This window comes from Mustela putorius, unplaced genomic scaffold, assembly GCF_011764305.1.
Source record: "Mustela putorius furo isolate JIRA1106 unplaced genomic scaffold, ASM1176430v1.1 tig00000765_pilon_pilon_pilon, whole genome shotgun sequence".
Taxonomy (NCBI): Eukaryota; Metazoa; Chordata; class Mammalia; order Carnivora; family Mustelidae; genus Mustela; species Mustela putorius.
This window is the reverse complement of record NW_025421470.1, coordinates 8972022-9116200: the sequence shown is the minus strand read 5'-3', so window position 1 is coordinate 9116200 and position 144179 is coordinate 8972022. Positions and strand designations below refer to the sequence as shown.

The 144179-nt window shown below is 41.7% G+C and overlaps 1 long non-coding RNA gene across 1 annotated transcript; it reads right to left on the bottom strand.

Annotated features, from left to right (window-relative positions):
• Window positions 1-72853: 72853 nt before the first annotated feature.
• Window positions 72854-141899, bottom strand: LOC123393206. The gene is made up of 4 exons (XR_006607944.1): window positions 140992-141899; window positions 138207-138899; window positions 77044-77198; window positions 72854-72976 (listed from the first exon to the last, which is right to left on the bottom strand). It is a non-coding gene; the product is annotated as an uncharacterized LOC123393206 (long non-coding RNA).
• Window positions 141900-144179: the final 2280 nt, after the last annotated feature.

Below are 144179 nucleotides of genomic sequence, written 5' to 3'. Positions count from 1 at the left end.
GAAGGCCCAAGGACATTATTAACCATCAGCTGAATGCTAAGCAGGGCAGCCAGAAGCCTCCTTCCAGTCTGTGAAGGGACTCTGCCCCTTGTATTCAAATCGCAGAGAAAGCTAAGGATCAGGCCCAGGGCTCACTCCTAAAAATGGCACAGCTGCACAGAACTGTATCCAGACCCAGCAACTCTGTTAGGGCAAAACCAGAGCTCCTGTACAGAAGAATGACACACTAAGAGACAGGGTGGGCTGTCCAGGGGGATACCCTCTAGTCTTGAATTCTAGAATGCCCCCAACTCTCTGAGCCTCCGCAGAGGCCACACGTCCCGTCAGAGCTAGCTCCTCCCTATTGCTTGAGGATACTGTGCAGAGACCTCTGTCCTACAAGATGCACACACACACAGAGGATGGGTCCCCTCCTCACCTCGGGTCACGTGATGAGCCAGGGACATGCTGGGCTTTCCAAGGGAGGCAAGGGATGAACCCTGAAGGAGCTGCATGCCTGGGGCAGCATGTGGGCCCCTGGCAGGAGCCCGGGAGGATGGAGAGGCTGGCTGTCAGGACTCTGGATCAGGGGCAGAACACAAAGTTGCAGAAGGAAGAGTGTATCAACAAGAACCTCATTCTGTGCTGCGGAGGCAACACCTGCATCAGTTTGCTCAGGCTGCTGTAATAAATCACCTCAGACAGCTGAGGGGGCTTCAGCTAGGGAAGTGCATTTCCTCTCAGTCCTGGAGCCTAGAAGACTCGTATCAAAGTGTGGCCGGTTAGTTTCTTCTGCGGGGGCCCTCTGCTCGGCGTGTAGATAACTGTCTTCTCCCTGTGTCCGCGCCAGGTCTTGCCTCAGTGTGTGTGTCTGCCTCCTAATCTCTTCTTATAAGGACACCAGTCAGATTAGATTAGGGCTCACCCTAATGATCTCATTTTAATTTAGTTATTCCTTGAAGAGCCTGTATGCAAATACAATCACATTCAGAGGTACTGAAGGTTAGGACTTCAAACTATGAGTCTATGGGGGAGGGCGGGACACAACCCATACCGTAACAACACCCCGACAAAAACTCCAAGAGGCAGAATTAGCATGCTGCCGGAGGGGCTCTCGGAAGCTTGGAGCAAATGATAGCCACACTAAGGAGAAGAGCCAGAACGGCCGTGAGGAATAGTGAAGGAGGAATACAAAGGCTCAGGGGAGTGGGCAGCTGGAGTGAACACACCACGTGAGGCCAGAAAACCCTGTAGATGCTGGTCCATGGGAAGACCCCAAGGGCATTCCACCTACTGAAGCAAGGAGCTGCTAAGAGCTGACAGCATCACAGAAAACCTCAGTGGGTGCCCTTCCCTGAAGGGTGGCAGGGGGGCAGGGGGGCAGGAAACAGCAGAGCAGAAGCAGTCCACTCGTTTAACGATGGACCCAAAATATGGGAGGCTGGCCACTAGACTCAGCTACCGGAAGTTGGACTGACAATTGTCCTAATGAGTAGCAAGGTCAAAGTGCATGTTTGGGGGGCCCTCCCTGCAGAGATAAAAGGTGAGTGTTAGAGAACAGCGCCCCCGGAGGCCAGGTGAGCAACTAACCAAAGTACGGCCCCATCTTCCCCTCCCCAGAGGATTCCACACTAGAGGATCAGGACACTGGGTGGGTGAACCCATGCCCTACCTATCACTCTAGACCCCGCATGAATCACAGGGATGGCATTCCTTGGCAGTGGCAAATACCCACACAGATAAGAGCTACCATAGCGAAGAAGCCCAAGGTGAAAACTCTAAAACTGCCCCCTACCCCAGCCAAGATAGCAAATTAAAACCAATCTCATAACCTGGGGTGGATTTTAAGGCTGAGAATCAACCTCAAAGACTTACAGGATGCGTGGTGTGGCCCCTATCATATCACCATTTAATTAATCAGTCTGGGCCCTGCAGCAACCAGACAGGTGCTGGAGGATGACGGACTCCTGTGGACTTAAACAAGCAGCTGCCCACACCCGACACTGAGGCTCCCTTGCCAGACAGGGTGTCCTAACTTAAGCACAGGCTCAGGGACACAGAACACCCCGCAGCCTTATCTGGGGACTGTGCCCTTTCCATTCCTATCAAAAGGGAGGATCAGAAACAGTTTGCATTCACTGAGAACAGGCAAAGGTATTCACTTTCAGTGTTGACCCAGAGTTATGTTAACTCCCCCCTCTCTGTCATCATACAGTCTGAGGTGGCCTGGACATCTGCAGAACATGACCCTGGTGATGACATGGTGTGAACGAGGCCTGATGAGCAACAAGTGGCGAATACACTGGGGCCTTCGTCAGGCAGACTCCCATGGTAACACAGTGGGAAATAACTCCGTGAGGACTTCGGGGTCTGCCACAGCAGTACACTCTTTAAAGGTCCCAGACGGTGCCTGGGTGGCTTGGTTGGTGAAGCCTCTGCCTTCAGCTCAGATCCTGATCTCAGGGTCCTGTGTTGGGCTCTCTGCTCAGCGGGGAGCCTGCTTCTCCGTGCCCTCCCCCCGCCCTCCCTCTGCCCTTCGGCTCTTGCATTCTCAGGCTCTCTCTCTCTACCCCTATCTCTCTTGAGCACGTGCTCCCTCTCTCAAATGAATAAAATAAACTCTTCAAATAAATACATAAATAAATAAATAAAGCTCCCGCATCTGGGGCATGCCAGGAAAGAACAAAGTATTGTATCTCACCCTTCCTAAAGCAAAGACTTCAACACAACATCCACTGGATTTCTTTGGCATCTTTGGATTCCACAGTTAGGAATACTGCTCACATCCACTTAACAAGGGACACAAAAATTTTGAATAGGAACCAAACAGGAAAAGGGTCTGCAAAACAGATCTAGGCTGCAGGGCACGTGGCCTACAACTTGAGGCTTATGGCCCAGCAGAACCTATGGCATTAGAACAGTAGTGAGAGAAAAAAGATACTGTGGAATTTTTAGCAATGTATATTGCAAACCTTAGAGTTCTGGGACAGACCATGTCAATACAGCAAATAACTACACAACTTTAGGGAAAACAGTTCCTAGCATGCTACTGACTCCTAGAGACGGAGAACCTGACCCCAGAGCACCAAGTAACCAGTCGTCCATGATGAGCTGGGTTGCATCACACCTATCACATCACACAGCTGGGCAGGCCCAGCGGCAATCCTTGTGAAGCAGACATCGGTATCAAGGGCATAAGTAAGTCGTCCAAGCAGACAGCCCAGACCCCTACGTTGCTCACCACTGTTGCATCACTACCTCTCCTTAACTCATACCTGATGCCCCACAGAATGTCTGTTCTGAATGCTAATGGAGGAGGAAAAAGCCCAAGTGTGATTTATCCTGGGGTCAGCTGAATATGAAGGTACAAGCCAAAAATAGCCAGTGGCTTCTGTATGGCCTCATTCCCAGGGTGGCCTTGAAAGACAACAGGGAGAAGGAATCATCCCAAGGGACAGAGATTTGGATGGCACATCCCCCATGTTTAAGGGGAGTTAGAAACTGCTAGTGTCTAGGTAGCATAAATGTCTTATACCTCAGCGGGATATCCTGGGTAGTCTATGTCACTTGTCTCCAGATCTAGCTGAGCATCAAAATTACTTGAGAAACTTTTAACTGGAGATCTCTAAGCCCTTCTCCCAAATTACTAAAATAGATACTCCAGATATGGAGCTCTTAAATCTATATTTTAAAAAAGGTCCATAAGTAATTCCGATATTGCTAGTCCTTGAACTGGTATATGGGAAACATTCGTCTAAGTTATTAGCAATGTCCTGGAGAAGAACAAAAATATTGATAATATTGATAATATAGCAGACCTCTTTTGGTAATCATTTTGCTGTACACACATGTATCAAATCATCATGTTGTACACCTTAAAATTATGCATCATTAAATGTCAATTTTCATGAAGCTGGGGAGAAAAAGACATAGCAATATTTTTTAAAAAAACACAAATGTTTTAATACCTATTAACGTTTTTTATTCTCACAACCACCCCATGAGGTATTTGCTATTAACCTCATTTGCTATTAAGAACACTGAAGTTAACCGACTTACTCAAGTTCATATAGCAAGTGAATGACAGAAGTAGTGTTGAAACGTAGTCTGTTCTTGACCATGATGCCCTAATGAAAAGGACAGTCAAGAAAAGAGAAGGAGGAAGAAAATCTGTAATCCACACAGCACATACAGATTGTAGGGCCAATTCCTGTATTTACCTTAAACGAAGACAAATTGTTTTCCAAATTCTTCGACTTCAAGGACAGAACCCATTTAAAATAGCGTATGAGCGCCACCTAGTGGCTACGTAAGGCCGCTCAGAGTAACTGCTCTAAGTTTCAGCAAGATCCACTAAGGACCGAAAAATTACTAAAATTAGTAGACTCAACTTTCCAATTCCAGAATGAGGGACTTTCAATTCCAGAAGGTTGGAAATTTGACCTTCAGAAAAAGTTTTAAAAATATCGTGAGACTATAAAAATGAGGGGGAAAAAATCAAAATGGGTAAAGTCAATAGTAATTGTAAATGATGTCAGCCTGGGTTTTTGCTTTTTTTTTTTAATGAAAATACAATCGTAATAAAACATAAAAGAGAAAAGGCCATATGGAAAATGATTTTAAGTTTATATCCTTATAATAAATTTATTACAAGCATACACTAAAATCTTTTCATGACTCATAATCTTTTCCAGGTATTCTCTTAATCCAGCACCCTCTCTTCCTGTCCAGGTGTTAGGAGATCATCTGCTCCCACCTCTATCCCATGAGACCTCATGGCTTCCTAACAAGCTGAAAAGTGCTGGAAGTTTAAGAACCACTACTTGTCTTCTCCTTGATTTCCAAGAGATTCATTTTCTCTAAGGTCTGTTGAACCCACCCACACAGCAACAGACACTGAATTCACACAGTGGGAGCCTGTTCCTGTGAGGAGCAGAGCTGGAAAGAAGATGGCAAGGGCCATGAGCGGGAGATAACAGTACGGCAGGGTCATCATGCCTAGAGGGCCCCAGGGGCCATCATCCAGGGCAGAGCCAGGGTACATCAGAGTTGGAAGACAGAGAGTGTTTCCCTGAGCAGAAGCTGGCCTCCGCAGATTCAGATAGTCTCTCCAGGCCCTCGAAACCATCAAGGTTCATCCCAACGCTTCCTAAATTCCTACTCAGCCTCAAATAGGAGACATAACAGCTCTTCAAACATGATGCTCAGGGGAAAAAGCCAGATGCAAAAGGCCATTTGGTGTATGATTCCATTTATATATGATGTTTCCCACATAGGTGGGAAAGCAGAATGGAGTTTGCCCATGACTGGGGGAGGCAGGCGTGGGAAGTAACTGCTTGATGGGTTAGGAGGGTTTGCACTGGAGTGATGGAAATGTTCTGGAACTAAGTTAGAAGCATTGGTTACACAACACCGTGCACGCTCTAAATGTCACTGAAATATCTGCTTTCAAATGGTTAATTTCATATTATTTAAACTTCACTTCTATAAAAGCATATATAAATATAGATATACTTCCTTCTGTGGCCAAGCCCAGAAATATCACAAAATTTTAACTGTCTTCCATCTTAGGATTTTAGGCCAGGGTATTTTAAGTTTTGAGTATTTACTGAGAATTATTTCTAAGTTTTAGCTAGGTCCTGAGGCCACCATCCTCCAAATCGAGAAGATTAGTGCTGCCTTCTGTGGGACTAAGTTCTGCTAGTAAGAAATAGGGGGGAAAGATGTCACCTATGCCCATCAAAGGGAAAAAAACAGCTAATCTTCAGCAACAAAGTTTTTCTACAAAAAAGCTAAAAAACAAGCTACTCCAACTTTAGATCTGTGCTTTGCACCAGGTTTCAATGTGCAGATGGGTGGGGTAGGTCTGACAAGAAGCAAAGAGGTCTGGCCCTATCTCTGGGAAGCGCCCAGCTTCATGACCCTGGGCACAAGAAACCTGGAATCTGGAGGAATCCAGCACCTCATCTGCAAAGCTTTCTCCCAAGAAGCATCAGAAGGCAATCAACAACTGGCCGACAATCACAAATTCCGAACACACACCCAGTTAATGGAAACCACACACACACACACAAACTAGAGATGTTTTCTACCTGCCAGTGACAATCTGGAGTGGGAGAAGCAGACAGAAAATAGCCACGGGGGCTTTATTCGGAAGACTCTACATCTAAGGGGGAATTGAGTTTCTCAAAAATAAAGGCTTTCTGTTGACAAACATACTGTTTTTGCCAAAAGGAATTCTTTATTTTAGGTGCTTTGGGAAAACTGCAGAGTCCTCGGGTTTGGGGCCAAAGACGCCCAAATGTTGCAATCCTAAACCCTTGGCAGTGACAAAAACATGTTTGCAAGTGGAAAGTTTTCAGTGCAGACTTTTTGCGTTGTTTTGTTTGGGTGTGTGTTTGTTTGCTTGCTTAGTGCCAAAGGATTTCCTCCACATCTTCCCAGAACTGGGGAGCGGGGATCATCACTGCGTTTGGGATGTTAGCCCCAAACCACCCATACCCCAACTTGTACATCCCAAATGGCTTGAGGCCATAGGAGAAGAGCCATGAAGTTTAGGCAGCCACGTTTTTTCTACCTTCCCAGTGAACATGGAGCCCTGTCAGATGGCATGGTCAGATGGACCGCGAGGAGCTCCCGCTCCGTCCTTGTGGGGTTTTGTATGGGCAGAATGGATTTCTGCATTTTTGTTTCTGTTTAACCCAATTTGTTCCCTAGGTCTAACCCCAGCAGGTCACCTTTCCATCTCTTGCCATCCTTCCGTGGTTATACCTGGGCTGAGGCAGCAGTCTGACATACTAACTCTGGCTTCCACCCACTGAAAACAGACACATAGAGAAGACCCGCCCAGCAGAATGTACAGACAAAAAGTGTGGCATTTCCAGATAGTTCTTTACACACTATAATAGAGTAAGGCCAATAGTCTTGAAACCCAAGGCTTTTGATTTACAAGGCTTGGGCACTTCGGAAGTCAGAAGCAAAGCCTGGATCCTGCCCAGGAACAGAGGAGAGTCCAAGGGATCCACAAAGCCCTGAGACGAGGACAGGCTGAGGGAACCAACCCTAGAGGGATGGCTCAGGGAGAGCCCCAAACCTGCCTGTCACCAGTGAGGGAGCTGAGAAGGGACAGATCGGGCATCCTCATTCAGTCATGTGGGTGTTCCAGAGAGCTCTGAGCTCCAGCTGGCCTCGCCTGTCCGGCGTGAGTCTACACACTCAGCACAGACAGCCCACAGCTGATGGCTGCTCTTGTCCTCTCTTCCATCTCAGCCCGCCCCGCCCAGTTCTCCTTCCTACTGGCCTTTCAGAGAACCACATCTTCTGAGTCACCTGCTCGAGATTCTTGGCATGGATTTTGCTGTGTCTCCGTCTCCCCCCCCCCATAGTTCATGAGCTGCCAAATACCATGGATTCTACCTCCCCGGTGTCTTTAATATCCATCCCTGGTTTTCATTATCATTGTCACTGCTGGATGCCAGGTTCTCATCATGTCTCAATGGAGCCAATTTCATACTCCCTAATTAATACCCCACCTATAATTAATACCCTAATGTCTCCCCCACACCAGTCTTTATAAACTTCTGTGCTACTTGTAATCTGACTCCTGTTTCCCTCCCCTGGCCGTATCCCTCTCTGTTCCCCCGCCTTCTTCCCCATCTCTACACATACATCACCACTCCCATTCCCTGTTCCAGACAGATTGTGGTTTTTTTCCAGTGTCTCCAAAGCAGGGGTGATAGTGTCTCCCATTGAAGCCCCCACAGAAGCTGTTCTCTCTGTCTGGAACACTCTAGCCCCTCTCCTTCTGTCTCTACTCATCTTCCAGGCAAGCTAGGTGTCACTTCCTCCAGGAAGGCCTGCTGTGCTTTCAGCAATGAGTGGCAGAAACACTGATGCTCACATGCAGAGATGATAAGGAAATATGTTACTGCCATTGAACAGGAGACTCAATGGTAGGGTGTAGGTGGATTCAGGGGTGTCGTACCATCCACAAAAACCTCTCTCTTGTTTCTTTGCCACCCCTAGTATCAGCTTCATCTTCAGCGAATGCTTCCCCCAGCTCTACTTCACATTCACGAGAGATCCATCTTCATGACCTGACCAAATCACCTCCCAAAGCCACCTCCTCCCGCAAATACCATTACACTGGGGGTTAATTCATATTCCCCAAATTCATGTCCTTCTCACATGCAAAATACATTGATTCCAACCCAACAGCCTCAAAAGTCTTAACTCATTCCAGCATCTACTCTAAAGTCCAAATCCCATCTACATACCAGCTGAATCAGGTATGGGTGAGACTTCAGGTACATTCATCTGGAGGCAAAAATCCTCTCCAGCCATGAACCTGTGAAACCAGGCAAGTTATGTGCTTCCAAAATACAATAGGGGAATATGCATCGGGTAGACACTCCCATTCCAAAAGGGAAAAAGAGGAAAGATGGAAGGAATGACAGGTCTCCATATGTCTAAAATCTAACTGGGCAAACAGCATTAAACCTTAATCCTGGAGAATAATCTCTTCTGGCTGAATGCTTTGCCTTCCAGCCCATTGGGCAGCATATCATCCCCACAGCCTGCTGGAAGACCCTGCCTCCACAGGTCTACAGCAACAGCGTTTTCTTCCACCAACTCCTGAGCGCTCCTCACTAAGTTGGGAGTGAGAGGGCACCAAATGTCATGCTCCCCTCCTGGGCCCTCTTCCCCCACCAAATGTCCATGCTGAAAACTCATCTTTAAAAGCCCAGCCACAGAGGCCAATTCCAAAAGGAGCCTTTTCTAATATTTTCAGTCATGCATACTTGTCCCACCTGTCCAGGTTTATAACCTCTAATGACATGACAGGGCATTCTGTACCTATATCATAGAAAACTGAGTCCATGACTTCTTTGAAGTTCTTTAATGGTAAAGCTGGTGTGACTTACCTCTGCACTTGCTCTAACACCTGACCTCATGCTTCACACAGGTTGCATATGCTGTAAGTGGGCAGGGGGAACACTGAATTCAGGGTTTGCAATCAAGCCTTCTAATCTGAGTTCAGCGGTGTACCTATCATGTTAACTGGGATGAGTCACTGGGTCTCTCAAAAATAAAATGAGGCTTTTGGATCAGATGTTTTCAAGACCCCATACAGCTCCTGTATTTGTTTCTTGGGATACTGCTGTCACAAATTACCCCAAACTGGGTTATTTGAAACAGAAATCTATTCTCTCCCAATTCCAGAGGCCAGAAGTTGAAAATCAAGGTGTCATCAGATTTGGCTCTTTCTGGAGGCTTTGAGGGAGAATCTTTCATGCCTCTCTCCTAAATCCTCACAGTTGCCAGCAAACCTTGGTGTTCCTTGGCTTATAGATGCATCATTCCAGTCTCTGTCTCAGTCCTTCCATGCTCTTCTCCCTCTGTATGTGTCTCAACCCTCCCCATTTTCTCTGATAAGAATACTAGTCAATGAATCTAAGGCTCACCCTATATCTGAATGATCTCATCCTGGGATCCTTGACTTGATGACATTTACAAAGACTGTTTCCAAATAAGGCCCCACTCACAGGTACTAAGAGATAGGAGTTGAACATAGCTCTTTTGGGACACAATTCTACCCACTATAAGTTCTAACACAGAATTGTATTGGTTATTCAAACCTGGTAGATATCACATAAAAAACAGTAACTAAGGACCACTGAAGCTGAAATATTTCCTTCCTTTATAAAACTACAGGTAGATCCCCACTGTGGATCATTCAACCTCTCCTGATTTGAAGGTTGGCAGTTTTTTAAAAATTTTCTCTTCTTTTCCTAAAATACTAACAATGAGTTGACCTCCAGATTTCAAATACCAAACCTGAACACTACCTGTATGCTATAGGATTGTTTGTTTTGGTTTCTGGTACCAATCCACAGCCTAGAAGTCGCCAAAACACTATCCCAGGTGGTGCATATTGGTCCCAGCTCCCTTTTTACCTCCCGGTGCTTAAATTCCCTGATGATGAAGGCAAGGACCCTTGTTAGAATCACAGGGAAGCCCCTCTGTTTACAGAGCCCCTGGCCTGTTTCAAGAGAAACACAGGGCCACAAGGAGGCGAACAGCACAACTGTAGTGGCAGGTGTTAACACAGCATTGTCCCACACTACAGGCAAGCGCCATTTTTAAAGCGCATCTGCCATTAGGAAGGGCACTCCTGATAATTCTTTATCAAGTTGGAACCAAATGATGCCATTGATGGATGAGGTGGCTCAAAACAAGACGCAATCATTTGTCTTTCTTGACAAATGTATCTCTGCGGGCTTCATAGCCGGCAGACCAATCCTAGAGAACCCGAACCATCAACGATAGAGTTCCACCAGGGAACAAGGCTGAGCTGTGTGCTAGTCTTACGTTATGTCTCTCTTAAAAGTTGACTTTGGCAGGTGTGTTGAACACTCACACAATATATCTACTCCCAGAAAAGATAAGGGGGGGAAATCAAACATTTAATTTTCTTTAAATTTTCACTTGGAAGCAAACACCTTGGCTTCAAAATCCTTGCTTCAGTGATGATGGACTAGTTGGAACAAATTATAAAGAAAATATTGGAGCTATAAATAATTTATTTTTTAAAAACCCAAGTGCTGAAGTATCTCCTGAGTAGCAAATTCTAAGGAATGTAAACTTCCAGATTATATTCTATCTGAGGCAACATTTTTCCAAAACTCTTGGAACATGTCTGGGTAATGAAATGAACTCAATAATCTTTTAAAGAGTTCACTGTTCAAAGGCATTAGGGGAAAATGGATGATGATGGACTCACAGTTGTAGCATAGGGTAAAGGAAAATGAGATTTCTAAATATCCAAGAGGAAGAAGCTCCACAGCCAGACCAGCCCTGGTTCAAATAATCAGGAATGTGTTCATCCATTGCCAACTTTCTTCCTTACAGCAACGAATGCATTGAAAGAGTCCTTTTAAAAAGGGTCTTTACCACCCTTTCCAGTGTCTTCCTCTGCCCTGCCTCAAAAGACCCTAAACACCCTCCCCGGGACCCCCTTTTCCTGCATGCTAGAACAAAACAATAAAATTAAACTCCATAAAAGTTCGTGAAATACAACCTTACAAAACCTGTTATTGACATTCAACAACATATTTTTAAACTAATAACGTGAATTTTTCCATGCCGAAGAGTCATATAATTGGGTCACTGAAAAAAAAAAAAAAAAAAAAAAAAAAAAAAAAAAAAAGACACAGCTGTAATAGAAAACATTTCGGAAAAGGATATTCATACTTCAAAAGCCCTGACTAATCATAAAGTGATGCAAATTTGAAAGGAAATACTTAGATTGTATTTTTATCCAGCTGAACAGTCAGATGTTTAGAAATGCCCTGTATTTTTCTAAATATTTCTTCCTTTTAATAACAAAAAAGCTCAGATATTCTAAAAAAAAGTTTAAAAAAAAGAGGGGAGACACTTTAAAACCTTTATTCTGTCATTTTCTTAATTACATCTGCTCCATTCTGGTTGCAAGAGGAGGTCTGATTATAAAGACTTTAAAACTAAGATATTTACCCAGAGTTGCCACAAAGTTATTTTTATGAAAAATACTAAGAAGTACAAGTCTGGAAATATGCACAGGACTTCAAATGAGAGGCTGGAAAAAGAAGGAGGTGATGAAGGACTTAGCACATTTTCGGTTTGTTTCTCTTACAACCTGCGAGAGAACCCAGACAGTCGATGGGCTCCAGGAACAAACTCAAGATGGCTGCTGTCCAGAGAGTTTGGCAAAGGCCAGGCAAGGAGGAGAGGCCCGTGGTGAGCTGGCCTCCTAGACAGGAAGGTGGTGACAGCAGCAGCCGAGCTGCATGGCATGTGAGCCCACAGGACAAGCTCTGGCAACTGCCTGAGCAGTCCCTTGTGGCCTTTTTTTCAAAAGTGAAGATGGGGGCGTCTGGTCAACCACAGGTGAGGTGGCACTTCAGGGAGAGACTAGAAACTGTCAACTCAGCCAACCCTAATGAGGACCAGACACCCAGAAGTATTTGCAGAGTTGGCGGGACAGGAGTGAGAAGTAGCATTGGCTCGCCTCAGACCACCACCGGCCGAGCAGGCCTGCACAGTGAGGGAAGAAGAAGACAGTGTCCCCTGGAACTCCCTAGGCAGAAGGCAGAGCTGGAAATGCAAATTCAAAACAGGCTGTGGTCGGCTTGTGCCAGGTTTGTGCCTGGGTGACTGCCTGGCCTTTTCCCCAAAATAGCACATGGAACCTGTGAGAAATGTGCTCTGGCCCCTTCTAGACCCCGGCCTTGAGGATTCTAGGGTGGAAACCAGAGAAGCACCATTTCCTCAAAATCCGTATCACCATTTCCTGGCATTTGTTTCCTGACTTAGAGCCTGTCCCTGGCAAGTAGGGAGAAAACAGCAGTACAACCTGGGGACTTTCACCCCAGCATCCTGGGACCCACCAAGGCCAGCCCATCTGGGGATGGTGCATGCAGAGGAGTTTACTACAGAACTTGAGTTCAAGAAGAAGGCTTAACTTTATAAAGACGTCATGCTCAGCATTTCTGAGGGTAACGATTATTTTTCTAAATAATAATTGAATCTGGACATCTTTGAATACAAGTTAAGTCAATTTAAAAAGTTCCAATCAAGTCTGCAATATAATTTTTCCACAATGGTCTTATGACCAACAAGAAAAACTTCCTTGCTTTATTTCTTTGGAAGGAAGATGAGGGGACATATAACCACAGAAAGTGATATGACTCCAAGTACTGCCTAGTGGTCACACAGGAGGAGAGACGCATGGATTCTCCTAGGAACCAAGGGTCACTGTGAGGGGTAGAACTGTGTCTTTCCCCAATCTCCACTGCCACCACCAAATCCATATGTTGAAATCCTAACCCCCAGAACCTCAGAATGTGACCTTACTGGGAAATACTATTGTTTCAGATATAATTAGTTCAGTTAAAATGTGGTCATGCCGCCGTAGGGCAAGCCCCTAATCCAATATGGCTGATGTCCTTATAAAAATGAATGTCATGTGAAGAAAGAAAGTCACACAAAGGAAAAAGATGGGAAGACACAAGAGGACACCATCTCTATCTACAAGTCAAAGGGCACCTGAGGCACCAGAAGCAAAGAGAGATGCCTGGAACATAGTCTCCTTCACAACCTCCCAAGGAAGCCACCCAACCCTGCTCACACCATCATCTCAAACTTCTGGGATCCAGAACCATGATAAAATACATTCCTACTATCTAAGTCACCCAGGTTGTGGTACTTTGTTAAAGATGCCCCGGGAAACTCACACAGCACATATGATTGGACCTGGGCACTTTGGTCTGTAAAAAAATATTCAAAATTACTTTGTGACTGTTTTGGTACAAAGATAAAGAAAATCCAGGCTGGATCATATTTAATTTTTATTTTTTACTTTTTTACCTTTAAAAAAAAAAGATTTTATGTATTTATTTGACAGATGGGGATCACAAGTAGGCAGAGAAGCAGGCAGAGAGAGAGGAGGAAGCAGGCTCCCTGTCGAGCAGAGAGCCCACTGTGGGGCTTGATCCCAGGACCCTGGGATCATGACCTGAGCCGAAGGCAGAAGCTTTAACCCACTGAGCCACCCAGGTGCCCCTCTGATTTTTTTTTTAATGCAAACACCTTTATGAGCCCCTGGAAATCTCATGGGCCCTCAGCGTTGTACTCCTGAGCCTAATGGAGAAGGTGGCCCTGTGAATCTAGTCACTGGAGTCCCCAGACTCGGGCATGTGCCTCCCTGTCCTTTATCTTGGCACCATATTGAAACTACATGTCATATGCCTGATATTGCCTCTCCCCACCCCCCAGCTAGAGCACACCCAGGCAAAAAGACTGTCTTGTTTATCATGGCAGCCCCAGCATAGCCTGGCACACAGTAAGTACTCAATAAATAGCTTGTGAACCACGTTGAACCAAATCAACTCAAACTGATAAAGATCCGGGGTCTCTTAAGGTCATTACTGAAACACGAAGCAAGAAAAGAGAAAAAGAAGGAAGTTTTGGCAAGAGGAGAGCCTTAATAACTGAAGCCTTAGCTCCTGGTAGCAGGGTGAGGATCTGGGAGCTCATCCCAGGAAAGTTTTGAAACTGAAATAAAATGAGTGTTTTATAACCATCCATTCTGTTCCATTTTTTCCCTCTCTCTCTCCCTCTCTCCATCTTTAAATTTGTTTTTCACTCTCCAGGACTTGGAGAAGTTCACTTACATTAGAGCTACTTGCCTTTCTTTGGAAGCGGGTTTCTCAAATCACAACTTTTCCATGGATATTTTTCTGACAGTCTATTTGGCCATTCTAGACCCAGCCCCACTTATGGTCCATGACAACATTATACTCTAAGTTGTCCTCATCCCTGAACAATTTCTGCTTTTCCTGATGACCACTCTGCATCTTTGCCATGTCTCTATGTAAAAAGTTCTTTTCTGCACCAGGATCCCACAGTGGCAGATAGCAAACCTTCCTTAGCCCTTTGCCACCACTTAAAATTTTAAAAAAGAAAAAAAAAAGAAATTAACATTCCATTGGGCACTGAGGAGAGATAAAGAAGCACAAAAACTTACAATATCACTGAGAAGATAAGAATTCTAGATTTCTATTTGTGTGCCATAAACTTTCTAGAAGAGCATTCCCCAAAATGCATTCAACAGAATGCTAACAGTGTCACACAAATGAAAGTTTCCAAGGACTGAAAGGTACATGGGTTTAAATCTGGGAGGTATATGGGTTTTTAAAACTAAGCAAGTTTCTCTAATGCAGAGCTTCTCAGAGGCTTTAGTGTATGAATTTGCAATAGGAATGTCCATGAGGCAGATTAAACATCAGCATCTCCTGGTCGGACTTAACCATGGACTTATGCTATAAGGGAATGGAGAAAATGAGGTTCAAGGGGCATTCGTTCTAGGAAATACTCTGACAAACACTGGCCTAGCCATGATATGTTTGGTTTCAAAAAAGAGACACCATGACCATTTATATAAATATCCCTTGTGGGTCAAGGTGGTTAGAAAGGGTGTGTTAAAAGTAGTATGATTCGGGGCACCTGGGTGCTTCAGTTGTTAAGCATCTGCCTTCGGCTCAGGTCATGATCCTAGGATCCTAAGATCGAGCCCTGCATAGGGCTCCCTGCTCAGCAAGAAGCCTGTTTCTCCCTCTCCCACTCCCCCTGCTTGTGTTCTTTCTCTATCAATGTGTCTCCCTCTGTCAAATAAATAAATAAAATCTTTAGGGATGCCTGGGTGGCTCAGTCGGTTAAGCGTCTGCCTCCAGCTCAGGTCATGATCCCGGGGTCCTGGGATCAAGTCCTGCACCGGGATCCCTGCTAGGTAAAGAGCCTGCTTCTCCCTCTGCCTGTCGCCACCCCCCCCCCCGGCTTGTGCTCACTCACTTTCACTCTCTGACAAATAAATAGATAAAATATTTTTTAAAAATCTTTGAAAAACAAGAAGTAGTATGATTCATATTGGTGCTCAAAACACAGAGCAAAGAGTGGGCAAAAGAAGTGTGCTTGGGAAAATAGCTGAAGCAAAGGAGAAAACGTATGAGATGTGTTTGAAGAGCACCAGAAGACTGGTGTGGAAAGCATGCTGTGGAGAATACCAAAAGGCCTGGAAGGAGTGGGAGAGAGAGAAGGGAAGGAAACTAACGGACTGTGAGAACGTCATCCTGGAAGCATGGAAACAAGAGTCAGCTTCAAGGCAAAAGCACAGATCTTGGGTGCTAGAAGAACATAAGTGAATTTGGCTCTGATCGATACAAATGATTCCTACTATCTGGTCAACAGGGAAGAAAAGTGGTGCTGATGAGCAGGGGCATGAACTTGGCAAGTAGGAGAGCCATGATGGTGTAGGGGCAAGGGCCCTGGGTGTGATAGGAAATTCCGCATCCAGTGCTGCTGGGACTTTGGACAAGCAAGTTAACCTCCCATGGACCCAATGTCCTCAGCTGCAAAATAAGAGATACTGGCGCTAGGGTCCCCTACCATTCTAACACCCCATCCATCTCTGATGATTTGAGAGTCGCATCCATCCAGAGCCAGCAGGGTTGGAAGGAAGGGGCATTTCAAGGTCAGACACCACACCCCATTTTCCCACAGTGAGCTTACCACAGGCGGTTTCAGCTGACAAGCCTCCCTGCAAAGGGAGTGCAGCTGTCCTGGTCTGGGCAGCTGCACAGCCTAATGCAGCTGCCTTTACCATCTGGCCAAGGGGTGGTAATCCAAGAGGCATGAGTTCTGCAAGAATCTGGGAAAGAAAGAATACTGAGAGACAAGAGCGCAGAAGAATTGCAAGGCCTATCTTCTTGCCTTTTGAATTTAGGCAAGCTGATCACCACACCTTCTGAGTCTTAAATGATGGAATAATTCAAATGCAGTTTCCTACACCCTGAGAAAAATTAACAGCTCCTGAATCTGTAAAATTAAGAAATCTGTAGTAGCTTCATAGGGAGGAGTTGAAAACATAGGCTATATAAAACAGAGATCACCATGCCTGGCCTAGAAACACAAGTCTACATGTGTTGTGCTCAAACCTAGTTATTTCCCAGGATGCATCACTGATGTAGTCCCCCTCTACCCCACCACTACCCATCTCACCCTCAGTACTCTTCCCTGACTGGTTACAGGACACTACTCCAACCAGGCACAGCTCCCTTCATGCCAATGTTGCAAAGAATAAAAGAAGGGCCAAGAAAAGATAAACCTACATGAGCATCTCAAACTTCTTTTTACTTATAGCCAACATTATAATTTCAGTTAAAATGTTGGAATAATTTTGTTTTCCATTATTAGCATGATTCTTACTTACCAGGATGAAATATGATTTCCTTTGGCTAAAAAAAAAAAAATGCCCAATATTTTGTAAAAGATGAAGTAATGCCTAGTAACCTTGGTTGTTTTTAAAACCCTTTCCTATCAACTGTGAAAGGGACTTGGTTTAATGTTGATCTATGCCACAGTGTATTTGCTTCACTTCCAGCTTCTGGCTAACCCCTTAATGGATAAGTTAATTGGGTAACATGAGTCAATTAATCAGAATGCATAGTTATTTTTATGAACTCTACTGCCAATGCATTAATTCATGACATGTGTTTTATAAGTTGGAAGAATGGCTAAAATATAAGTATAGATTTTTACTTGACATATGGTTCTGAAAGTCAGATGGTGTGAATAATTCATCCATTCATTCATCTAAGAAGTGTTAAGTATGTACTATGAACCAGTCATGATTCTAAGAACTGGAGGTAAGAGATGAATCAAGTCAAAGACAGGAAGTAGGAACACAAACAAGTCCTTACACACAGATTTATGATGGAGGTGTGGGCACCATGGGTTGTTACACAATGTAGGGGCCACATCCCTGCCAGAGGGTCAACCAAGGTTTCTGAGGGGCAGAGTTGCATCCTGAAGAACAGGTAAGGACTCACTGGGTGATATGTGGAGAAAGAGGATGTCACAGAAAGATGTTCCAGGTATTGGAAATTTCCTCTGAAAATGCCTCAAAGCACCAAGCGGCAGAGTAATTCAGATTGGCTAGAATGTAAGGTCCAGGGGAAGACAGGGAAGTCATGAATAGGAACTAAGTGCAGGGACAGGCAGAGCTTAGAAGACCTTGGGGAGCAAACTAAAGATTTGGGGCTTTATCCTGAAGGCAATGCAAATTTCTGAAGGGTTCAAGCAGGAGGGATAGTGTGCTAAGTTGCTTAAAAGACCATTCTGGGGACAAATATCATTCTGGCAACTGGCAGGAAGAGACTAAGCCAGAAGGTAGTGTCGAGGTTCAGATGAGAGATGATGAAGGTCTGGGCTGAGCCAGAGACATTTGGGAGAGAGAACAGGCAGTAGATTTTGGGTATATGTTTTTCCAACTTTATTAAGATATAGTTGCCTCAGGTATATTTAATAGCTCAAATCAGTAGGGTTTGCTCACGAATAGAGGTGAAGTGAGAGGCGAGAGTCTGGGATTGGATGAGTTATTCAATGAAGGGCAGCACCGCTGACTCAAGTACTGGGGACAGAAGGAGAACCAGGTGGTGGGGGAACATCAGGCGCTCCAGCCAGTCATGTGGATTTGAGGGCACCGGGGACATCCAAACTGCAGATAGTTGACAGGCTTTTTATGGGTAGGTTCAAAGCTCAGGAAATGAGTCTAAGCTGGTGAAAAACATTTAGAAATCATCACTGTGATCATAATGGAACCAAGAGAGGACATGAGATCTCCCAGGAACGTCAGATAGAAGAGGAGTCCAGGAAAAGGTAAGTCAGAGGATAATTAGCAACATAGAAGGTGGTAAAGAGAAGGGGGTATGTACATGGAAATAGCCAGACAGATCATTTCAAGAGTATGCAGTCAACAGTGCCAAATACACAAGGAAGACAGGGGAATGCCACAGATGTGTCAATGTTTTCAAATTTCAGTTCCGATGAGTTTGAGGATTGGCACTGGGTGTGGGCCATGATCAAGAAAGAGGCAATTATATTTTTTAAAAATAGATAATAAATGGTACAATCACAATTTGGAAACAAAAACAAAAAGAAAGAAAGAAAGAAAGAAAGAAAGAAAGAAAGAAAGAAAGAAAGAAAGAAAGAAAGAGAGAAGGAGAAAAGAAAAGAGAAAAAGAAAAAAATAGCTCTCAAACTTTAATGTGCATCAAAAACACCTGATGGTGTTTTTAGATATAGTTCCTGAGCCCCACTCTCAGAGCTTTAAATACAAGGCTACTGGAGATCCTAGGAATCTGTATTTATTTTTTTAATTTATTTATTTATTTTCAGCTTAACAGTATTCATTATTTTTTTCACCACACCCAGTGCTCCATGCAATCCGTGCCCTCTATAATACCCACCACCTGGTACCCCAACCTCCCACCCCCCTGCCACTTCAAACCCCTCAGATTGTTTTTCAGAGTCCATAGTCTCCCATGATTCACCTCCCCTTCCAATTTCCCCCAACTCCCTTCTCCTCTCTAACTCCCCATGTCCTCCATGCTATTTGTTATGCTCCACAAATAAGTGAAACCATATGATAATTGACTCTCTGCTTGACTTATTTCACTCAGCACAATCTCTTCCAGTCCCATCCATGTTGCTACAAAAGTTGGGTATTCATCCTTTCTGATGGAGGCATAATACTACATAGTGTATATGGACCACATCTTCCTTATCCATTCGTCCATTGAAGGGCATCTTGGTTCTTTCCACAGTTTGGTGACCGTGGCCATTGCTGCTATAAACATTGGGGTACAGATGGCCCTTCTTTTCACAACATCTGTATCTTTGGGGTAAATACCCAGTACGGCAATTGCAAGGTCATAGGAAAGTTCTATTTTTAATTTCTTGAGGAATCTCCACACTGTTCTCCAAAGTGGCTGCACCAACTTGCATTCCCACCAACAGTGTAAGAGGGTTCCCCTTTCGCCACATCCCCTCCAACACATGTTGTTTCCTGTCTTGCTAATTTTGGCCATTCTAACTGGTGTAAGGTGATATCTCAATGTAGTTTTAATTTGAATCTCCCTGAGGGCTAGTGATGATGAACATTTTTTATGTGTCTGATAGCCATTTGCATGTCTTCATTGGAGAAGTGTCTTCTTCTCATTTTTTGATATGATTGCCTGTTTTGTGTGTGTTGAGTTTGAGGAGTTCTTTATAGATCCTGGATATCAACCTTTTGTCTATACTGTCATTTGCAAATATCTTCTTCCATTCCATGGGTTGCCTCTTTGTTTTCTTGACTGTTTCCTTTGCTGTACAGAAGCTTTTGGTCTTGATGAAGTCCCAAAAGTTTATTTTGGCTTTTGTTTCCTTTGCCTTTGGAGACATATCTTGAAAGAAGTTGCCGTGGCTGATATCAAAGAGATTACTGCCTATGTTCTCCTCTAGGATTCTGATGGATTCCTGTCTCACGTTGAGCTCTTTTGTCCATTTTGAGTTTATCTTTGTGTACGGTGTAAAAGAATGGTCCAGTTTCATTCTTCTACCTATAGCTGTCCAGTTTTCCCAGCACCATTTATTGAAGAGACTATCTTTTTTCCACTGTATATTTTTTCCTGCATTTAACAAGGACCTGAGAGTTTCTACAAGAGTGGTCAGAGAATCCCTCTTAGAAGCATTGTGAAAGTGGCTCTCTTTAAATTAAAATTGGGTAATTTTTTAACAAAAAATATTTTATTAACAGAAGTATTTCCCAGGGGTCCATGATACCCTTTCCTGTTCCACACAGAGAGACTGAGGAAACCTCTCTGGATTGTTTTAACCTTCCCAGTGACTTCAGTCTTGTAACCCTCAGTATGATCTCAAAATGAGAACAGCAGTTGTCATAACCCAAGAACAACCTGAGCATTTAAGACAATCTGTCTACAACGTCCTGTTTCCATCCTACCCCCTGAATCAGGCTCCCAGACATGGAGCCCAGGACTCCAGATTTCTGAAGCCCCACCAGTAGAGTCTGTGGTTCAGCCAGGTTTAGAAACAACTGAATAGATCATCTCTAATCCAGCATCAACCCTTAATAGTCCATGAATTCAATGCACATCTGCAAGAGGAGTTGTGTTTTGGCTGCCAAAATGAGGCCCAGAAAACCTCCCTGTCGAAAAGGAAGTTTAAAATTCCTTGATGTCAGTGGAGCTTGCGATAGAAACTGTAGTCCAACTGTGAGTTTTCAGAGTAAATATTATTACAATGATGTAGAATTTTAGCTGGTCCTATTAATTATGCAGTTGAAGCACTTCGATGAATTGCGGGTGCCCTAACGTAAACATTTGGTTCGGTAATTGTTACTCTCAAGTTCAGTGGCCTCCTCAAATCAGTCAGTGAAGATTTACCATTGTTTTTATAACAACAAGAGGAGTCCAGGAAGAATGAGTCCTTTTGCCAGCTCTAACACTGGAAAATTCAGTAAACATACATTTAAGTCAGTGCCAAACAACAAATTCTCTGGCTAATAAGGATTATTAAGGGAAATGAGATGTCTCATAAGTAATGTAAAGTGCTGGTAAACACTATCATTTCAAAGTCCCAGCTCTCCAGAGGCAAAGGTGACAAATTCTTGCAAATAAGCTGATTATCCACACACACCGCCCCCCGCCCCAGCCTCTTCTTCTTTCCTCCTGTGCTGATCCCCATTGAGTGCTAGCAATGGCCTGTGTTCCAGACTGGGGTTTGCTAGAAGAAAGGGGGAACAGAGAGACAGGGAAGCACATGGCAGAGAAGCCCTGAAAACCTGCTGGGAATCTCTGCCTTTGCTATGTCCAAGATTTTGCCTTAGATGGCCCTGGGGAGATACTTTCAGCTTCCTACAAAACAGAGAAGATGTCCCTGCTTAAAAACCTTAGTAGGGTTCCCCATACCTATATCATATTGTTTAGATATATCACATTGTTTAGAGCCAACAAGAGCATTTTCCCATTGGGCCTCCTGCCCACTCATCCCCACCCTCACTCCCCAGTACCATACACACCCTCCATTCCAGAAACATTAAACTTCTGACTTTCCACAACTCATGGTCTTTCTCTCCAACAGAGCTTATTCTCACACAGCCTCTGATGCTCAGACAAGACATGGCCCCCAGCAAGACATGGGTTTCTTATTTATCAAATGGGGCTCCTGACCTGGATAAAATCTAAGGTTCCCTCTAATTCATCAGGTTGGTGGTATTTACATTATAGCTCCAAAGCCATAATGACTCATGGCAAGAGTAATTTGGTGATACTAAGTTGAAGGAAAGCCCTGGGTATCTTTCACCTCCAGGACCATGGTCTCATTGAATTTGCCCTAAGGGAAGATGTGGTAACATCCACTCTTGACTTTATTAGATATGAAAACACAGTCAAAGAGGAAAGGAGAGGTCACCTCTCCTGCACAAATAAACTTTCTTTTAGTAAGTCCCCCAAGGGGTGGCATATGGAGAGCCCAACATTTTCCACTTTCAAGTTTAAAATGGCCGGAAAGAACCACTATCCCCAGAGCCAAATCAAGGAGAAAGGCTTGAGGTGCCTCCAGCAGCAAAGAGCTACGTGGTTTGCTCTACGCCCAGGAGACTCAGAGGATTGGAAACAAACTAAAGCCATGATTTAAGTAATTTCATCTATGTGTTACCAGAGATTAATTATATTTATTGTATCTGACACCAGTCAGGGATAGCAAACATCTTTTGTGAGGCTTACAACAATATTTAAAAAGCATTACTCGTAATGGCTGATTTTGTTTTATTATATCTGACTCAAAGCCAAAGGTAGACAGCACTAGCTGTCTATGGACATTAATGTTTGGAGAACAACAAAGACAGCTCCCTTCTCTGGCCTCCTACTGGCACCAGAACATGCTGCCCATCCCCTCTCAGTATATGTGGCAGTGGGGTGGGGACAGGGAAGGAGTCCACCACCTCCAGAATTTGTTGAGCGGACTCTGTACCCAAAGCACAGTGTTAGGCATTGCTGGATCCTCAGGGATAATACAAGGATCCCTGCCCCCACCCCAAGGTAGGCACAGAGCTCACTAATACTCAAATATTACCCCATAAGGACAATCCTACATGCCATACAATGGGTAAGAAAATAGTAGGATAAGAATAGATACAGAAGGGAGAGGTAAGTGCCAACAAAGAGAAATCTGGAAAGGACATGGCATATGAGAGGAGGCAGCAAAGAAGAGGTACTTCTTAGGCCAACACAAATAGGAATTGGATTCTGGGTGCCAAGAGTAGCATAGGCAAAGGTGGGAAACAGAAAGGGTGGGGTTCAGGCAAAGCTTTAGGCAGCATGTGCCCATGTGGGGAAACAGCACACAGGGGGACAGGAAAAATGGAGCACGTGGTGGAAGGCCTTGAGTACTTCCTGGAGAGTGGGCATATATTTCGTAGCCAGCAAGGAGCACGCACACTCCAGGAGTTTGTGTCGTGTGTTAGGTAAGCAGCCAGCAGAGCCTTTCAGAAAATGCCTTCCATGGCCCCACTGAGAGCCACGGCTCTAGAACGCAGTCACACCTGGTGATTAGGGGCTGTAGAATTGCTATAGAAATTAACATGGTGGGCTTGGTAAATTTTAGTCAGCTGGCCTGGGGACCTAACTATGGTATATCCATAGAAAAAGGCAATTTTAAATTTTCAGCCATGGACAAAAACAGTAGGCAAAGACAAATCATTTGTAAGCTGGGGACTTGTCTCCCAAATGACAGAAATTTGTTTCATAACTTTCAGGGGTACTTCTCCTTTTCAAGCAGAACTTGCCGTTTAGTGGAAAGGCTGTAAGGATTTTGGACAAACAAGAGATCCAAGTGTGAGGGCATTTACATCCACCTGTGTCCATGACATCAGACAACCACGCAACCACCAACGAGGCCCCCCACTGGCCACATAGGGGTTTGTCTCTACAAGCCTTAAAAAAAAAATGGCACAAAAGTGGAATGTCTTTAAAATCCATCACATATTCAACAGAATTAATTTTACTGGAAAATTGTTCTCCCTTTTTAGAACATTAGTCCCTAAGGACAGAGTACAAGGGGGAGAAACTTGTTTTTTTATGAACTTGCCTAAGAAAACTGATACACCCTAAAGCCGATCTAGTTATGAAATTCCATTGCATCTGTCTCTTGTTTGTTTGCTTTGAAACCACCAATCTAAATCTCCTTAGGACACTCAATGCAAAATAATAATAGCTCTGCTCATTTTTATTTGGCTTTAAAGGAAAAAATAGTGAAACAAGGAGATCAAGGTCTCAGTTAAAAATCAAGAAAATATGGCATCAACTGACATCTAAGCAGTTGAATCAAGACCAAACCTCCGTATTTTTGCATTGTTGTTGAACGTTTCTTCTTTACAAACAAGACATTTATGTCTTTCTTTCCTACATATTTTCTGGATCCATCCTTAGTAGTCCACATTTTGTTGTGCCAAGTATAAATCCTTGAATAACATAAGAAGTTTCCTCTGTTTATCTTTGAAAAAAAAAAATACAACTCAAAAGATCCGTAAAATTGTACTGTAAAATTTTGGATGCTAGCTTAAACAGGGATACATATACATTTAAGAGCCTGCTGAGAAATGCACTTTATATAAATACTTTGGTTTTGTTTTTAAGATTTTATTTATTTATTTATTTGACAGACAGAGATCACAAGTAGGCAGAGAGGCAGGCAGAGAGAGAGGAGGAAGCAGGCTCCCTGCTGAGCAGAGAGCCCAATGCAGGACTCAGTCCAGGAATCCCAGGATCATGACCTGAGCTGAAGGCAGAGGCTTTAACCCACTGAGCCACCCAGGCGCCCCCTTTGTTTTTTATTTTTAACATCATTTTAGACTTACAGAAAAGTTGAAAAATAGTGTAAAGGATTCAGAATTCCCATATGCCTTTTACCTAGATTCCACAAATATTACCATTTAGCATGTGCACGTGTGTGTGTGTGCATGCATGTGTAGATGTGCAATTTCCCTAATTGCTGGAGTTTGTGTCTCCTCAAAACAAAAACACTCTCTTACACAACCACACCATAATGTCCAAGTAAGAAAATTAACAAGCTATTGTTCAGACTTAGTACACAGACTTTAACTTCATCAGTTGTCCAAATAGTGTCCCTTAGAGCAAAAGAAAATCCCAGATCACACATGGCGCTCATTTGTCATGCATTCAGCAGTATCGACCCTTGTGTGTAAAGAGCAGAAACAAACGGTTTCCATCACAGCGAAACTCGGAAAATACTGTTCCATTGGGTTCTTCCTAAGCAATCTACTAAAGCCCACACTTCAAACAACAAAAATGACTAGAGAAGCATACACATAAGGACAGATGGTGGGCACTCAACATGTACTTCCTCAAAGAACTAAGACTAAATGAAAGTTAACAGGGAACCTTATAGTATGGGTGACTATGTGAATACAGATCTGACCGTGAGGATGTAGGAAAGCCACGAAAAATGCAGGGACCAGGAATAGCACCTGTAATAAAATAAAGTTAACTGTTTTCAGGAATCATGATTGCTGGTAATAGTATTACATTGTTATTCTGAGACTGTTGTGTTTATTCAAGGGATAAAACAAGTTGGGGTGCCTGGGTGGCTCAGTGTGTTAAAGCCTCTGCCTTCGGCTCAGGTCATGATCCCAGGGTCCTGGGATCAAGCCCCGCATCGGGCTCACTGCTCAGCAGGGAGCCTGCTTCCTTTCCTCTCTCTCTGACTGGCTCTCTGCCTACCTGTGATCTCTGTCTGTCAAATAAATAAATAAAATCTTTTTAAAAGGGGGGGTAAAACAAGTGAGTAATTATGGGATATTCTAATTTGGTATGCTTGGGAACTAGGATTTTTGGTGTGAAAAAGGGGAGATACATGTAATATAGATGAGGTAAACTAAAAACCCTACAGTCTTTAATTTGAATTAGAAATGGGCATGTTGTAAGTTTTAGCCATTCTGACTGGTGTGAGGTGGTATCTCACTGTGGTTTTGATTTGTATTTCCCTGAAGATTGATGTTGAAAATGATGTTGAGCATTTTTTCATGTCTATGGCTATTTGTATGTATTTGGAGAACTGTACCTTTCTGTCTTCTGCCCATTTCTTAACTGGGTGATGGTCATTACAGAGGGCACTTGATATAATGAGCACTGGGTGTTGTATGCAATGGATGAATCACTAAATTCTACCCCTGAAACTAATAATACTCTATATGATAAAGTGAATTTAAATAAAAATTTTTAAAAAGAAATTGGTGTTGCATAAACAATTAATTCTGTTATGCTGAAAAGAAATTAATTTTTAAAAATGATCATCAATAAACTAAAAATTGGAAAAAAAGAAATTGGTGTTAATTGATATGATATGATATGATATGATATGTTAATTGACATGTATTTCCAGTCAGATGACAGGTAATGAGAAAGTGAGATAAGACAGACAGACACTTATGTGTGTGTGTTTTCCTGTCCACTGGAAAAAAACTAGAAATAGCGACCAACCGAGTTCTAGGATCATGCTAAGGATATGCAAGAGCAGCTGATCACAGAGGTCTAAATGGAGGAGTTTCTCTGGCTCACAGATGGGGCAATGTGAACTTCCCTAACAATGAGCATTGCAGGAAATTGGAATTCATCAAATATATGTAAACTCACGAGCTCATGATGATATGTTTGAAAAACCCAACTGGTAAGATTTTGAGGATGACAAAGAACTGGCACGTGATCTTGCAAACTAAGTAAAAGGAAACTGCCGAACACGTGTATTACTTCCTATATGAACTAAACTATTAGGAGATAACCAAATAGTGGATGAAAGGAAGTATATCCCTATAAAATTATCCCAGTGAATAAATTAAAACGAAATGATGGACTTAGAACATCACTGTTCTGCAGCCTTTAATGAATGAATGGATCTAGGTGACATGCATCACATCTTCCAACATTAAAAACAAGGGGAAATTGTCATGCAAGTGCATGACAGAAGAATACAGTGCCCCCTAAAATCACCTTTCCCGGGGCTGCCCCTCAATCTGGTAAGACCTCTGGATCTAGCTGTCAATTTCTAGGAAGACAGGGAACAGAGGAGCATGTTGACCTGCACAATGAGGGTACGATCAGCAAAATCCATTCTGGGGGATACTCCACAGGTCTAAGGGGCCAGGTTCTTCAAGTTTATATAAAAAACTTTTTTTAATAGGCAAACCTATGATGTGTAGGGCTGCATACTTTTAATTAAACCATAAATATGCTACAAGTTTAATACCATAAAAACCATAAAACTGATTACTTTTGGTGGGAGTGAGGGAATTTCTAGCATAACTGGCAAAATTCTATTACAATAAAAAAAGTTTAAAAATCAAAAAATGAAACAGTTGTTTTTTTTAGCCTTTCCATAACAGGAACCCATTATTATTATATATACAATATCAGGAAAAACCCTTACAGTGTGCATCCATATATAAAATACATGTCTGGAAGAAAACTTGAAGCCTACATACCAAGGAATGAATAATGAACAGTGGGATATACTGTTGGGGCTCAGATCAGGGCAGAGGGGAAGCCCAGAGGCTCAGTACCAAAGGATTCAGTACCAAAGGATTCTCACTACTTGCTGGATATATTTCTATACTATTTGCATTTTTACAAGCAACTTTTCAGGTATTACTTATATAGATTAAAGGGATTCTATCAGTCAATGAATGAGGGAGTGAAAAGTTAAGGAATGTGTAAGCTAGGGGCACCTGGGTGGCTCAGTGGATTAAAGCTTCTGCCTTCGGATCAGGTCATGATCCCAGGGTCCTGGGATCAAGCCCCACATCGGGCTCTCTGCTCGGCAGGGAGCCTGCTTCCTCCTCCCTCTCTCTGCCTGCCTCTCTGCCTACTTGTGATCTCTATCTGTCAAATAAAATAAATAAAATATTTTAAAAAAGGAATGTGTAAGCTAGTGGGCTAGTGACCATAAGTAGATAAGTGAGTGAATGAATTAATGAGTTAATGAATGAATGAGTTAATGAAGGAGCAATTGAATGAATGAGCAAGTGAAGAATGAGTGAATGACTTTTTGAATGAATGAATGAATGAATGAGCAAGTGAGTAAATAAATACAGAATGAAAAAAGTACCCTAGTAGGATAAGCAGGTCTTAATAGTAAAGTCTTTGTAAAATCATGTTAGTAAACCACAGGGAAAAACAGATCATGCAAAAGTTAAATCCCTCACTGACTCCATGAAATTTGTGCTATAATTTTATAAATGAAAAATTTATAAGGAAACCTGATAATAGATCATGCAAGTTTGAATTCAGAGCCAAATTCCACTTTGAATGATCCCCTGCTTCCACCGTAACACCATGCTTCTGCCCTCTGGAAACACCCAATCAGGAGATTCCCACCAAGAAGCCTTGCTGGCCAAAGAATTCTAAAGCACACCTCTGCATCCATCCAGAACTAGTTCTTTGCAACATTCCTTTTTTTTTTTTAAGATTGTGTTAATGTTCCCTTTTCTTTTTTTTATTTATTTTTTATTTATTTCCAGCATAAGAGTATTCATTATTTTTGTACCACACCCAGTGCTCCATGCAATCCATGCCCTCTATAATACCCACCACTTGGTACCCCGACCTCCCACCCCCCGCCCCCTCAAAACCCTCAGATTGCTTTTCAGAGTCCATAGTCTCTCATGGTTCACCTCCACTTCCAATTTCCCCCAACTCCCTTCTCCTCTCTAACTCCCCATGTCCTCCATGCTATTTGTTATGCTCCACAAATAAGTGAAACCATATGATAATTGACTCTCTCGGCTTGACTTATTTCACTCAGCATAATCTCTTCCAGTCCAGTCCATGTTGCTACAAAAGTTGAGTATTCGTCGTTTCTGGTGGAGGCATAATACTCTATAGTGTATATGGACCACATCTTCCTTATCCATTCGTCCGTTGAAGGGCATCTTGGTTCTTTCCACAGTTTGGCGACCGTGGCCATTGCTGCTATAAGCATTGGGGTACAGATGGCCCTTCTTTTCACTACATCTGTATCTTTGGGGTAAATACCCAGGAGTGCAATTTGGGGTAAATACCCAGGTCATAGGGAAGCTCTATTTTTAATTTCTTGAGGAATCTCCACACTCTTCTCCAACCTCTTCTCCAAAGAGGCTGCACCAACTTGCATTCCCACCAACAGTATAAGAGGGTTCCCCTTTCTCCACATCCCCTCCAACACATGTTGTCTCCTTTCTTGCTAATTTTGGCCATTCTAATTGATATCTCAATGTGGTTTTAATTTGAATCTCCCTAAGGGCTAGTTATCCATTTACTATAGCACCAAGAACCATAAGATACCTGGGAATAAACCTAACCAAAGAGGTAAAGGATTTGTATTCGAGGAACTACAGGACACTCATGAAAGAAATTGAAGAAAACACAAAAAGATGGAAGACCATTCCATGCTCTTGGATCATAAGAATAAACATTGTTAAAATGTCTATACTGCCTAGAGCAATCTATACTTTTATTCCGATCAAAATTCCACCAGTACTTTTCAAAGAGCTGGAGCAAATAATTCTAAAATTTGTATGGAATAAGAAGAGACCCTGATTTGCTAAGGAAATGTTGAAAAACAAAAATAAAACTGGGGGCATCACACTACCTGATTTCAAGCTTTACTACAAATCTATGATCACCAAGACAGCATGGTACTGGCATAAAAACAGACACATAGACCAGTGGAACAGAGTAGAGAGCCCAGATATGGACCCTCAACTCTATGGGCAAATAATCTTCAACAAAATGGGGAAAAATATACAGTGGAAAAAAGGACAGTCTCTTCAATAAATGGTGCTGGGAAAACTGGACAGTTATATGTAGAAGAATGAAATTGGACCATTCTCTTACACCATACACAAAGATAAACTCAAAATGGATGAAAGACCTCAACGTGAGACAGGAATCCATCAGAATCCTAGAGGAGAACATAGGCAGTAATCTCTTCAATATCAGCCACAGCAACTTCTTTCAAGATATGACTCCAAAGGCAAAGGAAACAAAAGCAAAAATAAACTTTTGGGACTTCATCAAAATCAAAAGCTTCTGTACAGCAAAGGAAACAGTCAAGAAAACAAAGAAGCAACCCACGGAATGGGAGAAGATATTTGCAAATGACAGTATAGACAAAAGGTTGATATCCAGGATCTATAAAGAACTCCTCAAACTCAACACACACAAAACAGATAATCATATCAAAAAATGGGCAGAAGATTTGAACAGACACTTCTCCAATGAAGACATACAAATGGCTAGCAGACACATGCAACATTCCTTTTAAACACAGAATCACAGCATCTAACTCACTTACCACCCAGGATCCATATTCAGAAAAGAGAGATGTTCTTTCAAAATTGATGCAATTGGAAAATGACCCTACTTCCAACCAAGTTTCTTCAAGTTGCTGTGTTCAGTTCTAGGAATTCAAGGTTCTTAGAAAGCTGGTCAGATGAAGAGTATCTTACTTAACTTCTCTGGGCTTCAGTCAGAGTCTTTAAATGTAAAATGGAAGGAATATATCACCTGCCTCACAGAGAGGTTATATGGCCTCAAGAGAGAACAATCTGTGGGTTTTGAAGGGGTGGGGGGTGGGAGGTCGGGGTACCAGGTGGTGGGTATTATAGAGGGCACAGATTGCATGGAGCACTGGGTGTGGTGCAAAAATAATGAATACTGTTATGCTGAAAATAAAAAATAAATTAAAAATAAATTTAAAAAAAGAAAAAAACATAAAGTCAATTAAGATTTTAAAAGAGAGAGAGAGAGAATTACATGAAATGCCCAGTATAGTGCCTGGTTCATAACATGTGCTCAGGAGGTGTTTGCTGTAGTTATCTTTTTTTTTTCATTAAGTTGAAATTCACATAATAGAAAATTAACCATTTTAAGGCAAATAACTCAGTGGCATTTAGTATGATCACAATTTTGAGCAACCACCTCTATCTAGTTCTAAAACTTTGTCATTACCCAAAAAGAAATTTCATGTTCATTAAGCAGTTAGCTCCCTATTTCCCTTTCTTCCTCACCCTACCAACTGCCAATGTGCTCTCTGTCTCCATGGGTTTACCCATTCTGGACACATCATATAAATAGAATCATACAACATCTCACCTTTTGGTCTGGCTTCTCTCACTTAGCCTCATACATATAGTAAATGCATTGTATTTCATTCTTCTGAAGGCTGAATAATATCCTATGGCATGTACAGACCACAATTTGTTTATCTATCTGGTGATGACATTTGGGTTGTTTTTACTTTTTGACTAACATGAATAGTGCTTCCCTGAGCATTCACATACATGCATTTGTTTCAGTGCCTGTTTTCAATTCTTCTGGGTATAAACCAAGGAGTGAAATTGCTGGGTCATATGGTAATTCCAGGTCTAGCATCTTGAGTCACAACAAAACTATTATTATTTCTAAAGCATTCGTTGCAGTTCTACTAAGTATTGGTACTGTTTCATCAGGGATGTAAATATCTATGAGCCAGAAGTCCCTACGAGAATTAGTTTTCTGTGAACACCATTTTGCTAAAAGAAAACAAATAGTTATTAAAAACATTTTAAAAGGCTATGGGCAAATAAATCTATTCTTTTAAGTAGTGCTGATAACTTCCAACTAGGTCAAACTTGACCTTCTATAGCATCTAACTAATAAAATGTGTTCCTAGGCCTTCCATGTCTGTGCATACATGAATACAAAATGGCAAAAATCCTGTCCAGCATAAATGCTCAGATGGCTCCACATCTAACTGAGGGTCAGTTCAAGAAACAAACAGAATAATAAGCTGAAGGAGGAGTTATTAAAAGAGTTCACAGAAATACAGGTTGAGGACACCGTCATGGGCTTCAGAAAAATTAATCCAGGGCAAAGATTCAAAGAGCAGAACAACAGGGCAAGAATGCCAAGACACGGAGAACATCTCCCACTTGTGGAAGGAGGCAGGGTCAAGAGATGAGAGAGGAATGTTAGTTTCATGCCCCTGCCAGTATCTTTCATGGTTAATTACACCCTGACAGCCTATAAATTCCTCTAATAGTTTTCAATGAAGAAACTATTTTCTACCCATCCCCTCAACTATTAAGTAATGTAACTGGTTTAGACTGGCTTCCAGAATCACCCAAGTGGCGCTGATTATCACTGGTGGGTGTGGACAAGGGAGAAAGCAAGAATGCATTTTTCTGAAAGCGTCTGGACAAAAAGCACCATGTATGGTAAATATCAGATTCCCCATATAAAATGTCCCCATTTCCCAACTGAAACAAACATCTAAGAACCTCTCCTTCTCCTCTCTCTCTTTCCACTCTGCCACCTCTAAGACTAAGACACAGCACAACAGCTAACCTCTTCAGCCACCCAGCCCTCAAAGTCATTTTTCAAAATCAAGGAACATATCTTTCTTACCATGGAAGAGTTCTGGCTCAAAATATATCAGCTAAGAAATTAAAATTTGGCTTTGCAGAAACAAAAGTTCATTCATCTCCAACCCACAGCTTCTTTCATGGTTCTAGATGAAAATAATATATAGCATTTATATGGCAACTTCCATCTTCAAGATACTTTATAGACATGGTTCTATAGGAAAAAGGAGGCAAGTAGCAGGTTGACAGATCATTTCAAAATCCAGGTTTTGGCCTGTCTACGCTTTGTTTAAATAAAGCAGAAAATGGAATAAAGGTCCTTTCAATAAAGTTCCATCGGAGGGGACTAGTTCTTAGAAGAGAGTGAACTACCTATGGGCCAAAAGAAAATAAGTAATAAAATGTGTGTTGAGTCACCAAAAGTGAGACACATATCTGCTAAAGCCCACTGACTTTGGAATCAAGCACGCCATTCACTAGTTCTCTATCCTCCAAGAGCATCAATATTTTCACTGGAAAGTGGGAGAAATAACACCACTGACCAAATAGGTTTAAGTGGGTTAATGTCTAACATGACAATCAGTAATCATGGTGGTAGTGGTCATAATATGCCCCATATTGGTGACCCAACTTTTAGAACATAATTTGTTATGTTATAGAACTCATTCTTTCCAAAATATTAAACAGCTTGGGAATCCCTTAAGACATTGAAAAATAGCATGTATTTTGCATTTTTTTTCAAACATTTAACATTTTGTTTATTTTTTCAGCATGACAGTATTCATTATTTTTGCACCACACTCAGTGCTCCATGCAATCCGTGCCCTCTATAATACCCACCACCTGGTACCCTGACCTCCCACCCCCGCCCCTTCAAAACCCTCATATTGTTTTTCAGAGTCCATAGTCTCTCATGGCTCACCTCCCCTTCCAATTTCCCTCAACCCCCTGCTCTTCTCCATCTCCCCTTGTCCTCCATGCTATTTGTTATGCTCCACAAATAAGTGAAACCGTATGATAATTGACTTTCTCTGCTTGACTTATTTCACTCAGCATAGTCTCTTCCAGTCCTGTCCATGGTGCTACAGAAGTTGGGTATTCATCCTTTCTGATGGAGGCATAATATTCCACAGTGTATATGGAACACATCTTCCTTATCCGTTCGTCAACTGAAGGGCATGATAGAACAAACCAATAAGAGAAGAGAGAAGAACCACATGGTCCTCTCAATTGATGCAGAAAAAGCATTTGACAAAATCCAGCATCCATTCCTGATTAAAACGCTTTGAAGTATAGGGATAGAGGAAACATTCCTGAACTTCATAAAAAATCTATCTATGAAAGACCCACAGCAAATATCATCCTCAATGGGAAAAAGCTTGCAGCCTTCCCGTTGAGATCAGGAACACAACACAGATGCCCACTCTCACCACTCTTGTTCAACATAGTATTAGAAGTCCTAGCAATAGCAATCAGAAAACAAAGAGAAATAAAAGGTATCCAAATTGGCAATGAAGAAGTCAAACTCTCTCTCTTCACAGATGACATGACTCTTTATATGGAAAACCCAAAAGACTCCACCCCCAAACTACTAGAACTCATACAGCAATTCAGCAATGTGGCAGGGATACTAAGTCAACATACAGGAATCAGTTGCTTTCTTATACACTAACAATGAAAATACAGAAAGAGAAATTAGAGAATCGATTCCATTTACTATAACACCAAGAACCATAAGATACCTGAGAATAAACCTAACCAAAGAGGTAAAGGAACTGTACTTGAGGAACTACAGAACACTCATGAAAGAAATTGAAGAAAACACAAAAAGATGGAAGACAATTCCATGCTCTTGGATCAGAAGAATAAACATTGTTAAAATGTCTATACTGCCTAGAGCAATCTATACTTTTATTCCGATCAAAATTCCACCAGTACTTTTCAAAGAGCTGGAGCAAATAATCCAAAAATTTGTATGGAATCAGAAGAGACCCCAAATGGCTAAGGAAATGTTGAAAAACAAAAATAAAACAGGGGGCATCACGCTACCTGATTTCAAGCTTTACTACAAAGCCGTGATCAACAAGACAGCATGGTACTGGCATAAAAATAGACACATAGACCAGTGGAACAGAGTAGAGAGCCCATATATGGACCCTCAACTCTATGGGCAAATAATCTTCGACAAAACAGGAAAAAATATACAGTGGAAAAAAGAGAGTCTCTTCAATAAATGGTGCTGGGAAAACTGGGCAGCTATATGTAGAAGAATGAAACTCGACCATTCTCTTACACCATACACAAAGATAAACTCAAAATGGATAAAAGACCTCAACGTGAGATAGGAATCCATCAGAATCCTAGAGGAGAGCATAGGCAGTAATCTCTTCGATATCAGCCACAGCAACTTCTTTCAAGGTATGTCTCCAAAGGCAAAGGAATCAAATGCAAAGATGAACTTTTGGGACTTCATCAAGATCAAAAGATTCTGCACAACAAAGGAAACAGTCTTTTTTTTTTAAGATTTTATTTATTTATTTGACAGAGAGAGAGATCACAAATAGGCAGAGAGACAGACAGAGAGAGAGATGAGGAGAAGCAGGCTCCCTGCTGAGCAGAGAGCCCTATGCGGGACTCGATCCCAGGCCCCTGGGATCATGACCTGAGCCGAAGGTAGAGGCTTAACCCAATGAGCCATGGAATAGGAAAAGATATTTGCAAATGACAGTATAGACAAAAGGTTGATATCCAGGATCTATAAAGAGCTCCTGAAACTCAACACATGCAAAACAGACAATCATATCAAAAAATGGGCAGAAGATATGAACATACACTTCTCCAAAGAAGACATACAAATGGCTATCAGGCACATGAAAAAATGTTCATCATCACTAGCCATCAGGGACATTCAAATTAAAACCACATTGAGATACCACCTTACACCAGTTAGAATGGCCAAAATTAGCAAGACAGGAAACAACATGTGTTGGAGAGGATGTGGAGAAAGGGGAACCCTCTTACACTGTTGGTGGGAATGCAAGTTGGTGCAGCCACTTTGGAGAACAGTGTGGAGATTCCTCAAGAAATTAAAAATAGAACTTTCCTATGACCTTGCAATTGCCGTACTGGGTATTTACCCCAAAGATACAGATGTTGTGAAAAGAAGGGCCATCTGTACCCCAATGTTTATAGCAGCAATGGCCACGGTTGCCAAACTGTGGAAAGAACCAAGATGTATTTTGCATTTTTTAACAATTTACTAATTGTTCTTCTAAGACCTTTGCAGTTAATAACTGGACATTAATGATGTAGCATGGAAGCCTGCACCAAGGCTCTTCCATGATGCTTGAGTAAAGATGTCTGGGAGCAGGAGAGGCCCCACATTAAATCCATGCAGAAAATTTCAATCCGTCACCATGCTCGCTTCCATGTATTTCCTTGTAGGGAGTGGCCTGAAATGAAGTGGTGTCATTGTGGAAGGAATTTCTCCAAGACACAGAAAGGCTTGCAGAGAAATACTGATTTAAGCTGAAAGTTTTATGTCAGCTACTTTTATGAGTAAAGATAAGAGTGGAGACTACTGAGGCTTACAACTCTTCTCCCATCAACAGCGAATTTAGACATGTGAGTACTGTTTGAAGTTTGCACATCTTGGACAATTTCCCTACTTTTACAAAGCTAGTCAAATGGGACCTGCATGGAGAACTTTGAATGTCCAACTGGGCATTCACTAGTGTCCTTAAAATATATCTAGCTGCCCAGCTCTCCCCCCATGAATTCCATAAGCATCAATTCTACATGAGCATCTCGACTTCCACTTGTCCAAATCTGCCCTTATGATCTTCTCCACACCTCTGCTCATTCTTCCCTCCTCCCTCTTCCCTCTGTAAATGGTTCTCTCTGCATCCAGTTTTGCCAGTTAGAAACTGAGGGTCCATTTTTGCATCATTTTCTTCACCTCCTACCCACACATCGTTACCAACTTATCACCAACTTCTGTCCATTTTTTTCTGCTAACACTAATCAGACACCCTCGCTTTTCCATAGTTCCTTGGCAAGAAACCTGCAATCCCAAGTCTTTTTTTTTTTTTTTATGGACTATGCCCCCAGCATCCTCCTTGGCCCTGGCCTAATCTCTTCCCCACAGTTTCCAGAATGATCTCAAAACTCAGAGCTCCACCCTAAAGCTTCACTCGGCTTCCCAGTGTCCAGGTAAGGAAGAAAACACTGAGCACGGTCTAGAACACTCTCCATGATCAGGCCTCACTGGCTTCCTGACTCTGAGCTGCAGCCAGAGCCTTGCTTAACTATATGCCCACTCCTGCCACAGGGTCATTGCACATGCTCTTCTCCCTCTTACACACTTTTTCCCCAACTCTGCTGCCAATTAAACAAGTTCTGCTTGTCTTGCAAACATCCTCTCAAAAATTGCTCCTCAGGAAACTTGGATCCATTAGTTCCATGTGGCTCCACATAACTCTGTATATATGTTCATAGAATAGTATCTCTTCCTCTCCCTGCCCTCCTTGCATTGCAGTGGCTGTTATGATTGTCCCTCAACTAGCCTGTGAGTTCAATGAGAGTAGAAACTATGTCTGTTTTGTACACCATTATATCCTGACTACCAAGCCCAGTGCCTGGTAAAAAGTAGGCACTTGGTAAATAGGTGTTGAATGAATGAGTGAATAAATGAACATGAAAAGGTATAAGGCATGTCAAATAGGAGAATAGGAGAGATTTACATGTAACCTTAAAAAGAGTTCTGTACAAAAAAATCCCAGGGCATGGCAAGGGAAAGACAGAGAACCTCTGTGTCCCAGGTCAGAGTCTTACAGCATTGCCCCAAGATCCTGGCTTGTTGCCACCATAAACTCTGCAGGAAGAGAGGCAGAAATACTTGGGCACTGTTCTCTCATTTCACCATTCTGAGAATCTTGAGTTTCAGATGGGGGGTCAAAAGTAGGGCTGAAGATGAGTGACTGAAAGAAGGAAAATGTCACTGAAAAGTACTCTAGGGCTTTCTGGACAACATGTAAATGTGCCAAAGAATATCAGATGAAATTGGACCTATCTACAGTTTCATAAAATGAACAAGGTGAGGTCATAAACATCCATATGTTTTTTTTTGTTTTGTTTTGTTTTGTTTTGTTTTATACAATGGAATATTACTCAGCCATCAGAAAGGATGAATACTTACCATTTACATTGATGTGGATGGAAATGGAGGGTATTATGCAGAGCAAAATAAGTCAGAGAAGAACAATTATCATATGGTTTCCCTTATTCATGGAGTATAAGAAACAGGGCAGAGGATGGTAGGAGAAGGGAGGGAAAATAGATGGAAAGGCATCAAAGAGGCAGACAAACCATGTGAGACTCTTAACTCTAGAAACAAAGTGAGGGGTTGCTGGAGGGGAGGTGGGTAAGGGTATGGGGTAATTGGATGATGGGCATTAAGAAGGGCACGTGATGTGATGAGCAACTCAAATGTTACACACAACTGATAAATGATTGAACACTACATCTGAAACTAATGATGTAGTGTAAGATGGCTAATTGAATTTAAATTTTAAAAAATCCTTGGTTTTATGTACCTTATATATTACATATAAGGGACATAGATGTCCCTTATATATTACATATTATAAATATATATACATATTATACATTCCCTCCACCATCTTAAAAACTATTGGGAAATTTCCAACTAATGGGGAGAAATATAGTCCTCAACCTTTCCCTGAGATGTCTGAGGACGTGAAACTAGACAAGGGTTTTGCAGCATGTTGCCAAATCACATCATGTTTCAAAGGAAGATGGGAAGCGATGTGTTCTGCCCAAAAACATGGAATTCTTCAGCTGAGAGCAGCAACTGGATCTGCTTCCAGGCTGTGAACTGCCAAAAGATGTTTGCCTAAATGCTAAAAGGACTACCGTCATGCACCTTTTCTGTTTTGATACTCGTTCATCTAAAAGGAAAAAAGAAATGAAAATGAACAATTCTCTCATGTGGGTGTCTACATTTAAAATAAAGCATCTTGAAGGAACTGGAGAACTAACAAAGCAAGGACAAGACCATCCTGCAGAAAGACAGTAGCCTCCCGAAGAGCCACCCCTCGGTTCTTTCAATGCCAAACTTGAAAGTGTGTTTGCTTCAAAACTTTGACTTTAAAGCAATATATACGATATTTGGACCTTTCATTTCAAGCAGATCAACAGCATTCTATACCTTACAGCTTTATGTAAATGTAAAACATGAATACTGGCTGGTTTCTCCTGCCCCAGCTCATAGGATTCAGAAAATGCTTGAGAAACCTTTATCAGGAAATACGCGTGGCGTTGCCACTCATCCAACTTTTTCTTACCTCTCTGAAGACCCTACCTGTATTGCTCCATCCCCTCTGCCTGAACCATCTCCAAGTCAACCCAGAACCGTCTTCTCCTGTTTACTAAACTTCAGTCTTTACCCCCTGCCCTTTTTTTGCCTTGGCAAAAACCCTAAAGCTTTCAGGGTGGTTAGCAAACAGTAGGTGTCGGCCTAAGGGTTAAGAATTCACACTCCCAGATGATAATCATCAGTATATTGTTCTGGAAAATTAAATACACCTGGGCCAACTTTCTTAAGGCTGTACTCTTTGGAGATGTTTCAATTTTAAAAAGAAGAAGAAGAAACAGTTCAAGAATGTGAACTTCATTTCTGACATATATTTTCCTAGGCTGGCTGGCTTGCTTGCTTGCTTGGGTTTTTTTCTTTTCTTTCTTTCTTTCTTTTTTCTTTCTTTCTTTCTTTTTTATTTCATTATGTGTTTGGGGTTTTTCCCAGATTTTTACCTACACTTGTCCTTGATATATGAGAAATGTGTTTGTATTCTGCCATCCTAGAAGGGCATTAAACAACAAAGGAACTGTTCAAAATCTACTGGCTGCTCTATGATTAAATTCAGGCAATCACTGTCCTCACACTATGTACAACACTTTAGTGGCGAGTATAAATAGTATCTGGCTGTCTAAATTGTGGGTACATTCATTCAAGAAATGTTTATTTAATCTTTCTATGCACCAAATGTGGTGTCTGCATCAAGGCTCCAAAAAAACAATTAAGATGCTCTGGTTCTGGTTCTCCCCAGCTGTTGGGCATGATGGACTAGAATAGCAGTGAGGCTCTATCAGAGGAGTGGACACCTGTGATAGAAGGAAAGCCAAGGAATAAAGTATGTGATGGGTTCACTCATTCACCAAATGGTGGAGATGCTGTAGGAAGCCTTCCAGGAAGAGAGAAGCAGAGGCAAATGTACAGAAACATGAAAGGACATAGGGCAATAGGGACACAGGGCATTTTAAGGTGGACAGACCAGGCTTCTGGAAAGAGTCACAAAAATGAAGCTTAGAATTATCTGTTGAAATAGATTATGAAATCATTGGTGTGTCATGCCAAGGAGGTTGGATTTACCCCCCATTAACAGGAAGGAAAAATACAAGGTAAATTTTAGTCTGGCAAGGGACTCAACAAAGAGTTATAATAGAAAGTGTTATCCTAACGTTTCTCCTATGGCTGTATTAGAAATGTGCCCAAGGAGAACAGAGGGGAAAGAAGCATCCTTCTTAATTGAGGACCACCAATTTGAAGGGGACTTAAGGAGGAAGGTGGCCTCTAAACAATGCCTGAAAGAATGACGAGGGCTCAGATCATGAATGGTGATAGAAGGCCACCTATTCAGAGAAGAGATACAATTTGGTGAGCATATGCAGCTTTGTGCATAAGAAGCATGGGATCTGCCAGGGCTGGTCTGAAGCTCTTGGAGGTTTAGAGTTGGAGGTGAACTGGTAAGTTAGCCTAGGTCACACTAGGGAACTCTAAGAATGCAACATTACAGATATTGTTCTGAAGGCAACAGGAGGTGATTTCGAAGTTAACTCTGGCAACATTGTAGAGTATGGATTGGATGTGGATAAAGACCAGGCAGAGAGACTAGTATGAGGGCCACTTCAAAAACCAGGCAAGAAATGATAAGGGTTTTGTGGCCAAGGCTGACAGAGCTGGACTGCACTTCCTAGCCTCCACAGCAAGTAGATGAGACCAGGTGGAGTATGAGCAGAAGAGATGGACTCAGCTGCAAGATCTGGCCATTAAACTTCCTGAGTACTTCTTCAATGCCTCTTTCCTTCCAGCTGGCTGTGATGAAGCTGAACCCATGGTATCCTTGGTGGCCTGGTGGAGCCTCCATCAGCCTGAATCACTGCATGACTGCATGGGCTACAACCAGCATACTTGACCAGTTCTCTTTTACATCAGCAAAAACTAACATCTTGGTTTTGTACTGTTAGTGCTTTGATATCTGTTGTATTGGCTATGCCTGTCTTACCTAACATTGGCCCCAACTATGCTTGTGGCAGTGGGGATAGAAATAGACAGGGTCAAGATACATTGTGGAGGTTGTCCTCAAGAAATGGCTACTAATTTTAAGAGCAGATGAGTGTGAAGAGTAAAATATGGTGCCAACATTCACCAAATATGGAAAAGGGGAAGACTGTGAGGTCATGAATCTGAAAGTGACTGCAGGAGGAGGTAGGGTTTTTAGAGAAAGGTAGTAAGATCCATTCAGAAACTGCAAGAGTTGGGGTATCTTTGGGGAACCAAGGCATAGCTGTCCAGTGAGTAGTTAGGAATGCAGGCAAGAAGCTAGCACACGGAATCTGGTAGAGCTGCACAGACACTTCCAGAATATCCTGAGCTGCCCAGAATGCCTCTTGTGTATTTTATTCATACTGTGAGGAAATGTTACAAGGACTACAGATTATATTAATCGGTTATTTAAAGTATTAAACCTTTAACAGTTTAGGTAAATACTGAATTATGAATGATATTATGATATTATGAATGGCAAGTTGTCTTGAACTAAAAAAAAAAAAAAAAATCCCAGTTCTGGGGTGACTGGGTGGCTCAGTGGGTTAAAGTCTTTGCCTTCAACTCAGGTGGTGATCCCAAGATCCTGGATCCAAGTTCTACTACTTACTAGCATAGCAAGACTTCATTTCTCAGGGACCCTGTTTTCCTCCTGTACAAGATGGGGATAATACCTCGCCCTTCCAGTGTGACTGTGAGGAATAAATGGAGTAACAATGGGGCTCTGCATCTTCATGTGCCATTACCATAAACCAACATCAAAAAGAGCTGGTACATACAGAATTATTCTACACATGCCATCAAGTCAACCCACTTAATCTTGACAACATCCTTCATAGGTACTATCACTCTCCCCACTATATAGAACAGGAACCCAAGACCAGAGAGATTAAGGAGCTTACTCAAGGTCACATAGCTAATGGTGAACCTGGGCTATGGTTCCAGCAGGCAGACTCGGGCACATGAGCCCTTCCTTACAACATGATATGCCATCTTTGTCCTTGGTCTTTCCTGAGCCCTGACCTACACAGCATTTCCAGTGGCTCTAAGCACTTGCTCATCATCTTTACCAAGAATTTCATTGGGGCTCCTGATAGTTTTCTACAGGTGTGAAGTGATTATGAGAACCTCTAGCTTGTTCTTGAAAGGCAGTGTCACAATAATGGAAAAAAAGTCAGGAATTCCCAAGAAACAAATGCCAGTGGGGCAAGATAATAATCTTTTATAACATCCTTAATTTTTCAAAGCATGTCCACAAGCTGCATCTCATTTCCACCAAAGGAGATAGGACTCAAGCCATTCAAAGATTCATGGAGGTAAATAGAGAACACTGGCAGAGAAGTGATAAATTGTTACTCTTGAAAGAGGCTACTTCCTGCACCTCTCCCTTTCCTTTCTCTTCCTGGCCTGTCACAAGTCCGGGAGAATAAGTTTAACAGGAGAGTAGGGGAAATGAGTCATTCTGGCTAGTGGGCCCTCTCATGGGTTGTGGGACCCTCCCTATATGGAAACAGCCTGGAGCCTCCCCAGAGGTTGTGCCACTATTGTTCCATCAGTCCATCTCTTTCAGACTGTCCTACTGCCTGCTCTGGGGACAAGATCTGACTGATCCAAGGCTCTGCTATGAGTTACTGAATTTAAGCTATAAGAGGTGAAAACTAAAGCAGTGGGATGATGCTTAAAAAGACACCAGGGGTGGGGCAGCTCAGACCACAATGGCTTGACTTAAGAAAGTGTGAATTCCCAATAGGGAAGCCAGGACTCTCTGCTGCCTCCATGTTATTAACAGGACCCTCCAAGCAGTTTCAAAGGTGATTCTGAGTGGTTTCTGACCGCATCTGCTGAAGCTGCACAGGACTCAGCTGCCATGAGCATTTCCCCTGATCTGCTCTCAGCTGCGTCCCCAGCTCTTCTTGCTGGCACCCGAGGGGAGCCATGTGCACTGGAACCTTTTCTCCGTGATACACAGATTACTTTAGTCCTTTTTCAGGATTCTGCAGAGTTGACAGACCTTCCCCTCCCACCTACAACCCTTAGTCCTAAGCCTTGGTGTCCAACATACCCTCATTTTAAAAGTGGCAGGGGGAATTTTCTATTTTAAAAAGCACAAAAAAAAAATCAATCAACATATATCTTAGAAGTCCTTCTAATAGTCTCTGTATCCAACAGCCCTGATGGCTGGCTGGTGCCTTTTTCTTCTTTGCTCAGCCTGCATCTCATTTAAGCATCCGTGGAGATGACTCATGCTCTAGTGCTTAAAATCAAACTTGTTCCACCAACCCCAAAATGCTGTATTTATCCAAATTGTAGAAACATGCTCTTACCACCCATCCACCAAAATACCTCCCATTCAGATCAACAGAGTGTTAATGGCTGATTCAACCCTCCCAGTTTCCAAAAATATTCATACCACTTCCTCATCAAGGCAGCAGCCCTCAATTTTCCACTCACAGAGAATCCCACACACAGTAGGCTTACAAATCCAAAGGTCTGACAGAGCACTCCTATCATAGACATTTTTTAAAAGCTGATCAGGGATCCAGGTATGTACACCTTGACTTGTGGGATCCGTTGATTCGAGTTCTTCATTTTGCTGATGGGGAAGCCAGGCCCACAATGTTAAGGGATTTGCCCAAATTTCCAGTTAAAAGATCTGTGCAAAGGAAGCCTCATCACCCTCCAACACAACACGGATGCTCAAACAGCTTTCGTATTTTCTCTAGGTCTAAAGGAAGGAAATTGCCTCCAATTTTTAAATCCTTCTTAGGTAAGTAATCACTTAGACCTCATTGGTAACAAGAACTTCTTTCCCTACTGAAGAAGACTTCATAGAAGACAGGGCTCAGGTTCAGAGAGTTTGGCTGTGAACAGGTGGCAGGAAGGCTCTTCCAGGCAACCTGAGCAAAAGTTTGTATGTGGGGCCTCCTGAGATCTACCACAAGACATGGAGTAAGCACATAGGCTGGTGCATAAGGCAGATGAAAAAGAATGATGAAAAGCAGATTTAAACACCTAGTATCCTGATAACTGCTCTTCCAAAATAATCTCCAATTATATTAATATATAGAGAGAGAGAGATAAGTCCCACCTTGTGTAACTCCATATTATTGTAGCTTCAAGAACTCCCTATCCCCAAGAACATTGGGGGAAGTCAAATTTTGCTAATCATAAGAAGGACATTTCATACAAAGAAAAATTTCTCAATCACTCCAGCTTTTTATAAAAGGCAAGAACTTCCAGCAAAGTAATGAGCTCCCTGCTGCTCAATGCAGTCAAGTGGGGGCTGGAACACTGCCTACGTCGAAGGTCAGAGTGATTTCTACTTTGATGCGAGGTTGGTGGAAGGTCATTTAAGGAGACCTCCAAGCCACACAGGCTTGGTCTTTTGGGTAAGAACTAAGGATCCACCTAGGTTTAATCCCAGTTCCGCTCCTTACCAGCTGGATGACCTGGGCAATGTAGCTAACATCTCTGTGCTCCAGTTTCCTCATTGGAAAATGAGGATATAAATACTAGTGCCTACTTCAAGGATTACTGCCGGATTAAATGATTAAATTACATGAGTACCAGGGTCTAAGACATAATCAATGCTTGGTGAATGTTCGTGGTTTTTCTTGTTATGATATTATTCTATTCTGTGTTCTCATCCTCTTTTATGCTCCAGCATCACAGATGCCACTAAAATGGTTACACAACACAATATGACATCCTTCCAAGAAAAGGCCACGTACAAAATACCCAGTTTCCTTCTGGTGGCTCATTTTTTTCTTTTTTTTTTAAATCAAAATGAAGTATAAAGCAGATGAAAAAGAATGATCAGACTCAGGTTTGAACAACTGACATCTTTATAACCATTCTTCAGATAAAATTAATCAATAATTACATTAATTACATTAACATATGTACAGAAATGTAAGTCCCATTATATGTACTTCTATCTTTTTAAAAAATATTTTATTATTTATTTGGGAAAGAGAGGGAGAATAAGCAGGGGGAGCAGCAAAGAGAGAGGGAGAAGCAGAGTCCCCGCTGAGCAGGGAGCCCAGTGTTGGACTAGATCCCGGGACCTTGGGATCAAGACCTGAGCCAACCAGTTAGAATGGCCAAAATTAACAAAACAGGAAACAACATGTGTTGGAGAGGATGTGGAGAAAGGGGAACCCTCTTACATTCTAAGTGGGAATGCAAGTTGGTGCAGCCTCTTTGGAGAACAGTGTGGAGATCCTCAAGAAATTAAAAATAGAGCTTCCCTATGACCCTGCAATTGCACTCCTGGGTATTTACCGCAAGGATACAGATGTCGTGAAAAGAAGGGCCATCTGTACCCCAATGTTTATAGCAGCAATGGCCATGGTCGCCAAACTATGGAAAGAACCAAGATGCCCTTCAACGGACGAATGGATAAGGAAGATGTGGTCCATATACACTATGGAGTATTATGCCTCCATCAGAAAGGATGAATACCCAACTTTTGTAGCAACATGGACGGGACTGGAAGAGATTATGCTGAGTGAAATAAGTCAAGTAGAGAGAGTCAATTATCATATGGTTTCACTTATTTGTGGAGCCTAACAAATAGCATGGAGGACAAGGGGTGTTAGAGAGGAGAAGGGAGTTGGGGTAAATTGGAAGGGGAGGTGAATCACGAGAGACTATGGACCTTGAAAATCAATCTGAGGGTTTGAAGTGGCAGGGGGGTGGGAGGTTGGGGTACCAGGTGGTGGGTATTATAGAGGGCATGGATTGCATGGAGCACTGGGTGTGGTGAAAAAATAATGAATACTGTTTTTCTGAAAATAAATAAATTGAAAAAATTAAAATAAAAAAAAAAAAAAAGAAAGACCTGACTCAAAGGCAGTCGCTTAACTGGCCGAACCACCCAGGTGCCCCTGTTCTTCTATCTTATTAGCTAGAATTCAAATATTTTTTCCACCCGCAACCCCCTGAAAAGCACTTCTGGTGGGGAGAGTAGAAAGTCAGATTGGAGACCCTTCCTGGTTTTCCACCCTGGCTCCCTGGTGTTGCATTTTTCAGAAAAGATTACCTTGAACTTCCATGATCCTCCTTCCACCCGCCCCCACTGCAAATTTACAAACAGAGCACCTTTGTGAGGCTGAGACATGGACAGAGCAGAGAGAAGTTCTGTCAATCCAAACAAGTTGATTCATGAACAAAAATCCCCCATTTGCATTCATAGATTACACTGGAAACCAATCAGCTGCTTCTGGTTGAAAATGCCACTGAACACTTCACATGGTGCCTGCGCCTTCAGTACATATAGTTCCCAGTGCTTGCACAATAGTCCAATAGTCCACGAGCAAACACACATGCTCAGGGATGCATAAGTGGCGTTTGGCCTCAAGATGTCTGTGTCATCTGACAGACAATGTTTCCTGTATATTTTCTGTGCTTCTATCTTATTAGCTAGACTTCAAATATTTTTCCACCCGCAACCCCCTGAAAAGCACTTCTGGTGGGGAGAGTGGAAAGTCAGATTGTCTGACTACTAATGTGCAGCATTCCACCAAGTTTAACAAGGTTCAGGTGGTAGGATGCTTGGATTTTTGAACTTTGCAATACTAGACACTTGAGTCTAGCAATAGGGGAGCTCTTTATTTTGCCGGCAGCCTTTTAAGTTGGTATGCCTTTTATGAAGAGTTTCAGTGCTTGGTAAGAAACAGTTATAGATCTGTACTGTCCTATAGGATAGCCACTAGCTACTTGCTTTTGACACCTGAAATGTGACTAATCCAAACTAGGACATGCTATAGGTATAAGAGACACCAAATTCCTAAGATTTAGTATCTAAAAAGTAAAGTAACTCTCTAATATCTTTGTAGATATATGTGTTACAGTAGGAAATTGTCTATATTGGATTAAATGAAATCTGTTATTAAAAGTTCACTTGTTTCCTTTTCCTTTTTCAGTATGACCACTAGAAAAATTTAAATGACATGTATGGCTCACATTATGTCTTTATTGTTCAGTGTTGACCACAAGTGTTTATATTAAAATCAGAATCTCATAGACGTGCCCCAGGAACCTGCATAGTTAATATGCACCCAGGCAATTAAGATTATTGCCATCTGTGGACCCCTGAAATGACTTGAACCATGAGTCAGAACACCTGGATTCTGGGCTTCATTCAAGTTCCTCCTCCTTCCTGGGCCTGTTCTCCTCATCAACAGAAGGACGATCTCGATTAAGACTTCCATTCTTGGTGAGTGCTGTGAAGTGTGTAAACCTGGTGATTCACAGATCTGTACCCCTGGGGATAAAATATATGTTTATAAAAAATAAAAAAAATTAAAAATTAAAATTAATTAATTAATTAATTTAATTAAATTTTAAAAAAGGAAAAAAAAAAGACTTCCATTCTTATTACCCACTGACTGAATGCCCATTATCCCATGAACCCAGGCCAACAGAGACCCCAGAGACTGACTGGACACTATTTATATTATCTATAAATAGATAATAAAGTTGGGCCATTGTGATCCTAGAGAAGTATTCGTGGTCTCCAACCACAGGTACTCCTAAGAAGTCAGGGAGAAAGGGTTACCTGGAGGTTTCCTCAAGAGTGCAGCCAACTTTGGCTGAACGAAATACAACCCCATTTATATCAACATCATCATCATCACCACTAACTGACCAAGAACCCATTGCATGTAAAGCATATGTGCATACACACACACAGACACACACACACACACACACACACTCGTGCAAATCCTGGAGCAAATTCATATCCTTAGGATGCCCTAAAAGTGGAGAAGATTCCAGGACCAACCTGGGGCACAACTCACCTCACTCTCAGTGAAGGCGACTTGATGCAACCTATCAACCTATTCAACCAGAAAAATCGTTTTCTAGGCAGGAAATGAGAAAAGAAACTTTTTTTTTTAACCTTATGGAACTATCAATTTCACCTTTCCAAGAGGGCTCTGGCAAAAGCTGTTAAGCCAGGCTTCAGAACTTTTGAAAGGCATCTTCCTAATGGAAAAGGGGTTTGTGGTTTTTGGTTTTTTGGTTTTTTGGTGTTTTGTTTTGTTTTGTTTTGTTTTGTTTTGTTTTTGGTGAGGGGAAAATTGGCTCGTTTAAAATAATTCTAAAAGTAACCAGTGAAATAAGTTAAAAAAAAAAAAAAGTCTGTGACTTTTGGAGAAGGAAAGATAGGAAGCAGAGAAGTGGGTAAAATTCACACCAATCTAAACCCCAAGTGCCCTTAGAGCAAGGATTTGAGAGAGTCTCTGATTCCTGGCTACCAGAGGGCACCAATAAATGGATGTTAGATTTTAGGTGGTAGTATCTCAAACAGTTTGTGTGAAGACAAAATTCACAAGACTACCTAAAAAGAAAAGATCCTTTCCCCAACTTTTTCCTTAATCAATGTAAAAATCTCCAGATTCTTCCCCATCACTTTATTGATATAATAAATATAGTAGTAAAGACCAGCAACAAGATGGTCACTCTGCAGGCAATCAGATATCAGTACAAGGGTCTTCTTTTTTAATTTCATTTTATTTCTTTTCAGTGTTCCAGCATTCACTGTTTATGTACCATGTCCAGTACTCCATGCAATATGTGCCCTCCATGATATCCACCATCAGGATCACCCAACCCCCCACCCCTTACCCCTCCAAAATACAAGGATCTTCTATGGCCCAGAATAGGCTGTACCCATGGAAAGGGCTTTTTCCCCACTAATTATCTTTCTACAATAACTACCCATGACATAGGGCTGAGACACCAGACACCATGTTGAATGTAGAACCCTTGTGGAAGAGACCAATCCCTACATCATGCTTCACTAAAGACTCATATTTTTAACCTCAGACCTTCCAAGGTTGTATTTTCACATCAGTTTGATTTTCATGTTTGATCAGAATGTTGACTTCTGACCAAGCTTATGAAACTGGGGTTGGCCTGTCCCACAAGGACTTTACCATCCCAGCCGGACAATTCCTGCCGGCAGGTAAGAGGAGGAAGACAAACAAACTTATAAAGGGTAACAAATAGAACTTGGACCCAAACTATGAGCTAATGCCATGAATAAACACATGCAGAGATTCCAGGTAAACTATAATTCTGTTTACAGTGGAACAGGGCATTTCCTGGGACTTCTCCTTACTTATCTGATTAGTAGTTCCACATTCATGTGATCTACTTCTCCAAGTAGAAGTTTTTCCACTACCACATGTACAGGTAATAGTACTTTGCACAAGAAGTTGAGCTTAGTTAAACAGAAGCAGTACAGTGCAGGCAATCAGCTACATACACTGCCAAACTAAAGCTCTAGTACTATTACCAACTGCTATAGCGATCTCACTGTAGGTCCTCACCTCTTCCTCTGAACAGAAAACAATTAATAGTATCCTTTTCACTATCCTTGGATGCCAGCATTGAGAGGGACATCTCAATGGGTATGACTTAAGTATTGGGGTTAGAGATGCTGGGTCTCAGGAACCAAGTGCCCCCAGAGTCAGTGCTCTTTATGATCCTCCACTCCTTTGTGAAGATGACCACTCTTTAGACAGGTAAAACCCCCAGGCCTAACCCTTTGGCACTGAGTAAAGGAGCAACTGAGGGGCTTCTTGGCAGAAGACAGCCCAAAAAGCAACACTTAGTCATCATCAGTGAGAAATTACTACAAGTAGATGTTGGTACCCATGCTGAGACCAATCCAACCCAGCCCAGCCTGCCATGTACAGAGACTGTAATGAAAATAGGGGCTGTCTTTCACTAAAGATATCAAAGGCATTAAGACAAGGGCAGCACTGCTTTAGTTACCTTCCATGACTAAGTAAAAAGAAAAATTTCTCCACAGAAGACCTAAAAGCTGTGGCCCCTAAGGGCTCTGCCCATTGGCTTAAGCAGAAAAGATGGTACCTGAGGGAGTGGCCCTGGGAGGGGAAATAGCCCTCATCCCTAGGGGTACAGAGGTTTTCCGGGGGTCTTGGGTGGCAATGGCGGCAGCTTCCCAGCATCAAAGAATAAAATGGCAGCTGCTACATGGTAACCAAACTCGTGAGTAATTAGGAAAAATGTTTTCTGAAGGCTGAACTCCCATAAAAGCAAGAAAAATATGAGTTGTCTATACCAATGTCAACCTCTTTTAAACTTCATGAGTTCTATGACCTTAACTACAGTTTACAAATTCAAACCTTTTCTGAGATGCAAAAATTGTAGACACTGAAGGGCTACGGATTCCTCCAAAGGGTGTCCCAGAGATCTCTTCTGGTCATATCTTCTTTGAGAATAAGGTAATTAGCTGGCTTAATCTGAAGCTTAGAGGAAATGAAAGATAAGCCTCTCAGTGAGTAAACAGGATGCACAAAAGAGGTTGTGTGCAGTCATAAGAACTCCGTGCCAAAGGGTTAGTCCTGGGGGTTTCACCTGTCTAAAGAGTGGTCATCTTCACAAAGGAGTGGAGGATCATAAAGAGCACTGACTCTGGGGGCACCTGGATGGCTCAGTCGGTTGAGCATCCAGCTCTTGACTTCTCCTCAGCTCCTGATCTCAGGGTCATAAGATCAAGTCCCATGTCAGGCTTCACATTCAGTGAAGAGTCTTTTGGGATTCTCTCTCTCCCTCTCCCTCCATCCCTCCCCACTGGGCACTCTCTCTCTCTTTCTCTTTCTCTCCAAAATAAATAAATAAATCTTTTTTTTTTTTTTAGAAAGAGCACTGACTCTGGCCTCATAAAATGTGGACTCACATCCCAATTCTGCCACTTGCCAATACTATGAATTTTAACCAATTAGGTAAGTTCTTGGTACCTTGGACATCTCAACTATCAAATGAATATTTTAATAAATACCTTGCAAGACTTTTCTGAGAGTTAAACAAAATATGTAAAGATCCTAATAGAATGGCTGGCATATTGTAATTTTCTTTAAAAAAAAAAAAGTAGCTAGGGGCATCTGGGTGGCTCAGTCAATTAAGCATCTTCCTTTGGCTCAGGTTATGATCCCAGAGTCCTGATATCATGCCCTATGTCAGGCTCCTGGCTCAGCAGGGAGCCTGCATCTCCCTCTTCTTCTGCCTGCTGCTTCCCCTGATTGTGCTCTCTCTCTGTCAAGTAACTAAATAAAATCCTTTAAAAAAATCTCTTATTAAAAAAAAAAGATAGAAGCTGTTATTAACCAGCCAATCCTAACCAGTTTCCTTTATACATAAAGCATAAAAAAAATCAGAGATTGAGCTCACTAATGAAAATGTCAAGAACAGTGTTTGTGAAGTCCTAGAATTTGAGAGATAATCTCACAAATTACATGGTCTGACCCCTTTATTTTGGGACATAAAACTGAGGCTGTTAAGTGTCAAATTAAGGTTACACAGTTAATGAGGAACAGAACAGAATCAAAATCCCTACTTGGCTACTGTTGTGGATTGAATTATGTCCACTCAAAATAAGATATGCCAGAGTCCTAACTCCCAATACATGTCAGTGTGGCCTTATTTAGGCCAGGAGTCTTCACAGAGGTAACTAAGTTGAAATGAGGTCATTAGGGTGGATTCTAATCCAATATGACTGGTGTCTTTATTAAAAAAAAGGAAATCTGGACACAGACACACACACAGGGAAAGCACCAATGGGAGCTTGGAGTTATGCCACTACAAGCCTGCATGACTACCAGAAACCTGGAACAGGTCCTTCCCTGGAGACTTCAGAGGAGCAATGCCCTGTAGACACCTTGATCTTGGACTTCTGGCTACCAGAACAGTGAGATAATAAATTTCTATTGTTTAAGCTACTCTATTTTTGGTATTTTGCTGAGGCAACCCTAGTAAATTAGCACTACTTCCCGGTACATCATGCCAATACACCAGTAATTTTTAAATCCTATTCCATAAGGCTCTAGGGCTCCTGGAAAACAGTGATGTGCTGATAAATGTTTGATAAGTGGCCCTCAGGAGGAGGTAAGGGGGATCTAACATGTACTATTTACCAATTTCTATAAATACTCCCATCATGGCCAATTTTAAACTACCAATGTGTGGTCAGCAAATGCAAATTTGGGAAGACTTGCACACCATCAGCTCTCCTGAGCCATTATGAGCCCCTGGGAAGTACCTCAGGGGCTGCCATAGACAAGAAGAAGATCAAAGAGGCAGGAGTCCAGTTTCACCACTAGCCCAAAATAAACACTGTATATTTGGGAGTAATGCTACTCAAAAAAAAAAAAAATTGCTTGAAAACATTGCAAATTACCAACACCCTCAAAAGAATAAATCTACCTCTTTTTTTCAATCTGTTTCTACAGTTAAGTATCTGTAGCCTGCACTGACCTCTGGAGACCTGGGTAAGTATCTATGAAGATCTAATAGCTTCAGAGTTTACCCCAAGGGGCTCTTTGCCAGAAGTCACCCTCTTTATTCCTGGCCTCTACTTCCTGTCCATTATAGGTCATGCAATTTCTCACAGACCTAGACCTTGAATTTCAAAAAGGATATCTTTCTTTCATATTCAGCAAAGGGCCAAATTCTTTACCATTAAAAAAATTCTCTTTGGGAAAAAAAATTCCAGAAGAATCTACTTTCAGATTCTGGTTGTTTTTTTTTTTTTAATTTTTTTATTTTTTATAAACATATATTTTTATCCCCAGGGGTACAGGTCTGTGAATCACCAGGTTTACACACTTCACAGCACTCACCAAAGCACATACCCTCCCCAATGTCCATAATCCCACCCCCTTCTCCTAAACCCCCTCCCCCCAGCAGCCCTCAGTTTGTTTTGTGAGATTAAGAGTCACTTATGGTTTGTCTCCCTCCCAATCCCATCTTGGAGAAGAATAAATGAAACAGATTCTGGTCCTTAATTCAACTATCCGATGTGACACAGAGCTGAGACATTATGAGAATGTTTCCTTTCACTGGGCCTGTTCTCCAGATTGATACTTCTGAATTATAACATTGATGTCTCAAAACTTCACATACCAGTTCAACCCACAGGACTCAGTGTTCATGATGCTTTCATTTCATTTGCCAAGAGGACATGTTTATCCCACAGTTCAAATATTTCCCTTTTTTTTTTTAAAGACATATTTATTTGTTTGAGAGAGAATGAGGGAGAGGCCAAGAGAGAGGAAGAGAAAGAATCCTCAAGCAGACTCCTTGCTGAGCATGGAGCCCAACATGGGGCTCAATTCCAAGACCCTGAGATCATGACCTGAGCCAAAAGAAATTCCAACTTAACTAACTGAGCCACCCAGGTGCCCCTCAATTATTTCTAACAGAGATAATGTATAGACTAAACACAGCAAACAATAATAGGGGAGAGAGGGGGTAATATAGTGGTTCTCAACTAGGGTGGTTTTGCTTCCCAGGAGACATTTGGTAATGTTTAGAGATATTTTTGGTTGCCACAATTGGAAAATGGGTTGCTATTGTCATATAGTGGGAAGAAGCCAGGGGTTCTGTTAAACATCTTACAAAGCACAGGACAACTACCCATGATAAATATTTATCAGTCTAAATGTCAACAGTGGGAGGTTAAGTTCCCATGGATGGGGGAAATGAATGGCCCAGAACACAATGGTATAAATTTAGTTATGGTCTTATCATGGGGCTAAAGGACTGGCCAACAGAATGGTCTCAGGATAGTGGCATATCTTGTATACTGACACTCAAAGAAGAGCCTCTGAACAACAAAATCATTTTTAATAAATTAATTAAATTAATTAATTAGTTAATTAATAACAGACACTATTCCAATGACTCATTTTTTGAGTTTAAGACAAACAATTAAAATGTTTTTTAAAAGAAGAAATTTTCATTTTAAAGATTTTATCTAAATTCAGGAAAATATTTCATTCATGAACTAAAAGTTACACTTATCAATCAAACATAGCATAGTAAAAAAATAAATTATAAATATTTAAATATTTAAAAAAATTTCACCTCGCAATTCTCAACTGTTTCACTGTTTTCAATTTTCAACATAAAAATTCCAAGCAATCATGCAGAATAACAGAATTAGAGGAACTCAAATTTCATTTCTTCATCTTTGTAGTCAGGGTGCTAACAATATTTATTTCCAATCTACTGTTTAAAAGACAAGGACATTAAAAAAAAAAAGGCAAGAACATGTAGTGTCATAGCATTGGAGGCACAAAAAGTGAAAAAAGAAAACGATGAGATATTCATGGTTCTATATCTTTTTTAAATTTAATCTTAAAAAGAGTGCCTATAGCTGAATCTCGATATGGGGCAGGTGCTGACTCTATAACTGGAGTTCCTCAATTAATTTCCATGGAAAATAGAGTTTACCTGTGAGCCAGGTTTGAAGCCAAATCCCATCACTCACTTCCACCGTATTCTAATGGCCACACAGGCCAGTCTCTTCAATGTGGGAAAGGCTTACACCAGAATGTGAATTAATGAGAAGGTGAGGATCATGGGGGGGGGGGGGTCCATGCTGGAGGCTGGCTACCACATTTGACAATTCAGTGTTATGTGTCAGTTTTCATGGCAGGGACCCCACTACAAACAGCAAGAGAAGTCTCTTTTTCCACCTCAATGCACTTTTTAGTATAGCAGTGAATGTTTTCAGTGTCCTGTTCACATTGCTGTTGTTTCACTAATGACCAGCTCTCATCTTACAAGACAGCAAGCTGACTTGGCAAGCAGACCGAACCCAGTGATTATGAACAAGATAGGACGACTATCATGGACAGCTCCAATTAGCAAGAAATGGAAGCAGTGACCAATCTGAATGGAGTAAATACTTAGAAAGAAGTGTTATTTCTTTTTTCACAAATATGCTTACTTTATTTCAAAATAAAAAGAACTATACTCTTTTTGGGTTTGTTTGTTTTTGTTTTTTTTTTATTTCTTTTCAGTGTTCCAGAATTCATTGTTTATGCACCACACCCAGTGTTCCATGCAATACATGCCCTCCATAGTACCCATCACCAGGCTCACCCATCCCCCAAACCCCTCCCCTCCAAAACCCTCAGTTTGTTTCTCAGAGTTCACATTCCCTCATGGTTTGTCTCCCCCTCTGATTTCCCCTAGCTTACTTCTCTCCCTCTCCCAATGTCCTCCATGTTATTCCTTATGCTCCACATGTAAGTGGAACCATATCATAATTGACTCACTCTTCTTGACTTATTTCACTCAACATAATCTCTTCCAGTCCCATCCATGTTGATACAAAAGTTGGATATTCATCCTTTCTGATGGTGGCATCATACTCCGTGTATATACAGACCATACCTTCTTTTTTTCTTTTATTTTTAAGGGACCATATCTTCTTTATCCATTCATCTGGTGAAGGGCATCGTGGTCCTTTCCACAGTTTGGCAACTGTGACCTTTGCTGCTATGAACATGGGGGCACAGATGGCCCTTCTGTTCATTATATCTGTAGTGCAATTGCAGGGTCATAGGGTAGCTCTATTTTTAATTTCTTAAGAAATCTCCACAGTGTTTTCCAAAGTGGCTGCACCAACTTGCATTCCCACCAACAGTGTAAGAGGGTTCCCCTTTCTCCACATCCTCTCTAACACATGTTGATTACTTTTGGCCATTCTAAATGGTGTAAGGTGGTATCTCAATGAGGTTTTGATTTGAATCTCCCTGACAGCTAATGATGATGAACATTTTTTCATGTGTCTGTTAGCCATTGTATGTCTTTTTTTGAGAAGTGTCTGTTCATGTGTTCTGCCCCTTTTTTGGCATGATTATGTTTTGTGTTTTTAACATGTTATTTAGCAGAATAAAGAGAGAAGTTAATTTAATTCATGGAACTTAACATTGACCAATGCTTTATTAACCTCCTGAATTTATACCACTTTAATATATGTTTGAAATGAATGTTTCCATATCTTAGATATTAGTATTTGAATTGAGAATTCTCCTTTATCTTCAAATGGAAGAAAAATAGGTGGTTCCGTGCTACCATTTTACCCATATGTACTCATAGATGTTATCAGAGAGAATCTTCTAGATATTTTGTGAGGTGAAAGAGTCAGAAGACCAATACCATATATGACAAAGAATTAAAGAGTAAAAGGTTGTGAATGGAGTGGACACCACCTTAAGGGAAACAAGAGGTATACACTTTCAAATCAATCATCTGGCAGTCAAGTCAACATATGAAATAAATAATATTGATTAGGTTACATTAATTGTTGAGAAGAACTTCATTTGTTCATTTATTCCAAATCTTTATTAGGATGTTCCTAGGTGCTATCCTAGGTTCCATATGCTAAATGGCTAAGTTAGGGGCCCACTAAAGATATGGCCCTCATCATGTCTTTGAAGGTGTTTTGTACTTTTTCCTGCCTTAGCCCATAATCCACCTATAGAGGCCCTCTAACTCTACCTGAAGGAAACTATTCAGCTTTATGCCTCTCGAATTGTCCATTTTATCACATGGGTTAATCTTTCATGAATTTATTTAATTCTGTTCAAAATATTTTTGTTAAATGACCAAGATTCCTCAAACCTCCAATTCACTGCCTGAAGTTACTCAGGAGGACATTGTGCCCCATCTCCTATGACTTGGCCACTTACTCACTCCACGAATTCTCCCTCTGCGCCCACATTCAGGAGGTTATCAAATATTTGCTAAATAAATAATGCCATCAAAGATTTATAGTCATTTGCATTTCATCTTAAATTTTGTCCCCCCAAAATACCAAAACATCCACTCAAATACTATGCAATCTCAAATATTATGCTGGTAAGATTAAATAACATGAGATCACTGTGACAAAGCAGAAAATCAAAAGCTGTTTTGATGGTATTTTTTTAGACTTTGAAAAAAAACAGTTATTGTAGAAAACATTGTTTGGATGAATATAATTATACATAATTATATATAATTACACATAATGGTTGTGTTTTAGTGATAGGACTAAATTGATATCTTTTCCTTTTTTCACTTTTTTATATTTCTATTTTTTCCATAAGGTTTCCAACAGTATTATTTGACAGGAAGAGGTCTTTAGTATAGCTCAGTAACATAAGAAGTAAAACAGCATAGTAGAAAGAACCCTAGCCTGGGAAAGAGAATGTTTGTGTTCTAGTACCATTGTGCTGCTAATTTGTAATATCAAGTCTTTACATTTCTCAACTTCTTTATCTGCAAAAGGTGGGAATAGGGAGTACTAATCACTTCATGGATGTGCCCTGTGGTTCAAATGAGATGCCAAACACAGCGAACATATTTTCATTCTTATTTTTCACTTCTGTGCCTTGTTCTAACAATTCAGGTAGAACAGTTCATGTGATTGATTAAAAAGAGACCACTTTCAGAGTAGCTTTCATTGTAAGTAGCAAACTAATCAATAAAAAAATAATTCCAAAAGTACTACATTTTCTATTGTTTAGTTTGAGAGATTACAGCTAGAACATTTCTTTTTGAAATGGAGTATGTCCTGAAGACTGTTTTCCAACTGTCATGCCTTCCAGCCTCACCAGCACTAGCTCCGGCACATCTGGGTGGGTTAATGTGTCAAGCAACTTAGGTGAGAGCTCCCCACAGTAAACTACAGCTTGAGACCCAGCGATATGCACCAAAACAGACAACAGAATGTATAGAGAAAACGTCAAAAGAACCAGGAACCCATTTCTTTCTTCATTTGATTTATGTGTGTGCATGTGCACACATGTGTGTTCCACCAGTTGCTTCAGGAGAACTGGACCACCAACAACTGATCCAGTGAGCTGAAGTTCCTGCTACAGAGGAACAACTCTGATGTGTAGGCTTCCTGGTTTCCTACAAGGAAAGAATGAAGATGACAGGACTCTGGGATGTATTGATAGGATGCTCTCATTTAAAGGAGCAAAAAGGAGATGCCTGGGTGGCTCAGTGGGTTAAGCATCGGACACTTGATCTCAGCTCTGGTCTTGATCTGAGGGTGATGAGTTCAAGCCCCAGGTTAGGCTCCATGCTTGGTGTGGAACCTACTTTAAAAAATAATAATGTGGGGTGCCTGGGTGGCTCAGTCGGTTAAGCCTCTGCCTTCAGCTCAGGTCATGATCCCAGGGTCCTGGGATTGAGCCCCGCATCAGGCTCTCTGCTCAGCAGGGAGCCTGATTCCCTTCCTCTCTCTCTCTCTCTCTCTCTCTGCCTTCCTCTCTGCCTTCTTGTGTCTCTCTCTGTGTCAAATAAATAAATAAAATCTTTAAATAATAATAATAATAATGAAAGATGTTGAACTCTAGGAAACAAACTGAGAGGGTTGCTGGAAAGGAGGGGAGGATGGGGTAAAGTGAGGATAGAATGAGTGCTGCATGTCATATGCAACTGATAAATCATTAACTTCTACCCCTGAAACTAATAATACAGTATATGTTAACTAAATTGAATTTAAATAAAGAATAAAATAATAATAATAAATTTTTTAAAATAAAGGAGCTGAAGGAATCCAGTGAGAGAGAATCCAGGGTTTCCTGTCTGGGGAAATGGATGAATAACACAGGGACTGTAATAGTTAGAAAGAAGAATTGTAGGCACCAGGAGTCACTCACATCCCCTCTACCCCAGTATCCCTGAGGCAGGGACCGTAGAACTGCATGTGACTTCACCGAAGGAGTAAAGGGACATCCTAGAAGACACAGTGAAGCCCAGGGATGGAAAGAGGGGAAGGGATGCTCAGGAAAGATCAGCAAAAATGGTTAACCATGGGTACCAAGGGGAGGATGAGGAGCACAAATTCCCAGGAAACATGAGGCAGCAGGGTGATTTAAGAAAGAATGGGTGGTAAACTGTGCAAAAGTTGGCAGGAGATTAAATAAGAGGGAAGGAGGACTGAGATGCACCCAATGCTTTGTCAATAGGTAGCCACGGGCATGGGGGAGGGCGTATGTTTATAACAGAGTGGTGGGAAAAGGAGCAATGACCAAGTAGAGATCATCTCCAATGATCACGCCTCACAGTGCCTCTAAGCATACGCCAGTAAAGAGAGACCACACTGGAAAAGGCAGAATTGCAAAACTGGGAAGGAGAAATTATATGGTGAAAGATTTCAATCCAAATAAGGGTGAGATTAGGGGATAGGAAATGTATGGGTGTTGGGTGGTTTACAGCAGTAGGATGGAAGAGTTGTAAAGGGGCCCAACCTGGAACTTGAAGGACTCACGGGGGTGTGGTAGGATAGATGAGAGCTGAGCACAGACCAAGCTCAGAATCCAGTTCAGCAAGCAAGACCCAATCAATGTCCACAGAGGTTGGCAATAACCAAGCAAATGTTATCCAGGGAGGCAGACAGCATGAGAAGGGAGCACACCTGTCAACATGGTGATTCATGAAGTTTCCAACAGGTAAACTGAACCAGGAGCAGGAAGGAAGCAGAGGCAGGAACTTTTCTAGGAAAGAGGTAGAAAGACAGCCAAGCAGCATCAGAGAAGAAGGGCAGGGAATTGGGTTCCCGCCAATCGACCATGGTTCAGAGGCAAGACTCCAGCCCCTGGGGAGAACTGACAAAGGCAAACAGAAGGAGAGGCTGATCCAAACACAAGTGGGAGACTGAGTACTGGGCAGGCTCCCACAAGAGGTACCAGGTTCCCAAGAGAGCATGGCAGCCAGTGGCAGTCCTGGGTACAAAGTAGACCTAAGAGCACAGAGAGTGACTTGTTGCACCCAGAGTGCTGAGCAGAAACCCTGAGCTCCCTTCCCTAGGGGCACAGAAAGTCCAGAAAGCTTGGCTGAGCATCCCTCTTTGGGTCAAAGGATCCCAGCAGATGAAGACCATGGAGGCAGGGAATCAGCAGAGGCCAGAGGCAGGGTGCGTTAACATAAAGTGCAGCTCATCTTAGAAACATAAGAAGTAAAGGAAGCATGCAGGGCAAGGGAGAGCTTAGGAACAGTCTTGAAGAGTATACAGTGGAGATGAAACCCAGGAAGAAGTGGGAAGGGATAAAATTCCCAAGGAATGTTTGGACTTGCTTTCCCCAGGTCTAACCAATCATGGGACCCAGAGCTGTTGCAGAAGTCTTATCCATCAAATTATATGCACCCCAAAACACACCAAATCAGAGGATTTGAGACTGATCTGTTATGAGGTCCAAAGAAGAATCTGACTTCAAGGACTGGCAAATGCCCATAGGATTCCCCACAAGTGGTTTTGAACGTTCCTTCTTTAGAAGGAACCAGAATCACTTATTCTGAGATAGTCTGCATATAGTTCTAATTGAGGGCCAAGAAATGAGTCCAACAGCTTCGTGCAGTACTCTGCAACCTATTCATTCCCTCTCCAAGTTCAGGATACTGGCTCAGAGACTTTTTCAGTGGGGAAGACTGAAAAGATGCATCTCTTCTTAGCCAAACAAAGTCCCCCACATCATCAATTCCTATATTAAGCATTTTTAAAAGACCCGAAACCCTCAAATGCCAACCACAAATTCTTTAAAACTTTCTGACTTTATGTTGGCTCCTTAAAAATTGTATGTTTGGCTTTTCTTTAAGGCAAAGATATTTTAGATCTGGGACGCCTGGATGGATCAGTTAATTAAGTCTGCCTTTGGCTCAGGTCATGAAGTCAAGGTCCTGGGATTAAGTCCTGCAGTGGGCTCCTTGCTCAATGGGGAGCCTGCTTCTCCCTCTGCCTGCTACTCCGTCTGCTGTGCTCACTTTCTCTCTCTCTTTCTCTGACAAATAAATAGAATCTTAAAAAAAAAAAAAGTATTTTAGATCTGCCTTTGTTAGCCTCAGATGAAAAATCTGTACCTTTGGATGAATATCATAACCAAAAGAATAAAGCATTGTGCAGCCTCAATTGTTGAGACCAGGAAACTGGGGAGTGCTGAGCAGCAACCCAGAGAAGCCCTTCAGAAGAGCTAGCACTTGGAAGTTTCCTTTTTCTTTCAAGAGATTAAATCATAAATGTCTCCTGGGGCAATCGTACTGACCTTAACAAAAGATCCTGGTAAAGAAGTGAGGAGAACATCTTGACCCAAAAAAATATGGCCCATGTATCAGGAATATGGCAGGGATAAGTGAGGACAAGATTGGACCTGGAGTCCAAGTGACAAGACTCTTACCTCTCTGAATCAAGTTGCTCCCAAAGAAACAGGATCTTGGACCAGATAACTTAAAAAAAAAAAAAATGGCTCCCAACTGTGCTTCATTTTAAAATGCAATAAAACATTGATTTGGGTCAAATTCCAGTAAAACAAATGAAACATGAAGTTTCTGGGATTAAGGTACCTGCACAGTTTTTGAAGTCCTTTTTTTCTGCTCAATACATGTATAAGATATCTCAACATGAACAAAAACACGTACATAAATGAAACAGTATATTTTTGTGGCTTATAACTCACACACTGATAAAGACAGGAATCACTCTCCAATTCCTTCTCCATCCTGTATCACCTCATGGAATCTCCCCTGCAAAAATGCCCAGGGATGCAGATGACAGTGAACTTGGAAAGGACCCATGCAAGCCACAGATGTTCTAGTTTCCCCAATGCATTTCTATTCCACCAACCCCCACACAAGCTTCACAGCACCCGCTTACATCAGCACAGTGCCCAGGATCTCCTCCCTTCTCCCATCCATCTTCTCTGGTCCCTTCTATTGATTATCTCCATGAGAATCCTTTCTTCCTGATTCAGGAGCATCCTGGGACATATGATGAGGTAGCCCTGGGCTCAAGTCTAAACTCCAACATGTAAAACCTGTCTGACCCTCTAACCCTCAAGCTTCATGTCTGTAAAACGGGCTTACAGTACAGAGGTTCCTCAAAAAGTTGAAAATAGAGCTACCCTATGACCCAGAAATTGCACTAGTAGGTATATATTCAAAGGATACAAACATAGTGATTTGAAGAGACACATGCACCCCAATGTTTATAGCAGCAGTGTCCACAATAGCCAAAATATGGAGAGTCCAGATGTTCATCGACAGATGAATGGACAAATAACACACATACACGGATGTGAATGGATAATTAAGGTGTGACACACACACACACACACACACACACACACACAAGAATATTACTTAGCCATAAAAAAGAATGAAATCTTGCCATTTGCAATGATATGAACGGTGCTAGAAGTTTTTTTTTTAAGATTTTATTTATTCATTTGACAGAGAGAGAGAGAGAGAGAGCACAAGCCGGGGGAGTGGAAGAGGGAGAAGCAGGCTCCTCACCAATCAGGGAACCTGACGTGGAGCCTGATCCCAGGACCCTGGGACCACGACCTAAGGCAGACACTTAACCAACTGAGCCACCCAGGTGCCCCAATAGTAGAGGGTATTATGCTAAGCATGTTAAGTTAGTCAGAGAAAGACAAATACCATCTGACTTCCCTCACATGTGGAATTTAAGAAACATAACAGATGAACATAAGAGAAGGGAAGGGAAAACGGTAAGATAAAAATAGAGAAGGAGGCCTCCATAAGAGTTCTGAACTGTAGAAAACAAACAGGATTGCTGGAGGGAAGGTGGGGGAAGGAATAATTGAGTGATGGGCATTAAGGAGTGCTCTGAAAATGAGCACTGAATGTTGTATGCCACTGATGAATCACTGGATTCCTCAGTATAATCGTGAATCTAACAATATAGTGTGTGTTAGCTAAACTGAATTTAAGTAAATAATTAAAAAATTGGCCTATGATACCCACAACTTATGATTTCTAGAAAGATAAAATGAGATCATATAGGGAAAGCACTTGGCGTAAGGTACTGCTCTGAGCAGCTCTGTTCCTTTTCTTTCCTTCTCAATTTACTTATAAACTAATGCTAACTGGATGAAAGAAATAGTTTGAAAAGTACTTAACATAGCTCAAGGAATAATTTGAGAAGAGTTTAACATAGCTCTTGTCCTCCAAGAAATACATAATGGATTATAGAATGTTATGGAAATGTTCAAAATAGAAGGAAAGTGCAACCAGAGGATGTAGAGGTGCCCATGAGAGAAATGAAGGAGACCATAAATTTCCAGTCTGGAAAGCCAAGAGGAGATACACAAGTTTGGATGCTACCAGAGCTACAAAGATTGGGCACGGAGGGTCAGACAGGCTTTACATGTTGGAGTTTTGACTTGAGCCCAGGGCTACTACCTTATCATAAGTCCCAGGATGCTCCTGAATCAGGGAGAAGGGATTCGCATGGAGGAAATAAACAGAAGGGACTCCTGATATATGGCAACATTTCCTACTTGGATCTCTCCAAATCTCTTTCTTCTTCCATAGAATGAGGATAATAATACCAACCTCAAAAGATCACAGAGAGGACTAACTTTAGATAATGTATTTAAAAAAAACTCAATGCAATGTCTGTGTGCTAGTTTTCTATAGCTAACTATAAAATTACCACAAACTTAGTGGCTTAAACAAGACACATATATTATCTCGTGATTCTGAAAATTAAAGTCCAAAATGGGTCTTGCCTGGCTAAAATCAAGGTGTTGACAGGGCTGCATTCCTTTTGGAGGCTCTGGGGGAGAATATATTTCCTTGTCTTTCCCAGCTTCTAGAGACCACCTGCATCCTTTGGCTTGTGGCCCCTTCCTCCACCTCCAAAGCCAGTAGAGTAGCATCTTCCAGTCTCCCTCCACTCTACTTTTCCCATTTTTTTAAAAGCACCCCTGTATTTCTGTCAAGCCCATGTGGCTACTCCAGGAAAATCTCCCCACTACAAAATCTTTAACCAAATTACAAAGTCCATTTTTCCATGCACAACAGCCTGTCCACAGGTTCTGGGCATTAGAATGTGGACAACGTTGGGGGGCACTATTCTGCCAACACAGCTCGGTATGTCGTATGTTCTCAACACTTGGAAGCTGTAGCAGGAATAAGGCAGAGGGAGGGGCAGCAAAAGAGGTAGACAAGGTCTAATGAAATTCATTGCCCAAATGTTAAAAACTTGTTCAAAAGTGAGTTCAAATGAATCTACAGATGACACATCCAAAAAGGTCTGTAAGACTAAAACCAAAAACACAAGAAATAGCAAGTGTTGACAGGGATGTGGAGAAAAAAGAACTCTAGTGCACTGTTGATGGGAATGCAAGCTTGGGGAGCCACTGCGGAAAACAGTATGGAGACGCCTCGGAAAATTTAAAATAGAGCTACCATACAATCCAGTAATTCCAGTACTGGATATTTACCCAAAGAAAACAAAAAAACTAATTCAAATAGATATACACACCCCTACGCTTACTGCACCACTATTTACAATAGTCAAGATATAGAAGCAAACCAAGTGTCCATCCACAGATGAATGAATAAAGATGTGATATATATCTGAACACACACATACACACACACACACACACTGAAATAATACTCAGCCCGTAGAAAAGAATGAAATCTTGCCATTTACAACAACATGGACAGACTTAGGGGATACAATGCTAACTAAAATGAGTCAGAGAAAGACAAACACCATATAATTTCACTCATATGTGGAATGTAAGAAACACACAAAAAGAACAAACTAAGAAAAGAACAAACAAACAAAAATAAACCCTTAAATACAGAGAAGAAACTGGTGGTTGCCAGACAGGGAAGTGGATAGAGGGATAGGTGAAATAGATAAAGGGAATTAAAAGTATATTTATCCTGATAAGCACTGAGTATAGAATTGTTCAGTCATTGTGTTGTATACCTGAACCTAATATAACACTGTATGATAATTACACCTTATTTTTAAAAAAGGTCTGTAAAGGAAATCTAAGGATGTTTGTGCTATGTCATCAACCCTTGAAGGCTGGCATTACCATTAACAGCCAACTCTTTTTTAGTAAATATATTGGTGCCATTTAAAGTCATGAGAATTTGTAAATATGTGTGGTGCTGGTTGTTAGCTGGATTTTTTTGTCTTCATTTCACCATATACATATACTTTGAATCATTATGCCGCACACCTGAAACTAATACACTGCATGTCAATTATATCCCAATATGAACACGTACATAAGTATACAAGATCGTGAGAATCTTAGCAGTATTCTTCAACTCAGATCAGCATTTTTGACTAGAAATTGAAGTGGTCCATGAGCTGAAAATTGCATCATTCATCATCACCTTGAAGAGCTTTCTGCCTCTGCTTTTAAATTCTTAACACTCAGTTCTGTGCCTCTCAATAATTAACATATTCATTCATGGCAGTCCTGCTTACATGTCTAAGCATTTTTTTCTTTTTGTCCTAAAATATCTTGACCCTATTTCAGGGCATGTTCTGGGATTTTCTTATGTTTCACCTTTCAGAGCAAAGACACTGGCTCATTCAATGTTTTGTATAATGCTACCTAAAAGCAAAGAAGTCCATTCTTATATAACAAAGACAGTACTTCACGATAAGAATAGAAATGGTTTCCTTGCTCATTTACTGAATCACTGCCTTGACCATCTATTGGCATCACTAACACTGGGCCTTCAGCCATAACGAGATTACCTAAGAGCTCACAGATAGTACCTTTATCTTCCAGATGTTTTTCCAATACGCCCCCAGCATCTGACACCTCATCCAGGCTAGACGGCTAGACGTATTATCCAAATTATGCATGTTGTACATTGTTCAGATACCTCATAAGTTGCCCGTGTGGTGAGAAAAGGGAGCTTTGATCCTAGAACACACCCCAACAAAAATTTTTATCCTAAACCTTAGAACATTCTTAAAAACAAAATGGTTAAAAAGGGTTTCTTCTCAGAATGTTAACTAAATAGAGGTTGATGGGGGAGGGGAACATTTTGCAAACTGGTCTGTAAGCCTGGGCCCCACAAATAAGTTGGACTGGTACCAATTTACGTGAAATATTATATGAAACTTTGGAGACTGTACTGGACAGTCTTGCCATGGTTTTGGCTATCAGTATCTTAAAACTTTTTCCATGTTTGGAGGTTTCTACCCACATATAGTGCCCATCATAATACCCTATCACTATAGAAGCTAAAAATGCCTCCACCCCACTTGTTCCTATACCTGGTGACAAAGGCTGGTGCATGACCTCCAGTGACCAATCAGATGCTCTAGCTGGTTTTTTGGCCCTGGACTGAGGGACCTAGCCTTATTTTTCTTCACTGTATATCACTATATTTATAGATTCATTTATTATATTTCCCCAACTGAATGTAAGGTTTTATGATGGCAGCAAATTTTGTTCACTGCTATATTCCTAACATCAGAAATAATCCCTAGGTCATAAAAGGAACACAACAAATTTCTTAAACGAATAAATAAATGGATGGACAGATCGGTTCATGTACTAATAAAAGCAATTTACTATTTCCCATCCCACAGTATCATGTATAATAAAGAATTTATTTGTGCATTCCTTCATCCAACCATTATCATTAAGAGAAAGACACAGTGAGGCAACACAAGATCATTTTCTTCTTTTGTGTTAGGATGCATTCACTCCTTCCATTTCGTAACCTATTCTCCTGAGCAAAACTCTACATCCTCTTTCCCCTGGTGGTGCATATTTAGAAGGATATCTTCAAAAGGGTAGATTATCACCATTTTGATGATGACAACTTCCAAAACTTCCAAGAAGAAACTACTACAAAATCATCCAAACATGGAAGATAATCAGTCACTGTCAGTCACCACAGAGGAAATAAAGAAGTATTTTAGAATAGACTCTGGCAAACAATGCCTTAGTATTTTTTAAAGGGAAGAGGATTCATAGAATACACCATAATACTTAACATCAAACTCATTAAAAATCTAGAGCAAGTTAACAAAGACATATGACAAATTCTGCATATTTTGACACACATACACCCCCATCCCACCTTATATTTTATTCTCCATGCAGAATATGCTTGGTTTCCTCCACAATTACTCTATGATATGCTTTCTAGAACAATCACCATCATAGATGTCCTCCACTTGATAAATTCCAGGTAGTCTATATCTGTTATAAATTGCATATCCAGAGCTACAAAGAGTATTCCAGATATAAGGAGAACACAGAACCATCAATCACCCTTTTGGTATCAATATATGTCTATCAAAGTAGCTCATGATTTCATTTTTCTTTTAAAAATTCTTCATACTGTACATTGAAACTGCTACCAAATCAATCATTCCGTACTATACATTTTTCACAAAAAGATGAACACATTAGACCAAGTGGCAAATATAGTATATTCATCTAATTTCCCTCCCTCTCCACACCCTTATAAATGACAGAAGAGATGGTTTCTAAAATACTGGAGTTATTACAACTGGGCAGAACAAGAAACAGTACCTAATACTAACCAGAAATTTTGAAACAAAAACCAGAAAGATAAAACTCAGACAAGATCAACTTGCTGGGGGAAAAAAAAACAAGCAAACACTTGTGCAGGACAAAGCCACTACAGAGAGGAATGGGTACACCATGCTCCAAGTTCCAACCCAATGCACCCAAGAAGCAACAATGAATGGGCAAAAATAACAGGGGATTAACTGGGCCATTGGAGCAGACACATCTCTGGCTCCTCTCTGCCACTCCATACCCCACACCTCACCTTGAACTGAGTGGTAACCAATAGCAGCACATAGCACAGGTAAAAGTGATGGGTTTGGACATTTATACTTAAGAGGCATCACTCACCTGAAGCTATAGCAGTCAGTAGCTTGATGCTTACTGAGCCCATCCTCCTCTTCCTAGACACACAGGAAGCCTATATTGCCAGCTTCAGCTAAAGTTGGGTTGAGATCATGTAACTAGTTTCTAGCCCATGGATGGCAATAAAGTGTACCCTTCCAGACCTGGCCATGAAATTCTGCATGCCACCATCCCCACTTACCCCCCCTTTTTAAATTAATTTATTTATTTTCAGAAAAACGGTATTCATTATTTTTGCACCACACCCAGTGCTCCATGCAATCCGTGCCCTCTATAATACCCACCACCTGGTACCCCAACCTCCCACCACCCCCACCACTTCAAACCCCTCAGATTGTTTTTCAGAGTCCATAGTCTCTCATGATTCACCTCCCCTTCCAATTTACCCCAACTCCCTTCTCCTCTCTATCTCCCCATGTCCTCCATGCTATTTGTTATGCTCCACAAATAAGTGAAACCATATGATAATTGACTCTCTCTACTTGACTTATTTCACTCAGCATAATCTCTTCCAGCCCCATCCATGTTGCTACAAAAGTTGGGTATTCATCCTTTCTGATGGAGGCATAATACTCCATAGTGTGTGTGGACCACATCTTCCTTATCCATTCGTCCGTTGAAGAGTATCTTGGTTCTTTCCATAGTGAACATTTTTTCATGTGTCTGATAGCCATTTGTATGTCTTGATTGGAGAAGTGTCTGCTCATATCTTCTGCCCATTTTTTGATATGATTGTCTGTTTCGTGTGTTTTGAGTTTGAGGAGTTCATTATAGATCCTGGATATCAACCTTTTGTCTGTACTGTCATTTGCAAATATATTCTCTCATTCCGAGGGTTGCCTCTTTGTTTTTTTTTACTGTTTCCTTTGCTGTGAAGAAGGTTTTGATTTTGATGAAGTCCCAAAAGTTTATTTTTGCTTTTGTTTCCTTTGTCTTTGGAGACATATCTTGAAAGAAGTTGCTGTGGCTAATATCGAGGATGGTTCAACATTTGCAAATCAATCGATGTGATACAACAAATTAATATGAGAAGACAGAAGAACCACATGGTCCTCTCAATTGATGCAGAAAAAGCATTTGACAAAATCCAGCATCCATTCCTGATTAAAATTCTTCAAAGTATAGGGATAGAGGGAACATTCCTGAACTTCATCAAATCTATCTATGAAAGACACACAGTAAATATCATCCTCAATGGGAAAAAGCTTGCAGCCTTCCCGTTGAGATCAGGAACAAGACAAGGATGCCCACTTTCACCACTCTTGTTCAACATAGTATTAGAAGTCCTAGCAACAGCAATCAGACAACAAAGAGAAATAAAAGGTATCCAAATTGGCAATGAAGAAGTCACATTCTCTCTCTTCGCAGATGACATGATTCTTTATATGGAAAACCCAAAAGACTCCACCCCCAAACTTCTAGAACTCATACAGCAATTCAGCAACGTGGCAGGATACAAAGTCAATGTGCAGAAATCAGTGGCTTTCTTATACACTAACAATGAAAATACAGAAAGGGAAATTGGAGAATCGATTCCATTTACTATAGCACCAAGAACCATAAGATACCTGGGAATAAACCTAACCAAAGAGGTAAAGGATCTGTACTCGAGGAACTACAGAACACTCATGAAAGAAATTGAAGAAGACACAAAAAGATGGAAGACCATTCCATGCTCTTGGATCGGAAGAATAAACATTGTTAAAATGTCTATACTGCCTAGAGCAATCTATACTTTTAATGCCATCCTGATCAAAATTCCACCGGTATTTTTCAAAGAGCTGGAGCAAATAATTCTAAAATTTGTATGGAATCAGAAGAGACCCTGAATCGCTAAGGAAATGTTGAAAAACAAAAATAAAGCTGGGGGCATCACGTTACCTGATTTCAAGCTTTATTACAAAGCTGTGATCACCAAGACAGCATGGTACTGGCATAAAAACAGACACATAGACCAGTGGAACAGAGTGGAGAGCCCAGATATGGACCCTCAACTCTATGGTCAAATAACCTTCAACGAATTTGGAATTGATATCCCAAATATTCATTAACTGAACAATGAAAAGGGTGATACAACTTTAAACCAGAGATTTTATTAAATAAAAGCAAGTAATACTATTCAAAAATTGTAATGATCTCCATAAGCATGTGATTTTTTTATAAAAATATGAATTAATCAAATTTCTTCCTAGAAAGGGTAAAAACTGTGAGTAGGTTGATAAATTAGTACCTTTTTAAAAATTGAAAAGGGGAGGTGCCTGGGTGGCTCAGTCATTAAGCATCTGCCTTCAGATCAGGTCAGGGCCTGGGATGGAAACCCATATCGGGCTCCCTGCTCAGCGGGAAGTCTGCTTCTCCCTCTCCCTCTACGCCGCCCTGTGTATCCTCTTCTCGCTGTTTCTCTCTCTCTCTCTGTCAAATAAATAAATAAAATCTGTTTAAAACATAAAATAAAATAAATAAAAATTGAAAAGGTGGTCAAAGCTAGAATTCTTTCAAAAAACAAAGGAACTATGTACAAGTACTTTTATAGAGATTTTGATTCCTTGAATCTAGAGATAATCCTTAAATTGTGTATCATATCTGAAAGTACACAAAAACAAGAGAGACTCCAGACTCATTCAACACAGGCAGCATCACTGTGATTCCAAAACCAAACAAGGTTAGCACACACAAATAAAGTGAAGCCATATGAATATGTGAACATGGTTGTAAAATACTAAAAATTATATTAGCAAAACAAATTTAGTGTTATATTATTATTTCTTAATCTTAGACAAGCAGAATTCACCTAGAAATGCAAAAGTGGTTCAACATTAGGAAATTTATGATGCAATCAACTACAACAGATGTAAGGACAAAACATTACATTCATTTCAATGACACCAAAAATTTACCTGATAAAATTCTATACTATTTCCAAATTTCAAAAAAAAACCTCTTACTACACTAAGAAAGGATGTAAGATCATGTAATTAAGGGGGAAACTCACAGAAAATATTTGAATAATGAAAGAATAAAAAGTTTCCATTATGGTCAAAAACAAGACAACCATCATAGCTATTATTCATCATTGTTCTGCATGGTAGGTCCTATTTTTTTAATTTTATTTTATTTTTTCAGTGTTCCAAGTTTCATTATTTATGCACCACACCCAGTGCTCCATGCAGTATGTGCCCTCCACAATGCCCACCACCAGGCTCACCCAATCCCCACCCTTTTCCCCTCCAAAACCCTCAGTTTGCTTCTCAGAGTCCACAGTGTCTCGTGGTTCATCTCCTCCTCCAATAGATCCTATTTTAAAAGAGAGAGAAGTATAAGAAATACAAGGTATAAATTGTAGACAAACGATAAACAAAATTTTCCCTATATGTAGACAAATTGTGATCCCAAGAGAATTGACAGAAATATTATTAAAAATAATATCAGATATGAAACCAGTAGCTTTATTATGCACAAGCATTAACAACTTGAAGAACTTTCATGTTTTCTTTTAATACTTTTGTAGTTCTGTGTTTTTATATTTATTTCCTTAAGCCATGTGGAATTCATACTGGCAGACTATGTTTTCTTTCTTTTGCTCTCCACAGAGAGTGCTCTGTAGAGATCTGTCCAGTGGCTGCATGACTCTCTTGCCCTTAGTCCTGTATTACCTGGGATTTAGAGGTTAAAAGAATGACACATTGCTCAGTTTCAACCCCAGTATTGCCAATTACACTTGTGCGATCTTGGGCTGTTACCAAACTCACTGAACCTAGTCTTCTCATCTACCAGGGGAGAGAATAACACTTAAGTCACAGCATTGTCAGGAGGACTAAATAAGAACATATAGGAAAAGTCACAACCATAGTGCCTGGCGGTGATCTTACCTGCTGGGAAACAAATCCCTCCAAACTCCATGGCTTAAAACAGCCATGTGCTGTGTAAATGAATCTGGCTCTGAGACTGTAGTCAGAGATACAGAAGGACACTGTATCATGCTTAAAGGCTCTGTCCAACAAGAGGCTCTAACAATTGTGAATATCTATGCTCCCAACATGGGAGCAGCCAACTACATAAGCCAACCATTAATCAAAATAAAGAGACATATTGAATCTGGTGCTGAGCAGGTTTCAGCAGGGACAGCTCATCTCTGTCCACCTGAGGTAAACTGGGGAAGCTCTGCCAAGGTGACTCTCTCCCATGGCTGCCAAATGTTCTGCCTGTTGGGTCTTCCCCATGAAAGCCTCTCCAGGGGAAGCTTGGGCTTCCTCTCAACATGGTGGCTTGGATTCCATGACTAAGCATCACCAGAGACAGGAAGTAGAAAAAGCTTTGGTCTGAAAACCAGTCACACTTCACCATATTCTACTGGTCAGTTACAGAGCCCAGATTCAATCTGCCTCTAGGCACATGTAATTCACATCCCTCACCCATACAAAATACACTCCCCCTCCCCAGACCTGCCCAAAGCCACATCCGTCTAAGTCATGTCCAAGGGTAACTGAAGCTCCCTGTGTGTGGCTCTTCATACACAACGCATGGAGTACTGCTCATCACCATCTGAATACTGTGGACTGTAGAGATCACCACGCACACACAAACACACACACACACACACTCCACACACAGTAGTGCCTCAAGCACAGAAGATCCACAATGCATGCTCCCATTCAAAACAAGAGATACAGGAGGCACAGTCAGTCAGCAAAGGTCCAGAGCAGCCCTGTGCTCCAACTGCATTGTTGCCTTACAGTTCTTTCTGGGACCTGTTACTTATGCAGTGGCTCTTGGCTCTTGTTTCTACCCCTGAGCATTCTCCCTTTTCCATAAGAACACTTAATTGGTGATCCTGTAGAAGCTAGGGCTCTACTTTGCTTCTTTTGATCCATTCTGGTGATGTTTCCAGTCAATAAGTGTTTACAGTCAATAAAGTGCTCAAGGTCAATAAATTTCTGTTCCTGCTATTAATAACATGGGTAAAAATATACAGACGCCTTACCAAACTGACGATACTTACCAGTAATTTTGGAGGACGGGATTAAATAGGTAACCCAACAAAACGAAATTTAGTAAGAGTCAAGAAAATTCCTGCATTTAGACTTTAGAAATCAATTTTATAATTACAGGATGAGGCTGGCATGCCTGTCTCCCCCACTAAGCTGTAAGCCTTTTACAGGAGAAAATTGAGGGGATTTAGTTGACAGCGAGCTCACAATGAAACAAAAGCATGAAGAGACACACACTATAAGTGGCATCCAGACAATGTAGGTTATGATCAGGATGGTGAGGAAATAAAACCACATCACAGGAGTAACTTTGAAGAAAATGAGGGACTTCAAATGGAGACGAGAAAGCCTTAGGGAACTGATAACAACTGAGGGTCAGGTTATCAGCTTTCTATGTCTCAAAGACTGTCATGTCAAAGGGGAAATGAACTTAGTTCCAGAGGACAAAATTCGTGATCTCAACATCAGTTGCCTGTTGGTATTTCATGATGAGTTTTAAATAATAGTGATGCCAACACCCTCCCTAGAACAATTCTACATAGTCACTGAGGGTGGGCCCCAGGCTGAAAAGATTTTGTAAAATTCAAAATTCAACCTTTTGTCTGTATTATCATTTGCAAATATCTTCTCCCATTCCGTGGGTTGCCTCTTTGTTTTCTTGACTGTTTCCTTTGCTGTGCAGAAGCTTTTGATCTTGATGAAGTCCCAAAAGTTCATTTTCGCTTTTGTTTCCTTTGCCTTTGGAGACATATCTTGAAAGAAGTTGCTGTGGCTGATATCGAAGAGATTACTGCCTAAGTTCTCCTCTAGGATTCTGATGGATTCCTGTCTCACGTTGAGGTCTTTTATCCATTTTGAGTTTATCTTTGTGTACAGTGTAAGAGAATGGTCGAGTTTCATTCTTCTACATATAGCTGTCCAGTTTTCCCAGCAGCATTTATTGAAGAGATTGTCTTTTTTCCACTGTATATTTTTTCCTGTTTTGTCGAAGATTATTTGCCCATAGAGTTGAGGGTCCATATCTGGGCTCTCTACTCTGTTCCACTGGTCTATGTGTCTGTTTTTATGCCAGTACCATGCTGTCTTGGTGATCACAGCTTTGTATTAAAGCTTGAAATCGGGTCACGTGATACCCCCAGTTTTATTTTTGTTTTTCAGCATTTCCTTAGCGATTCGGGGTCTCTTCTGATTCCATACAAAAATTCACCAGGTGATTACACAGGACTGCCACACTTGAGTATGTATATTGGACCTAGAGCAAACATCAATGAATGAGCTGACTCATGAACATTGGCTTGTCCACCACCAGAAGACCTCAGATGAGAAGCTAGGGGCTGTCAATCGCTATTGCTATTACAGAGAGGTGCTGTGTCAAGGGAGAGAGCAGAGGAGACCCACTCCAGAACCTACATATTAAAGAGTGGAGAGTAATTCAATCCCATAACAACAGAAAAGGAATCAGATTCCTCATTGCTGATGGAGCTGTGCCCACATCTTCAGCCCATGGTTCTTTTCCTCCCCAGTCTCCTGGAGACAGACAGATGGAGCTCCTCCTCTCCATAAAGAGGGGATCTTGGAAAGGACTCCTTTGCTCAAATGGACAGTTTGAGTCAAAGAATAATCTGTTTGGAATGGTTAATAAAATAGGAAGTTTGGGGCGGGGGAGGGGAGCAGGGGCACACAGTGGAGGGAACAGGTACTTAAGCCCATAATCTGTGTATTCTTATTTGAAACTTTATGACCTTAGTTCCAGAAGGAGGCTCTCCCATCTCCCCCACTTCTACCCACTGAGTTTCCAACCTAACTCCAGCCCTTTATATCAAGCTAAATTGCTCTCTTTTTTGGACTCATATTCCCTTCAAGTATGCGCAGATATCTAGTGTTTCCCATCATTTGCTTTTGGTAAGGCAAAAAGTCCTCATGAGGTATTAGTTCTTCTAAGTATAAATCATAGCCTGGAGCCTCACATACCTGATTCTCTGTCCCTCTCTGAACTCTCTCCAGTTCGATTTCTACACCTTTCTATTACTGAAGTGCACAAAATGCATTAAAACATCTCAGCAGTGTTAGAAGCAGCTGGGAATAAGAAATAAACCGTACTGGCCATACTCCTGACAAAACTGTGTTTCACAAACAGAATCCTTTCTCATTTTCTTATACCTCCCACAAGAGAAGACCCCACTGCAGCTGCGTATTATGTAGCATCTATCAGGTGACTGTGTTGTTTATCCACATGAAATTTTTGTAATTTGTAAATACAGGTCTCCTTCACACTGGGCATTTACCAAAACTGGTGGCAAAAAAAGAGAGATTTTCTTGTAATACGAAAACTGGTGGCAAAAAAAGAGAGATTTTCTTGTAATACGAATGCAGATTAAAGAGGGAAACATTGTTATAAATCACAGCACTGTCTTCTGAAGGCCAAGTGCACATTATAAAACTTGCCCAGTTCATTTCAAGCAACTGTTTAGTTCATCAATGCTTTATTTGTAAAAGCAAATGCTTGGCCTTACAAAACATCTATTCAAACATCAGTGACTCAGAATTCTGGGACTTTCCTGCTTGTCTGGGAATTATGTTTATGATACAAATGCCTGGTTAATAAAAGCTTGCCTTCCACGCGTCAAAGACCTTTACGATCTTAAAGAAAGAGGGGAGAAAAAAGCTGCACTGGCCGCTTTCCTTTATTCTTCTTTTGAAGGTTTCATTGTACTTGAAAATAACCAACCAGAGGATTGTTAGGGCAGTGAAACCTCCATATCCAGTATATGGCGGATACATGTCATATACATTTGTCCAAACCTATAGAATGCACAGAATCAAGTATGAGTCCTAAGGTCAACTATGGACTCTGGGTGATAATGGTGTGTCAATGTAGCCTCCCCAGCTGCACAAATGTGCCACTCTGATGGGGAACGTTGCTTAATGGGGGAGGCTGTGCCTGAAGAGGAAGGGGAGAAGCCAGAGGACATATGGGAAATCTCTGTACCTTCTGCTCAATTTTGCTATGAACCTAAACTGCTCCAAAAAGTAAAATCTAGGGGCACCTGGCTGGCTCAGTCATTAGATGTCTGCCTTCAGCTCAGGTCATGATCCCAGGGTCTTGGGATCGAGCCTGGCAAGGGGCTCTCTGCTCAGCAGGAGGCCTGCTTCTTCCTCTCCCACTCCTCCTGCTGTGTTCCATTTCTCACTGTCTTTCTCTCTCTCTCTGTCAAATAAATAAATAAAATCTTTTTAAATAGTAAAATCTATTTATAAATAAGTAATTAAATAGCCAGTCCTGTTGAAAGTAGGCCTTAGCATTGACGGGCTCTGAAAGAATTTTGAAAGAATATTTCCTTTGGAAAGACCAGAAGGTATGGGTGCATCAGAGAAGGTTGCCTTTGGAAGTTGGAGATTTTAGGGTTGATTGTCACTCCCTTGGGGTGTTTACACATGCTGGTCTCACTACCTGGAAATCTCTTCCCCCAGGTCTTTGCATGAATTCAATTTAAATGGCATCTCCTTGAGAGAGAAACAAGCCAAGAAACTGACTCTTAACTGTAGAGAACAAACTGATGATCTCCAGAGAGGAGGGGGTGGGGGGAGGGGAAAAATCAGTGGTGAGGATTCAGGGGAGCACTTGTCCTGGTGAGCACCTGGTGATGAGTGGAAGTGCTGAGTCACTATACTGGACACCTGAAATCAACTTAACACTGTAAATTAACCCTGCTGGGATTAAAATAAAACTATTTTACTAAATAAACAAATAAATAAATAATAAAATTAATAAAATAATTAAAATTAAAAACTAAGTGTCATCCCCTCAGAGACGCTATCCCTCCCTCCGTCCCCACCACCCCAACTAAAATGGCTCCTAATCACCTGCTGCCACATCAGCATGTCTCCCTGCCATCAGCACCCCCCAATTCTCCTGTGGGGACTGGTTCTTTACCCTCCTCACCTCCAGAGAGTTTTCCTAAGTGCTTTGAAAAGTGCCCCTTCATTCCTTAATATTTACTGAGAGCCAACAAGCTACTGTGAAGTGCAATGTTTGTCCCCATTATCAGGACGTTGCCCAGTTGATACAGAGGAGGACAGACCATGTTGACCATCTCATGCTGCTGTCATGGTGCATCCAGTGGCCTCCTGTTTCATGCTACCAGATTGGGGGGGGAGGGTCTAGGCAAAGAGAGCTGCAGACTACCACATCCCTGCTGGGATGACCTCAGGGAGCAGGTGGGGATAGAGATGGCTGGCCCAGATATAGCACGATTTATTATCTGGAAACAAAATGCCCTCACTTCTAAGACTTTCGGAGAAAGACTCTCATCTCTGGCTGAAACACAGCCCAGCTTTTCCAGATCAACCTAGGAGAACTGCTCCTGGAAACCACAGAGGCTCCCAACCCAGGAAGCTGGCTGGGGCATGCCAGTGGTTGGGGAATTGAAAATAAAATCACAGAGGAAATATTTAGGATGTTGTTTCTTTTCCAAGGGAGATCCTATTCCAATAGGGCAGACACTAATTCCTCAACCATTTCACAGGAGTAGAACAAAAAAGAACTCTGGGAAACCCAGATAAGAGCATTGTCACTGGAATCACTTGTATACATATGATATAGACTCACATGTAGATGGAATCATAAATTATATTTATAGAGATATGATTTTATGTGTAGAATGTATTCTCTCTCTCGCTCTCTCTGTTACAATTGGCCAATTTTTAACCCATCTCTCTGCATTTGCATCCTTGCCCAGGCTTGTCATAACCAGACTATTTTCTTGCCCGTTGACTTTGGGCTCAGCCACGTGACCTGCCTTGGCTGTGGCATATGGGTGGAAGGCAAGGGCACTGCTTCCCAGGCTAAGCCTCAGCAGCCCTGTGCACTTCCGTTTTCCTATCTCACCTCCACCATCACTGGGAAGAACAGGCCTCAATTTACCCAGAGGAGAATGAGAGACGCTGGAGCAGGGTCGTCCCAGCCAGCCATGCCCATAGATACATGAGCAAACACAATCCATTATAGTTTTCAGCCACTGAGTTTTAGGGTGTTACTACTCAACATTCTGTAAAAAATGATAAATGATCCCCTGAATCCCACACAGGACATGTGGATATTTCTTTGCAAAGACCCAAAAGCACCTAGCATATATTTGGTTGTCATTTCTTACCACTCTTCACATTGGCCTTCCAGTCCCTCAACAGATACTTTTGTGTTTTGAAATTACAGATGAGTAGAGAGAAATTTACAAAAACTGTTGTCCCCGTGCCCATAATTGCCTATGATTTAAGGATCTGTCATATTTACTTCAAACCATTCTAAACATACAAGATTACCCATAAAGTTGACATTTGCTCCAAGGTTGGGAACGCCACTCTAAACCACTGAAGATGACCCAGCCAAGCCATGTTGCCCCCAACTCTTTCCCAACTAGTTACGTTGTCCATAGCCTTAGTCTTTTTGGAGCAGGTTGGCAGGAGCTGGAAAAGGCCTGAAGGAGGGCAAAGAACAAGAGACAAAAACCATTCAGAAGTTAAGACACTGCACTGCTACTTGGCTAGGGTCAATAGTATCTACTACTTGCAGGGACCTCCTGTCCTGAGATATCTGCAAAGATTGCAAAAGGGATCAAACATCATCTTCCTCTTGGGAAAATGGCTTAAAAACTCAGGGAAGCCATTTATAAGCTCACAAGTCTCTCAGCCAATCAGTGGACATTTTCTTTGGAGGTTCCATGATTTTCCAGCTCCCGAGAACAGAGAGAGAGAGAGAGAGAGCGTGCGCTGCATTCAGAGCTTTCGTAGCTCTCAGCCTTGTCAGCTGAGACCTGACAAGGAATACTCACCAGCCCTTTGCTGAGATGGGACCCACTTCTAATACACTCCTTCCCAACATCCATTATCTGGATCACTTCCCCTTCCCACTTTCTACTCCTCACCACCAAGCCACCAAAAAAGTGTACAGTGGCTATAGCTATGGTGGAAAGCCAGCAGACTCACGCATTCCTGGGGGATTTATTTGGTTTCATCAATGCATTAGACTGCACAGTGTGGGGTTGGGAGGGGGATGAACAAAGTGCAAGGGAAAGGTTGCTTTGATCCTAAATCTGGAAACAAAACACACTGACATGAAGCAGCATAAAGCCAGATACAGCCAATGAGAAACCACAGCTTGACTCTCAGCATTAAACACCATTATCACGTTTTTGTATGTCCCCTATGGCCCCTAAAAGCTCCATTCAAAAACAAACTGAAACTAAGGCCAAAGCTGAAGAGGCTCTTATAATCTGTGAGCCCACCACTGTCTGGGTGAAAGTAAACTTCTTCCTCTGCTCCCCTCACCCAGTGGCATTAACACCTGCAAGCTTCGCCCGTACATAACTCAGCCCAGCCACTCTTTTTATCTTGGCAGCCTCTCGAAGCATTTCGCCAAGGTTCTGGGCTCTTTCAGTCAACATGACCAATTCCACATCCTTTTATTAATTACTAACCATTTCCCCTTGTAGTCAGCCCTGAAATCCCTGCTTTGATCTGCCTGACATGTCACATGGTGTGTTCCTGTGAACACAACTCCTCCCGTGGCCGACTTAGAACTGGCAAGCCTAGCAGACACACACACAAGCGAAGGAGACATTTCCTGTAGACACTAGAAAAAAAGGAGTTCTACCAGGAAATCAATAGCCATAAGCAAAAACTCATTTGGTTCATTCGTTCAGTATTTGCTTAGTGAGAACCTGAAGGTGCACACTGACGATCAAAATAACCGAGGTTATCGTAAACACCCTACATCCTGTCCAGTTAGAGAAACTGTAACTTTAGTTCAAGAGAAGTCCATGATTCCAAAACAAGTAAGTCATGATGAACTGAATGACTGCTTAACCAGAAGGATTCACAGACGGGTCCTCTTGCAGCTTCTGTTAAACTTTTCCAAAGGAAATGAGTCATCCACAGATTCTGACCACGTCAGGATGCCTTGTGATGAGATGCTTGTCCTATAACCAGCACAAAAGACATGAGCCGATGCCCTTCATCCAAACCCACTTTCTTCCTTGGACCACTTTCTATGTAAACAGCCTTTCTCGTGTTTCCAATTGGCATAACAATAACCCAGAAGTCTTTCTGAGAGGACACAGACAGATCTGTTCTCTCCCTGGAGGCTGACAATAGATGATTCCAGGGAAATATGAAGGCAAGCACTGTACTGAGTTTTAGTGAAAATGATTGAATTTTCGCAGTTCACCACAAGGACCAAAGAGAAAGTTGCCATCGCCAGACTTCAGTTGCCAGGCAAGCACCTAGTATTCCGTGAGCTGAAATTGGCCACGTGATTCAAAACATCGAATAACAAATTACTTGCCTTTATTAAGTATTTAGACCATTTCTAGTTAAGAAAATCATGAAGCTTTTTTAAAAGTTGCCCTGCTTAAGATGCAGGTGAGCTAAAGATCAACTTCACTTCCTCCCGGCAACCCCCACTCAGGCAAGTCGGTAGTGCCCGTCCCACTGCAATAAAAAAATACCAACTCGACTCCGCTTCTGCTGAAATTGCTGTCTGGTATGAAGATCAAAGGGGCCTTTTTCCCCAGCAGATTACTTGTCTGCAGTTCCCTGGCCTCACAGTGTGGTCTCAACTGCTCCCGCGTGTCCCATGCTGCTTAGTGGTGAGCAATCACCACAGTCTCCCAGCTGTGTGCCGGGCTTGTAATGACAGTAATTGCCAGTCTGGTAAGTCACCTCCAACCAGGGAGGAAAATGCCCTCCAGACACTTTTCCCAGACCCACGTGAAGAGATAGGAACAAATTCATAACACAAAATTATCCAGTCCTGTTTGTACAGTGCCACCAAGACGAACAGGCGCTTTTTTTTTTTCCTTTTTATTAATGGCTCTCCTATCTAACGTGACTGGGCCACAAAGTGGGTAAAGGCTTGTATTTGTTCCCTCAAATGTCCTTGACCTGCTTTGACAGCTAGAAGCCCAGCAGGAGGGCAAATAACATTGCACATCTCCCAGGTATTGTGGGGCTGGGGTTGCCTTTAAGTTATATCTGCCCAGGGAAGGGGGCCACCTGGTGTTTTGTTTTATTTGGGGGTTTTTTGGGTGCAGAGCACCAGTGTTTTTATCTGCAATGGGAGATATATGAGGTATAAACCAAGTTTCAACTAATTTCTTCACTACCTTTTCTGTTTAAATTTGATCCTTTTTAGTCATTGTAGAAAGACAGGATTGGCATGGTCAAGGCATAGATGTAAATGATAGTTTCAGTCTTATTTCTTACCAATAAAGACAGTTGGATAACTAGTGTGAATAAATATTAACAGGAGCATTTTAAATATAATATCCACTGTCATCCACACAACTTCAGAATTGTATGTATATGCTAGATTCTAATTTTATACAGTTTCATAGAGATGGATTTAAAGATGTGATGACTTGGCTAATAATAAAATTTTATCTCATTTATTAATGTAATCAACTACTGTGCAGCTGCTTAAATCTATATGGGATATGGAAAACACTACAAAACTTCCTCCAAAAAAAATTTTTTTTATTTCTTTTCAGCATAACAGTATTCATTGTTTTTGCACCACACCCAGTGCTCCATGCAAACTGTGCCCTCTCCAATACCCACCACCTGGTTCCCCCGACCTCCCACCCCCCGCCCCTTCAAAACCCTCAGATTGTTTTTCAGAGTCCATAGTCTCTCATGGTTCACCTCCCTTTCCAATTTCCCTCAACTCCCTTCTCCTCTCCATCTCCCCTTGTCCTCAAAAAATTTAAAATTGAACTACTCTATGATCCAGTAATCACACAACGAGGTATTTACCCAAGCAATACAAAAACACTAATTCAAAGGGACACATGCCCACCTATGTTTATAGCAACATTATCTAGAATAGCCAGATTATGGAAACAGCCCAAGTGTCCATAATTAGATGAATAGATAAAGAAGAGGTGATATATGGGCTATTATTCAGCCATAAAAATAAATGAAATCTTGCCATTTGCAATGACATGGATGGACCTACAGGTATTATGCTAAGTGAAACAAGTCAGTCAGAGAAAGGCAAATACCACAGGATTTCACCCATATGTGGAATTTAAGAAACACAACAAATGAGCAAGGGGGGAAAAAAAGAAAGGGAAGAGAGACAAACCAAGAAACAGACTCTTAACTCTAGGGAACAAACTGATGGTTACCGGAGGGGAGGTCTGGGAGAGGCTGGGATTGGGGAAATTGAGGATGGGGATTAAAGAGTACCCTTGCCATGACTTTAAAATATGAAATGATGTTATTTTTTTAAAGATTTTATTCGTTTATTTGAGAGAGAGAGAGCATGAGAGGAGAGAGGTCAGCGGGAGAAGGAGACTTCCGTCCAAGCAGGGAGCCCGATGTGGGACTTGACCCCGGAACTCCAGGATCATGACCTGAGCCGAAGGCAGTGGCTTAACCCACTGAGCCAGCCAGGCGCCCCTAAAATATGAGATGATTTTAAAAATCTGCATAGGATATGTCCTTGGAAGCTGGGTACTGCCTGGAGGCTCTTGTTTCTCAACTCCACACCCTCCTTCTTTATCTTGCTCATCTCTGACCCTGAGGCAGAAAGCCCAGAAACGACATTTCTTGACAACCAGCCTTCCATTGGGTTCCACCAGTGGGAGGCACAAGTAGCAAACTGAAAGGTGGGAGTGAAGAATGTGTTATTTTTTTTTTCACCTTCTAGGGTGCCTCTGGCAATGGCAGCCCCAGCAGCAGGCTGGCATGTGTGCCTTCTGAGCTTCTGCTCACACCGCTCGGTTTTATAGCAACAACTTTTGTGGCTCAGTCAGCCTAAGGGGAGAGTCCAGCTGGTTCTCCTTCATTTCTTCAAGCCTAAGAGGATGGTGGCTTCCCGCAGTTGCTAATCTCCCCATTTTTACACCTTCATCCCTCTCATACATACGACAAATTCTCCGTATTTAATTCCTCTTCTGAAATGCCAATAGTGGTTTCTAAACAGAAAAAGGCACTGACCAGACACCAATAGCTACAGCTTATCATGTAAATAATTTATTCCCATAAACCAAATTTGCAGTGAAGCAAATTTTAATCAGATCGTATAAAGACGACTGTAAGGTCATTTCACTCGGGCTGCCAAATTCACGGCAGAATTAGGAATAAAAGTTTAATTACGTAAATTCGCCTTCTAAGATCCCATAAAATAGGCAAATGGTCCAGTCCCTTCTCCAAATAGTTTTGGCTTGCATTTTGTGTTTGCTGGTTGTGGGTTTGTTCATCTGGGCCATGTGGTGTTTTGCTGCAGGACCTCAGGCATTGTCACTGAGTTGACATGACTGTTTCCTGACCTAACGAGGCAGGTATTAAGATGCCAGCACTTTGATCCATGCTTGTGCACAGGATATAGACATAAGAGCTTCCCAAACCAACTGGATAGAGTCCCAGTGGGAATACTTCACGACATATTAATCAAAGTCAAATGGCAGAGCAAATTGAACTGGTTCATTAATTATGAAAATTCTCTCACAAAGTGACATCTTGTTAACTATGTGGAAGCTTAGCACATTTTCACATGGTCCTTTTTGTCTACTCAAATCTAAAATGTCCCATTTAGTAATGAATCAAGGTTTTTCTTTCCTTATTTAGGAAGTAAAAGCTATTTCATGCCTAACCCACATCTAAATATATACTTGTGTGTTTACCTAAGCCCACTTGTGGACAGAGGTAGTGTGTTAGTGAAGGGAAGTTTACAGGGCCAGAATTTGTTTCACAAAGATATATAGAAGGAATTGGGAAAATAGATTTGGGATATTTTAAAACCTTTGGATCCATGTCAAATGCTTGCACACCCTAAGTTAACTGGAAAAATTCGACTGCAGTATGAACGGTTGACCTGATTTCTCTAGGTTTGTTAACTAAAATAATAAGAAGAATCTGTGCCTCTCTTCACTATCACCTAAAGATACTTCAGTTCCCTGGGTCTTTTCTTCCTTCAACATGTGGAAATAAGAAGTTGAAGAAATTCTAAATATTCCCTTCCTATAACCAAGCCTTTTATATAAACTGAGATGGTCATTGTATACCATTGGACTTAAAAGGATCCTAAATGTCGCAACTGTCTGATCTTATGACAACACCCAATCACCAGAAATCCTTTCGGGTCAGTTGGGTAACTGGTTTGACTGCCATGATGAAGGCCATGGTAACAGGGACTTCCGCGGATAGAAGTTTCTTTCTTTCACGTACTGGTCTCATTATACATATGTCAAGGCTGTTGTCCTCCTCCATAGCCTCAAAGTCCCAGGCTCCGTCTTGTTGCTCTGTCACATGGCTTCTGTTTTGCCAGCTAGGCCAATGCATAAAATTCAAGTAACAGCCTTGCACCCAGAACCTCAAGGTCACATCCCATGGACCAGAACATAGTCACATGGCACTTCTCACTGCAAAAAAAGATGGGAAATGGTCTTTGTCTTGCATTTCCATGCACTCAACATGACTAAAGAACAGACAGCAATGGTTACTAACCACCTCTGCCACATTCTTCCTCATGTTAAGGGGATGTGTGTCCCTAAGTGCACAGACAAGGCACAAAATAGATATTTATTAAATGAACAAATAAACAAATGTGTGGATGAAAATCTTAATGGGATGCTCATTTCAAAACAGATATGAGGACTCATGGTTAGGATGTTCATGATTGTTTTTTTCCACCTATTTCTCGGAAGTAAAATTTCATTTTAGTTAGATAATTGAGCTGATTCAGACAACATATATTTGTATGTGAAAGCCAGAATAGTGGTGTCAATACCATACTGATAACTTCATTATTCTTCCCCAGTATTTCCCAAACCCATATGGTCATGGAACTCTTTTGTCAGAGAACATCCATATTCATGAAAAATATTTTCCTGCCTAAAATCTTAGCAGAAAAGGAGAATTCAACCATTCATCTTTTTAGATAGGACCTTCTCAATCTGTACATAGGCAAAATACAATTTTTTAAAAAAACAGTGAGGGACACCTGGGTGGCTCAGTTAAACCACTGCCTTTGGCTCAGGTCATGATCCCAGGATCCTGGGATAGAGTCCCGCGTTAGGTTCCTTGCTGGACAAGTAGCCTGCTTCTCTCTCTGCCTCTGCCTGCCGTTCTGCCTGCTTGTGCGTGCTCGCTCGCTCTCTCTCTCTCTCTCTCTGACAAATAAATAAATAAATAAAATCTTTTCTAAAAAAAACAGTGAAGCTTCTCTGTAGGATACTATAATGATGGATACATGTAATTATACATTTGTCAAAACCCATAGGATATACAACATTGGAAGTGAACCCTACTGTAAACCATGGACTTTAGATGATTATGATGTGCCAATGTAGGTTCCTCGGTCATAACGAATGTCCCACTCTGGGGTGGGTGGTTGGGATGGTGCTAAGAAGAGAGTCTGTCTAGTCATAAGGGCAGGAGGCATATGGGAAATCTCTGTACATTCTGCTCAGTGGTTTTGTGCATGAAAACTTCTCTAAAAAATAAAATCTATTTTAGAATAAATAAGTCTTTTCAGAGCACACTAATAATAGCTCCACAGTATCTTCCCATGGCTGTGGGTAACTACATAGGTTGACCTACCACCTTATGTGACATCCTAATTTCCCCAGTGATTTCCCAACAATCATGGGAGGTTAGAAATGGCCAGGACTTCAAAATGTCATCAAAACTGTCGATCTGCCTTCAGATCCTGATGTCACTACCCTACTAAGAGAAACAACATCAGAAGGAGACCTCATGACATGATCTCATTCATACCCAGGGCCTGGATAACATCATTTCCACTTTAAGTAAACACTAAAAAGGGAAGATTATCCAGACAGACAATCTTAGATGCACTATATTTGTGGAGCAAGGGATTGTAACCAGCAGTCCTAGGAAATCTGGCATTTGTTCGGAAAACACGTCTGGATTTTGAAAGGGCTCTGCCTAACACACTCAGTGTATGCCCAGAGGTCTTTGAGGAAGTGCACTCATAAAGAGGATACGACTCTGCTAGAAACTGTGATTGATCTACATTCATGCTGCAACTCTCACTTAAAAGGGAAATAAGTCCAGTTCCCCTTTGAAACAGCTTCTCAGCAGCATGTGGCTGCCAACCCCTCGGAAAGCAGGAACATGAATGTTGTAGCAGTCTCAAAATTCCACTGTGTTGTGATGATCCTCCCTTAACCAATCCAAAGGGTGTGTGAGTGAGGGCAAAGAGGTAGAAGTTTCAGGTGACAATATTCTTTTGGAATTACGAAGCTTATATTTAAGACAGCCTGGGGCATTTGTCTCATTTCAAAGAAATGTTGTAAAATATTAATTAAAAGCTCAATGTTGGAGACCACTTCAAGGAGCATGGTTCAGGGAAGGATAGCTGAGGAGGAAGTCAGTTGAAAATAGTTTGGAGCAATCTATCAGCCAATCATCTACACTCTTCCACCATAGTTTTCGTTATCGCTTTTATGAATTCTGAGTCTCCAGAAATTAAAAAAGACTCCTTCTCCATCAGTCTAGGCGGGAATCCATTTTTTGGAGCTAAGCATGCCAACTGAAGAAAGCTAGATAATGATGGAAATAATTGTGCTAATTTTAAAAAGAAAAAGGTTAAGTTTGATTACGGTAAATAGTAATGAAAACCGTGTGTTATTCAATGTAGTCACTAAAAGGATGGAAATGTTTTCGAATGTGATTCATTCCAACTGAAACAGGAAGGGAAGTGAAAACATGAGCATCTAACAAGGCAGTTAAACTGCTAGGTCAGAGCAGCTCTGCCCCATGGGGAAGAAACTATCCTCCTCCCCATGAGAGCCAAACCCACTCAAGCCAGCCAGCGGTCTCTGAAGAAAGAGCCATTGCACCCCGCATGTGGACGCGCACACACACCCCACACGTGCGTGCTCATGTGTGTGCACACAGACACTGGCACGGCAACAGCCAGCCAGAGTGTAAAAGAGAGATGGCTACGCCAACACGTTGAGAACGTGGGCAGTGAAGAGACATCCTTCAAGAAGGAAAGGAATCAAGAAAAAAAGAAAAACTTATGGATAACTTAGATCAAAATATTGTCGGAAGAGGGTTGGCACACTTCTGGATTCAGGGGTCCTGAGACAAAGGGCCTAAATGTCAGTAGGCACTTGGGGTAAGAAAGCCAGAGCACACTTGAAAGGAAAGGGGATGAGGCCCCACAGAAATAATACACAGCACACGTTCAAATGTGCACACCTTGGGGATTTGCAACCTGAAGGAAATGGCCAAGAGTTATTTCTGAAGGCAGGAAAAGCACACAGAAAACACATGCTTCTAAAAAGGGAGGGTCATGGAGTTGGGAGAAAGGAATGACCTTGCCTTCTACGAATCTATGCTCCTACTTTAATTTCCTTAACCAGAAAAATATTTTTGTGTAATGACACATTTCTTTTTTAATTTTTATTGAAATTCAATTTAATTTACATGTATTGTGGTATTAGTTTCAGAGGTAGAATTAAGTGCTGGGGGGAGGGAGTCTGGGAGAAGGGGGTGGGATTATGGACATTGGGGAAGGTATGTGCTTTGGTGAGTGCTGTGAAGTGTGTAAACCTGGTGATTCACAGACCTGTACCCCTGGGGATAAAAATATATGTTTATAAAAAATAAAAAATTATAAATTAACTGCTAAAAAAAAAGAACATAATAAAAAAAATAAAATAAAATGAGAAGCTAAAAAAAAAAAAAGAATTAAGTGATTCATCAGTTGCATACAACATTAAGTACTCATGCCGTCAAGTGCCCTCCTTAATACCCATCACACAATTATCCCACCATAAACAAATTATGGAAAGAGCCCAGATATCCATTGACAGATGAATGGATAAAGAAGATGTGAGATAGATATAGACAGATATAGATATAGATCTATAGATACACACACATACAGACACACACATTGCAATATTACTCAGTCACCAAAAAGAATGAAATGTTGCCATTTGCAATGATATGCCTGGAACTAGAGGTTATTATACTAAGCAAAATAGGTCAGTCAGAGAAAAAAAATTATCATATTATTTCACTCATATGTGGAATTTAATAAACAAGACAGATGAACATAGAGGAAGGGAAGGAAAAATAAAATAAAATGAAAAGGGGGGGGGGGGGCAAACCATAAGAGAACCTTAACTCGAGGAAATAAACTGAGGGTCCCTGGAGGGGAGATGGTGGGGGATGTGTCATGATACATTTAAAGTTCATAAGCAGAAAAACGTTGCTTAAAATTGCAACATACGCATACACGCATCCTGCTGTGTTTTCCTTCACACATACTCTGCCTGTTCGTCTATTATCTGTCTCCCTTCGGTAGAATATGAGCTTCGTGAAAGCAGGTATTTTCATCCATTTTGTTCTCCCCTCTATTGCCAGTTCTCAGAACAATGCCTGGCCTGTGGTGAGCACTTAATAAATATTTTAATGAATGTGCATCCAAAATGATCAGAACAGGATCTGGCACATATGATGTGTTGGCTGTTGAATGAACGCTGAAGTCCCACCCACTCCTGAGAACATTCTTGGATTTTCTTCCACGGTTTTCTCCACCTCCCCCAAGCTCCTACAACAGTGAGGCAGGCTCTCACCTCCCAGCCCTTCATTCCATGAGCGTATTTCAAACCTTTTCTCTAAAGAGGTGATGGGTATTAAGGAGGGCAGGTATTGCATGGAGCACTGGGTATTATACGCAAACAATGAATCATGGAACACTGCCTCAAAAACTAATGATGTACTGTATGGTGACTAACATAACATAATAAAATTTTTTTAAATCTTAAAAAAAAAACATTAAAATTTTTTAAAAAGAGAGATTATAAAATCCCCCGCAATAAATAAATAAACAAAGAGATTATAAAAAATCCCCAAAGCAGGTGCCTTGTCTTTTAAGAGAAGACATTTTTTAATATAAACAGGGCCAGGGGTTTCCAAACATTCTGTATCACTTAATTTTCTCCCAAACACCCCACAAAATTATTTCATGATTCCAACTTGACATCTGAGGATCTAAAGTGACTAGGGTGCAAACTTACCCAAGTTCATGAGGCCTTTAAATAGCAGAGTAAGGACTCAAACCAGGTTTGACTATAATGCAGACATTCTTTCCACTACCCCACTTGACTTTTGGTTAACACAGCTTAGTGTTAAATTTTCCCAAAAATATGGAAAAGCCAAAAGAAGAAAAATAGTCATGCACAAACTCATCATCCAAAGACAATCACTATTAATATTTATTCTATGATTTGGTCTTTTTTTTACTCTACACATTTTTTTTAAAGATTTTATCTATTTGACAGAGAGAGATCACAAGTAGGCAGAGAGGCAGGCAGAGAGAGAGAGGGAAGCAGGCTCCCTGCCGAGCAGAGAGCTCAATGCAGGACTTGATCCCAGGACCCCAAGCTCATGACCTGAGCCGAAGGCAGAGGCTAAACTCACTGAGCCACCCAGGTGCCCCTATTCTACATATTTTAAAATTATAATCATAATTGGTAAGGATGAAAGAGTGATTACACCACTCTTTCAACTAATATTTTTGTTTGTGTCCTGTATTTGTAATGAATATTTTAGTGATATAATTATGTTGTTTATCCATGAAAATAAACATTTCTTCATGTATTTTTTTCAAGAAGGTGTACTTTCCTTCCCTTATGAACTGTCTACTCTTTCTCTAGTTATCTCTTTGAGGTCTTAATAATTTCCTTGTACATGTTATAAAACTCTTCCTTGGCTCGTTCTGTGAATTCTTTTCTATCCTATTTCTCAATTATCTCACCCAGTAAGTGCCTAATATCATTCTGAATACAAAATGGGTGTGACGTAATATTGTTGATTAAGCACATTTAAAATTATTCACCCTACCGAGTGACCAAGGCTAACGTCATCAGCAATAAGTCATATTGATATTGTGTATTCCTGACATGAGATGAGAAAGACACTTCATCTCTGTAGTATTCTTCCCCAAATTTCTTCCCCAAATTTCATGACCCAAGTCTAAGGTCATGAAAATAGGAGACAAACTCCAGTTGAGGAACATTCTACGAAATACTTGATCGGTACTCATCAGCAATGTCAAGATCATAAAAGACAAGGGAAAACTGAGAAACCGCCACAGATTGGAGAAGACTAAGGAGGTAATGACTAAAATGCAACATGGTCTCCTGGAGTAGATTTTTATAGAAAAATAACATTAGTGGAAAAGCCAGTAAAATCAGAACCAAGTCTGTAACACTATTGTACTAACATCCATTTCATAGTTTTGGTAAGTATGCCATAGTTAGATAACATGCTGACAGGAAGGGAACCTGGTTGAGGGTATATAGGAACTGCCTGTGCTGTCTTCCCAGCTCTTGTGTAAATCTCATTATTTCAACATAAAAAGGTTTGGTGTTTTTTTTTTTTTCTTTAAATGATTCACTCTGGATCCATGACTAGTGTCACTTCACAGATCACATTTTTGCCCAACACAACTTTAGCTGTTTCATCAACAATTTCAAATGACAAAATGAAAGAACTGTTTACTGGCTTCATAATAAATCAGAAGATAGCTAAGGCCCAAACAAGTATGATGTATTGGATGTGAGTTTGCCAAGTTGGAAGAGAGATCAGAAACATAATTAGGTCATGAAGACAGGTCAAAATCACCTTTCTAAGGCAGGAGAAGTAGACCAGACAAGCTAAAGTTAAGTTCCCTCAAAGCAGCATGGAAACAGCCAGCTTCTGAAGCTGAACCCTGGCACAGCCCGTGTTCAGTCGGTTAGGGACCTTAGGAAAGTAAACAACCTTCCAGAGTCTTGGCTTTTTCACATTTGAAAATGAAATAGTAATATTCCTTCCATGAGGCTCTAGTGAAGAGGTCAGCAAACTTTTTCCATAAGATAGGAAATATTTTATCTTTGGGGCCAAATGATCAGTGTTGTAGGTGTTCAATTCTGCCAATGTAGCTTGGAAAGAGCCATAGATAATACAGAGTGGCCAGGGTCTTAAAGAAGATCTTAATTGAGGAGGAAGAATAAGGAAGAGAAGATTTATGACTTTCATGTGCCACAGAATCCCCCCAAACCAATGCCAGGATGATGACAGGCGGCGCTGTGTACAGAGCTCTCTATTTCTAAATGCAAATATGGTTCATGTATTAGCACCCTGAGAATACAGGAGCTATAACATGTGTTTGCTCTATTATTTTAAAATATTCAGTAAATTACAGGAGGAAAATAGATGGAATGGATGGAACTCAAAGGACACATTACTTACATAGACAGGAAGCTACTGGCTTGTACAAAGCAGGTGAAATGCATTGATGTGTAAGTAAACTAATGTGTTAACCACAGGCAGTGAGTAAGCATATGGCATAATCCAGAAGACAAGCTGTGCTACATAGAAATAAGTTAGTCACATAGAACATGTGAAAGACAGACTAGTTTGACTTTATTATCTTAAAACGGTGATAGAACAAATAAGTGTTACCAGTAGATAGAATGGAGCACAAAGATCAAGTCATAAGACCAGATCATGAACCCTCCAAGGCAATAGCTTTTTACATTCCTAAATTGGCCACTCACTGATAATATTCATTATGGTCCCGTTCTGGCCCCATTATGCTCTGCCCTCAAAAAGCACACATTAAACCCACAGCCACCATATTATTTCTATAACAAATTACCAAAAACCTTGCAACTTAAAAGAACTAAATTTACGACCTTACAGCTCTGGAAGTCAGAAGTCTAATGTAGGTCTCGCTGGCCTAAAACCAAAGTGTTGACATGTCTCCAATACCTTATGGTGGCTCCAGGAAAGAATCTGTTCCCTTGGTGTATTAGTTTGCTAGGGCTGTGTAACAAAATACCACAGACTGGAGACTTAAACAATGGAAAAGGATTGTCTCACAGTTCTGGAGGCTAGAAGTCCAAGATCAAGATTTCAAGGGTAGATTCCTTCTGAGGGCTTTCAGGAAAGGCCATCTCCTCCTTATATTTTCATATCATCTTCCCTTTGTCTTTGTGTCCAAATCTTCCTCCTCTTATAAGGACATCAGTCATATGGGACTAGGGGCCACCCTAGTGACCTCATTGTAACTTAATTTCCTCTGCAAAGACCCTATCTCCAAACATGGTCCTATTATGAGATACTGGTGGGTGAGGACTTCAACATATGAATTCAACAGGGGTGAGGGACACAATTCAGTCCATTAAATACTTGGTTTTTCCAAATTTCAGAGGTTACCTGCATTCTTCGACTCATGCCATCTTCAGAACCAGCAATGTAGCATCTTCAAACAGACATCTGTTTCTCTGACTCTGATTCTATTATCATATCTTTTTTTTCTGGGTTTTTTTTTTTCAGTGTTCCAAGATTCATTGTTCATGCACCTCACCCAGTGCTTCATGCAATACGTGCCCTCCTTAATACCCACCACCAGGCTCACCCATCCCCCCACTCCCCTCCCCTCCAAAACCCTCAGTTTGTCTCTGAGTCCACAGTCTCTCATGGTTATGTCTCCCTCCGATTTCCCCCCACTCACTTCTCCTCTCCTTCTCCTAATGTCCTCCATGTTATTCCTCATGCTCCACAAGTAAGTGAAACCATATGATAATTTACTTTCTCTGCTTGACTTATTTCACTCAGCATAATCTCCTCCAGTCCCACCCGTGTTGATACAGAAGTTGTGTATTCATCCTTTCTGATGGAGGCATAATACTCCATTGTATATATGGACCACATCTTCTTTATCCATTCATCCGTTGACGGGCATCTTGGCTCTTTCCACAGTTTGGCGACTGTGGCCATTGCTGCTATGAACACTGGGGTACATATGGCCCTTCTGTTCACTATCACATCTTAACTCTGATTTCTCTGCCTCCCACTTCCCTCAAAAGACCCTCAAAAATGTCATTACATTGGGCCTACCAACCTCTCTTTATCACATTTGCAAAGTTTCCTTTGCCATGTGAGGTTACATATTCACAGTTCTACGGACTAAGATGAGGGCATCTTTGGAGATCAGTGTTCTACCTAAAACATCCACTCAGCATGTAAATTGGTGACCTATAGCTATTGACCAGATGTCCCCCCAATAGACCAAGCATGTACTGGCTACAGCACCGTCCACCTTTTGAGCCCCTCTTTAACCTCAGCTCTAGTTCTTTAAGTACATCACTAGCAGGGAGGGCTGATGCAGCAGATAGTCAAAACTCAGCCCAGGATGCTAGAATCCTGGAAGGATAGTCCTTTCATCTCGCAGGCACAAGACCCCAGGTGTATTCATTACCCCATCAATTTCTTGTTGCTTTTCAGGGGCCACCCTAGTGACCTCATTGTAACTTAATTTTTTAAATAAGCCATGTGATTTGAGCATCTCAATTTGGTCTATGAACCTTTATGTTCCATGAAAGCTAGGATAACTTGCCCAGTGGGGTATTAGAGGCTACCAATACATCAAGGTCATTTTCCACATGTCATCAGCTTTCATACAGAAACAGATTTCTGAGTTAAGAGAATATGGTGAAATTTGATGGAGGAAGGCAAAGTTCAGGATGTGGGGCTTGGGCTCAGAGAGGGCAGTGTTGGGTAGAACCCAGCAATGAGCAGCCCACAGTCCCATGAAGGTCTCAGCATCAGAGGACAGAGCATCCATTATCAAGGAGAAGGACTCTGCCACCAACTTCCCCTTCACACATTGTCCAGACCAGCCCTGCTACGCAGTGTTGGAGGCTCATGGCAGGCCAAATTCCAGGAGCATTGTGTCAACTTGCTTTGAGGCAGTTAGACACACCAATGAACTTGGAATAATGTGGGAAATCTGACAGCCAGGACACAAACAGGAGGGCAAGGAAAGGAACAGCGAACAGAACTCCTGTTTCCCATTTAGTGTTGTCTCTGAGCTAGGACTTTCATAATTTGTGAAATCCAAAGCAGTAAAAGAATGTTAAAATACTGGTGCATACATAGGTTTAAAAAAATTCTCTGCCTTTTTCCAAATACCAAAATACCAAAAACAGAAATATTCCAGATTTCAAAACAGAAACACAAGCTTAATTTAATTTTTTAATAATGAACACCGTTTGAAAAACATTAAGAGGTGCTCTTGTTATATACCAAATGCTGAGTTCTAGAAATAGATTTTTCCTTCAAAAAAGTATTTAAAAAGTCAAATGAATATCCTTTTCATTCAATGTCAGTCTTTTAAAAGTTTAAAAAAAAAAAAAGAACTTTTCCCAATAGTAATTTTCACTGGAATGCTTTCAAACCCCTACATTTTGGATTTCTTATATAAAATGGGATAAAATGTGTCCTGCCTGGCGAAAGAATATGGAGAGTTACAAGGACTATGCCAAAAACCCTTCCCTTGAGATTGCAAATTCTAAGTCAGGGTAAGCCTGCAATACATGGGTGTGTCATCTACACTGAGCCCACCACAGAGGCTGGAATCCAGTGTTTCGCAGGGCAATGGACATCATTAAAAATGCATCAATTGCAGCTCACCAGTCTCTCCGAATGACAGACGAGCTCATAAACCCTATGAAGCTCAGTGATTGAGTGATTGAGCTTCATACCCAGGGTTACAAAAAGCAGACTTTTTGATAAAAATCTTCAGAGTTAAGCTTTCAGGAAACAAATGATACACATTTAAGACAAGGAGAAAAAAGAGCTTATTTCCAAAACAGAAGAATCTAGGTATCCTGCCACCGACATTGTCTCACAGGAAGAGGCGCTACGTGAGGAATACTTCGCAAAACTCAGATACAACCCTAGTTTCAGAGTTCCCTAATCTGACCGTGAATTGATAAAAGAATAAAGAATTCTTCCTGAGAAAGGTTGCATTTTGCTTCCATATCAAGAATACATTGGGGCACCTGGGTGGCTCAGTGGGTTAAGCCGCTGCCTTCGGCTCAGGTCATGATCTCAGGGTCCTGGGATCGAGCCCCGCATCGGGCTCTCTGCTCAGCAGGGAGCCTGCTTCCCCTCTCTCTCTCTGTCTGCCTCTCCATCTACTTGTGATTTCTCTCTATCAAATAAATAAATAAAATCTTTAAAAAAAAAAAAAAAAAAAGAATACATCTGTGCTTCCTTTAATTCCAATTACAGATATTTATTCTAAGGAATTAATCAGAGATCTGAGAAAAATGCATCTATAACAATATTTCTTTCAGCATCAACTCTGAAAGTGAAGAATTTGAAACAACCTAAGTGTTCATCAGTAGGAAAACAATCAAATAAAGTGAAGAACGGGCAAAAAACAATCTGAGGGGTTTGAAGTGGTGGGGGGGTGGGGAGGTCGGGGTACCAGGTGGTGGGTATTATAGAGGGCACGGATTCCATGGAGCACAGGCCGTGGTGAAAAAATAATGAATACTGTTATGCTGAAAATAAATAAATTTAATTTTTAAAAATGGAATAATATACTACCTTGAAAAACTGAGTTTTTGAAAACTATTTAATGTTATAGGAGTATGCCCAGGATATAATGCAATATGAAAAGAAGGATATAAAACTATAAATACTGATTTCAATTTTGTCTCCAAAATAGTTGGAATTATTATTTTTATAATACTTGGCTGTTTTTTCCAAATTTTCTACAATGGAAAAATATCACTTCCATAACCAGAGAGAAAAATATATTATTCAAAGAAATGGATTTATCCCAAAGAAAACTGCCCCTTTCCAGCGCTATTTTTGCAGTAGCCCAGAGTATGGATGGAGAAGTGACTCCAAGGAAGGCTCCGGTGACCACACCCTCCAAACTGCTTGTACCCAAGCCCTAGCGAGGCTTCCCCCTGGTTAAGACTGCGTCTACACCCTCAGGGGAAATACTACTGCAGCCTCTAGAGAACCAGCCCAACTAGAACTTCATGGTTACACTGATGGCTCAAAGTCTGACCACAAAGCAGTGTTAGCAGAGGGAGTCCCCGCCCTCCACTCCCAACATTCACAGATCAGCAATTCAACAAACGCGCCATCTGCCTAGCTGGGTTCCAGTGCTGTGTGATGACCAGTGTGTGGGCAGCATGTAGGGGAGATGGGAGACGAGAGAAGAGGGGGATAGGGCGGGGGGGGGGGGGAGAAAGGGGGAAATGTTCACACAAACGACTGAAGTCTGTGCCTGACTAATCTAAAAAGTCCCTAGCCATAAAATTACTTAGCATTTCCAGGACAGGGAGAACACATCTCGAACCCCGGCTGAAGGAGAACATGGCCCTCTCTCTCTCTCTCTTCCAACCACTCAACGTGAATGTCACCAGCTTTGTCTTGCGCCTCTGGACACACAAGTAGTCTAGAGCACTGGAAACTGGTGCCCAGTCGTTCTTTCAGCAGGATTTCCCTGCCTGACTGCAGGCATAGCTACTGGCACGCGTTCACGAGTCCGCAGGTTAGTGGACATCTGGCATGGGTGTGGAGAGCCATCTAGTGGCCGGTCCGTGAACAACAGGGCAACAGCCTACATGGAAGAACCAACGTATTTTGTATTTTACTTGACAAATCGTCACTAAGCATCTAAAGTGTCCCAGGCACCAAGCTAAGGAGGGGGAAAGGCAAGGATCAAGGCCAAAAAAGGAAGAATTTTTCATGATTTGTAAATATATCTCATTAGAAAATGTCTTCTTTTGTTGCCGTTTATGAAAGACAACAAAATCCCACATTCAAAACAGAACATCCGTTAGAGGAAAACCAGGTTATTTGCTTTCCTATTTCAAGATGATTATTTTCCAAAAGCTCTAGAAATTGGAGAATAATCTATGTCCGTAATTCCAAATTTGCAACACAGGCAACAGGCTTTTTCTTTGATTTTTGTAACAATTTCCCCCATATTCCCTCTCCTAACCCAGAGGGCTGAGCAATATAGAAATACTGCTGTTTCTGAGGGTTGTGAAGGAGTGGGTGGTGGGAGGTTGGGTGATCTGGTGGTGGGTATTGTGGAGGCACGTATCGCATGAAACACTGGGTGTGGTGCATAAACAATGAATTCTGGTACACTGAAAAGAAATTTAAAAAAATAATAAAAAAAAATTTTAAAGAAATGCTGCTTTTAAGGTGATTTTATTTTTTTATTATGTTATGTTGGTCTAAGGTGACTTTAAATGACTTTTGTTCAGACAATTTTAGAAATTACTTTCATAACTTTCTTTAGGTTTATTGGTTCAAATATCAGGCTCACAAACTAACTAGATGTATGTCCATGTTGGGACACACCAGTCGCCCGACCGCACCAGCATCAGACAGCCCCCGCTCACCCCCAGGCCACAGCCTCCAGTCAGGAGTCATGCTGCCGCCGCCCAGGCCTGCACCCACGCCTCTCTCGGCTTCGCAGCCTGTCATAGTGCGGCCATGGTCTCCCTAGCCCAGGACAGTCCCGGTTTACACCTGCTGACCTAGCACCTGTATTGTTAGCACACTCATTAATTCTGAAAAGAGCCCTGGTTTGAACAATAAATCTCATGGGCCACTTCTTCTGGGGGATCTTTCTCCCCACCAGCACACCCTTCCTCTCCGTCCACTTGCAGAGTCAGCTGCGGCATGGGACGCTGGTACTTGTATATTCTCAGGAGTGCGCCCTGGCCCTCTCCCATGGCTCGCAGGGGCCGGTGGGGACGCCTTCTGGACCATCCACTGGTTGAAAAGGTAAATGGCTCACCTGTGCCTTCTGTTCTCTCCCTTCATCCTTCAAGCAGAATGAACAGAAATTGCATCAGATATTCATGTGCAAGTACATTCAACAGGAGGGACAAACAGATATGTTGGGTCCTGTCAACTGATCCATATTACAAAGTAACTATCTGTAAGTTAGGGAAGATACCCAGTGATAAGTAATGATTTGCAAAACCTTTCAAAATGTAAATGTAAACAGGAGAAAATTCACTAACATCCTTATGTGCTCCTAATCATTTAGAGAGTCTCAAGAAGGTAGCACCGTTCAGATGAACACTGGGACTGACATGTACATGTAATCAGTCTAATTCATAAAGACCATCATTCTGCCGGCCGTGCACAGGAACCTGCCACCGCATGGTGGACACTCAGCAAGTATTTGCAGGCACTTTCACGGGGCTGGCGAGTTTGGGCAGCCAGTCAGACACACCTCTCTCTCTGAAACCTGGCTCCGTCCTTTTAATCTCTTCGACTTCAGTCTCGGGACCATGTTTCCTACTCTGGGAGGTCAGGGGAATAGGGACAACCCTGTAGCAGTCTTATATGAGTGCATCCAAAGTGTTGAATGCCGTGTCTGGCATCTAGTAAGACTTAAGTCCTTAATTTTATCTGATAAATACACATTGTGTGCATTAAACACCAGACCCTGTTCTACGCACTTCATAGATATTAATGTAGTTAATCTTCAAAACAACTCCCTGACAGAGATGCTCGATGTTAGTACTATTAGTGCTCACTTTACGGATGAAAACTGAGACAAGAGAGTTTAGGTTGCCGCGCACCCAGTCACTCTGGCTGCAGAGTCTACCCTCTCTGCTGCTGGGCTGGGCTGCCGTTCGATTTGGCTACCTCGGTTGGGCTCACACACGGAACCATGAGAGCCCACTGAGCCTCACTGCAGCTGAGGTGGAAACCCCAGAGGTAACATGTGACACGTACACTCGGACACAAGGTCAGTCGATAACACAGCAGGATGGGGACCTGCTGAGATACTCGATAGCCGGACAATTCCAGCTTAACCCCAGATGGGTCCTGCGTCATCTTCTATTACTTCAGAGAAAAATGCCTTCTCTTTGTTGTCTCCTTTGCACTAATCTGAGCTGTGTCGGGGAGAAGATGAATCCAACAGCATAGCATTCTCCAGGTAAAGAACCAATGCCAAATTATTCCTTCAAAAGGGAGCATTTTTTTTTTATTTTCAGCATAACAGTATTCATTGTTTTTGCACCACACCCAGTGCTCCATGCAATCCGTGCCCTCTATAATACCCACCACCTGGTTCCCCAACCTCCCACCCCCCCCGCCCCTTCAAACCCCTCAGATTGTTTTTCAGAGTCCATAGTCTCTCGTGATTCACCTCATTTTAAAGGATTCCACTTCTTTCATTTTTAGGAAGGACACATCACTCAAACTGCACTTTAGAAATACAGAGAGGGAAAGCACTATCTGCTGATGCCCCTGAGCTCACTCAGAAAAGTTGAGTTGCATCCTCCAAAAAAGATAGGGTAGAGTCGTTATTTAAAGATAGGGTCTTGGGGCACCTGAGTGGCTCAGTCAGTTAAGCGTCTGCCTTCAGCTCAGGTCATGATCCCAGGGTCCTGGGGTCGAGCCCATCAGACTCCTTGTTCAGTGGGGAGCCTGCTTCTCCCTCTGCCTGCTGCTCCCCCTGCTTGTGCTCTCTTTCTGAAATAAAATAAAATAAAATATTTAAGAAAAAAAAAGATAGGGTCTTTATAGAGGTTATCTAGTTAAAATGAAGTCATTATAATGGGCCCTAGTGAGATATGACTAATGTCTTATGAAGAAGGGAATTCTGGACTGACAGGCATACACCCAGGGAAGACAATGTGACAAGACAAGAAGACGGTTGTCTACAAGCCTCGTAATGAGACCTGGAGCAGCAGTTTCCCTATGGCCTTCAGAAGGAACCAAGCCTGCCGGTAAGTTGATGTCAGACTTCTGGCCTCCAGAACTGGGAGAGAGTAGAATCCTATTCTCAAAGCCACGTGGTGTGTAGCACTCTGTTTCAGCAGCCCCAGCAAACTAAGACAGACTTGGTAGCAGTTTCTGAACTCGGATGAAGAACAGAAAGGGCACCCAAGAGACATCGTATGAGCAGATATTCAGTGAGACAAGAGGCAGAGACAGGAGCCAGTGGCCCCAACGGAGACCAACAGACTCCTGTGCGTGGCCATGGTGGGCAGTGGGTGGTGTTCACACGATCTGAGCACTGAGAATCACTTGTCCAGTGGAGCTAGGAGCAGTCCCCGTACGGTCCCCGTCCTGCTCAGCATCCACTGGCTATCCCAGCCCACCGCAGGCAAGCCCCTTGCTCTAGCCCCCACATGTCCATCCGTGTCTCCTTGTGTGACTGGCCTGTAGGTCTCTTGACGCCCACTTGGTTCTGATCTGGGTCAGCCTCAGCTCCTAGAAGGGGCAGGTATATGGCAATGTGGGTTTTCCTCCACGTTGATTAACCTTTCACCTAAATGGCCAAGGTATTGCACTTGGAGCCAAGTGAACCCAGGGGTGTTACCCTGTAAAAGAAGAAATCCTTCTTCAAAAGTCCAGTCTGCCTTTGTCCTTGACATCAAGTCCTTGCCTGATAAGTTACATATTGGCCCGTGTGCCCCCACCACCTCTGTGCCGCCTCTGACCGCCTGTCTGACCGACAACCACGCCGCACTCTGCAACCCTAATCCCTCTGCACCCTTGGTGATTTCTGGTCTGGGTCTGATGTCATGAAAGAGAAGACACATACAAGGGTGTTACGGCTGATTTGAGCTCTGGAAAATACTGCATTTACATTCAACAACAGCTTGAGCTGAGCCCTCCAGATTTTGAGGAATAACCTCTCTTACCAAAGTTTAATCACTTCTGTGACTTGCAAAAAAAAAAAAGAGAGAGAGAAAACGTACAGAATATAGGTAAGAAACAAAAGAGGCAGTATCATATATCTAACTATAGTTTTCTCAATATAAAATGTCATTATTTCTTAATATAAAATATAAAATATGTAGATGCTGATTCCTTCAAATATCTCTCACCCTGTACATGCAGTATAGATGCTCTTATTTTTAATAAACAAAGGGGGAAAGTATCCTTTATACAATGCTTTTGGATACCAATGCTGGCTTGGAAGCTTAAATTTAGCAACTCTCAAGCCAGGCCAAGTATAGTTAAATAAATAAAGGGGGCTTAAATTAGCCACTGATCTCAGAGTCCTGGGAAGTCCCGCATCGGGCTCTCTGCTCGGCAGAAGCCATTCTCTAGTGCCTAGTTAAAATTAATATTCTTTAAAAAAAAAAAAAAAAAAAAAAAAAAAAAAAAAAGAATATTTGTACATCAATGTTAAAGGAATGCAGGATTCAGAATTATATATCATGCAATGTATATATATGCACATACAATGATTTTACATATGCATAGAAAAAAAGAAATATTTCAAATAATGGCATTTATAGCTGAGTAATAGATCCCAGATAATTTCTGCACCTTTACGTATTTTCCAAATTTACTATAAAATGAGTTTTCATTACTTTTTTCATCAGAGAAAAATGTTCTAGTTTATCCCAATGATTTAGCAATAATACGCATACTTTATAAGTATGGGGATACCGATCACTTTTTGCATACAAGTGATGGTAACCCACTAGGTAACATTTTATAGCCAAACTCAAAAGTCGTGACAGACTGTGTACCAGAACACCCAGAAGCACAAAATACACGCCTGCAATCAAAAATTAAAGAAAATACATGAGTTGTTATTTGAGCAGGGATAGCTTTCGGTAACTGACTCTGTTTCTGTTTGCCGCTAGAAATATATCCTCTTCATTAATGTCCTCCCTTGCTTTCTGTAGGTGTATAAAATGACAGCTTATGTGGAAATCAAACCGAGATCAGATTACCAATATTATATGTGTGGCTGGAGGTCAGAGTTGCTTTCATAGAGTCCTGAGGCCCAGAATCAATTTCTATTTATTCAGCATTCTACCTCCAATCTCGGCTGACAAAAACAAGGAGAAAAAAGCAGAAAGATTCCCAAGCTCAAGGTTCACCCTGTTTGCATGTGAGACCAAGAAAAAGAAAGATGTGGGGCGCCTGGCTGGCTTGGTCATTAAGCATCTGCCTCTGGCTCAGGTCATGAAACAAGGGTCCTGGGATCGAGCCCCGCATCGGGCTCCCTGCTCCGTGGGAAGCCTGCTTCTCCCTCTTCCACTGCCCCCTGCTTGTGCTCTCTCTCTCTCTCACTGTGTCTATTTCTGTTAAATAAATAAATAAAAATCTTTTAAAAAAAAGAAAGATGTAAGCAGAAATAACCAAAGCATGGGTTAGAAGTCCCTTATATTTGTAAAGGTAAATGTTTGATTTGGTTTGATTCAGCTTGAATAATTCCAGTTGCATGATAGAGAGAAAAGAAAGTTATACACCAGCAGATGGCAAAGAGACCCCTGATAAGCTCTATGGGCTCCCTACTTTATGTTTTTTAATATAATGGTCATCTACAATGTGCCAGGAACAGAGCTAGGAACATAGATGTGACTGGCCCTACACCCTAGGAAGAATCTGGCAACTTCTTTCTCATGTATGGACCATGCTCTCTGTGTTTGGTCTTAGTACCTGCTGTGGCGCCATGATTCCTCTTCCAGAAATAACTGTCACTGACCGTGGTTTAATTGTATATTATGCCTATTTTGGCTTCAACAAAAAAGCATCTAGGTCAGGAATCCCTATAAAGATTGAAAAGTTTGAACTTCAATGTTCATAGCAGCAATGTCCGCTATATCCACAATACACACCCCCATGTTCATAGTAACAAGGTCCACAATAGCCAAACTGTGGAAGGAGTTAAGATGAGTGGATAAAGATGTGGTCCATATATACAATGGAATATTACTCAACCATCAGAAGGGATGAATACCTACCATTTGCATCAACATGGATGGAACTGGAGGGGATTATGCTAAGTGAAATAAGTCAAACAGAGGAAGACAATTATGATATGGTTTCGCTTACTTGTGGAACATAAGGAATAGCATGGAGGACAACAGGAGAAGGAAAGGAAAAATGAAGGGGGCGGGGAATCAAAGGGGGAGACGAACCATGAGAGATTATGGACTCCAGGAAATAAACTGAGGGCATCAGAGGGGAGCAGAGGAGGGTGGGGAGATGGGCTAGCCCTGTGATGGATATAAAGGAGGGCATGTATTGCAATGAACACTGGACGTTATATGCACACAATGAATCATGGAACACCACATCAAAAATTAACGAAGTACTATATGGTGACTAACATAATTTTAAAAAGCATTTAAAAAAAAAAAAGTTAGACCATGAGAAATATAGCCCATAGGACACTGCCTTTCCCATCATTATCCCTCCCTTTTTCTCCTACTCCATTCAGCCTTGTGAGGTCTGTTTTTCTGGTCTGTTCAGCATAATAGAATGTCATTCTTAATGAACTTTCTAATAATGTATACTGTTTTTGCACATACCTTGCTGCTTTTTATCTCATTTGTGCTTTATGACACCTTTGAAAGATGGATGGAGGGGCGCCTGGGTGGCCCTGCCTTTGGCTTGGGTCATGATCCCACCTGGGATTGAGCCCCACATCAGGCTCTCTGCTCTTCGGGGAGCCTGCTTCCTCCTCTCTCTCTCTCTCTCTCTCTCTCTCTCTCCTGCCTCTCTGCCTACTTGTGATCTCTGTCTGTCAAATTAAAAAAAAAGAAAATTGAAAGATGGATGGAGAAGAAATGTGATATGAGTTGAGACGTAGAATGTTCTAAAACCATGCAACTCAAGACCAAATCCCACTTTGACACTTTACTGCTTACTTCCATTGTCTGCTGGATGCTCTTCCCTCCTCCGCCCTAATCCCATTCCTGCTCATTCTCCAGCAGGGCACCAAAGGGCTCTTTCAAACATTCAAATCAGATCATGATACTCCCCTGCCTAATCCTCCCCAATGGGTCCATGTCACTGACACTGCTCAGTTAGTACGACAGGCCAGAGTTTCAGCCCCTCCAAAGCCTCCACATGTGCATTCCCCTCCCCATTGCTTTCACCCCACCTGGTCCCCAGAGGAGCAACTCCTACTCACCCTACAAGACTCACTGCGAGCATTCCACCTTCCACGAAATATGTATCTTTTTAAAAAGCTTGGTTTTTAATTAGGAAAGACGTTTAAATCAGTGCCTTCTTTGGAGGGGGAAGGGTAGACTTGACCCTGGAAAGAAAGTTATACCAAACCTCAGATAATTTGTGTCTCTGCTTGTTCTTCTATCCAGTACCCACAACTCCTTCAGAAGAGGAGTCGGTAAACCAAGATGGAAGCGATGTTGACTTTGCCATCATGGCCTCAGAAAAATGGACATGGAACCAATCAGAGCTGGCGAGGTCTCACAGGAAAATGCACACAGAATCAAGAACAATATACTTTAACATTCTCTGCCTTTGCAGAGGATAATTTCTGTGTAAGTGGATCTTCCCCTTTCATCACCATCTCCAAGAACTTTTGGGGAATAAGGCGGCCACACTACGATTTAATCTGTAAAACCATCAGATAATGAGCACAAAAGAGATTCAAGAGAAAGAATAGCTCCCAGACCAGTAAGGCCCTCCCAACCAGATGAACATCTGAAGACAACATGTGTCCTTTATAGAGGAGACGTGAACCACAGAAGCTGCCCAGCCCTGTGGCATTGGCCTTCCTTGACCTGAAATTTTGTAACTCTAATCTCTGTCTCATCTTTACAGAGCCATTTTTCTCTGTCTTCTCCTCTCCTTTTTTCTTATAAGGACACTTAAAATCTGTAATTTGTCTTTGGATTTAGGGTCCACCCTAATCTGATTTTGTCTTGAGAATGTTAAATTAATTGCGTCTGCAAAGACGGAGCAAGGTCACAGTCACAGGTTCCAGGTGAACCTCTGTTTTGAGGGGAGGTGAGGGCACCATTCAACCTAAAATAGGGAGCATGCATCCCTTTACCTGAAACCTTATCACAAACAACCCATTCTGAATCCTAGCTGACCACACTTCTCTCTGATTGTGAGTTCATGCTCCAAGTAGTATGACCTCTGTGAAGTTCTTGAGACTCCAGTCTCTCTGCTGTTATATTTTTTTGTGAGAAATCAATGGATCAAAATTCTAGTTTTACACTTGAGTGTCATGAGTCAAGTAATTGTGTATTTGTGCTGGAGAGCAAAGGTCCCAACTTTTAACATGTTGACCCAACGCTCTTCCTGAGGCTGTTACCTGAAGCCAAACACAAGTGTGGTAAATTCCCTTTGGTTAGCCATTCAGGGAGGCTTCAAGAGAGAATGCCTATTGGCCATTCTGCAGATGACCATCTCCTGTGCTTAGTTATGCAAGGAGAGACCAGAAAAGACCAGAGCTACTCAGTTAGCCAGGAGACATTCCAGATCCTTCCACACTATTTCCATACTGACCATGGTGGACCTTTGAGTCAGTATCCCAAAGACAAGTGTGCAGCTAGTCAGGGTAGCAGAGGAAGTGGTAGAGAAGACCATGCTGATCCCTAACAAACTGTCTCAGAGTGAGCAACGCCCACTGCAAACATAAGTGTAATTTTTGGCTGGATAGCCACTGCTTGGGAAGCACAGACCTTCTACACTGGTCCTTGACGGGCACCCTCTCCTCCTTTAATATGCTAGGCCATACGCCCCCTGAACTGAGATCACACTGCCAAAGCTCTCTCCTGGCTATTGTCCAAAGAAGCCAACAGAGATAGATCTTCACAGAATTTCTAACCTATTTTATGTTGCTGGTTTTGTTATTGCGCTTGATGTTTTTGCATGATTTCCAAAGGATCTGGCTTCTTGGAGGAACGGGTAAATTAAGGATTTGAACTATTCTCTGTGATAGGAGAAGAATTTGAAATTAAGATTGTAAGTGTCACAATGACACTATGTGTGTGTTCTCAGGAAGATATTTCAGCTGAGAGATGAAAAGCTTCCAAATGCTTTTCTCTGTGAGCTGCTGGCAACTATCGGTATTCTCAGACAGGGGCTGTGCTCTTTACCAGCCCATGGACTCCAAAACAGGGAAGGATCAATGTGAAAGGATGAGCATGAGGGCAGGTTTGTGGAACCGGACCTGAAGACAAGGAACTCAACTGTACTCTAATGGAAATCATCCTGGTTTATGTTTCGGAAGTTAATTTAATCTAAAAGTATTTTCTTCTTTAAATATGAAGCATATGGCTCTAAAATGAGTGTCCTGCCTGCCTGGCTTTCCTTCATCTTCTACACCAAACTCAGCCTAAATGCTCACTGCCCAATCTCTAATGACTTCTGGCTAAGCAAGCAGGAATGCAATGCAAAGAGCTCCAGTACATTCCTGCCCGGGGCCCCTCCCCATCCCCTGTATCACCAGACATCCATGAGACATTGTCCAAAAGTGGCAGCAGTTTCTCGAGGGGGGGTGGGGGGGGATGACCTACTTGCAGAAAGGGCCCAAGGAGGGAGTGGTCATGTTTTGTGTTGCTTTTCAGGCCTAACCTCCCTGAATCTTTGCCTAACAGAAAAGAAAGAATGAAATATTCTGGGAAACATCAGCAGGGGAATCATTAACTCTTAGGCACAGTGTCCTAGGGACTCACCCTTAAAGCTCTTCAGACAGGAAATAACAATACCATTTCAGTAAATAGCAATGAACTTAATAACTTAACATTTCCTGTAAAGAGGGTAGAGAAAGAGAGAAATGACACGTTAAGTTTGCAAAACCTGTGGTGTCCCACATGTGCCAATTCTTACTTATCTGCAAACTTCAAAAGTCAACCCCAATGGGAATACAGAAATGTCACTGGTTGAGATGAATGTATTTATGAAATATACTTCTGTCACATTGACCCTGCCAGATATCATCCAAGTTTCCTACAAGGATTTTGGAATATACTGTATAAACCAAGAGTATCTTGACAGTAGATATTTTTGTTATGTTGAAGGGTTTCTCATTCAGGTAAGGATCAGACAAAAGCCTTAAACAACTACTTTTTTTAAACCTGTCTGCCTTTTTTAATGGAAATCTTCATTTACAAAGTTGAAGTATGCTGTTTTTCATGATGGCTTTGTTGCCACCAACAGAATTCAAAGTAGAGCTCTGAAGGTGAGTCAGGTAGGATTACCTACATGCTGTTCTTGGAATTCAGCTCAGTTTATGGAAGAATTGCCAACTATTTTCATATTCTGGTTCCCAGGAAAACATAGTCTATGTTCAACAGAAGACCATGAAATTCCAAAGCAGCCATTCAACACAAGCAGACCCAGGACGCAGTTACATTTGAGTCAACATCTTAAAGAAATACATTATCATCGTGTAAACAGGAATAATTCCAGAAAGCAGTCCTTTGTATTCCTACCTTGCATTTCACTGAAACCAGGACATGGAGCTCATACTTCCAGACAAAATTCAAATCAGTTTTGACCCTCGCTTCTACTAAGTTCAATGATACTCCAGGAAGGCAGAGAGTTGCCTGGACAAAACCAAAGAACCTTCTAGCAACCCCCAAATCCTGCTCCTGATAGTGACCTATGCAAAGTGAGCCTGAGAAATGTAATTCATCTGAGGAATGCACCTGGAAAATAGCAATACTATATCTATCAGGGGAGAAGTATTCCTGGGGATTAGTGTGGGCTCTGAAACTTGATGCCCCTCGTGCTTTCATAATTGCTCTCCCAATTAATGTAACTGCAGATACCATTCTTCTGTTCCCAGGTACAATTGTGCCCTTTTTGTGTTCACAAATTGTGCCCAATTTGTGCTCCAAAGCTCACAAAGTCATTTGCTTCAACGCTTGCCTCTGAGTGGCAGTCTCAAGGCTGACAGTCCTTCATATAGACCTATCATATACCTACTGTACAAGTGCGTTTTCTTTACATTTTAGTCATATCCCTGACCTTGGAGGGGACAGTGTAAAGGGGAATGCCTAATTAACTTTCCATTTATAAACCAATTATTTTAGTATTGGCACCTTCGTTCTGAAGTCACTGACAGAAAATCTTTTACAAAACAAAATGTAATAAATGAGAAATCGATTGGATTTTTTAAAGTTTGCTTTGAACTCAGCCATTAATAAGAGATGTCCTTTAATAAGAAAGATCTCTGTGTAGAAGTTAGTCCACATCAGAGCCCAGCTGTGCCGCCTCTTCTGAGTGAGATGTGGCCACATACAGTCAAGGCATAGAACCTCTTTTTCATTCATTTGTAACTGAATTGACAAAGAAGCTATTTCCCTACCTAAAAAGGAGGAAAGGATACTTTCATGTGGATCTGCACAAGCTAAAATTGCACCAAAAGTTCATGCAAAGTCAATGAAGGACATTTTCTGCTCGCATCACAGACTTCTGGCCCTATGGCCCTCCCAGGTACTCTTCCCTGAGGGCAGCTCAGCTGCCTCCTTTGTCTCCTGCAGGTCTTCATTCAAATGCCATCTCCTGCGTGAGGACTTCCCTAACCACCTTGTTGATAACTGTAAGGACCCTGCTCCACCACACCCAACCACTTTCTCTATTCAACTTTCCTTCACAACGCTTCCATACTTGACAATCTTTACCTTGTGTCTGGCCTTTTATTTTGCTTATTGCCTGTTTCCCTCTATGGGAATGGAAGTTCCAGGAGGACAGGGAGATAGTAATGACACCTAACCAGAAACCAGCACAGAGCAGTCACTCAGTAAATACAATGATGTAAAATGTTTAAAATGGAAAGTCAAAATAAAATCATCCACCATGAACAAGTAATCATCACCCTTCTCTCCACTAAGGAAGACAGTATGATGAAGCCACTGTGCAGGTGAACCAAGGACAAAAATAGAAGAAGAAAATTTGCTCATGCCCTTGCACACCAGACACAGAGCCTTGTGCCTTCCATTCCACTTTGGAGCCCTGACTCCAGCAACAACCATCATCTCTGTGCACACCTCCACCTGATAGACTCTAGAGAGAAGAGGGGAAATGTTCCCTCTGGTTTCCAGCTTGCTTATTGAGTCACTGGTCAGTTGTTGCCAGGGACAGATTCATAAGAGTGCCTTCAGAAGGGCTCCCATGTTTGGTTTAATTTTCTGCTGTCAAGATCTTATGATTCTGAATAATTCCATCTTTGAACTTGTGTTTTGTAAGTGAAGTCCAATGGGACAGTGGAGAGTACAGTGAACAGAGAAGATTCATGAAATGAAGGGAAAGGTTTCCTACTTTAGTGCCTTTAAAAGCTCTTTTAAGCCTGGTGGTGGGTATTAAGGAGGGCACGTATTGCATGGAGCACTGGGAGTGGTACATAAACAATGAATTTTGGAACACTGACAAAAAAAAATTAAATTAAATTAGGGGAGCCTAGGTGGCTCAGTGGGTTAAAGCCTCTGCGTTTGGCTCAGGTCATGATTCCAGGGTCCTAGGCTCGAGCCCCATATCAGGCTCTCTGCTCAGCAGGGAGCCTGCTTCCCCCTCTTTCTCTGCCTGCCTCTCTGCCTACTTGTGATCTCTCTCTCTCTCTCTGTCAAATAAATAAATAAAATCTTTCCCCAAAAAATAAAGAACAGTGTGGAGATTCCTCAAGAAATTAAAAATAGAGCTCCCCTATGACCCTGCCATTGCAGTACTGGGTATTTACCCCAAAGATACAGATGTAGTGAAAAGAAGGGCCATCTATACCCCAATGTTTATAGCAGCAATGGCCACGGTCGCCAAACTGTGGAAAGAACCAAGATGCCCTTCAATGGACGAATGGATAAGGAAGATGTGGTCCTTATACACTATGGAGTATTATGCCTCCATCAGAAAGGATGAATACCCAACTTTTGTAGCAACATGGACGGGACTGGAAGAGATTGTGCCGAGTGAAATCAGTCAAGCAGAGAGAGTCAAGTATCATATGGTTTCACTTATTTGTGGAGCATAACAAATAGCATGGAGGACAAGGGGAGATGGAGAAGAGCAGGGGGTTGAGGGAAATTGGAAAGGGAGGTGAACCATGAGAGACTATGGACTCTGAAAAACAATCTGAGGGTTTTGAAGGGGCGGGAGGTGGGAGGTTGGGGGAACCAGATGGTGGGTATTGGAGAGGGCACAGATTGCATGGAGCACTGGGTGTGGTGCAAAAACAATGAATACTGTTACGCTGAAAATAAATTTAAAAAATAATAACAATAATAATTTTTAAAAGCTCTTTTTGTCTACCTTTTTCAATAAGCAGTGCACAGGACTCCAACAATTATGTAGTTGGCTCTGACTATATCCACGTTATTTCTGGAAGACAACAAAATATTTCTATTGTGGCAAAATACATTCTATCTTATCATGGGTTCTCCCAACTTGAAGGAAATATGGTCATCTTTTTGGCTAACAATCACCACCACCACAAAGCTCAGAGTCAAACCAGAAATTAAGGAGAGCAACGGAGGTAATGGGGTACTTTTAAAAGGAAAGGAAAAGTAGAGAAATTTATTTAATAAAAATAACTATTGGAAATGTTAATAATAGCAGCTTGGAAACTATTTGATTGTTTGGAAACTCTTCAAAAAGTTATTTACTTCAGAACCTCTCCAACATTTGCTGTTTCTTGCCTTGGCAATTTTTGCCATTCTAACTGGTATAAGGTGGTATCCCAATGAGGTTTTAATTTGAATTTCCCTGATGGCTAATGATGATAAACATTTTTCCATGTGTCTGTTAGCCATTTATATGTCTTCTTTGGAAAAGTGGCTGTTCATGTCTTCTGCCCATTTTTTGACTTATTTGTTTTTTGGGTGTTGAATTTTGAGAAGTTCTTTATTTTTTAAAGATTTTATTTATTTCTTTGATGGAGAGTACAAGTAGGCAGAGAGGCAGGCAGAGAGAGAGAGGAGGAAGTAGGCTCCCCGCCGAGTAGAGGGCTCAATGTGGAGCTCAATCCCAGGACCTTGGGATCATGACCTGAGCCAAAAGCAGAGGCTTTAACCCACTGAGCCACCCAGGCACCCCAAGAAGTTCTTTATAAATCTTGGATATCAGGCTTTATCTGTAGTATCATTTCCAAAAATCTTCCCCATTCTGTGGGTTGCCTTTTTGTTTTGTTGACTGTTTCCTTTACTGTGTGGGAACCCTCTTACACTGCTGGTAGGAGTGTAAGTTGGTTCAGCCACTTTGGAAAACAGTGTGGAAGTTCCTCAAAAGGTTAAAAACAGAGCTACTGTGACCCAGCAATTGTGCTACTGGGCATTTACTCCAAAGATACACATGTAGTGAAAAAGAAGGGGCACATGTACCCCAATGTTCACAGCAGCAATGCCCACAATAGCCAAACTGTAGAAGGAGCCAAGATGTCCTTCAAGAGATGAATAGATAAAGAAGATGTGGTTTATATATACAGTGAAATATTACTCAGTCACCAGAAAGGATGAATACCCAACTATTGCATCAGATGGATGGGACTAGAGGAGATTATGCTGAGTGAAATAAGTCAAGCAGAGAAAGTCAATTATCATATGGTTTCATTTATTTGTGGAGCATAAGGAATAGCATGGAGGACATAAGGAGAAGGAAGGGAAAAATGAAGGGAGCGGATATCAGAGGGGTAGACAAACCATGAGAGACTACGGACTCTGGGAAACAAATTGAGGGTTTTAGAGGAGAGGGGATGGGAGGATGGGTTAGCCTGGTAATGAATATTTAAGGGGGCACATGTTGCACAGAGCACTGGGTGCTATACACAAACAATGAATCATGGAGCACTCTGTCAAAAACTAATATGTACTGTATGGTGACTAACATAACATTAAGATGGGATTGGGAAGGAGACAAACCATAAGTGACTCTTAATCTCACAAAACAAACTGAGGGTTGCTGGGTGGAGGGGGGTTGGGAGAAGGGGGGTGGGGTTATGGACATTGGGGAGGGAATGTGCTTTGGTGAGTGCTGTGAAGTGTGTAAACCTGGTGATTCACAGACCTGTACCCCTGGGGATAAAAATCTATGTTTATAAGAAATAAAAAATTTTTTTAAAAAAATTATTTACTGGGGCACCTGGGTGGCTCAGTGGGTTAATCCTCTGTCTTCAGCTCAGGTCATGATCTCGGGGTCCCAGGATTGAGCCCCACATCGGGCTCTCTGCTCAACGGGGAACCTGCTTCCCCCCCACCTCTTTGTCTACTTGTGATCTCTCTCTCTCTCTCTCTGTCAAATAAATAAATAAAACTTTTTTTAAAAGGTTATTTACTGAAATCATAGGACAATATCTACTGCAAGTGCACCAGGTACTAAAAAAAAACCAAAAAACTGTTTAATCCATCTCTTCCCCAGGGGAAGAGTGGGAACTAGTAAACATAACCCAAGACTTCTCAAATACTGAGAGAATTTGGCCATTCAACAATTATGCAAATTAATGAAAGGCAAAGTATATCTCTAATTCCACAACTTTCTAATTTTGAGAAAACTCTATGAACCCACAGGTTAAGTTAAAATAGAAAAAATTTAAATGAGCTGCTGAAAAAAAGTTAGATGGGTCATTCATAAATTAAGTTATCATGACATCCAGGTTTGGTAACTTCCAAGAAATCAAATAGTTTAACCCCATACTCTGAACAGTATAATATTTTCCTAATTTTCCAGATATCCCCTATTTCTTTAACTCCGCTATTCTATATAAGAGGATGTAAGATGTGGTATTTAATCCAAAGACATAGATGTAGTGAATAGAAGGGACACATGCACCCCAATGTCCATAGCAGCAAGGTCCACAACAGCCAAACTGTCGAAGGAGCTGAGATGCCTTCAATAGATGAATAAATAAAGAAGATGCGGTTCATATATACAATGGAATATTATTCAGCCATCAGAAAGGATGAATACCTACCATTTGCATCGACATGGATGGAACTGAAGGGGATTATGCTAAGTGAAATGAGTCAAGCAGACAAACACAATTATCATATGGTTTCACTCATATGTAGAATATAAGGAATAATGCAGAGGACAATGGGGGAAGGGAGGGAAAATGGAATGGGAAGAATTCAGAGAGGGAGACAAACCATGAGAGACTCTGGACTCTGGGAAACAAACTGAGGGTTGCAGAAGGGAGAGGAGTGAGGGGATGGGGCAACCAGGTGATGGGTATTAAGGGGGGCATGTGACAAGATGAGCACTAAGTGTTACATGTAAGTAGTAAATCATTAATATCAAAAACTAATGATGTACCATATGTTGGCTAAATGAACATAAAATAAGTAAATAAATAAACAAACAAATAAGATATAAGAACTGGGAAGTAAAACCAAACACCTCTAGGGGCCAGACACGTAACACCTATGTGTGAATTGGGCTGGAATCAAGATAGAAGGAAAGGTGGGCAAGTGGAGTTGCATGTCTCTCTTCTAAGGAGGATTTTTTTTTTTTTTTTAAAGCAGGGGCTTATGTTAGTCTGGGTCTTCTGAAAAGCAAAAACCAAGAGAGGATGACATGTACAGGTCATTTGTTAATAGAACTGCCTTAGGAGAGGCTATGGGAATGAGCCACAGGAGGCTAGAGATGCTGGATTATGATGCAGATCTGACCTGAAGGGAGGAAGGAAGTTTGAGGGGATATCGTCTGAACTGTAGAGAAATTCTACAGAAGGTTTGGCAATGCTACTGGGGAGGGCTGGAGCCACAGTCAGAGGCATCCCATCTCTCCCAGAAATAGAGTTGCCTCTCTATCCCATCTTGCTCAGTCATGGGAAGGATGGCCTCAGTCCCATCCAGTGATAGATTTCAAAGCACAACAGCTGGGATTGTATGTTAATTTCCAAACTTACCATTGGAGGTTTGAAGCCATAATCATGGCTGCCATAGTGCCTGCAAGATATACCTGAAGGCCAACAGTTAAAGACACTGCCTGAGCCTCACTAAAGTTCATTCTTCGTCTTCTTGACATTGTTCCCTTGATGAACCTCTGTCATCTTTCTATATGTCTCTACCAATAACACGAGAGTTTGGTCATCCACTACCCCATGCAGAGACACTGAAAAGATTTGTTAGCTGAAAAATGGGGCTTGCATTGCTAGAGCAAACACATTTTCAAAGCAAGCTGTCATAATAGATCTGTCAGATGTCAGTTATTGGAGTTGCCTTCAGGCCACAAAATTTGGCAGTTGTTCAGTTTGCTCCATTTCCCCAAAGTGGTCACTGTGCATTTTGCTGAATGGGGTTCTATGGTCAGATAAGTTATGCAGAAATAAACGGCATTTTTTAACTAATCAGTTGTATACCCATTTCTGGGACATAAATGAATTTCTCACCTTCTCCTTTTTATACAGAAAAGTGTTCCCCTTGGGAAAGTCCCAGGGATCTCACTGGTCCTTCCATGAACATCAGAACCAGCATCAGTGTTACATTTTAAAAACTGGGAAGACCAAACTCCCAGCACCACCACACTCAAGGCCTGTGAAAACACCAGTGGCAATGTTGCCACACAGCAAGACCAAATATGCAATAGCTGTACTCCCCAAGGTAGTCTCAAGTTACCAAAATCATTCTGCTGAAGGCTGAAAGAAAAAAAGAAAAAGGTTACCTGTAAATACAGAAACAGTGATGAGAACAACAATGACAGGGTATCCTTTTAAAAACACAAATGGAAAATGAAACACAAGGGAAGGTTAACAGCTAAGCCCTCACAGGGGGAACCAAAAGAAAAAAGACAAGTTATTGTCGACTGTCCAAAATACCACCTGAGAAAGCAGACTACAATGGGCTCATCAGGGGGAAGGAAGTCTTCTTCAAGAGGTGGCAGAGATAGGATTTAATAAAACCATGCCCCCAAAAATACATGTATGTGTTTTTTGGAAGGAGATGTGTGGAGAAATACTTTGTCAAGAACTAATGTCATATGTAGAAAAATAAAGAACATCAGACTCAGGAATGAGCAACGTTTTACTGGTATTGTTAACCAAGTCTGTGGTCCTCTAAAAATGCAATTGTGACATAATGTGTGTACTGCCTCTCCAGATCATTAGTCACTTACCAGGAAGTCCAAGAACCCCCATGTTCAGTGTGTTCCCCAATGAACACCCTGCCCTAATGTTTTCTCTCAGGAAATGGCAGCCCATCTATTCAGTTGCAATGACCAGAAACCTATCTATTTGAACAACTTTTCTCCTTCCCCCTTATACAACCCATCATCAAGACACTTGGCCTCATTTTCTCCTGAATCTATTTACTTAACCCTAACTTCCACAATGGTCCAAAAGAAGGTCACTCTTTGCCTATTCTCCAGCAATAGCACTCCAACTGCCCAAGTTGACTCTTGCTGCACACCCCTATCATTCTCCAAAGAGCAGCCGCTGATCTTCTCAAGACAGAAATGGGATCATGTTGCTCCACTGTAGTCTAAACCTCTTCAGTGTCTTCCAGTTCTGCTTCAATTACAAAGACCCTCATCCTCAATATGCCCTTCAAGATCCTGCCTGTCTGCAACCCCTCCCTCTTTAACTTGTCCTCCCATGTCCTCAGCCCCTGACGTAGCAGCAGCATGCCTCTTCTCTGAGAGGTCACAGCGTAATCTCCTAGGCTGCAGAGATCAGCCTCTGCCAACCAGGAAGCTTCAGGCCATTAGAATCTAATATTCTCAGTCTCAAAAGGCAAATGTCACCATCCACATTCTCAGGGTCTCCTCTTTCTCCATCAAGGAATTTTCTCTGACACTGAAGAGACTTTAAGACTATACAGTCTTTTGTATTTCCTCCATCCTTCTTATCAGATCCTGACTTTTAGAACCTTCTGTCCTGCCCCTGTAGGAGATGAGAACCCCCCTTAAAGCTACCACAAGAATACCCTGGCTTTCAGAGAGAGCTGCAAGATAGCAATTAGCTGCCTTCCATCCATTCCTTTCTTTTTGCAAGGCTTCCAGTGCCTTCCAAAGTGATTATCCTACATCATGATTCTTAAAATCTTCATTGCCCCAAAGTGGATCGAGTGTCACAGTGAACTCATATCTCAACACTTCACCTCCACCTCCTCCTTGTCCCCATTAACTACAGATAAAAGCTTTGGTAGCTGTGATGTTCCACCAGATGCCAGGTGTAGTTGCCATGTGCTTACCACAGCCAAAGCCCACCATAAGGTCTGCTTCCTGGGGTCAATGTAAGTTCCAAATCTTTTGGCTGGCCCCAGTTCTCTAGACAAGAGACCCTGGAGCATACACTTATGGGCTAACACTTCACTGCAAAGTATGTTCCTAGAGAAGCAGGGTGGGGGGAGCAATGAGGCAGGGAAGAGGGAGCCTAAATGCAGAGGGGCAGGGTACCAAAGCTGGCCAAAGCTCCCTAACAGCCTGGCTGGTTGTGTGACCTCATGTGATGTCTTTGGAAAGGTTGTAGGGACTAAGACAACTCAGAACAGTTGCTAGGAATAGCCTCTTCCTATCACCGTCCTCCCACTGGGTAAAGTCGGCCCATGGGGTTTTCATTTCTCCACACTTTCAAGTCATAGCCCCCAGCCCCTTCAAGTGCATCAACCTCTTCTTGCCAGTCAGGGCTGCATGGAGAGTGGCTTGCCCTGAAGCAGTGGTGGTGGCAGCAGCAGTGATCTGACTTTGTGACTTGACCAGCAGTCCAAGCCAGGCTGGACAGATGTGCAGAGTGCAGTGGGCAGATCTGGGTGGGTCCATAAGCTGAGTCTGGTATAATACCTAAAAATACTAACCTCACATTTGGGTATAAATAAAGTCAATGAGTTTGATGTAAGGAAGAAAATGAGCACAGGCATAAGATACAATGATTTGCAAAATCATGTGAAATCTTTTCACATCCTTAGTTTTGTTTTTTTGTTTGTTTCCTAAAGAAAGAAAAATGTTCATCATCATTAGTCATCAGGGAAATTCAAATCAAAACCACATTGAGATACCACCTTACACCAGTTAGAATGGCAACGATTAACAAGGCAGGAAACAACATGTGTTGGAGAGGATGTGGAGAAAGGCGAACCCTCTTACACTGTTGTTGGGAATGCAAGTTGGTGCAGCCACTTTGGAAAACAGTGTGGAGATTCCTCAAAAAAATTAAAAATAGAACTTTCCTATGACCTGGCAATTGCCCTACTGGGTATTTACCCCAAGATACAGATTTAGTGAAAAGAAGGGCCATAGGCACCCCAACATTCATAGCAGCAAATGTCCACAGTCACCAAACTGTGGAAAGAACCAAGATGCCCTCCAAAAGACGAATGGATAAAGAAGATGTGTTTACAATGGAATATTACTCAGCCATCAGAAGGGATGAATACCCAACTTTTGTATCAACCTGGACAGGACTGGAGATTATGCTGAGTGAAATAAGTCAAGCAGAGAAAGTCAATTACCATGTGCTTTCACTTACTTGTGGAACATAAGGAATAACATGGAGGACATTAGGAGAAGGAAAGGAAGAGTGAATTGGGGGAAATCAGAAGGGGGAGAAGAAACGATGAGAGACTGTGGACTCTGAGAAACAAACTGAGGGTTTTAGAGAGTTTTACAGGGTTTGGGTGAGCCTGGTGGTGGGTATTAAGGAAGTCACGTATTGTATGGAGCACTGGGTATGGTACATCAACAATAAATCTTGGAACACAGAAAAAATAAAATTAAAAAAAACAAAGTAAGGAAACTCTACTAAGCTTTAATTTAAAATTAAAAATAAAAAAAAAAAGAAAGAAAACTATATAGCAAGTAAGATATTGATATTGTGTTTGTGCAGACATTGAACCTAAGAAAATAACCAGTTTTCAGGGAATTATTCCTGTTTAATGAATAAGGTGAATTCAGAAAACCAGAGTTGTTTTAAATTATTAATTCTATCCCATTGGGTACCTTCTTATAGCTCACTGCTACTATTCTATCCTCCCGAGTTTGCTTGAATTAGCTGGACAAATTGCATAAATTCTGCACTTCATTTGTACTTTAAAGCCAATTAAATTCCTTTAGCTTCTTACAGTCTCATTCACCTTGCAGCTGAGGGACACCTCTGACTGCAAAGTAGCTCTGCATATGCACTAGGAGCCAGAATTGACTTGTCTGAGACTACAACTGAGTAAAATGCAAGACAAAAGGATAGAGAGGAAAGAGTAAGAGTGCTTCCCATTTGCACTTAGTAGGATCCAAATTGAATTTGAGGGACTTGGGATATTTCGGTTGTAAAATATACTATGTGTGACTTCATTATAGATTCTCTTCTTAAAGTGGCATAAAATTTGACTACACCATATTTTTTTGGACTTTTTTTTTAATTTCTTTTCAGCGTAACAGTATTCATTGTTTTTGCACCACACCCAGTGTTCCATGCAATACATGCCCTCCCTAATACCCACCACCTTGTTCTCCCAACCTCCCCCCCCCGCCCCTTCAAGACCCTCAGGGTTCTTTTCAGAGTCCATAGTCTCTCATGGTTCACCTCCCCTTCCAATTTCCCTCAACTCCCTTCTCCTCTCCATCTCCCCATGTCCTCCATGTTATTTGGAATGTGAAGTGAATAAATAAGTGAAACCACATGATAGTTGACTCTCTCTGCTTGACTTATTTCACGCAGCATAATCTCTTCCAGCCCCATCCATGTTGCTACAAAAGTTGGGTATTCATCCTTTCTGATAGAGGCATAGTTCTCCATAGTGTATATGGACCACATCTTCCTTATCCATTCATCCGTTGAAGGGCATCTTGGTTCTTTCCTATGCCATATTTTATCTGAATTATGAAAATTAGTCTTTAAAGATACTGCATTGAATATTTCATTGCTGTATCATCTTGTGATATGAATAATCGCAATTTATTTTATCTGCTTTATATGTTTAAGTCTATCCAAAACACTTTTAGAAAATCTTTGTATTTCATACATCTGAATTTAGGACTTAATAGCCAAAACATGCTTCACCTTGGTATTAAGCAAATAACAGAAGGCAGTATAATTCAGTACAGGCCAAAAATAAGAGCAACATGTATTCAATGGCACATTTGCCATGCCTACAAAGTCTCCTATTACAACCCAAGATAATGTGCACTTATCATATCATTCTGGGTTTGCATTCAGTAAACCAACATTCCCGTGACATTTGAATGCCACAACTGGACAAAGTTCAAAAAGGAACCCTTCATTTTAGTTGTATCCGGCTATCTTTGGAGTACGTGACTTGAGTGCTGCCAAGAGCTTGAGGAGCAACAAGATTGACAGCTCAGAAGTAGAGACAGCCGATACAGTATCAACCCATAATATGAATATAGAAGGAACTTTTTTCCCCAATAAAAATATCCTCTCTTCCAACATGAATCTTTCAGACTGGATTAGAAAGGGGCTTCCTTAGGCATCCAAGCAAACAACTGATTGATGCTTCGTTGTCAGCCTTGGCGGCGCCCACTGCCAGACGTACAAAAATGGCCCCTCACACGCATACTTCACTCTAGGTTCTTCACTGTTCTCCAAACTATTCGCTTTTTGGAGTAAAATGAGAAATGATATTACACAGATGAGAGAGAGCCAGGTACCAAAAAAGAACCTCACATAGCAAAGGTATCCACCAGATACGTGATGAATGAATGAAGGAATGAAGGAATGACATGACACCCTATGCATTTGTCTGCATTTAAGATCCCATCTAAATAGTCAGAGCTTCGGTAAGACCAACCAAGCAGAGTCTTCTTCATCACTGTTTTAAAGTAACATAAACAATGAATCTTGGAACACTGAAAAAATAAAATAAAATCTAAAAATAAAGAAATAAAATCTTTTTAAAAATTGAAAAAAAAGTAACATAAACAAGTATCATCCTTATTTTGAAAATTATATTAAAGTGTGGGAAATAAGAAATGAAATTCTCCAAATCCTAATCTTTAGCTATTGCCTCCACTAACAGCTTCCTGTGCATTTTTCCAGGCTGCTTTCCCATGCATACATGGAACATACATGCATGTTTTTAACAAAATGAGATCCTATATTGCAAACTATCCTGTAAGTCACTTTTTTTTTTTTTTTTTTTTAGGCAGGGAGGAAACGAGGGAGAAGGAGAGAGAGAATCTTAAGCAAGCTCCGCACCCAGCATGGAGCCTGATGTGGGGCTCGACCTTATGATCCCGAGATCATGACCTGAGCCAATATCTAGAGTCGGATGCTTAGCTGACTAAGCTATCTAGGTGTCCCTATAAGTCACTGTTTATACCTAAATTTCTATTACAGACTTTCTTTATGTCAGAATACACAGTAAATATCTCACTCCTTTAAACACTGAATAACATTCTAGAAGTCACTTAACCAATCCCCGGTAGATGAAGCAGTAGAATTATAAGGTCACAATATAGGCACTTCTTTCTTCTTAATAGATATTGCCAAATTTGCTTCTAAAATATTAAACCTCCATCAATACTGACTACTATTAATTCTCTAAATGCTTGTTATCTGGAGGAAGTGCTTTTTAGTCTTTCCAATTTGTATTAATTTGGTTATATGTGAGATTAAGCACCTCTTCTATTTATAAACTATTTATACTTTTTCTCCTGTGAATTGCTTTTTCATATTCTTTGCTATTTTAAACTGGATTGATCATTGCTTCTTACTGATTTTTTAGGCACTTAGGCACTTCTTATGTCAATTTTTTATAGCTATATATAGTGAATATTTTCCCCACCTTCATGATGTTTTTTTTTTTCTAATTGGGATTTTATTACTTTTTGCTATATAGGAGAGTTTTCTTTCAATACTATCAAATGTGTCATTCTAAAACAGTATGACTTCCAGGTCACATGTCATTATTTAAAAGGCCTTGCCCACTCCAACATAATGAAAATATTTCCTATATTTTTACTAGTAGTTTAAAGACTCTTCTTATGTTCAGATCTATAATCATTTCAAGTTTATTTTTGTACATGGTACAAGTAAGGGATATAACTTTTTTAAAAAATTTAACTTCTTAAATCTTCACTTTATTGTTTTTCAATTTTACCCAATAACAGCCAGTTGTAAAACATAACCTATTCACTAATTCATCCTCTTTTCCCTGATGTAAAATGACCCCTTAAGCATATACCAGTGTTCCACATACAGCTGAAGGCTTTGAGAGCCAAGACTGAGGTTTTCAAAAGAAGAAGCAATTCTGCTTCTTCGAGACGGCAAATAGAAACCCTAGCTGAGTTTCCAGCTGGCCTGGCCTGCCTGCGGGATTTGGACTCAAGTGTGCAACATCAACTCTTTATTTTATTCTGCTAATCTCTTGGCTGAATGCTGGCGGGCGCCTCGCTCCTTTTTTTTTTTTTTTTTTTTTTTTTTTTTTTTTAAGATTTATGTATTTAGACAGAGAGCACGGTGGGGAGAGGAGCAAAGGGAAACAGAAAGAATCTCAAGCAGAATCCCCGCTGAGCACGGAGCCCGATGTGGGGCTGGATCTTAGGAACCATGAGATCATGACCTGAGCCGAAACCAAGAGTCGGACGCTTAACCAACTGCACTACTCGGGTGCCCCACATCTCACTCTCTTAATTACTATGAATTTAAATTCATCTCCACATCAAGGAAAGCACAGATCTCCCCTATTACTCTTTTTTAAAATGTCTCTTGGCTCTTCTAGTGCATTTGCTTTTCCAGATTAACTTTAGAATCAAATTTGCCACAGTATCATCATATATTTTCTGCCTTTTTACAGATCTACAGATTACTTCACTGATAAACACTTTGCTCCACGGACCAGATGTGAGGTTCTTCTTGCACAGGGAACTTGACTCTGTGATTTTCCTCTCCTTCTTCATACTCCCAAATTCTTTTTCTTATTTATTTGCCTCTTTGTCCTTACAGCCCTGGCCTTTCTCCTGTCTTTCTTCAGTAGTGAGATGGTTCTGGTTGATAACTCAAAGGTGGCCACCTGGCAGCTCACGGCCGCACACAGCGTCTTTGCTTCCAAGCCCTCTGTGCCTTCACAGAGAGCAGACAGGCTCCACAGCCCCGCTGCTCCTTCAGACAGGGAAACCTGAGTTCAAATCCTACCTGATCTCTTCTTCCTATGAACTTTGATAAGTTTCTTAACTTCTCTAAGATGTACTTTTCTGTTCTGCAAAATGAGGATACTAATACTTACTTGAAAGTCTTATGGAGATTGTGGAAAATGACAAATATAAAGTTCCCAGCACGGAGCATGAATTTCCTAAAACTCTGCTTCTTTTCTTCTCTTGCCCTTTCTTCTGAGCAAGAAGCCAGCTCCTCTCAGATCTTCACAGTTGAATTCCACATTTATTTATTTAGGCCTTTTCATTGGCAAACAACATACTGAAGTTTGCGGGAGATATCAATAATCAGACAAACTAGGCAGGGAGGCAAGATGTACTCATGGGGGAAAGTTAACAGGCTATAAATAAAATTTGTAAACGTCCAGTATTTAATATTAGGCATAAGCCACAAGGAAATCCACAGAAGGAGCAAGTTGCCTACGCTCCTGGGATTTAGGCTAACAAACGACTCGGCACAGGAGGCGAAAACAGAAACTGCTCCTGCTTTTTCAGTGGCCAGGACTCGCTTGGCTCTGTCAGGCACCTTCTCTGGTCCATGTTCATCACCAGATTGCCAACTGTCCCAATGATGACAGATGAAGAGAGATTTTTGGACAGGCTCTGTCTACTCAAAGTAGATATCTCTTAGGTACTATCTGTCTACTGGTTCAGGAAATAAGACAAATATACTTTTGAATGAATGTGCCCACCCAACAGTTTTGGAAGGTCAGCTCTGGATAAGACACAACAGTAGTTACCCCAAAGGCTGTCCTAGACACTGAAGGTGGGACTGTGTCTGGTGCCGCTTTTCTCACCCCAAATCTAACCCCAGCACCGGACACGCAAAGGCTTTTGACAGAAGGTGAGAAGATTATCCCGTGGCCCTGTAAACATTGCCCATGAATGTTCTTAAACTTCTAACTGGGACAGGCCCGGCTCCTCACTGAGATTAACACCTTCAGCCTGTTCAACTGCTCACGTGGCTGTGGCCTGCACACACAGTCTAACAAAGCTCCAGCCACCATTCCCAAAGGAGAACATGAACTTGATGTGATCCTATTACATTAAGTACAAAAAAATATGCAAAGTTGCCTATCAACATAATATATCCACTTGCCTAAGACTCTAGTATCAAATGTCACATTCAAAGTCCCTGATAAAAGCAAAACAAGTGAGTAGTGACTAGGTCAACATTGCTTCTGGTTCTTTCCAAACGCTCTGGTACGAGGAAATTTAAATGAATAGGAGGTGGATTGCTCTTCGGACTTGGAGGTAAACATGAGCCAATAGTGTGACATAGATGCCAAAAAAAAAAAAACCAAAAAAAAAACAAGGTCTTAGAATGGGTGAATTAATAGAAGTATAGTGTCATGAACAAAGGAGGCCACAGATATCCAAATATGAATATCCAAATATGAATATACCCCCCCTCCTCTACCTGAACTGGGGGATGCCTGCAGAGTGGTATTCCTCCTTTGGGTCAGTGAGGACATTCAGACAGAAGACAATCAGAAGCACAAACACTGTGTCATCTTAAAATGCTGCAAGAACCAGTATGAAGACAGCTAGATTTTACCATTTAGTCCCCAAAGCAGGACCCAGACTGAGACAGAAAAGCAACAGACACACCATTTTCAACCAAATGTGAGGGAGACCTTTCAAACGATTAAAGCCATTCAAAAACTGGAACGCTCTCATGAGGTAGTGAGTATCCTGTCACCGATAACATTCAAATAAAGGTGTCTTTCCACTTTCTGGGCTGGGTAGAGATTTAGGGGAACAGAGATTCTTCAAGCTTCAAGCCAGGTTTTGTAGAAAGCGTCCCACAGGACAGGGAGGTTAGACTGGGTGGCCTCAAATGACCGCATCGATGTAACCAGAAATTCTTGCTCCCTCAGTCTTTTTCTCTTATTACAATGGATAAGAATTTCCTGGGTCAGATTTTGATTGGGCACCTAATCACATCATTAACGCTTCCAGTCCTTCTCCCCAGCGGCAGGTCCCCTGCTCGGTGGCATCAGTGGCTCTTCCCTGCTCCTCCCTGACCCCAAAGTCACACCCACATTCTCGCTAGAAGTGGTGGACGGCAAACATCATCATGTATAATGCAGAAAGGGAATCATTGATTTTGTTCGGATTAGTCATCATAATGCCTTTCTCTTATATGTACTTAATCACAGTGGTTTCTCCAGAACGGAAAGCTTTCCTCTCCATAGAAGGATCTAAATAGCTCTCTGAACAGACACCAGCTGGGCAAACAGTGCAGAGAATTTCAGCGCAGTGTGATGAGAGCGACCACACCCACGGCCAAGGCCAAGCAGCCTCTCAACACAGCTGCCAAGTAATGAAGAGCTGCAGCGGGGAGAGGCTCCTTTTGATCTAACTGTAGGGCGCTTCTATGTCTTAAGAGAATGTTCCATCCAGCTCCGTGGCTAGTCACAAAGCCTGAAAATGATTAATGGACTGGAGCACCGGCCAGTGTTTCCCTTCCTGGACGAGAACCGGACGGAGCCTAGCAGCACGGGCGCAAGCAGGAAATAAAAGGACAGCTGGAGGCCGGGCTGCAGGCCACACTGAAGGGCTTCCTGGTAGACCTCATGGCTCTGCAGCCTCCCCTTCCCGCCCTGCCCCTTCTCGCTGTGCCTGTCTCTACACGGGGATGGTAAGGCCTTCTGTGTCTGACTGAGGGATGGATGCTGCCAAAGTGGGCAATCTTAAACACAGGAAACACAGAAGCCAGCATCAAGAAAGCGTGCTCTCTGCTCCAAAGGAGAGTACCTCGCAGCTTACATGGTGCGTGTCCCCCCCACCTCCAGGGTTGGCATAGTGAACCCAGAAGCTTCTCCCTGGGCACAGGACCACCCAGCTTCTTGCTCTGTTGGAAGAAGTATGAAGCCACATCTTCAATTGGCGTTCCCTCATTTAAGTGGAGTCAAGCCCTTTTTATCCTCAGACTCTGTGGTTGCCTTGACTGGGTAGGTAGTGTCTTTACATTGTGAATTTCCAAGTTATTAGGCACAAACTCACTCATTTCTTTGCAATCTGTACACGACATAGAACACACTCGGTTGGAAGCTGAGCCACATTCTGAAAGACTGCGCTGTCCCCATGTTGTGCCCAGCTCAGGCTACCGGACTGGGCCACATGAGTCGAATGGGCTCTGCCTGGTCTGAGTCTCCCCGTTGAATACTGACCAGGCTTTCAAATGCAGGACATGGTGAAAACAGCAGAACTATGAGACCCTGTGAACTAAAAACTAAATTAGATGTGTGTTCATTCGCCTCGGAGTCGACTTGGGCATTAGCTATGTCCACATTGAAGAAGTATAATCCGCAAGATGCTGACGTCAGTGGGTAAGGCCAGGGCACTCTTGGTGCAACAATGTGCGCCTCCTCTCTCTCCTCTGAAGCCTAAGCAAGGACAGTGCTCTGGAGAGACATGGGGAGGAAGAGAAGGAGGCAGGGGGAGGCTACATTATGGGCACAGAAAACCACATCTGAGCAGAAAGGGTGTCTGCCTAGAGCATGGCTGACTACTGTCCTATGCACACAGATGACGAGGACAGATTCAGGAACGAGTTTCTGCTACCGCAGCTTGGACGATGGGCCGGGCCTCACGAGCACCCTTCCCTAGCTGTTCTCCCCTCCCTCTTTCCTGACTTTCTTCTCTAAGAGCTTCCATTGAGAAGCAGCTGTGTGGTGGGGAGGTGGCGTAGCTCCTGGGGCCTGAGTCCCCATTCCATACACGGGCAGGAGGCTCTTCTCCGCTGTGGGGTCAGAGCAAAGCCCTGAGCACCAGTTTCCACTTGCTCCACCCCGAGAGCAGTACCAGCACTCCAGGTGGCATCTCTCCTCTTGGACTCTGCCCATCCTCTCCTATGCTATTTCTGTAGGGCCTACCCTGGGAGGTCACTTTCTTCGTTTCAAGCATCTTTCAGTCTCTTCTTATGAACTGCTCCAAGTTCTCTCTACATTGATTACATACATCCATCAATTAGGTTTTTTTGCAGAGCTTGGCTTCCCCTACATTGGTAAATGCCCACAGCCATTTTGCTGAAGAACCCAGGTGAAACAGAGAGCTCTCTGGCTCCCTGTCTGTCCTCCATGATCTCTGGCAAACACATTCTCCTCCACAGGCTGCTCCCTACATGTCAGAGGCGAGAAGCCAGTGACAGGAGGTGTTTCTCACTGGGTACCAAGCACATGGATTCGTGAACACCATGACAATGCAGGAGGATGAGCCAACAACAGTTGGTGAGGAGATGTGAATTGGGGGGAGGATTCCTCAATGAATCCTCAGCATTGAACTTGGATGACTGGGTAGATGCCAAATGAGGGGAGAAAGACCAAGCCGAAGAGGCCTGTTTAGATCTTCCCCCCAAAGTAACAGTTACCTGGAATGTTGCTCATCATCCCCTTGCTATACATATGTGCAGAGGTGTAACGATAAATGTTTAATAACCACCTCTCCAAAAATCAAAAGTGTGTGTGCATGTGTGTGTATCCCTATATAAGTTTGTTATACATTTTTGATACAAAGGACACATAGAACACAATTTGCAAATAATGATCAAATACATAAAATCCCATACATCCTGTTTGTAAATCACAGTTAGTTGACTCACGCAGTATTTTTTTGTTCAGTTTTGCCACACCTTCATAATTGCAGCCAACCTATGGCTGCAATGGAGAAACCAATGTAGTTCCAAGATAAATGTTGGTTGATATTTTGGTTTGCATTAACAAGTAAAAAGAAAGCAAACTGAACAAAGTATATGGTAGCAAGTCACCTTCTCATCAGTCATGTGAGCAATTTCTTTGTTGAATCAGACAAAAGTTCTCAAATATTGGGAGGCTATTTCCTCAATTCCTGTGCCAGTCACGATGTAACAGCCACAGACATAACCAACTTTTAAATTCAATCTGTTCATCATTATTAACATTTTGTCCACCATTTTGTTATGTCCACATGTGTATATTGATACAGAACAATCAAGCCTGGTTTGTAGCATTAGCTGGTCTCTTTCATGTCAGTATAAGCTCTTCCCTGGTGGCCTATTTCAAGCTACCAAGGTGATGCCACCGAACACAGAGTTTGAAAGAGATTGTAGTAGCATGCCAGTATGTAGGATTTTCACCATACAGATAGAATAGACATAAATAACCTCAAAAGCATAGATAAGAGTAAAATTCAGTAAGATAACTAGGTGATGAGGTTAGCATATCTGTTACCATTGTCTTTAGTATAACATAAATATTCATAATTTTATTTTTAATGTTTGCTCTGCTTAACAACTGGCTTGCAAAGTTCCTGAAAGTTTAATTATTGGCTCTCATAAGCCAGTTCATGCCAGCTCTAACACGCCATTGTATAAAAATGGGTGGGATCATGCCATAGGTAATCTTCAGGGAGTGGTTTCATCACGTATCATGTTAGTCTTGTCTTTGGAGCCCCAGCACCATCCCACCCCCTTATTTTTTTTTAAAGATTTTATTTATTTATTTGACAGACAGAGATCACAAGTAGGCAGAGAGGCAGGCAGAGAGAGAGAGAGGAGGAAGCAGGCTCCCCGCAGAGCAGAGAGCCAGATGTGGGGCTCGATCCCAGGACCCTCGGATCATGACCTGAGCCGAAGGCAGAGGCTTTAACCCACTGAGACACCCAGGTGCCCCCATCCCACCCCCTTCTTTGCTCTCAGCTCTGTCACAGGATGTAGAGGCCTAAGAACAACTCCCAGAATCCCTTCTGAACAGGGTTTCTATTCTCTTACCAATGAGAGGTGAATTGGAGGACAAAGGTGGATTTCCTCAACCTCAGGCAGCGATAATTACATGGGCTCTGCAGTAGCAATAGTGGCTGCCTGTGCCTTCTTGATACTCAGGGAGTACCCCCACCCCTGGGTTTTGCCCCTTCCCCAACCCTTCCAATAATTTTGTAGGACCTGACTTCCTGTATTCAACCCTTCGTGCTGAAAGTATGTAGAATGGTTTCTGGTTATCTGGTTTAAGACCGGGGTTTATCCATGTCCATACGTGGAGCCCAGTCCCACCATTTTCCTTGTGGTATAATATTCTACTCTGGGATAGTATCACATAGGATTCCCCCCAGTTGGGCTCCATTTCACACCCTTGCTGCCCAGCCTTTGATGCTTTGAATATAGCCAGTGTACCCAGATTATACTACCATGAACAACAAGGTTCTGTTCTGGTGCCTACCCAAATGGCTCTCATGTTTACCCATTAGAGTCATCATTCCTTGCTCTTATCACCTCCACAGTGTCTTCTGTGGGTGAGCCAGCAGGCCTTGCTTTCTAGTCCATCAGCCTTGGCCTAACACTGTGTTGAAATGTGTTGAAGGAGGGTCTACTGGTAGTAGAGAAACTTGCTCCTATGGGTTAGTTTAAGACCACAGATGCAGCATGAAAAAAAAAATCATATAATAAAAATGTATTTCACCTTCTCACAGTAAATTAATGTTATATGTAAGATGTAACATAATTAGCAACATTCCACATATGTTCACTAGTTGATCAAACTCAGTCAGAACTTTTCTAGAAGTGTCCCCTGTCCTCACATAACCTGTGATAAGATATACAGGAGAGAAGTTAATCTATTATCAGGAAGAAAAGAGAAGACTTTTCTTCCCTTGTCTGTGGGCCCAAGTCTTATTCACCCTTCAAAACCCAGTTCGGATATCTTCTCCATGAAGCCTTCTCAAACATTACCAATCTGAGATATCTTGCTCCATATCCTCTATGCCTTGTATATAATTCTTTATACCCTTGAGGGATAAGATACTGTCTTCCCCCCAAAGAAGAAATTTGCTTACCACTTATTATTAAGAGCATTGGAATGCCCAAGTTCTGTGTTCCTTAGCTGTGCTGTAAACCCACTTCATGCTTAATATCTACCTAGGCACCCTCATGTCGCCCCATAGGACTTATGGGATAAAAGGAATCCATGTCAACATCATGCTCATTCCACTTGCTATGCCATGAATAACAAGTCCTTTGTCTTTGGCCCAGGAGCCTTGTGTCTTCTGCTGGCATCCATGAAACAGTAACAGGCTAATGTACTAGCTTGTAGGTAGAGCACAACCCCAGACCATTCACATATACTTGACTGAGCTTGTGTCTTTTCATCCTCAGGAGCTCCAGAATCAAGCAGAGGTCCTAATTAGTATATACTTGGAGTTTAATCAAGTTGAATTGACTAGACCAAAGACAAGGAAAGTTTCTTCTTCTCAGTACCTTATAGCCCAATGTTTCTCAACGATAGTACTATTGACATTTGGGGCTACACCATTCTCTCTTGTGGAGGATTGTCCTCTGCAATGTAGGATCTTTAGCAACACTTGCCCCTACCCAGTTGATGCCACTTAACACCCACTCCCCTATTGTGGCAAACATCAGTATTTCCAGATATTGCCAAGTGTTCCCTGGGGAGGCAATATCACTCTCCCCCAAGAAGCGCTGGAGTAGCCTATCCCAAGGATGCAGGAGACAATTAGAAGAGCAAGCAAAGGGGTCTTAACTAAATGATAATTTAGCATAGTCTGAAACTTTAATGCATTGGAGAGAGATATAAAATACTGTATAGTCTATTATATCTCAGCAAAACTGAGGGGGAAATATTGTTCTTAACTGCTTTTTCACAGCCTAACAGTAAACACAACTACTGTAAGCACCATGGCATAGGTGCTATACAGGGGCCATCAGCTAGATCACCACAATTGTACTCTCCTGTAATTCTGTGAAATAAGCATTTCGCATTATAGGAAACTGAGAGTTGAGTGGCTCATGCAAGTGGAATAGTTTAGACTTGAATACAGAGCTGTGAATCTCCAACACTCTTGCCCGTAATTATTAACCTTGTGTTATAATCCCGCAAAGAAAGGGGATGTCAGCCTGGTGGCTGGAAGTCATGAAATGGAAAGTCAAAGTCTATCTTACGGGAAAAAAAAATCAAACTCATGTGTCAATACCAGTCTCTTCAGGGTTAAAAAATACATAACACTTTAGATATTTTAAGTGGGCACATTAAGTGCCAAAATCTTTAAAAACATACACATTAATTCCTACATAAAGTGTTCAAATATAAGACCTCATGGGCTGCTCTCTTTTCTGTATCCAAAAAAATGCCAACCATCCACTCCAGAAAGGAGAAAAGTGCCAAAACCTGTTTGAACGCGGCAAACATGAATCAGAACTTAAGTGGAGTAACTTCTCCATCTGGTGGCAGGTTAAAGAACTGTCCCTAAAACACATCGCAAAGAATGCTCTGAATGAGTGTCCAACTCATTCCCAACTGAGTCAGACACTGGTCAATATCAGATTTTGGCAATTTGGAGAACAAAAAAATTACTAATTACCTATGGAATTACTAAACTGAGTAACTTCTAAAGAAAAACACTGTTTCAACTTTATTTAAAACTTTTCCTGAGAAGCTAACATACTCAAACACCCTCCTTCCTTAAGTAGATTTGGTCCATCCAATGGATGTGGTCCAGAAGGATCGATTCCCTACATCCTAATGCTCAGAAATACTTTTAATGCACTATAGTGTTTCTTCTTGGAGGCAGAGATAGACAGCAAGAAAGGAAGTGGGAAAGAGAAGGAATGGAAGAGAGGGGAAGTCTTTGCCATATTCTATGGGGAGCCAAAAACCATAATTCTATTAAACATATATATAAGGAGGCTGCCTGGGTGGCACAGTTAGTTAAGCATCCAACTCTTGGTTTCTGCTCTGATCATAATCCCAGGGTTGTGGGATCAAGCCCCTCATCAGGCTCCACACCCAGTACAGAGTCTGCTTGAGATTCTCTCTCTCTCCCTCTCCCTCTGCCCCCCTGTTCTTGCTCTCTCTCTGTCTCTAAAATATATAAATAAATATTCAAATACACACACACACACACATACATACATACATACATACACACACAAACACACATACACACACATACATACATATGGGGGTGCCTGCATGGCTCAGTCATTTAAGCATCCAAATCTTGATTTCCACTCAGGTCATGATCTCAGTATTATGAGATCAAGCCCCAGGGCAGACTCCATACTCAGTGGGGAGTCTGCTTGAGATTCTCTCTCAATTTCTGCCCCTCCCCACTACATTTTCTCTAAAATAAATAAATCTGTAAAATATATATATGTATATTTGCCAAAGATATAAAACTATGTAAGTCAGTTTCAGGAATCCTGAAAAATACCATCTAGAAAAATGATGACTTCTCAACTAAAATAATAAATTTATTTAAAAGTGAAATTAATGGGGGTACCTGGTGGCTCAATTGGTTAAGGGTCTGACTCTTGGTTTTGGCTCAGGTCATGATCTCATGGGTTGTCAGATTGAGCCCCAACTTGGACTGCCGGCTCAGCAGGGGGACTGCTTGGGGGATTCTCTCCCTCTGCCCCTCCCCCACTCTCTCTCTCTCTCTCTCTCTAAAAAAAAAAAAACATATCATTTTTTAAAGTGAAACTAATAAAAAGAAGTTATTGTTTAAAAGTTAAAAGGTGAGGATAAATAAATAAATAAATAAATAAAAGTGAAATTAGTTCCCAATACTAAGATACACATGGATAACTCATGCTGATAAAAAAATATAAAATCTTTCTCCAATTAGTTTGTTTCCAATATAAATGTCTCATATCACCACTCCTCAAATCTTTAAATTTCACTTTCTCTTCAAAGTAATATCACAGGGAAATCTAAAACACATTTTCATTAATCTAACAAATGTTTTATTGAGCACCTACTATGGGCCAGGCATGAGGATATAGAAGGGAACAGATATGTCCGTGCTATGATGGGGCCTACATTCTAACGGGGGAACAGACAATCCACAGGCTCTGTAGCAAGTGTGAGGCACCATCTCATTTCATTTTCACAGCTCTGTGTGGTGGGTCTTATTATCCCCATTTTACACATGAGATTGAGTGGCTTACCCAAAGACTCAGAGAATAAGTGGCAGGAGTAGGATTCAAAATCATGTATCTTCTCCAACGCCCAGCTCTTAAGCCCTATACCATCCAGCTACTACCTTTCAACAGTAAAGCAGGCAGGACACAATAAGTGCTAAGAAGAAGGAGGAAGAAGTTGAAGGAGAAGAAGAAGAATTGTGTGGGGCACAATGCCAGGCCCTAGGGGATGCAGGGTGATTCGGCCCTGCCCCAGGACCTGGAGCAGCATCTGCCTGCAGGGACAGGTACATGAGACCTCCAGGCCCAAGATCATACCCATCTGCTCACCAGCATTCACTAACCATAACAAATTCTCCCAAACTTGACTCTAGCACTCTGGGGGGAGAAATCTGTCTTAGAAATTATAACTAAAATGAACTTGAACAAAAAGACTAACATCAGGAGGGTCATCAACAGATCCTGCGATTTCCCCACGGATGAGGTGCAGGGTAGGAGGGTAGTTAGGCTGGGGCAATGGATTTCATGGGGCCTTCCCCTCCCCCACTTATTCACTGACGGAAGCCAATTACTGGAATTTTTAGGTGGCCAAATACAGAGATTGAAGTGGAGGTCTTGCTTCTGTATTAAGGGTGCATGTTGAAAGGCTCAGCGATGCAGAACACAGAATGAGGAATGAAAACTTACAAAAGACAGATGTAAAGTCACCACTTCTGTCTATCACATGCCTCCAATGGTATCCTAAATTTAGGACTTCATCTAACAAAAACCAGAGTTGACATCAGAGGAGAAACCCCACTGCCAACACCACTATTAAGGCCCATTACTCCCGACCATTTCTGGCAAACCTTTGTTTCCCACTTCTTGTCTAAAGCACACTGTTTGCTTGGCAAGAGCTAGGAGACATGAGAACCTCCTACAGCAAATGTTGATATAGAGAAAATGCCCTAAGTGACCAATGGTGTTTATCCAGGTATTATTTCTGCCACCTGTACCAAGTTTGCCAAGTAGGTGGGGTGGGTCACTCTCTTGTGTGCATTCAGTCTGAGTTTCCCAGATACCACTTCTTAGATTTAACAGGGAACACAAATCTAATTGTCCCTCTCTTCACTTAAACCATAAGGATTCCCAAGTAGGTCCTAGCTGTGAACCATAGGAATGATTCCTGTGCATTTAAACCGTCTGTGTGCCTGGCCAAAGTGGCCCCCTGAAGCCAGAGGCAGCAGGCTTTACGATCAGGATGTTCTGGGGTCTTGCAAACACAACCAACATTCCAGAATTCTCCCTGTTGGCAGACGTCCGTTTGGGTGCTCTCACTCCTACTTGCTCGATACCAACGAGCAGGCCTCTGAGTTCTGACTCCTGTTCTGCAGCCAAATTGCTGACTTCCGTTAAAAAAAAACCCTCATAAAGTGCCCTTTGTGGGCACTTTTACTCTGTGTCCATTTACTCTGAGACATACTTGGCTTCCACAGACATGGGGGAGAAAATGTGACAAAAATAAGCCCAGGAAAGGACACAATTATAAATGTACACAGGAGCGAGCTACTCCAGAATCATAGATAAATCTTAAAATAAGATTTCTAAATGGGATGCCTGGGTGGTTCAGTGGGTTAAGCCTCTGCCTTCAGCTCAGGTCATGATCTCAGGGTCCTGGGATGGAGCCCTGCATCAGGCTCCTACTCAACGGGGAGCCTGCTTCCCCCTCTTTCTCTCTGCCTGCCTCTCTGCCTACTTGTGATCTCTCTGTGTCAAATAAATAAATAAAATCTTAAAAAAAAAAAAGATTTCTAAACATCATGGAAAATGTTAAGGTTTCTTTCATGAACTTGACTTTTTTTGCTTTAGGCTATATTATCATGAACTCGACTTTTTTTTCTTTTGGCTATATTTTCATTTCATAGCACTTATCACAATTGTGATTAGTGAATTAGCTGGCAGTTCCTGGGTAGCTCAATCAGTTAAGCCTCTGCCTTTGGCTCAGGTCATGATCTTGGGGCCCTGGGATCGAGCCCCATATCTGGCTCCCTGCTCAGTGGGGAGCCTGATTCTCCCTCTCCCCATACCTCATCCCTCTGCTCTCTCTCTCCCAAATAAATAAATCTTTTTAAAAAATGAATTATCTGCATAATTTCTAATTTAATGTCAGTCTCCCTGGTTATTCTATAACTCCTCAGGGGAGGACCCAAGACTGATTTGTTTACACTCCAGCTGCCCTGTCCCCTGACTGGCATGTTGCAAGGGCTCACTATCTTTGAATAGTGCTATGATTTATTTCAATGTGTCACCTATTTCAGAATCACTATGCTTTTCATTTCCTAGCTTGGTCACCATGCTACAGTTACGCAAGATGGTGCAAGAGTGACAGGTATATGGGACTTGCCTGTATTTTTTTTTTTAACTTGCTGTGAATCTATGACTATTCAGAATCTTTTATTTCACCTAAACAGTGGGACTTTCATTTTCTCTCACATGCACACACCACAAAATGCTCTTGGCTTGCTGGATTTCCCCAGTGTCTTCTCTTCCACCAGCTCTTCTTCTAACATCTGACATCCTGTAGAAGAGCTAGAAGCTCCTCCTTTTTTCCCTTCCACCCTTGACAGAGCAGATCACTTTGTACAACAGTGACCTCCCTAACAGCCAGCCAAAATGCCAAGTATGAAGGCAATTTTCGTACAATGTATCCCTCTGTCATCTTTACAGGGACACCACCAAGAGCTGTCACATGGTAATTTTCAGTAAGAACAAGATGGAATACCAAGGGTCAGGGAGAGATGTTACATTGATGAGCCAATCATTTCCTCAAGATGGTTGGTTGGCAATACAGTCCAGAACATGCATGTCAAGGTTCACAGTCGATGAACCACACTCCTGAGTACTATGTGGCCACATCTGTGACAGCCTCATAATACACAAAGAATCAGGTCAGCACCCAGCTGCCAAGAGCCTCAGAAAACTGTACAAAGTTCATTAAAATCAAAATAAAAGCTGCCCATGTCACAATATTTGGATAACTCTCACCTTTCCTCCCCAAAAGCCACCTCTGGCTAAAGTTTGACACTACTGGTTTGAATCGCCCAATCAGATTCAAACCTTTAAACAAACCACTGAACAGATATTAACTTCTCTGTAGGCCTGGGAACACAATCCAGCCCTGCTGGACGTAAAGGTTGGTTCAGTAAGTAGGGGCAGAGCTGAATCAGGATTGCAGAGAGTTCTCAGGAAGTGAGTTTACCAGCTGCCCATACTGACCCTGACCTCCGTCCACTCTCTGTGGTTCTTCGTCCTCCTGCTTGATGACCTCCTCCACAGGGGGGTAAAAATCCTGCCTTAACATTAACGTCAGTCTCTGTGGGTTGGAAGACAAGAGCTGTTTGGCTTTCTAATACTGTCACAGGCTCCAAGCATTACCCACAGTTGACTCTTGTTGTAAACACAATGGTAAAGCAGAAATTCAAGGGGGAAAACAACTCTGAGAGGCTCTCTAAACAGTAAGGCTGGGTTCCCAGGAAAAAGAAAAAGAACTGAAAACTAATCTTCATTACCTCCTGGATGAAAGTGGCAGGGAGGGAAAGAGCCAAGAGGAGGAGAGAGAAATGGTCTTCATTTAAAATATTTCAAAATGGCAGCATGATCAAGACTTATGTCCCCACTTCCAGGCAGTGACTCCAGAGAGGGCCAAATGGCTCATTCGCTCGTAGACTTCTCAGCAGAAAAGTAATGTCCTTTCATATAGCATTTATAAATCAGTAAAGTATTTTCACATATGGACACTCAAAGTGTCAGCAGCCCTGAGATATTATTATACCCACTTTATAGATGATGAAACTAAGACTCACAGAGACATAGTCAGCAGGAAGTAGCAGAACCAGGAATACAGTGGGACCATTTGGCTGCTCAGTAGGGACATGAAAGAAGCAGGGGACAACCATTGTGGTATTCTTTGAGGAAAAGGAAATAAAGCATAGTCCTAACAGTTTATTTTTGCTCATTTCCCTTGCTATAGGAGACATATCTAGAAAAATGTTGCCATAGTCAATGTTAGAGAAAATACTGCCTGTGTGATCTTCTAGGATTTTTGTGGTTTCAGGTCTCACCTGTAGGTCTTTATTCCGTTCTGTTATACTTTTGTGTATAGTGTAAGAAAGTGGTCCAGTTTCACTCTTTGCATATCGCAGTCCAGTTTTTCCAGGATCATTTATTGAAGAGACTATCTTTTCCTCCTTGTATATTCTTCCCTCCTTTGCTAAAGATTGGATGACCATATAAACATTATTTCTGGGCTGTCTGGTTGATTCCATTGGTCTATGGTATCCAGTACCATACTGTTTTGATTAAGACAGCTTTGTAGTATATATTGAAATCTGAAACCGTGACACCTCCAGCTTTGTTGTTTATTCTCAAGATCATTTTGGCTACTTGGGGGTTTTGTGATACTTATAAATTTTAGTATTATTTCTCCTAAGTTCTGTGAAAAATGGTGTTGGCATTTTGATAGGGATTGTATTGAATCTGTAGATTGCATTCAATAGTGTGAACATTTTAACAATACTGATTTACCTAATCCACGAGCATGAAATATTTTTCCATTTGTTTGTGTCATCTTCAATTTCTTTCATTGGTATTTTATAGTTTTCAGAGTACAGGTCTTTCACCTCCTTGGTTAGATTGATTCCTAGGCATTTTTTGGATGCAATTTTAAGTGGATTTGTTGTTTTGTTGTTTGTTTGTGTTTTTTTTTTTAATTTCTCTTTCTGCTACTTGATTGTTGGCAACCAATTTCTGGGTATTAACCTTGCTGTACACCAAAGGAAACCATGAAGAAAACAAAAAGGCAACCTACTGAATGGGAGAAGATATTTGCAAATGATATATCCAGTAAGGGGTTAGTATCTAAAATATATAAGGAGCTCATATAACTCAACACCAAAAACACAGTCTAATCAAAAAATGCACAGAGAAACTGAATAGACATTTTTCCAACAAAGACATACAGATAGCTGAGAGACACTTAGATGTTCAACAACATGAGTCATTACGGAAATGCAAATCAAAACCACAGTGAAATGCCACTTCACACCTGTCAGAATGACTAAAATCCAAAAGACAAGAAATAACAAGTTTTGGTGAGGATATGGAAAAAACATAACCCTGGTGCATGGTACAAATGTAAATTGGTGTAACCGCTGTGAGAAACAGTGTGGAGGTTCCTCAAAATATTAAACATGGAAAATCATAAGATCCAATAATCCACTCCTAGGTATTTACCCAAAGAGAACAAAAACACAAATCCAAAATGATCTATGCACTCCTGTGTTCATTGCAGCATTATTTACAAGAGCCATAATATGGATGCAACCTATGTATCCATCAAATGGATAGGGAAAATGTGGTGTATATATATATACACACAAATACACACATAATGGAACATTACGCAGCCATGACAAATGATGCGCTCTTGTCATTTGTGACCATATGGATGGTCCTACAGGGTACTACGCTAAATGAAATAAGTCAGACTGAAAAAGAGAAGTACCATATGATTTCACTCATATGTGGAATCTAAAAAAAAAAAAAATGAAGAAACAGAAAGCAGAGTCAAACCTATAAATACTGAAAACAAACTGACGGTTGTCAGAGGGAAGGGGAACGGAGGGATGAATGGGGGGAATGGACGGTGAAATGGGTGAAGGGGGGTGGGAGATGCAGGCTTCCAGTTATAGAATGACTGTCACAGGGATGAAAGATACAGCACAGGGAACATAGGCGATGGCATTTTAACTACATTGCCTGGTGACAGACGGTAACTACACTTGGAGAGAGCACAGCATATCCATAGACTTCTCAAATCACTATGTTGTACCTTTGAAACTAATGCAACACTGTGTGTCAATAGTCAAATAAAAAATTTTTTCAGTAAAAAATAAAAAACAAAAAGAAAGCATTGTCCCGAGGATATGGGGGTTCATGCCCACCTTTGAGGTGGGCCTAGGAAACTACACTGCAGGGCACTACTTTTATTCTTCTTCTGACAATTCAAAGAGAACAGTCCATCAGCTGATAAATTCTCATTTCAAAGGTGATTCATAGAACATTATCTCCAACAAGAAATCCACCCAGAAATGTGAGAAGAGAGCGCTATAAACAAGCGCTCTCAAGGGCTCCAGCTGTTACTTCAATCTGTCGGCACCTCAAAAGGGACAGCAGCTTAAGCCAAAATACCAAAAGACTTTGAAGGCGAGCAGCTCACCTTGAAGTGACTCTGGAACATGAACCCAGCCGCAGATGGAGACACTGGATCTCCAAGGCCAGGCCCACGGTGGCAACAAGAGGTCAGGTCCACGACTCTAACCCAAGACTGCTTCTGACTTGGCCACCAGGAAGGGCAGGCAGAGCCCCACCGTCCGGAGCTGCCTGAGCAGCGGCTCTCCCACAGGCTTCACACAGTCCCCAGGTTTTGAAGACCTGACTTCCGCAGGTGGCCTTGGGGACAGAGTAGCGAGGAGGGGAGGGAATCGTGCAGCAGAAGGCCCCACACTCAGTGCTGCCCAGTGCTCTGCCCTCCGAGTGCATCCTTTCCTGTTGCCGCTGGGAATAAAAGGGCTTGGCCAGGCTAGTGTGCCAAACCCACTCTAGCCAGCGCCCTGGAATATAAAAAGGGAAAAGCTTAGTGCCATGACCCTGAGGAACTAAGTTTGTGGTGAAGCTCAACCTACGGCTGCACTTGGGGCTCTTTCAGGAGGAAGCCCTATGCTTCATCTGGCTGCCCTGCCTGGAGCTATGCACTGTCTCTACAGGCCATTCGGGAGCAGGGCACTGGGCTCTGTGCAGTTGTGTTGAACCGGGTTGACGTTCATTCCCTGCCACCCCATGCTGTGCCCATGGACTGGGTTCTCCTCCCGTTAGAGGATTTGGAGGCATCTCACCCTGGGGGAATGCTAAGCAGAGCAGAGAGTGTGCTCTGCAAGGGTTAGCATCTGAAATAAATCATGCGGCTGGAGAGAAGGGACTGGAGCAAGTTCTAATCCCACCAGCCGGGTCCCCAGGAGACCTCACCAAGCTTCCAGCATTTCACTGCTCCCAAAGGCTCTGGGAGAGAGAAAAGAAAGTCCACCTTGTTCAAGGAACATGAAACACATACACAATCCTGGGCCCAGGAACTCATCCCACTTAGATGAGATTTGAGTTGGTATTTCTTCCATTTCAATACACCAGAAATTTGCTCTGCGAGATAACTTAGCCTCCCTCTCTTCTGCCCCTGCTTACTCTTCAGGAGGTTAATTCCAGGTTTCTCTTTCCACTGAAAAAGTTGTACCAGGTTAGACCCATTTTGTTGTCCTTCCAATTTTTTTTAATTGTGGCAAAACAATAACAAAACACTTACCATCTTAACTGTTTCCTGTTTGTTTGGGGATTTTTGCTTTTTTTTTTTTTTTTTGAGGGTGTAATGAGAATTAATTTTTTTAAATTTTTTATTTCTTTTCAGCGTAACAGTATTCATTGTTTTTGCACCACACCCAGTGCTCCATGCAATCCGTGCCCTCTCTAATACCTACCACTTGGTTAACTGTTTTAAGCGTACAACTCAGTGGCATTCTGTATATTCCCATTGTTGTGCAAATATCACCACTATTCATCTTCAGACTTTTTCACCTTCCCAAATTTAAAGTTGTCCCTGTGAAACACTAAGTCCCCATGCGTCTCCGCAGGCCACGGCACCCACCACTCTAGTTTCTCTCTGTGGGCTTGACTACTGTAAGGACAGCATATCAGTACAGTCTTACAGTGTTTGCTCTTGGGGTCTGGCTGGTTTGACCGAGCACGATGTCTTTAGTGTTCATCCATGTCATAGTACACCTCAGGATTTCCTTCCTTTTAAGGCTCAATAATGTTCCATTGCATAGATATATCACACTGTGCTTACCTAGTCAGCCATCAGAGGACACACTGGGCTGCTTCCACTGCTCAGCTGTGAATGCCTCTGCACTTGACAAAGAAGGTTCTACTTATAGTATTGTGATGCCATATCAGAAGCTTGGGTTAAGGGTCAGTCTAAGGATTCTAAAGTCTCCCTTCAAGTTCAGTGACCTCCACCCACAATACTTAGCCCCCACCAAATAGCCCAAGAGATCACAAGACCCTCCCTCACATACCCGAGCCCTCTACCCCAACCACATCATAACCCTCACACACACTAGTTCTCATACCACAACCCTCACACACCCCAACACTCATACACCCAAATCTTACATGCCCCAACGCTCGCACACCTCAACCCCCACATGCCCCAACATTCATACACCCAACCCTTACACGAACTAACCCTCACAAGCCTCAACCCCCATGTGCCCCAACCCCCATGCCCTCAAATACCCGAGACCCATGAGAGGCCCCCTTTTTCTCTAGGGACTTCATGGAATGGCCTCCAGCCTACACACAGGAACTGCAGCTGCTTCCCAGCCTTAGGGCATCATTCAGGGAGCCCCAGCATTTCCACTTCTGTCTTCCATCCTCTATTAATGGAACCACAAAATGCCTCCACCTCTGCTGCCTCTGCCACGTGAGCAAGGACAGTTCCAGGTCTCCTGGACGCAAAGCCCTGCTCTCACCTTGGACACTGGAAGCAGAAAAAAAAAATCCTATAAATCATCCTGTGTTATGAAGGTTTTTGTGGTGGGGGGGGTAGTGACTCAGTCAGTTAAGCATCCGACTCCTGATTTAGGCTCAGATCATGATCTCAGGGTCATGGGAGAGAGCTGAGCATGGAGCTTGCTTAGGATTCTCTCTCTCTGCCCCTTCTCCCTCCCTGTCTCTAAATAAATAAATAAATAAATAATAAAGGTTTATATGTACTAACTCTAGCCTCTTTGGTTCTATTTTTTATCACATTATGTTCACTTTACCTCCAAATGGAGGACTTATATAGAAAAACACATTTGAAATATCATAATTTTCCTGATGTCCCTGGGGCATAGATGGTACAGAAAACCCAGAGAGCTTTTAAGGGAGGAAGTATGTCTGTAAGATGTTCTATGGGTTAGGAGGAAACAGGCTGTGCAAATCTTATTCACACTTATATCTCCAGTGAACACTGCAGGTATATAGTTGGTGCCTGATCAGTAACTACTGAATGAGTAAGTGAAGGAGTATTTAAGGACATGAACAGATAATTCTCTAAAGAAGGCATACAAATGGCTAACAGGCGCATGAAAAAATGCTCAACATCACTAGCCATCAGATAAATACAAATCAAAACCATATTGAGATACCACCTTACACCATTTAGAATGACAAAAAATTAACAAAACAGGAAACAACAAATGTTGGCGAGGATGCGGAGAAAGAGGAACCCTCTTACACTGTTGGTGAGAATGCAAGCTGGTACAGCTACTCTGGAAAACTGTATGGATGTTCCTCAAGAAGTTAAGAATAGAGCTATCCTACAACCCAGCAATTGCACTACTAAGTATTTACCCCAAAGATACAGATGTAGTGAAAAGAAGGCCCACATGCATCCCTGTGTTCACAGCAGCAATGTCCACAATAGCCAAACTGTGGAAGGAGACAAGATGCCCTTCAACAGATGAGTGGGTAAAAAAGATGTGGTCCATATATACAATGAAATATTACTCAGTCATCAGAAAGGATGAATAGCCAACTTTTGTATCAACATGGGGATTATGCTAAGTGAAGTAAGTCAAGCAGACAAAGACAATTATCATATGGTTTCATTCATATGTAGAGGACCACATATAACATACCAAGGAGGACCACAGGGGAAGAGAGAAAAATCCAAAGGGGGAGAAATCAGAGACAAGACAAACTATGAGAGACTACGGACCCCAGGAAACAAACTAAGGGTTTCAGAGGGAGAGGGTTTGGGGGAAGGGGTAACAGGGTGATGGTTATTAAGGAGGGCACGTGCCGTGATGAGGATAGGGTGTTATAATTAACGAATGAATCACTGAACACGACATAAAAAACCAATGATGTACTATACAGTGGCTAACTGAACATAATAAAAAATAATTAATAAAAATAACATCAGTGGGAGGTAAAGGGAGAGAATGGGTGCCCCACTGAGTGCTTATCTTCACCTTGAATCAGCCACAGTAAAAATGCTCCTTAGCAGAGGGAACTTCAGGGAAAACCTGGAGTCGAGTCCAGGGGCTGTTTGCTATGGGCTCACCGTAAGAGGTTGGGGTGAGGTGAAATTCACAGGCAGAGGACTCTGGGCGTGCCTGCCTCATTTACAGACCTTTCCCAGCATTCTTTGAATCTGTGGCCACAGGAAATGCAAGGACAAGAGTAAAGAGAATCACACAGATGCTCAATAGTCAGGAAGGGCAGTCCAGTCTTTCTGGATTGTCTTGACAGTGGGATAACTGCTGGGACAATAGCAGGTGGTTCCCACAAATGCCAACCTGCTTACTTTCCTGCTTCTGAGTTCCAGCCCTATAAGGGAAGTGGATGCACCACTCACTGCACTGGTAGGTAACCCACCCTACACCTACACCCTACACCTCCAACCTCAGGGAGTTCAAGCATCAGATGGTCAATGTGGGGAAAGGAATATACCTTTTCAGGAAGATTGCGGGGGGGAAGTTTTTCTGCTGAGAGCAGATGCATACTGACTGACTTTACAGAGACTGTGGAGAGTTACAGCCAAAGATTTGGACAAGAATTGGACATAATACAAAATAACCCACCTCCTGAGATCAAGGCTGCTTCTGAGCAGAGCTCTGAGGAAGGAAATCAGGTAGCAATCCAGTTGCTGACAAAGAAACCTGATCAGACACAGAAGAAAAGACACTCTTATCTGTCTGTCCGATGGGCCCTTTTCTGCAACCAGTATGCAGTTTTTGTCATTTGAGCCAGTATATTCAATTTTATCCCAAAAGACCCCCGACTCTGGATGCTTAAACTTGATGCAGAAAGACTGAAGACCATCCTACCCAAAACCAAGAGGTAACCTACAAGGAGCACAAAGCTGCTGACCCACCTCTTGTAGAAGGGGTCATTCTCAGTTTATTTAAAACACTAGATCAACTGCAGAAATAATTACATGTAATAAATACACAACTCCTCTGTTCAAGCAACCCCTTCACAGCAACTGAGATCCAGGAAAGTCTATCATTAATGTTCATAAAGAATAGAAAGTTGTATCAACATTGAGGTTTTGTGGTGAGTGAGATGAAGTCTCCGTAGAGTGTGCTGGTTCTATCTCGCCAAGCTACTTTCTCCCAACATGGCTGTGGTTTGGTCTTCAAACAAGCCGAAAGATAAGCAAAAACATTTCCTCCCAGCTTATATTTGACTGCCCTCAGCATCCAGCCTGTTTCACGAATGCCAACAATATAGTAGAAAGCCACAATTCACCCACACCCCACCACAGAACTCCCATCTAGAATAAACCAGAATTTGGGCAGAGGAACCCATCCAAAGAACAAAATCAAATTTGATTGAAAGGTGATATAGTCAGCCTCTTTTAGCCACTGATCTTTTTGAAGTGGGAAATGTGAGAGTTAGGGAAATCAGATGGGTAATTCAAACCACTATAAAATCACAAATGATATCTTAGAACCAGAGGCAAAAACTTTAGAATGGACAAAATCTGCACTGTCCAATTCAGTATCACTAGGGACATATAGCTATTTACATTTAATTTTCAACTAATTAAAATAAAATAAAATTTAAAATTCAGCTTTTCAGTCAAGCTAACCACACATTTCAAGGGCTCAGTGGCCACATGTGGTTAGTGGCTACCATATTCAACAGCACAGATATGGAATACTTCCATCATAGCAAAATGTTCTATTAGAACAGGAGTAAAATGCAAAATGTTCTATTAGACAGAACAGGAGTAAACGCTAAGAAAGGAAGAAGGAAAGGGAGTTTAAAAAGAAATAAGAGTTCTTTTCACAAGAAAAAAATTTTTTTCAGAAACCTAAGTATTCACCATATTCCTATCTTGATGCTTGCTTCCCAAAGGCATACTCAAACACAATGAACACATCAATGACTTGATACGAGATTCTAGGACTACATAGATCAATGTTGTTCCATTAAAAGTAGTAATTGTATATGCACCATGGCTAATTATTTTTGTAACTGTTATAAGCAAGCTGAGAGCAAACCTTTCAACAAAAGGCTGATTGGTGGTCTCATGTGCATTTTGATCATCTATTCTTCTGATTTCTAGTGGAACAAGTTTCAATCTTTCTGAAATGGAACAGGAAAACATCCTACTTCCCACTTTTAGAACATGTATATTTACTGGCCCTCTTCTTTCCATAAATGCTCATCATAAATTAGGTTGTGTTTTTTCTTTCTGGAATTTTCTTAGCAGAAGCCTTTGCTCCAGGACCATACCAACCTTGAATAGTTGCTCTGGAGCAGTAGAGATTGTTTCAGTCAAGGCTCTTTGCTTAACAGTAACAGAAACAGAAACAGTAACAGTAACAGAAACAGAAACAGTGTTACCTTAATGAGAAAAGGAAATTTGTCAGATGGATTCAAGAATACTTCATGGGATCTGAGGGTAATGAGGCCTCATGAAGGACTTCTACCATTTCTCTCTGCCTCACTTTTCTGCTTCCCTTTGTCCAAATACATAATTGCTCACTCTCTTTAGAACTTTATTCTCTGCTTCTCTTATCACAGGGTGGAAAGGGCCATCCCTCAGCTCTAAAGAACATATGTGGACACTTCATGAACCTTGGATTTCACATGTCCCTTGGTGCTCAGAATTTTAGAGACTCAGTTCCATGTACCCAAAACTGATTGGCCCAGCTTATCTCTCAATGGTCCAAACAATCATGGAGGGAGAGTGGAACCATCTATGTAAACACATCAGCAACAGCTACTGAGGTGTGGGAGGCTAAGAAGCAGACAGTTCTCAGAAAGAGAAAGTCTCATAGAGAAGGTGCTCCGGGCAGTAATACCAAGGATGCAAAGGGGAAAAAAACTGTGAGTTTAAGAAACTAACCCATCTAATAGATATATCCCAATACTCAAAAATATTATAATGCAGGATGTCCATAAAATCTGAATATATCTAATATTATTTTTATTTTTAACAGATTAAAGATGTCTTTGACAACAAGTATATTCATTCACTTGTGCTTCCAGACATTATGGACAGAGTTTGCATGACACACTGCTTCATCACTACATTACTCAAAGAAAGCAAATATTTTACAAGGAGATTAAAGTACTAATAGATAAATTGTTTCCAATATACATTAAAAGCTAAGATGATTTTTATGTTTAAATTTATGAACATATATGCTTTCTTTGGAAAGGAAGTATAGACATTTTTTACAGTTTATGTACTGTTTCTATAATAGTCTTTATTTTAGAGATATTCTGTTAAGTTGATTTTGTTGCCAATTATCTCCTTAACTATTTTCTCAGAGATACTAAATACTGGTTTTCTTTGAAAGGTACTGAACAAAAACAATATAAAAGCCAAATTATCATCTTTCTATTTTTGCTATGGAAAAACTTTAAAAAAAAGAAAGCAAGTTTATAGGTCAGCTCAGTTTTTTGGCAAACATTGACACTGTACTTTAATTTTTAATAGTATTTGTCCAAATTTTTCATACTAAAAATTCATTTCTGAAGGAATACCTTTCCCTTGTATTGAAAAAAAAAAGACATTTATTTCCATTTGCATCTTTTTTTATCAGATGAGTTTTTTTCTCCCTGGAGTTCCCACAATAAAATAAATATCAGGTCATTTAAAATGGAACTCATCTGGGACACCTGGGTGGCTCAGTTGGTTAAGCAGCTGCCTTCAGCTCAGGTCATCATCCCAGCGTCATGGGATCGAGTCCCACATCCGGTTCCTTGCTTCGCAGGGAGCCTGCTTCTCCCTCTGACTCTGCCTGCCACT